The sequence below is a fragment of the Oreochromis niloticus genome, linkage group LG7, assembly GCF_001858045.2.
Source record: "Oreochromis niloticus isolate F11D_XX linkage group LG7, O_niloticus_UMD_NMBU, whole genome shotgun sequence".
NCBI classification, from domain to species: domain Eukaryota; kingdom Metazoa; phylum Chordata; class Actinopteri; order Cichliformes; family Cichlidae; genus Oreochromis; species Oreochromis niloticus.
Window position 1 is genome coordinate 4098067 of NC_031972.2, and position 127926 is coordinate 4225992.

A 127926-nucleotide genomic window follows, 5' to 3' on the forward strand; every position below is an offset into this window, starting at 1 on the left:
CACTCACAGCGATTACTTTCATATGAATGTTTGTGGATAGAAAGTGAAAAATTCTGAAACATTTGTAAAGGCTTCAGAAAACTTGCAAACTTTTTGCTCCTAAAAAAATGTATTTGCTTCTTGCAGGCGAGCCCTGGCCATGGATGGTACGTGTACAGGAGAGCACGGAGTGGGTTTAGGAAAAAGGGCGCTGCTGTGCGAGGAGATGGGACCTGTGGGCATCCAGGTCATGCGGAGTCTCAAGGACACCCTCGACCCAAACAACCTGATGAATCCTGGGAAAATCCTGCAGCGAGAAGAGCCATGAGCAGCATGTCCATCCGAGTGATTACATCATCAGAGTGAAGTTTATGGAAGCACTTCCTGTTGAAGGAGCACAAGCGGTTTAGATTTAACAATCATATGAAATCATTGAAGCAGTGATTTACAAATTCAGTTAAATCAAGAAAGCTACTCATGTTTTGTTTGATTTCTCACGAATGTTCCTACATGCACCACAAAACCTGACTCCTTGAAAATGATGAGTGTTAACAAAATCCTTTTTGCTAACTACAAATGTGAGTTTTTAAGGAAGACCTGGTCTGTTGTTGCAGATTAGCATGCATTATGTAAAGATTATCTTCCACAGATTCTTTCTTTTTGTGTCATTAAAATTAATTTATCAGAATGCGGAATCACTCCAAGTGTTGTTGAACCTGTTTATTGTTTGCTGAATACATTTCATTGAAACTAGACACTACAGTTTATTATGCTTTTGCTTTTGTAAACACTTTAGCTAACTGCCAATGAGCATTTTGACACGGGACTCCATTATTCTGTTGATTTGCATAGGTGTTTAAAGAGTTTCTAGAGTTCAGCGACTATATGTTGTATACTTTAAATAAATCACAGTATCCAATGGTTTCAGTGAAATCCTTGACCATGATGACCTACATAAAGAAAAGCTGCTAGTAAATGAAAGAGATCTGTCAGCACGACAGTTTGGGGATCAACTAAGACACAAGTTACAGAAAATTACAGAAAAAGTTCTGTAGCTAATTGGCCAGACTGTCCTGTGATTATAAAACTGAAAGTTTTTGTTAATTCACAGAAAATGTAATGTAGGATGAATGTCACATTTTCCAAAGCTATACAGTGGCACAGACCCATCTTTGACGACCTGATTCTAGGCCCCAGGCCTTATCTTTGACCCCCCTGATATAGGTTGTCGGGAGGTCGTTAATGACAAAAGTACAGTAACTTCTAATAATTTGGAGAGCTGATTTGAACACTCGAGCGATTTTCATCTCACTGTCCACTAACCAGAATGGAGGCAGTTTTCAAGGAAGCGAGCAAACTTCAAATAATTTCCATTGCCATCATTTGGATTCACTGCCTTTTATGTCACAAACTCGCAGCCATTAAACAAGAAAATTATCAGAGCCAAATGAACCTTCAGGCTTCTTTGTACCTGGATTTCTTCCTTCTGTGTCTGTGATGAAGCAACGCTCTGCACCACCACACGGTGTCAGTGGTGCATCCTTGAGAGACAAACCTGCAGCGTGTCAGCCAGAAGATCAAAATATAATGCTCATTTCTGCCTCAGCAGCTTTGTAACTATTGTTTTCCCAGCTTGCAGCCACTAACTGACACTCGCACAGCCACCGAGCTACAATCAAATCTCCTTTTAAATAAAAACACTGTGTGACTTTGTTATAGCTCACCCTGAGTTCTGTTTATTTTATTCTTGTTGATTGCATAGCTGTTTAAGCAGTCTACAGTTCAGTGACTATCTCCTGCAGCCTTTCTATAAGTCATATTTGTTTTCAGTGAAATCCTTGATGATGGTTCACGAGGCCTTTAAAACAGATGCATCGAAACTTATAATTAATAACAACCACAAAATGATCACAAAGAGACCATGCAGTCATTTAAAAAGACAAAAAAAGAAGAAAATAAATGCCTAAAATATCAAAAACAGCCACAAAACAATGATAAAGTGTCAATAAAATAATAGAAAATAACCACATCAACCAAAATTTAAAAAAACAGTCCACAAAACAACCACAGAATGAACCAAACTGAAAGAAAGTTACACAAAAATCCACAAAACTAAAATCCAAAACAGACATAAAACAACCAATCAAAGAAATTCACAATAATCACAAAGAGACAGAAGAAGCACAAAGTGATCCAAAACTACTGAAAACAACCACGGAAATAATCAAATGATGGAAAATACCTTTAAAGAAACACAAACACACACAAAGATATGCATGCCTGCAGGACTTTTTTTCCTGCTTATGTCTGCAGTACGACTGTGGCATGTATTAAATTGGTGCAATATACATTCTAAAGTTATATTTCATGTGGGTTTGAAAAAAATCCACACATGCAAAAGAAAAACAATATTGTCTCCCCATTTTCCCTAAAAGATTTATATTATACAAATATACCATAAATGGGCTGGTAATCCAAATTTCACCGCCACCTCTGTTAAGTGGCCTTTTATGACTAAACTAACTAATGATGATATGTTGAGAATGTTATTAAGGGTGTTAATGAATCCTTTACTTCATTAGGGTATTTTTGGTAATCCACTCATTGAGAGTTATGGTCTACTTACAGTTTAATAACCAGATTTTTGACTCAGATTCTTCACAGCTGTGGATCAAATGTGTCAAATTTGTTAACATTAAATAAAGTTAGAAGTCACATTTCCTTTATAAATGTATATGGGCCAGTTGTTAAAAGGTGGCACTAAAATGTCCTTGGTTGTGGCTTTGCTGGAACTATTAAAAAGGAAAACTGGCTGAGAACCTGCTTACACTGTGTTTTTGTGAGCTTGATTTTTTTTAATTATACTGGTGCAGTGTGTGTGTGTGTGTATGTGTGTGTGTGTGTGTGTGTGTGTGTGTGTGTGTGTGTGAATCAGAAGTGAGGGAAGCATTTTAGTTTTACTAACAAGTTGATTTCTTATCCTCTGTGTCAAAAAGCAGTTTTTCCTCTTCTAATTTGTACTTCCTGTGTGGAGACTGTGTAACAAACCTTGCTTCTTTTATTCATTTTACATTCTTATCAATGTTACTAAGATCTCATGTTAAACCTCTACACCAGTGATTTCTACTCAGTTTGGGCCTTTTATCCAGACCTGTCAGATCAGTAAAATCACCAACACACTGCTCATGTTTCAGTGTGTTATATTTATCTAACATCGCTCGTTATCCAAAAATCCATGCTGTTATTTTTTGTTTTGTTGAATGTTTAATTGAATGATCACTTTTTTTCTTTATATACTTTACATTTAGTTAACTATTTTTACATTTTTAATGCTAACATCATAACTTTTAATGGCTTACCTTTATGAGCATTAATACTGAAAATCAAAACTACAACTGAATTAAATATTTCATGTCTAACTGACTAAATTAAACCATATTTGCTTATTTATTACTTATTAGTACTGCATTAGTGCCTATCACAGCAGCTGTAATGGGATGAGACGTGGGGCTATTCTGAAATTAATAAAATTAATTTTTCTTTATTTTTTGCAAGAAAAGTACATTTAAATTTATATTTTCATTTATTATTTCTGTATGTTGTTCTGGTTCCCATATTCCTTGAATTTGCAGGGTCTGGACAGCAACCTTTGTAATGTTAGAGAATATTCAGGTTTCTAACCTTCCTCTAAGATTTCTCAGTGTTTTATTATAAATGTATGACTTTAAGCCCTAAAAGATTTTATTTTTCTCAAAATATTACCCCCCAACTCCTTCTACCCAGTTTTTTAAAGTTATTGTGAGTTGATGTGGAGCCCCCACAGTTTGTATTGTACATGTACAATGACAATAAAGGGCTATTCTAGTGTATATTATTCTTTTATCTAGAATAGTCCCAATATGCCATCATAACTTGGTGCCTTTAGATAATTATTTGTTAATAGTAGCTAACCATTGTGCTGTACATTACCACTGTTTCTTTAAAAATGTATTGATTAGCCTAATTTAATAACGTGGCCTGCATTTTGACCTTTGGCCCTCATTTCAGAGATTTTTTGCTGTGAGCTGTATTTTTGTTTTCATCCATTATTCCACTGTTTTGCAACGCGTCTTTAAATCAGCTGGGGCTGATTGTGTGTGTCTGGTTTTGTGTGTGTTTACATGCCTGTGGAGCAAAGAGGGATCCATTTATAGGCTTGCTGTCATTATAGCGGGATAGATTAACACCTACTGTACTGTAAGTACTCAACAATAGTTTACCTTATTGGGTAGTAAAGCCAAGAAGGCTGCACGAGTCTGACTTTGTTTTACTGTGGAGGAATAAGGAGCCAAGGAGAATATAACCAGCCTAATTACACACACAGACACACACATGCAGGATTAAACAGAGCAGGCCTAATCCCAAACCAAACATGGTCACCAGTGATCCCAATAACTTAGCATACAGGATGGTGGCAAAACCTGTGAATAGCCTGGTAATGACATCAGTCTGCAGGACTAAAGACTTAAGGCCTGACCTTGTGGGGCAGCAGCAGAGGAGCATGGATGATGCAGAAAGGGGTTAATTAATGTTTTAATTAAGAATTTAATCTGAGAGGAGATTCACCAACCCTTCAGATATAGTCCCAGAATGTTTTAATCCAGAGTTTTTAAGACCCGTGATTGTTTATACAGTGCTGTCCACCCCAGTGCATCACTGTAAACGATAATTTTATAATGGTGAAGAAAAAAAATATGATATACAGCTCTGTAGTTGTAAAAACAATAGAGTTCAAAGTTTTAACAAACAAGGACTCCCCTTCATAAACCTCAAAGTGGTTCGGTCCACATCCTGCTGCATCTTTTACCTTGCAAAGGTGAACTGAAAGGATGTCAGTGGAATTAAACATATTAATGCTGCTGTAAGGTCAGCCCACCATGAAAATCATCAGAACTTAAAGACTTAACTGGATTTTTAAATCATTTTCAGACTGTTTGGTGACACTTTTTAATTTCTCATATAGATAGTTATTCCTTAATTCGTCCAAAATCCAACACGATACCACGATAACCATAAAGTGGGTTAGGTATCTGATAGTGTGGAAACTTCATAGCTGGAGCCGATATATCTGTGACAGGCCAGATACTGCACGATAACTAACGAGCGATCTGTCAGAGCAGTTTAAAACGATTCTGTCTTTATGTATATTTATGTCAGTTCTTTTGTTTCCTTTGTTTGTTTGTTTTTTCTTTCGGCTACCTGGCGTGTTCCCCCTCCACCACCGTCACACCTGTCCTGTCCTAAAATGCCCCATAATCCAACATGTGAAAAAAAGAAAGAAAAACAGGCCAATCCCATGTCGGGGAATTAGAAACGGCGTGCATGTGTCTCCCATACTGTCTGTATTTATGATCCGAGCCTGCGCACTGAGCGCGTCCATTGTCTGGCCGGCAGCAGCAGCAGCGGCTGAGGCGGAGCGGAGAGGAGCGCCGAACTGAGCGCAGGGGAGCGGCTTCACTGTGACCCCGATCTCCGGGGGGTGGGAAAAAAAGCGAGCCCACCAGACCGGACGGACGACGTCATTTATTTGTGTGTGTGTGCGCGCGTGTGTGTGTCAGAGACAGACCGTCGTTTTGCTGGCGGTCAGACAGACAGCAACAGTTGTCACGATGTCTGAGATCAGATGAGGGCAGAGCAGCGGAGGGAACACTGCGGCGCTGCTGTGATCCGGGCCGGCCGCCTGCGATGAGACAGCCGCGTTAACCAGCCGGGACAGCAGGGCAGCAGCGCGGCGCGCGCATCTGTTCGCGGAGCGCGGATTTCGGCGTCAGTCAAACGCTCTCCGCTCGTCCCTCCCGGTGGTGTGTGCGGGTGAGGTGAATCCAGACGTCAGGGCTGGCTCATGTTCCGCTCAGCAGGGAAACGGGCTGTTGCGTCTGCGGAGAGTCAGAGCTGACGAGCCTGCCGACACACACGGACGGATAGGCAGGCAGGCAGGCAGGCCGACAGACAGACAGGAGCGAGGGGAGGGGGGCACAGCCTGCCCTTTGCGGATCGAGCCGAGCCCCCTCCTGTACCCACCCAGAACCCCCACCCACTCCTCTCCCCGCTTTGGATGGGGGGAAAGCAGAGCACGGCGGGGCGGCCCCGGGGTGCTTTTCCCGGTGTCTCTACGGATGACAGCGCGGTGCCACCCTCGGCCCACTTTGGTCACTACCGGCCGAGCGGCACCATGGGCCTGCGGAGCCGCTCGGTGAGCTCCGTGGCTGGGATGGGCATCGAGCACAGTCCCGCCGTGCCCTTCGGCTTCTACACCCCAAGAGGAACGGACTCGGATCGAGCCGGAGGGGGGTCAGGGGGCACTACCGCGGCCCCTCACGGGACCGGCTACCAGGACACTGGGGGCGGAGGGCACCACACGGACGGGGTGCTGTATCTGGGGTCCCGGGGGTCGCTGGCTGACACCTTGCCCCTGCACATCGCACCCCGCTGGTTCAGCGCGCACAGCGGTAAGGTCTGCAGGCTACACACACACACACACACACACACACTGTGAACCAGCAGATATTTGGGGGACGGCTGACGGATTAATCATCACACAAAAACGCACGAACACATTCCCACGGACACCTGCTCCTACTGCCAGACACCTACCTTGTTTACCTGCAGGTAGGCTGCTGAACGACACCAATGCGGTGCCCATAAATTTCACCGCAATCACGGGGAAGTTAAGCCCGAGGACGCACTCAGAAACAAGCAGAAAGGAGGCTTTTGTCTGTGAAAAATAAGACTGCCCTGTTTGGAAAACATGTTGTGCTTCACGTTCTCTCCGCTGGCTGCAGGAAAAAAAAATCTGGGGCACTGGATAATTTTTTTCTGCAAGAAACTGGAGATGTCGATGTTTCATCATTGGTGATGAAATGTGTTTAAAGCTCATTTCTGTGTGCGGATGTTTAGGGGAGAACATAGTCACCGCTGCGCCGTCTGCGTAGGTCATTGCTTGTTGTGTGAAATGACTCTAATAAGCCTGTTGCCAAATCTGGCTGGGTCAATTAGCCCAGCGATTATAGGGGAGAGAGGGAGGGAGGATGGGGGGGAGGAAGGGCTGAGAGGGCTGTACATGCTCATCATCGGCTTACCACCCTGCACAATATGTCTGTGTGCGCCTGAACACAGCTGCACACTCACAGGTATATGTAGGTCTGATGTCAGGCGCCTCCTCACACCCACAGTGAATATCAGTTTGGTTGTTTCCTGTGGCGCTTAGAAGGAACAGCAGCACTTCAGAGACGAAAAGAGAATCAGCTAGCACAAAATCTGATGCTTCTGAAATCTTAGAGGGTCATTTCCACTTAGAAATGCCAATTTCACGGCTTTCAGTGGTGTTAAACCACAATTTATTGTAATTATCATTATTATCATTATTATCTTATAATGTTACAGCTGGTCATGTAACATTATAAGCTGTGTAGACCTGCCATGTCAAAATCATTGGAGTTTATGACCAAATCACATTGGCTATACATGGTTTATGACCATATATAACAAATGTGATTTCAGTTGATTAGTAGTATGAAATGCACAAACTAATCCATCTTTTTTAAATACAAGTGCAAACTTCTGGGGGTTTAGTGATCCAACCTTACCCACTCGAAACAACGCTTAGCCACATATCCATCTTTGGATTTAGTATAACTTTATGTATTCAAATATTTAATAAGTAATTGAGGAACCTTATAAACACTCCTCCTTCTCTCCATTACACAAAGCAGCCTCAGCCTGGTCCCCAGGCTCTCGTTATCAGCGCTCTGACCGGCTCATGGAAAGAGAATAACAGGTTGGATGTCAGTATATATGTTGTTTGCACCTGGCCTACATTGCCCGGTGACTCTGATGTGCTCTCATATCAGTGTGAAAAGATAACCAGGTCGGAGGAGCGGAGTGTAAAACTGGAGAAATGAGCAAAAATATGGAAATATTTAACAGACAGGAAGCAGAAGCATGGTCATGGCTGAACAACCTTTGATTTACAGGAGATCTATTGGGTTTCTGTAGAGTTCACCAAGTTAAGCTTATGACTCACAACAATACCTTCACCATTACAATAAAGAATGGAAGGATTACTGAAGGGCCTGCTGTGCACAAGGCTAAGGGGAACATAGGTCCGTTAGACCACCACAAAAAAAAACCCACAAAGAGATCCAAAGTGTCCATAAAGAGATGTAAAATCACTGGAGAAAGGAGAAACAAAACAACCATAAACATAAAAGTTATGCAAAAATACAAAACGTCCATAAAGAGACTGTGCATAATAGCTACAGAGAGAAATAAGATGTCGATAATGAGATGCAAAATAACCATAAAGATATGCAAAGAGATCATAGACGCAAAACGAATGCACAGAAAAATAAAACGCCCACAGCTACAAATAAGCTCAAAATAGAGATGCAAAGCATCAATACAGAAAGTAGAAACAGTTACAAAGATATGGACAATAAATATAAAGAGATGCAAAAATGCCATAAAGAGATGTAAAATAGCTTCGGATATACAAAATGCACATAGAGGAGGCAGAAATTGTGACAGAGAGATGGAGAGTATTTAAAAAGAGATCCATAACAGCTACAGACAGATCCCAAACTTCCATAACACAATGTAACGTGACCCTGAAGAGATGCAGGGTAGATGCAAAGAGCTGCAGAAACATGCAAAATGATCTGAGTCATAAAACAGCTCCAACTACAAAACGGCACAAAAAAGTGACATGAAGGTTGTAAACTAGCTACAAAGAGATGGACATCTGTTACAAAGACACACAAAATAATATTAAAGAGATGCAAAACAACCATAAAAAGAAGCATATAGCATCAAAAAGATTTGAAAAGATTGTGGATGTACAATTACAAAGAGGTGTAAAATGGCCAAAGGCAGAGGCTAAAAACTCTACAGAGAAAAATGACCAGATGGAATCAAATTTAATATGTGCTCCACATCAGTCCTAAAGCCCCAGGAGCTTTTGGGCAATCAGGCTTCTGTGAAACATCGACAAAGAGACAAAGTGATCATGAAACAGCTATCAAGAGGAAAAATGACTGCAAAGAGGTGCATTTTTTGCACACAACTTACTATTTGCACATCCTCGAAAAGAAAATAGCAAAGTCCAGTATAAGAGGGGCACGTCATATATTTCATTTGAGTCATATACTATATATTTATAATTAGAGCTATTTGTATCTATTAGAGCTCTTTTGCTATATTTGGTAACTTTGTAAATTGGTGTTATTATTAAATGTAGTTTAGTTAGTTACTGTTCTTACTGTCTTGGAACTACCACATAATTTCCTCTGGGATTCTGATTTGCAGGGGTGGATTTATAAACAGTATAATCATGCCACATTTCAGCTATATGTAACAAAAACTCTCAGAAACATCAATGAAATAAAAGAAAATTCCTACTATAACTGCAAAGATAACATCAGATTTGTTGTATAGGTGATAAAGTACATTTTTGTTCTGGTGATTGGAGAAACGTGGGAACCCCTTCTACTGCTGTGGTGGTTTCATATGGGTGTGGTCTGAACTGGTTCTTTATAGCTAAAATGGTGAAGCTAATGGAATATCACAGGATTAAAAAAAATTAAGGCAAGCAGGAATTTGAAAAAAAAAGTGACAGTTTTTCAAGGAGGACACGACTGTGCTCATCGTGTCTGTGGAAGAAGTTCGCGTCAGTCTGTTGTCAGCTTTGGGATTTGTGTGCAGTCAAGCATGGAGGAAGACAAGCTTACAATGTATGGTCTGTAGCATGTGAGGAAGGCAGCTCTGACCAAAATGTCACCGTTTTAATGCTGTAATAAAAAACCGGTTGCTTTTGTAGCGAGTTTTGCCATTTTTCATCCGTCTACGCTTTAGCACGGCTTTTGCTTTATAACTTTTCTCGGCTGGGTTTTATTCTGGGGAGCGGTGCTTTTCCTGGCTGCTTTTAGAACCACAATAGAGCTGTGTCAGAAAATCCAGGACCCTCATTTATTTCTACGCAACCACTGCGAGCGCACAGTGGGGTGCCGCCGCAAAGGGCCCCGGCAAGAAAACACCCATAATCTGTCAGAAAAAGTCCAAAATGATCCGCGTCACAGTGCTTTTCACTGTCAGCCAAATCCTTACGTGAAACTGTCTGTATTTAATAGAAAAGATCAAAAGATCACTGTCGCTTGCTTTTTTAGCTCTGTTTTATTCTCATTTATTTGTAGACCTGAAAATCTTTGGTCACAACTTGTTTTCAAAGCTTAACAGGAACTTTTTTGTCAGGTGGGAATTTGTGTTCATTCCCGTCGTGCACGGATGCTTTATGTAATCACGCAGCTCGGAAACGTTTACGTTGTTGTTCTGATCAGGACTCTCATCAGACCTAAAGTTCAACTAAAGCTGTTAGCACGTAGCATCATGCTACATCATGCTATAGACCTGGTAGTGTAATACTACATAACATTATTTAGCACAGTATGATTTGTTTTCTTCCTTTCTTTGCACATTTATTACCTTGAACCGTTCCAGCAATCAAAAGAACTGCCCTTGAAATCAGACAGCGTAAAGGATTTATTACTCTAATTACCTGAGGTCGACCCCATCTAGCAGATTCTCTTTCTTTGGAAACAGCAGGGTGACAAAAAACATCACAATTAAATCTTAATGTTCAAAGCAGCACGTCTCACCTTGCTGTCCGTAATCAAAGGCCTCACACGCAGCCGCTGGTCTTTAGGGAAAAATGACTGTGACTGGTTGGCGAGTGGCTGGAGGCTGCTGCCATTAATTTGGTACTAAAGAGGTGTACGAGGCTGCCTGCAGATTGCTGCAGTCGGCAGCAGTCAGTATGGAAAATGACAGCATGTCTGATGATACTCTGCAAGCAGTTTGAAACCTCTTAAAAGTGTCAAAGCAGAAACTGAGAAGTTTGCTTTTGAAAATAAAAGTTCCGCCTTTTGAAATGCGTTGGTTGCAGTGGTGCAGCTCATTTCCTCTGCTGGCAGCCAGCAACGTCCAGCAACCACTTGGCAAGCGGTTGGGGAGTGGAATATGTGTTTGCTTGTGTCTGTAGTCTTTGTGTTTCTGCAGCTTCCTTTGGGCTCATCTGGCTCCATCTCAGTCAATCCCAGCATCCTCTCTGTCACGATAAACGCTCTGCCCGTCCTTCTTCTGTTGTATTCTAGGCAAAGGACGATACAACTGAATTTTGACAAGCCTCTGTGTGTATTTAAAAACTACTGTCAGGGAGTCGCAGTTACAACATAGTGATGGGAAAACATGTTTTATCAGCTCACCATATTGCTCATGTATCTGTATCTGTTTTACAGCTCAAAATTAGGAAGGAAAGTATTTAAATATAAAGTTTATGGTATGCAATATTTGTTTATTGACATGACTGCGATGATTGCTGCTGGGAATGCTAATTTAAAGTGTTATCAGAACAAGTCTGCAGCTCCCCCAGGGGGCAGCTCCCAGCTGTGAGCGCAGTGTAGAACTTTGGGTTTTTCCTGCAGGCTGTCACTCTGAATGTTTAGAGCTGAGGATCATCTATTTTTGCTCCTACAGTATTACATACAGTCTGGGAAGCACATGGATCCAAGCTCGGATTACCCCGTACTAGAAGTAAAAAGCCGTGTCCATCATGTCCTTGTGTTTGGACACGGCTTTTTACTTATTTGTGGCGCTATCGCTAAATTGAGTTAGTCGTTATTAAAATGAACTAGTTGAGTCAGTTTCCTCAAATTCCAATTTCACGTCATTGTTAGCGTTGCTAACTGTCCTCTCACACTGACGGAACATCAACCTCACAAACTCTGTTGGTGTGATTTTTTGCTATATAAATAAAGCTGAAATAAAAAGATTACGATGCAGGTGAAAAGTAGCAATTTTAACAGAACATGAGTTACTTTGTTTTGATTTTGTGGACAAATATTGACATTTTTAAAGTGAACATAATGCAGTGCAGGAGCAGCAGAAATATATATATATATATTTTTCGTGCTGTTCATGGTGTTAACAGGTTTGGGTTAAAGACAAAGAGCAGCTGATCTCGTTAGACTGATTTGCTCCATTACGAAATCATCAAGTTATGTCAAACTCTGTGCAGCATCAGCTGGTGTACATGTTCTGCTGGATTTCTTCAAACACTTTGATCCTTTAGCGATGATTTAGAAAAAAAAATCTTTCCAAGAAAACAGGGAAACTCTTAAATACCAGAGCAGATAAAAATACTCACACTTCAAACGAATATCTGATGCGTCATGCTCATTTGTGGCTTTTGTGGACCATGAAAATGCCACATTTCTTGGTAAAATGGGTTACTTAAATTTTTTTTATTATGAAGCTTAACTGTAGCATTACACAGATGCAGTAATAAAATGGGCTTTGCTTGCTTTGCTTTAAGTATTACAGGAATATCTCCTGCAAATCAGGTCTATTTAGGAGTCTGAGACAAAAACATAAGAGCCACAGGTGCGACTTGGAAAAGCTCGATCGAGTTCGCCAGAACGGACTGAACATCTTTTTAAAACAGACCGTTTATCATTTGTTTGTTGCTCTCTATGAATCTGCTGTCAGATTTGCTGTATAGACATTATTGAAGTACACAAGAACGTTTGAAGACACTGTGGTGCGTCTGCGCCAGTGCAACAGGATTAATAGTTAATACAGATGTAAATATAAGAATCCTTCCATAGATTCCTTGAATTGCTTGCCTCTCTTCATATGAGGGCTCTGCTTTTACCACATTTGGAAGCTCACTTGGAGTTTGGGTTCCTTGTACAAATGTCCAGAGATGCAGATGTCATAGTTATTTGACAAAATAGCCAAAGACTGCACTGGGATGTCCGTTCGGTCCTTTTAGCTACTTAGATAAGTCGCCTTTTTTATTCACAAGGACAAACATGTCTGTGCGTCATCTGTGGTGCCTCCACTACCTTTGGTATCAAACTGGGACTGAAGTAGCAATCTTCACTTTGTCCTTCTAAGGATCCAACAGTATCTATATGTCTACATACACAAATCCTTGTTTTATCCTTTGATGAAAACACATCTGCTGTGGAAAATGTCTGTTAATCAGACAGGCCACAGGTGCTTCCATCCCTTTGCCCTTGGGAGGTTGGTGTGTGTTTGTGAACACGGTAGAGAGCGAGTGCAGGGGGAGAGCAACGCCAGCCTCAAAATCATCATCACAAGGGAGAACAGATTGTGTCTTTGAAATTCAAGCAAAGGCCAGTGATAATGCAAAAGTGTGTGTGTGTGTGTGCTGAGCTATTCAGATGCTAAGAGATGCAGGCTAATGTTTATCACGACACAGTCCAGTACGAGCTTTGCAATTGCATTTTAATGTAACCTTGCCTCACGTCTTGCCTCGAGATCGCGTTAGGTTGCCTCGTCCTCGCATCCATGTTCGGTCCCCAGCAGGTGGAGGTCAAACAGGCCACACGCTGAGCCGCATCACGTGGCTTCTGCTTGAGTCTGGATTTGGGGATTTTTACAACGTTCATTCATGGTTTTGCAGCAGCTTCATCTCACTAGCCCTCTGCTGACAGAACACATGGCAACGGGCATCTGTGCGAGTCGGACCCCACAGCGAGGAACTGCTGTGTTGTGTCTGCAGCGGGTATTGGATAGTCAGTAACAAGCGGCGTGATGAAGTGTTTCATGTTTAAAGAAGAAGTGATCCTGCAAATTTCAAAGCAGATTTTAAAAGCTGATTAATGGCTTCATACACTTAAAAATAGCTCAAAAATGCTTATAATATCTGCTTTTCTCAATCAATATTTGTGGATTTTTGGTCATTCAAGCATGTCACAGATCACATTTGTGATGTTTTATAGTCTGATTAAGGTTGGATTTTAGCAAGATGCTAAGCCATGTATACATCAATGTACAATACAGTTACAATAATTAAAAGTTCAACAATGGATGGTAATTTGTTTTTGTTTTCATGTGAAAAGCGCAAAGTGTTGCATAAGTTAGCACGGATACAATTTGAATATTAATAATTAAGTAAGTAAGTTGGGGAAAAATGTTGTGTTCACTCCGACGTTCCAAGGCAGGAAATGGTTTTGTATGGACATAAAAATGTGGCCTGCAAAAGTTAAGTAACAGAAACCAGTCTTGTTTCATAACACTTGTGTTTTTTTCTGCTTTGCTTTGGTCTTGTATGTAAAAGGCTTTCTTCAGTTCTTAATTGCTTTCATTACTTCCAACGTTCCACATCTGCTGCCAGTGAGAAGCATGAAAGGCCGGACAGTTTGAAAAGGGTTTGAACTTGGAGACCTTCCTTTAATGCTGGAGTGCCTGTAATTAATGTCAAAAAAACAGACAGATGTGACAGAATGACGAGGCCGGAAGAGAGACACACCAGAGTGAATGAATCATTAAAGGAAACGGACAGAAAAGAATAAATCTGTTCATTGTTGTGAGATGTCAGCATGATGTAACTGAAGGACAAGGCAGAGAGACAGAGCAGGGAATGCTGTGATGAATAAAGACAGTTTAACAACTCAGTCCCCATTTTTACACTCATGCTGCTCTCATCTGTGTACTACAGCGGTTGCACAACTAAAACCCAAGTTATGACATCCATAAATGCCGATATTGAATCTGAAATTGGTGGAGAACTTTGAACTTGAATTAGGTGTAGTGCAAAAAAGTTTTGAATGCAGTTAGCAAAATATAGCCCACTAATATTTAGCTAAGAGCACAAATGGTAGGCTACTGTTAAAAAGCTTCTGGTTGTTGTACTTGTTGCTAGCAGGAACATGTAGAGTGCCCTCTGGTGGACAAGCTGTGCCACGTCAACACTCAGAACACGGATGAAGTCCTTACTTTTTAAATTAGAATTTGTCAGCTATTATAAATGCTGATACTGATGGATGTTTGTGGAGGAGCGTGGGGATTGTTATAACATTCCTTAACATCTTTTAATAATAACAGTAATTAATTAGTCATACAATGAATTAACTAGACCCCCAACCCTGAACTGGATAAGCAGAAGAAAATGGATAATGAGGCTCTGGCTCAGTGGCCCTGTTAGGCTGCTGGTGGTCTTTATCAACTCGACTGACATAGATAGGTTAGAACCATCTCCGCTCAAAACAAATTGAAATTCAAAGACTTTATTTGAATTTTGGTCAGGCACAGGTGTACGAGAAAACTTTCAAATCTCTCAGTCAAGTAACACGTCTGACTTCACAGTACAGCCTAGTGCTTTGGCGAGCCTTTTATTATTGTATCTATCAGTCAGAGTCACAGTCATCCTTAGACCAACAGGCTTCCCCTCTACCCTCCTGCCTCTTTATCGGCATAGCCTTTCAATACAGCATCAGTGCTTAATCAATATACCATTTGCACTCTTTTTCTGACCAGCAAGTTTAATCCCTGCCGGCTCTGACTGCAAATTCCCCAGCGGTAAATGGCAAGTGGAAAAGCATTTCTAATGCTTAATTACATCGCCTGCTTGAACAGAATAGGGCAGAAAACAGTGGAACAAACTCGGTACAATTGGGGGCCTTTGCAGATGCTTCACAAATGTCCTAAGACCACAGAGGGGAGGGGCTTATTTGCCCATTTCTAACAGGGAAGAGCAGAAGTGATGAGCTGACTGCTTATTTGAAGAATACTTTTAAGTGATTTGAATTACTGGAGAGCTGAGCTAAATAAGATTTTCAAATTTTTTGGATGTAAATTTGTTGTGTAACATATAAACAAACCAAATGGTTTGCCTTTTTGTAAAAAAATGTGTCGTTTTAAAAAACGGCCCAAAAAATTGAGTCAACGTGAAGAGATGATGAGCTGGTCCCGATTTTTCTACTCAAGAAAAGAATGAAACGGAGATTCTGGGTTCATCCAATTCTCCGGAGAAGGCGGATGTCAGTGGGCTCGTGTTGACAGAGTTGGGACCACATCTGAGGAGGCAGACAAATCATTTCAGACAGCCAGTTATAAACCAGAGCAGCGTCTGTGTGTCTGAGGTAGAACAGTGCTATTTTACTATTTCTATATCATTTGAAAATTCACTACCCGTGTGTTTTTTGAGCTACTTCTGCCCGTGTTGCCAAATGGAGCGATCTGATTGGTCATATCCAAAAAAAATCTGAAAATTTGTCCTTTAAAATTATGTTTTTGGTTTGAACAGCTCCATTAAGAATAGGTGAGTAAAAAATATTTTGCACAAATCTTGTCTGCTGTGTAAAACCTTTACTAATATATTAATTTCCAGGGACGTTCCCCATTTTTATATGGAACACATTACATTATTCATTACTAGCCAGCTAAGCAAATAACATGAAAGTGTAAAAGTAATTTTAATGATTTTAAATTAGATTTATTTGATGTATAGTAGCGCCTAACAAGTGAAAGATGCAGAGTTTGATCCTCAGAGGAGACACAAGTCAGTTTGAGGTTGCATCAGGAAGAGCAGCCAACGTAAAACTGTGACAGTGTGTGAATAAGGAAGCAGCTGGAATCAGGACAGAAGAATAAGACATTGCAATCATATAGTTTATGCTAAAAAGCACACCTGGAGCGTACGGCCCTCTTAGCTCAACTTTAAAGAAATTCTACTCACAAATCTCATACTGGGTTTAGTATCTAAACTGCTTCAGCCTGCATACAGTTTCTAGTGTCTCTGCTGCTTTGCAACCCACCTCCACCTCACCTCCTTTGTTTTGTGCTAGTTAAACTGTTTCTGATTCAACAGATGCCGCGTTTGTTGTCACTGATGCCTGTTTTGTTCTCTGAGAGGGTCCTAGGCGCCTCTGCTCTGATCTTTTAGCTCTTCGAACACACACCACACTTACAGACAGAACTTCAGTAATGTACATTCATACTATATTGGTCCTGACAGGATTATGTTCCCTGTTATTGTTGACCATTAACAATAGCTCCGTGCTGTTTACATGCAGAGTTATTAAGTATAAATAAAGGTTTGTAAACTCGTGCCCAAATCAGTGAGTGCAGAAATCCACGGACAGAGGAAAAACACAATTTCACACTTCCACAAGCACACACTGCAAAAATGCTATTGCACTGTTATACACACTCATAATAGACACAAACACACAGGAAAACAAAGCTTTTCTCTCTCTCTCTCTCTCTCTCTCTCTCTCTCTCTCTCTCTCACACACACACACACACACACACACACACACACACACACACACACTCTCAGTGTCTCTCTCAGCTGGCCTAAACCAGGTTAGAGGATGACTCTTTTCACGACGCTGCATGTAATCTCCTGCCTCAGAGTTCACTCACCCATCTGAAATACAAAGCAATTACTCAGCAACCCCATCATTTCCTCTGACCCCTCTGCCCAGCCCCCCTCCCTGCACTCATCTCATGAGTGGATGTCTGCATGCTATTGTTCTTAGATTACAGGCACATAAGCGAAGCTGTTGCCTTTATGGAGAGGTGCTTTTTCATTTAAATGTGATAAGCAGAAACATGCACACAACCGTTCATTCCAACACCCGCTCTCAGCTTAGACTAATAGGAAGGGTATTGAAAAAATAGGCGTGGCAACAGCAGAGAAGCACTTCTTACAGTCCGATCTGCCAAATCTGATTTTGGCTGATTTGAATTTTCACTCTAAGAAATACAAATGAGAGGAAACATAATGAGTTGTGTAGTTTTTCTTTAATGGAATTTTTATTTCATGTCTATAATAAAACACCGACTAATTGAGTATTTGTAAGTAAAAACTGAATGACAGCATATCTCTTTATCTTACATGTTTCCCACCTCTGTGCGGGGGGGTGTTGGGGGTGTCTTACGGACACGTGTCAGACACAGGTGGCTGTCTGCTTCATCCCTTCATCCTCCATGAGTCACAAACTGCTTTGTTTGTACAGTTGGGGCCTTTTGGAGCATTTTACTGAGATGATCTGAAATAGTCTGGTGTTGCTGTGTGGAACAGTCCACACACGAGCATCAGCTTTGGTGAGTGAAATTATGGTATTTTTTTAGTCTGTATGCAGCAGTCAGTAACAGGTACATGCAGAACTTTATGTTTTCGTGGTATTGTGTTAGCTCCACCCACATGTAAGCAACAGATCCATGACTGGACTTGTTAACTATGCCAGGTAATTCTTTCACTTGTCCTCGCAGTGTGGTCACCTGCCAAACAACAAACCAGCGCTGCGGTTGGTGTGTTGTTTAAAACAGGATGATTCTGATTGGCAGAGCTATGAGCACGAGGAGACGGATGACACACTAGCTGATGATCAGCCACTGTGTGAGAATCACAGCCCTCAAATATGTCACTTTCTTCCACAGAAGAAATATTATTTCTCAGATTAATATGCTGTGCTTGCACAGCTGCGCTATTTATGGACAAAAGTATTGGGCCACATCATCAAATCTTTCCCTCTTAGATATTCCATGATCAACTGTAAGTGCTGTTATTCCAAAGGGAAACCATTTAGGACCCACACAGTGGGGTCGCTGAGTGCTGAGTTTAAAGACCTCCAAACCTCCTCTGAAAATAACATCAACACAGCAGTTGTGATCTTAGAGCATCATGGGATGGATTTGCATGAATGAGGAGCTCCTGTAGGTGTAAAGCGTCGGTGTCCAAGCACTTTTTTCCACATAGTTTACCGAGTGGAACAATCCTGTTGCCATGTGCGGTGCAACAGTTTCAGTTTTCAATTCAATTCAATTCAATTTTATTAATATAGAATAGAATAGAATAGCTTTTTATTGTCACTGTTACAAGAACAGTGAAAGGCAGTTTGGCATCTCTCCATGTGTGTGGAGTACACAATAGCGTAAGTATTTACACAATAGCGCCAAATCACAACAAAAGTCACCTCAAGGCGCTTCATAGGTACAGAGAAAAACCCAACAATCATATGACCCCCTATGAGCAAGCACTTTGGTGACAGTGGGAAGGAAAAACTCCCTTTTAACAGGAAGAAACCTCCAGCAGAACCAGGCTCAGGGAGGGGCGGGGCCATCTGCTGCGACCGGTTGGGGTGAGAGAGGCACCTTGGGGGCGCCTTGAGGCGACTTTTGTTGTGATTTGGCGCTATATAAATAAAATTGAATTGAATTGAATTGAGAAGGAAAACAGGTGCACGTCAGGCTGCGACAGCTCATCAACCACTCACAGCCAGTCAGCCAAAAACCAGCCGATTCTGTTCAGAGGCCACTCTGTCGGTGCATCTCTGACTAATAGCTAAGATTAATATCCAGATTTGTAACATGCAGCATGTCTTATTTCTCCCCTTACAGCTGGTGTAAAGTTAACTTATTATAGTTTTTCTTACATAAGAGAAAGAAAGTCAGTTTCTCTGACTAAAATGATATATTAAAGAAAACAAACAGTTATGTAATAACTCCTATATTGTTTTAAAAGGCAAATGAGCTGAAAAAAAATGAAACAACTGCAAGGAAACAGAAGTATGAAGAAACAGATTTACAAGGATACAGACGACAGTTTGAGGGCTTTGTGTTTTTATTTTTTCTAAATTTACGAATAATTGCGGTTTGGGTTAAATGGCTCTTTTCCTGATGCAAGAAATGACCAAGAAAAGACAAAATAATCACACATGTACTGTAACAACAACAGAGAGTCCCAAGATGACCACAAAGGGACATAAAGAGACACACAAAGACACCCTGGATGGTGAAAGTGGCACAAAAGCACACATAGACACAAAATAAATGAATAAGAAAAATTCAAGAAACAAAAGCAAACTGAAAAAGTTGGAAATATGATTTTCTGTAATGGGTTACGATTCTACGAGGCAAAAGGGAGTATTTCTATAATAATACAAAATACATAAAAATGTCCCAAAACACAAAAAGCATGATGAGAGTGCAGGTTGAGTCTGGTAGACAGATTAGACGCTGCTGCTCAGGCAGGTGCTTGCATCATCACGTTCTGGATTTGGAGGGATGAAAAGATGCAGATTATTGACAAGTGTATAACGGCGTCCATACTCTGACACATGGAGACGAAAATCTGTGAAGTGCTCCTTTAAACACTAAAATAAATCAGTGCAGATCCTCCCACACATGCTTGCAGCAGCGCACACAAACAAATAAAAACACCACCCGCTGATGCACGGCGTACGTGAGACACAATCAGAGCCGCTGCCGTCCATGCGGTCGGTGAGTTGTGGCTGGATTTCACAGCGGAGGGTTTCAGGAACACGGGGATGGGGGGGAACATCTGTGCCGCTGAACTGTCTGGTTGCGGGATTCGAGAATATAGGTCAGCACAGCAATTTATTTCTGTTTCCTCTGCCGCGCTCTCGCACACACTCCCCATCTTTCCTTGTCTCTTTCCTCTCTGTTAACTCAGCACACTGAATTCTCAGAGGAGGTTTGTAAGGACACACACAGACACACACAAACGCACACAGACACTCTGCATACATGCAAGCACAGAATGAGATGACGGGGAATGAAGGAGAATCTGCGAGGTTGGGAGATGGGATTTTTGTTGCTGTGACAACCACAATGCTGCCTATAGCCGTTGGTTGAATAAGCTCACTATGCACACGCACACACACACATGTGTGCATATACACACACATGCATGTACACACAGACACGTGCACACATACACAGTCAACTTTAGGAAACGTTATCTCAATCCGACTATTCCTGAATTACTTTTGAAACACACACATACACACACACACAAACACACACACACACACACACACACTGCTACTTATCATGGCAGAATTACCCAAAGGGTCTAATGGGCAGAGGCCTGTTAGCCATCAAGGTCCCAGACACGTATAAAGGAACTACTAATATTCTTTCGTTGATCATAAAATAATCACAGTGAATAAAAAAAGACCAAAAAAGGACTTAGAATGATTACAAACAGACAAGATGACTCAAATCAGCCTTTGTTGTTACAGCACTTTGTGGGGCACAACACAGCCATAAAAACAGAGAAAGAATCAGATACACAGCTGTAGCACAAAACAAAAATTGCACCATTATTTAGCTTATTGTTCCTGACTAACGCAGCCATCTTATAGCCTGACTTGGCTGCTGGGAGTGTTTAATTATATGGAATGACAGCAAAAGCTGCTGTCAACACGTACAGCGCCAAAGCTTTAGGTCCATCCTCTAGTTTGTAGCTGAGTCCTGATTCTGAATGTTTAGAAGCATATTTTTGGTCCTCAATATTGTTATTGAGGACCAAAATGGAGGGGGAGACTTACAGTCAGTTAAGTAAACATAAGTCAGACGGCGTCGAAAACTCCATTTGCTTGTGTTTAACCAGGAGCTCATCAATATCAAAAATCTCCTTTCATTTTCATTTTGCTTTTTTTTTTTGCTCTTGCTGTCTGCTGCGTAATATATTGAACTATTTGTCAACATTCAGCTAACGTGACACAAACACATGTGAGATGTGGCAGATTAATGTTTTTCAGGTGTCACTGATGCAGCGGCATGCTGAGATGATGACATCGCCAACCGCCTATTTTATTCCAAAAGGACAAACTCGATCAGATTAAAACCGTTTCGGCTGCCTGGCTGTATTCCTCCATGTACTCTGCATGGACATCTTTACTTTTCTGTACTCAACTCTTGGCTGAAGAATTATAAAATACTAATACTCGCATAACTAAATAAAGATTTGATGCATTACCAAAAATAATTTACTGTTAGGTGACATGAAGTGGTGGAGAAATATTTTTAGAAGTATTACTTTAGCAATAGTACAGGATGAAAACACCTTACTACACATAAAGCTGTTGTATTGGCAAGTTCTAGATAATGTATAAAAAATAAAAGTATTTATTCTGGAGAAAAATGTTCCCCAGCGGTGGTAAATAAACTTGAGCTCATTTTAAACACGTCATACTCTGTTTAATCTACAGCAATTCATCTTATTCTATAAAGGATATGAAAAGAAGCTGCTAATGAGCTCAGAAACACAGGCCTGGGTCTTGATTTTTGAAAAATTATTTTAAAATATATTCATTTAAAAAAAAATCACTGCTGGTTAACTGTCAGATAAAAGCATTAATGAAAAATGAAGATGTGTTGGGAAAACTGCTTGTTAAACTTAAACTGGGGATTTATCATAAATGCTAATCTGACAGTGATGACTAAGGCTGCACATGTTCCACTCGCCTGTTTTATTAAACTGGATTTGACCTCTGCTCTCCATCATCAAGGCTAAAATACAGAAAACATCCAGTTGCTAATGCTAGCTCTGCTGGGCACAAAGCATGAAAAGCAGAGCTGGTGACAGCTCGGTTTCCTGTCAGTCACTCGTGAAAGACTGGAGGTTTATCCACAATGCACATGTGCAAGCTACTGGAAAAAAACCTGCTGGCCTCTCAGCTCCATGAAATGGAGACGCGCTACAGTTTCCAACGGGATCCACGGAAAGCGGAGCTTCCAGCGACAATAGCCAATTACAGCCACATGATGGGAGTAATGTAAAGGATTGATGCAAACAGAAGCTTTATGACAGGACGCTATGCGAGATTAAAAGACTAGAGATATTGTTATATTTTAATTGATGTCTATTTTTCGATTTCGCTGGTCAAGCACTGCTTGCCTTGCTTTCCCTGACAGAATGCCACTGACTGAACGTAATTCAGATTTTGCAGAAAAAGGTTTATTGCCTACAGAGTGTCATGTGTGCATTTATTGTTTGTCATGATAATAATGATCCCGTCAGCTGTCAGACACAACTTATTTGCAACAAAGCAGCTCGTTTCCAGCTCAGTTCTGCTCACTTTCTGATGCTCCTGTATCAATAAATATCGATTCTCTGTCCTCTATATGCTCTTTCTGGAGAGAAGCACACGCTGGAAATCTGTGCTGACTCTGTCCCATGTTTGTCACATTACAATTACACAAGCAGCACCTGTCTTGTTAGTAGATTATGTGCTCCCTTAATCAGTCTGCCTGTTTGCAACCTGCTAATTTGCGCTGCTCTTGGTACATTGTGATGGTCATTACTGAAACAAACTGCCTGCCTCTGTGTTCACAAAGTGGCGCTTTGTTAGTGGATCACATGCAAATATTCCACTATCATTGCTACAATTTTTGATTGCAGCATCATTTTAATTTGCTCGCGTAGTCAATCTCACACTGAGTAACCACAAAGAGAGACAAACAAAGCTGCTGCTTTCACTGTGTTTGTTGCCCCTATAGACGAAGAAGTACAAGGCCTGTAACGTGTCTGCTCACAGGCTTGGTGTTCCTATTATACATGCATTTGTTTAAAAAAAACAAAACAAATGAGCATAATGTAAGAAAAAGAGACAGAGCTAGAAAATAAGTCAGGAAGACACTCTGTTCTGTCCGCAAGCATTCATAACACCGTTTAAAAAGGTTATCAAAGGTTGGATCAGCCGTGCGGCTGCATGTCAACACCTTATGCACTGTAATTGCAAAGGCCTGGGCAATTATGAGCAGCGAGGGTTCAGCAGTCGCCGTGGCAGTCAGTGGGCACGGCGACCGTTGCTATGGACAGCGCCTTAATGTCGTCACAGCAGAGCAAAAAGACTTTCTAAAGATAAACCTGTGACTTGGGCAGCGAGTGGAGCAAAGAAAGGCAACTAACTAACAGGCTGCTTACAGGCACCGTCTGATTCGGGATTCTTTCGTGGTGATATTTACAGAGAGTGGGATATGAACACTTAACTCAGTCATATAAAGGCACACTTGGATGTAGTGGCTTGCTTCATCAATAGAAATCTTACAGAACATGAATACCTTTAAATGGATGCAAGTTGGTATGTGCAAACATTTTCCTGTTGTGGTAAGCCACAGTGTGCTTTAGAATGGGCTTGCCTTCTAACTGATAAATCACTCCCCTATTAGCATCAAGTGTCTCCTGAGTCAGAGCCACCTTCTGCCGCCGTAGATGGGGAAAACGCAAATCCTCAGTTTGAGGCTTTGTCCTCTATGTTTTATGTACAGTCTCTGGTCCACTGTTTGTCAAATATGCAAAAATATTTTCTGGTCCCAGCTTTTCAAAATGCAAATGATCAAAGTTGCTGATTTACTGATTAGCTGAGTGACAGAAAATGAACAACTGTCGTGTAACTGAAGATCTTTGAGTTTCAAACTGCAATCAGATAAGAAAACGTTAAAACAGAAGGACACTGAGATCGTCGTTTTCACTGGAATCTGACATTTTATAGACTGAACATTTGTCTAACTCACAGTTTAATCAATAAATTATGATAGACAAAGTCATGGTTCACTTTAAACTGCACTGACGAAACAAACAAGCATGTCATTTGCTGTGTGTCTTGGTTTTCTCATTTTTCTCGCAGGGAGGCTTTTTGATGTTTCAATATTATTACGATGTTACATGTTGTGTTAGTAAGTTTCAACTGTACTCTGAGACCTTAAACTTGTTGCTGTACTACTTTCACAACTGACAGATATTATCAGTATTTTCTTTCTCCGGTTGCTGTGTATGAAATGGGTTATTATTAGAAGAATGTGGGACAAATTCAAGTTAATGCATCCAATGGATTGCAATGGAAAACCTTTTTGAATATACGCACAGATCGTCTGCTCAGTTTCATATTGATGGTCTATCCAGTGCAAAAAGTCCACTACTAGCGTCATTAAATATTTGAATAACTAGTGAAGTTTTTGAACTTCAAGCTAAAAAGCAGAAATGATCATTAATAACAAACACTGGAAAATATTATTCAACCTTAAACTAGTTAAAAAGGATCAGACTGATGTGGTGTAGCACCTTAAATAAACAATCAGGCAGAAAGTGTAACACTCACCAGCCAGAGCGAGTTATTTAGCCCGTGTATTTTAAATGGCACTGGCTCATTTTAAATCTGATCTGACAAACTATATATAGACAAGACAAAGACGAGTGTCAAATGGTGTAAACCATTTTAAGACACCAGCAGAATAGGAGCAATAGTTCTGTAATAGGAGTGCGTATATAGCAAAATTGCAGTTTCTGTATGTTTTTGTACAGGCACATACTCGCACATATCTGATGAATCACGATGTGATGCACATTGTTTTTACACAGAGTCCAACAAAGAAAATGTTTCCAAGCTTTTAGTGGTTTTTACCAGATGGGGGAGATATTAAGGACTGAAAGAAGCTCAAACTTGATTATTGCACAGAGTCATTTCTTTCTAGCTGGAGCTGAAAAGTTGATTGAATTTCTCAGTTAGCCGTCTATGGCATGAATTCTGGGGGGTTTTTGGAGAAGAGAAATATTTCCACTATCATTGCTGCAGGTCTTGATTGCGGCATAATTTGAAATGACCCATAATCGACTTCTGATCTTCTAACCGTTACTCAAACCTGATTCTGGGGTCCGCTCTTACTCACTGTTATTCTTTTCAAGTTCACTGAAGAATGAGTTTAACTATCCAGTCACATCTTTCCTCCAATAAAAGGTTCTTGTGCCCATTTTCTGTAAGTTAGTACAAGTTTATGTTCGTGCATGGTTTGCCTACTTATCCTGCCACTCAGCGCTGTCACAATGTTTAAACAGAGATTCTCCTGTAGATCCCAGTCCCTGCTGCAACACACCTGAACCAACCCAACTGACTATTTTTACCATATGTGAAGTTATTATAAAGAGTTAAAGAATTTAAAAAAAGACCAAAATATATTTTATTCCAGGCTCTAAACAGGATTTTAATGCCATTCATGTGGACATTTTAACCCTGGAGTCTATGAGGTTTGGATCTTTGGGAACTGGCCTCTAGTGGCCTTTAGAGGAACTGCAGGATCTGGCACTTCAGCACTTTGAAATTCATAATCCTTATTTACTGGATGTGTAAGAAATGCAACATAATGAGAGGGAATGTAACGGGCATTTTTAAAATTTCATTTTTGATACACTTCAGAGGAAAACAACATTTAATCCGTTACCTTTAAAGTAATCTACAGATAAACTGACAGATTGAAAAAAGGAGGATGTTGGAGCCCTCACTGATGCGTCGCTCATCTTACAGCTCATCTACATTTAATCGGTGTTGGGGGATGAGCACGGTGTGAAGCTGTGAAAGCTGTTCAGAGCCAGTTATGTTCACTGTGTTGTTTACTGTTCCCCGTCAGGCCCACTGTGGTCCCCGGAGAGGAGGGCTCGGAGGGGTTGATTGAGCATTCAGGGACTCTCGTTGTTGCAAACATCCTAATTTAACCCCCGGTGACGCTGGATCGCACAGACCCAAAGCGCAGTCCGGGCTGTCTTCAAGCTGCGGCCCGTCCTTTGTTTTTCCACTGTATAATTATCCTTTTCTCTGTCTTCACCTCCATCTGAGGTTACATTACCTCCCCGTGTAACAAACAAAACACGTTTCTCGCTTTTCTCGCATTTCTCCTCACACCCCCAACATCCATCCTCTCCTCTGTCTCTCCATCTCTCTTTTCTCTTGTTCTGTCCTGTTCCCATGGAAACTGCTGGTCTTTCCGGTAAGGTAAGGAGAGTTTGTTGGCGAGAGTTGCGTTAGTTGTAAGTTGTGATGTAATCAAGCTAACAGTTTCCAGGGCTGCCGTTTATGGTCATGACAGTGGTAGGCTGCTGACGATCGGGCCTCCTCCTGTCTGACTGTGAGGCACAGTGCGGTACAGATCCTCCTGTCTGATTCCCATTACGTCTCCTTTTGTCTGTGTTTTTTGTGGAACCTTCATAAATTGGAAAAAAACAAAAGCAGAGTTAGTGAGCCTTTCATTTTTTAGTATTAGGTGGAATTCCCTCATTCGACACTTTCTATTAGTTATAAACTTTGAGGGGGGAAACCACAAGCAAGCTTAACCACTCTTCCATTGTCCTGTTCTTCACTCACACTGGGTTTTGTCATTTTCCTACAGCTACATATGGTACATGTGCATATTGGTATATGTAACAAATCTATGAGCTCCTTTGACAAGTTCAAGACTTGGATATATCCTTAGTCAGCCTAAAATGTTTTTTTTGACTTCACCTTAATAATGTTAGTGTTACCTGTCTGTGGGTCTTGATGATTAATGTTAACCTAACTAAGTTAGGTATTTACTTTAGTCCTTTTGTGTGTCTTTTTTCTCATCATTTGCATTTTTAGCTCGCAGCTATGCTTGTGTGGCCTCAAGTTCACATCTTGTCTCTGTATGCTAGCCACAGTTCCAGAAACCACAGAGAGCTTGTAGACTTGCAGAGAGAGGAAAAGAGGTGTTCTCCAGGTTGGGTGTCCGTGTAGGTCCATCCCTGTAGCACGTCTGACCAGCTGATCAGCATCAGTACAAACATTTGAATTTTATTAGATCCCTGTAATGTTTTACTTGCAGTCCTGCACTGAAATTTAAGGCCTGGCAGTCAAGTGAGCACAGTTACAGTAGACTTTGGAGTAAAATTAGAAAGCCATGATACAGAAACAAAAGTCTTTATTAAGGACTGATCATGAAAGGTCTTACTGAAGCTTTTGATATGATACAGCAGTTTTCTTTAATCAGTTTCTGTTTTTCATTCCCGTTTTTTAAGCTCCTACCATCCACAAGAAGACAGGAAGTGAAGCTGGGAGTGACCAGGATGGAAAAGATTAGAAATGAGTACATCTGTGGGGAAGTTTGGAAGTTAGAGAGGCAAGACTTAGATGGTTTGGATATGTGCAGAGGAGGGATAAGTGCATACACTGGACTAAGGATGTTGAAGATGGAGCTGCCAGGCAGGAAGACAAAATGAAGATCTCAGCGAAGATTCATGGATGACGTGAAGGAGGGTATGCAGAGGTTTGGTGTGCAGGTGAAGATGCTGGGATAGAGTGGGATGGAGACAGATGATCTGCTGTGGCCACCCCTAAAAGGAGCAGCTGAAGAAAGAAAATGAACATCCACAACGTCATCTGTCAAGGGTTAGGTTTAGTGTTGGGTTTGGTTTTAAAAAGTTGCGGATGTTAGTCATACCCAAACCCAAACCCTGACCTTAGGTGGGCTCCTAATGACCTGCTCACTGTTAAGATCCTGTGCATTTATTGTTATTATAATTAGTGGAATACAGATTACACTCAATGACTCGCTGTTATCCTGCATTTATATGTTGCGTTTTCATCAAAAAGCACTACTAGAAGCCCTATTTCATCCCAAATCTATCCCTATAGACTCTAACAACGCAAATACAGCTGCAAGCACCAATTAAGGATCAGTTCAAATGATGCAATATTTGTGCAACCAAAGAAACACGTGGCTGTCCAAATGTTCTTTGATGAAATTTCGCTTGATGAAATTTTAAAGAAGTCTGAATACAATTTGTCACCTATGAATGATTTTTAACCTTCTGTTTTTAGAGATACGAACCCTATCTATTTAAACTGAGTGTAGGAATCATATCTTTGAGGAAAAGCTCATTTTAAAAAGCTTAACAGTTTATTCTTGCATCTTAAAACTTTGTAATTAAAACTGAATAATGAAAATATCATTTAAATGTGCAAAAACTTGTAATGGTCACTCATGCTTTCCTGCATCTTGGTTAGATTACTATAAATCACAGTATTCATATTGTAGTTAGTACTCACTGTCCAAACAAGAACTTGTGCAGAATCCACTGAGAAGCAAATCTCACCACTCGGCAACAATATTGAAACACTTCCAGGCACATTTTTGAGCAGTCAGTTTGAAATATTGTCTAAATTAAGCTTAATTTCAGTGGTCACTTGGACCAAAAAGAATCACCTGTCAAATCTGATTTAAAATTGCCTAAAATATATGAACTTTTCTTCAAAATCAGACCATAAAAAGCTTTTCCTTTTGTTTGCTTCTCGGAGTTCAACATCTATCTTGCTGCTGAAGACTTTTTCCCATAAAATTTAATGCAGGACTCTTTGAATGACTTCTGCTAAATCTGATAAAATAATTCCAAAATACAAACTACTATTTCATTAGCTGGACAAGCTTACAACTCCATACAGTTTGGAAAAACACAAAGTATACCTACCCCAACTGGGGGACCAAAATTGAAGATAAAATGGGATACACTTTGGGCCTGAAGGAGACACATTTCACTGTTCTGTTGGTGTTTTGTTTTCTAAGGGAACAGGCTCCACATACTACAGGAAATTGGTTCTCATTCGTTCCACCTGTATAACTGAATCAGTTTCAACTGACGGTATTGGAGGATGTGAATTTTCAGTCGGTTAAAATGACTCTTTTGTCTGCGATCCTCCCAAGCACCAAAGCATTACTGTAGGCAGTGAAATGTAAAAGTTCAGCCGAAGGCTTGTTGTGTTTGCTGGACACTTTGGGATACCAGGAAAAAACTGTCCAGCCAACATTGTGCCAGAGTGTGACGGGAATCAAAATGTGTGATAAAGAGCCTTCAGCGATCTGTCATACTGGGGGGGAACATCTTATATAATCTAGATTTAAAACACTGCAGCTGGTGACCAGCTTTGATCTGAACTGGGTGTCTAGTATTGATGATTTCTGGTGATGCTCTCGGCCCACATTGTTACAGACAGGCCGGTCCCCAAGTCACATTGCTCTGTGCTTTGTTTAATGGAGTTTAGAAACTAGGTCTGAGGTACAAAGATACAAATAAGTGCCTCCTGTCAGCGTCACAAGTCAGAGATATCTTAGATGAAGCCATCACAATGATAAAGACACAAGGCTGAGATTCACCTGAGACTTTGGGTAACGTTTGCCACATAACAAATACTAATCCTGTACAACACATTTACTATTATTTAAACTGACGCACAAACAAAGCCCTTCTAGACTTGCTTACTTAATGGAAACCATTAACAGGTCACGAAAGGGGGCGAAACCAGTCATTTGTGAAGGATGCATTATGATGTCAAAAATGCTGTGATGGCAAAGTTTCTTACATCTGACATAATGTATGATCTGTAGAAAAGGAAGAAATGGGAGTTGAGAAGGTCACATTCATGCCAGAGCAGAGTTAAATGGTAACTGACAGAGGTTTCAAAGGGCTTATTTCTGACACGGTATCTTATTATGAAACGAAATGCTCTGTTCCATCATCTACAAGAAGGCGGGAGGGTCATCAGCTTCCACTCGGGGAGAAGAAGAACAAAATTGCCTCACTTTTATTTAACGAGCAATTCTTACTAAACCGCGATGTTATATATCATGTCTTTTTTTTAAAAACAAGTTAAAGTGCACATTCCTAAGAGTGTATCATCTTTGATATCTATTGATGAATACAGAATAGATAAAGTTGTATTCTCCTGTTGTGCACCTCATGGGTGGAAGAGGCTTCAGAACTCAGTTTATCTTCTCTTAGGTGATGTTTTATATACTGAAAAGGTTTAACAGAAAAACTGTAACGGTAGAAAGAGTGTATGAGACTTTCAAAGGTAACGTTTTGAGTTCAAACATTGAAGTCGGAAAATTTGGCTGTTAAGCTGGAGGATAAAAGAAAAGTGAACCTAAGTCCTCCATCGCGCCTCGATCTTGGAAGAGATTAGAAGTCTGGTGGATATGCAGAGGTTAATATTGCACTGGTAGACCTGTATGTATGCATTTATGTGCATGTGGCTACACAGTTGGGAATTAAAGTTACAACATTAAATGGACTGGTTCTTGTATAGTGCTTTTCTGCTCTGCCTGAGCATTCAAAGCATTTTGTACCTGAGCCACAGGCACCATGCTCAACCTGTGATGTAAAGATTAGAGGAACGGAAAAGTCGCATGAAATATCATAAATGTGGAATTATGTTTTTATGAGCTACACGTGTGTCATTACTGAAGATAAAGAGTCCACGTTCTGCTCATCTCCCCTCCACGTTCTTCCTTGAGCCTGTTCCTCTGCAGCGTGACAAGCAGTATGACTGGAGATGCTCTCAGACTTTCCATCTGTAGTATTAATGGTGTCTTCTCTCTCCTTCTCTCTGATCTGTCTGCCTGACACCGCCTGCCTGGAGTGCCTCTGTGTGTTAAATCTCCACCTTCAGTCTGCCATGCCACAGAGCTAAACCCCTAGAGTGGCTTTGTTGTGCTTCTGCAGTGGAATCTCTGCCTTCAGCCTGTCTGCCGTAGCTAAATCTCAGCATGGCTATGTATATATGTGTGTATGTGTGTATGCGCGTGCATCTGCAGCTGAATCGGTTTCCAACTTCTGCCACGGAGCTGAAAAGCTCCAGTGTCCTCGCTTCCAGAATTAGAACAGAAATTAGCAGAAGCATCTTGAACTTGTGGAGCCGGTCATGTGCGCAGCTTACCTTGACCTTACAGGCTCGCTACTGTGTGTTTGCTCTGTGAGATTTGCTCAGTTTGCACTTTAAAAGAGGCATTTTTAGTAAAAATGTTTGTGTTTTATGTAGCTAATTTAGTGGTCCACCTCTTGAGAATTCAGTTCCTGAAATAATAACAAAGTATATATTTGTTTTTTTTAATCACTTTTGTATTAGATCGGATGAAATCATCAACAAAAATGTTGATGAATGCAGTTTTTCCCTTTTTACCTGCTTCACCCATAGCCACTGTTTCATGTTCCACCACCTCCACTAAAGCTGATTTTTATACCATTACCTGTGAGTTTGATTGTGGATGGTGACCTTTTGTTGTCTGCGGTGTCGCTGAAATTGCTGTGTCACTGTGTCTAAGTCTGCCGCCCGAGCCTAAACATCTCTTATCATCGGTTTTATTATCTTAATGTACCATCTCCAGCAGCGCTAAAACATTTTCTCCTGCATCGAGGGACCTCTATGGGTCCTTGATGTCCATCAGGAAGGTCCTCTGTAAAATCTGTTTCTTTTAAATAATTATATGTAATTAAACTTTAGTGCAAACTTGACTTCTATTGTTTGGCTGCATTGGATTTCAGAGGACAGGAAACTACAAACTAGATTATGTTTTCTAAGTTACAGGAAGGAAAGATGTTGGTTTGCTGTCTTTGACCAAATGACATGGTGCATGTACGACGTCAGTATGAAAAAGACTTTCCCAGTATCCTGATAGCGAATACTTATGTTTTATGGAGTCTGTTAGTCTTTTAAAAGAAATTAAAACAGTTAAAATTTGACTATAAATTGAAGTGGTGCTTTTTGCATTTTCCCATGCAACATAAGTACAACATTCCTGATATATATTTAATTGTGTTGCCTGAGAAAATAACACTTAAATGGCTGTTCATTAAATCTATAAGGTAAATATTTAGTTTTATTTTTAACATTTCTTTGTACACTGGTGGCCACAGTGGCCGGAGGGATGGAAGGGCCTAGAGTCATTTTCAAGCCAACCCTGGTCACAAGTGACAGTGACGCAAACTTCAAAGACACAAAAGCAACAAAATAAGAAATGAATTGAATTAAGTACATGAAAACAGTAACAGAGATAAAAAAAAAAAAGGGCATTAAAAAGACAACAAATGACAACAAAGACACAAAAAAGATGTAAAACAACAGCCCGAAAAAATTAAGATACCAAGACAAGTAGAAGAGCATCAGACAAATGAAGTACAGCAGCAGGAGTGCATTACACATAAGCATAAATGTTATCATGAGAGGTTTTTTCATATTATAAACAGCAAAATATCAAATATAAATGAAATCAGTTTATTTTGTCAAGCTTAAAGATTCCTTTGAGGTTCCTAAGATGTCAAAATGTCGTAAGGGTTCTGGTTAGTTTTGGTTTAAATATTATTTCTTTTCTATCAGAAGCTGAAAATGGCAAATGCACTGCAATACACTGAATAACTGTATTTGAAATAAGAAACATAGATATAGATAATAAACTCAGTTGTTGATTCTGACCAGGTAGAAGCTTCAGGTGTTCCAGAAGAACATAAGAAAAATGGAAAATGAAGAGTTGGGCAGTTTCATATAAATATTAGTTGGCAAAACAGGGTGGAATGAAGTATTATTCAAAGGCACATTTCACTTAACCATCATTTCATTTGTATGGATTTAAACTGGTTTCAATTTTGGAATATATATAATATAATAAATGTGTTAACAGAAAAAAATAGAAACAGAAGAAGCTTTCCAATTAAATGAAGGGAAATATAAACAAAAGTCTCAGCTGTGTTCTTCTTGTGCTCCAAAGAGAAAAGAAAGGCACAGGAAAGCCCCGTTAGTGCAGTGAAGTGGATGGTGAGGCTCATATATGATGTGCGACTTGACCACAAATCCAATGTGTGCAGCTCCTTTCCAGCTGTCGCTCTACACTTGTGTACAGCCGAGGACTGTGCTTGCTGTCTTTTTGTGATATCGCTGCCTCTTGTTTCCTGTTGTCAGTTATGGCGCTTGAGAAAAGTCGTGCTTTGTGCGCGCTTTAAAGGCTGCCACTGCCTTTGATGCTAATAACTGTTAGTGGTATTAGTGCCCTCGTCTTTTCAGCTTTGTGTTTGTTGGATGTCTTCTTTGGTAATTTTGTTGCTCGAGGTTTTGCAAACATTTTCTGTCTTTAATGTTTTTCTCCCCCCAATGTTTCACTGAAGTAGCCCAAACATTAGCACAGTGACTCCTACCTGGTTGGTTTGGCGTGACACTGTTCTCATTGCCATTGGCTTTTAAACATTTAGACATTTGAACTGTAACAATGGTGGATGGTTAAAGATTACACAAATACTTATTTTTTCCAACAATTTTTTTTCTACTCTTGCCTAATATGATCTTATAAAGAGCAGTTAGCCATGTCAGGCTAATGTCAGGTGTTGCTCACCTGCTATTCAAAACCTTTGTATAGGATTGGTATTGCAGCTAACCTGGAAATGTTGGGACCACTGAAGTCCTCAGGTGTTATCGGGAGACTTCAGAAATGTTGTCACGATCAGCCCCCAAAAAACCCTTTATTGGCGAAAAGCATTTACGTCAGCATTATCTTTTAATGACCACTGACTGCACTGATTGTTTACACTTGGAATACTTGCCTGAAATTTGCATCCTAATGGCTCAGAGAGAAATTACACACAAGCTACTGTTGAAAAATGTATGAATGGCCCAGCTGTCGTTATCGTGCGGATCAGGTGGTGCTTTGAGGAAACAGCCTGTTAGACGAGCTTGGACCGATGGTCACTTGGCAGCTCAGCAGCAGCTTTATTAAAAGGAGAATTCTGATGCGTCTGTCTCATTTTCTTTGCTTTCTGCTTCTTTTCACTTTATCCCTCCACTTTGATCCAACGTTTTCGTAATTTCTGACTCAACTGAGCACTCTTCCCCCTCTCACCATCCATCAATCCCATAATTCAGAGTCAATCTCTGTTCAGGCTTAGTTTTTTGCTTTGCTTTTTCCTCCCTATATGTCCCTTGCAACCTCTCTTTTTCATCAATTCCCACTTTCTGTCTCGCCTTCCTCTTTTCTCTGCTTTATAGTCCCCTCTATCTCTCTCTGTCCTCCCATCCTCCTTCTCACTTCTGCACCATAAAGTAGATGGCTGGATGATTCATGTCTGCCCCCGGACTGTTGTGATCCTTATTTTACTGCACAGTTAAACAGGACTCCCCCTTTCCTCCTCCGTTGTGTGTCTGTCCTCTGCAGCTACCGACACTTATCAACCAAAGCGTCATAGCGTTAACACAGATAACAGCCAGGACTGGAAACAATAACCGCGTCTTCATCTGCTGGGTAATTATTGTTCTGCAGATATTTTATGCGAGTACTGAATACAGTCTGGATTTTACAGTGCTATTGATTGGATCTGGGAGAGTTGTTTGTGCGACCATTAAGCTCCCAGGCACCAGTCTGATTTAGACTGGCTCCTCTCCATGACTCTGGGCATCCACAGTCCAGCTGTCTTTTTCCCTGCACTATTCATCATTATGAGAGAGGGACATCCATGTTTTAATCGGTTTGTCTGCTGCGGTATTACTACATATCGCTGTAGTCGTTCATTGCTCACAGGCATCTATAAGTGAGCTTGTTCCATGATTGATGTTATACATAGAATCTGTCAGTGAGAGTCTGAATGATTGAATCAGTGTGTTTGCCAACTGATGTCTTTCCAACTCATTTAAAACACAAGTGTTTGATGTGCGTTGCTGCAGGGTTTAAGTTCAACTTATGCTCTCTTTTAAAACCACATTCTCCACAACATATTTTCTCCAGGTCTGCACTTGATATCTCACAAATACATTTTTAATAAATCTTTCCTCTTTATTGCTCACTTTCACTCCCCCGCCAACAAAACAGAGCACAAACTACTAAGTGAGGTTTCAGTCATTATCTGCAATGACCCTAGCTAACCCTAACCGCTGTAGAACATGTAGATACTGGTTGTTTTTCTTTACAGCTTTTCTGTTAATGCTTTTCCAAGCAGGCAAAACTTCTATAACAAACCCAAACTCTAAACATAACCCTAAAAGGGTCAAAGGTGACCTGGTGAATGATAACAAAACCAAGTAGATACTACAACGGAAATGTCAGGATAGTATTTCTACATCTTTCAGCTTGACTTCTGACCATATTGGTGTGTCATACCCACATAAACAATTGAAGGTCACCCATACACCCAACCTGTTGCGACAGATGGATGTTCCTCCCTGAGCCTGATTCTGCTGGAGGTTTCTTCCTGTTAAAAGGGAGTTTTTCCTTCCCACTGTCGCCAAATTGTTTTCTCATAGGGGATCACCTGATTGTTGGGGTTTTCTCTGTTTTCTTTGTATTACTGTAGTCTTTACCTTACAATATAAAGCGCCTTGAGGCAACTGCTGTTGTGATTTGGCACCATATAAAAAAATAGAATTTAAATGAAATTGAAAAAGCTGTAATATTAATGAAAACATAGCTGATTCATTGTCAGGACAAGAATTGACCTCATTCCTTTTAAATGTACAAAAACTTTATCAAACTGTATGAACAGTGCATAAAGAGGACAAAACTCTGTGCTTGAGCCCACACTGTCTCTTACATGCTGTGTGCTGCTGTGGTTTGGAGACACTCATTCCCTTGGGAGGAAGGTTCACTGCAAATCAATACAAAGCTGCTCTGAGTGATCATCATTATCCTAACATGAAACATTTCCATCCTGAAGGGAGTGTTTGAGCATATTTTACTGAAATGGTGCCCGGTCCTAATTTTAAGAGATAATAATGTTTGTAAAAAGTATGAATCTTACCCTCAGCAAAAACAAGCAAAGGAGGACGAGGACCACGGATCAACCAAACAGTGGGCTCTAGGATTCAAGCTTCTTTCCCCAACTAATATCAGCAAAACTGAAGTAATAGAACCCAAAATGAAAACACAACTGTAAGTGACCCCCAGATATACTCGTAATTAATAAACAAAACTGCAAAATCAACTGAGGATTAACGCTGGTGCTGATGGATGTGACGGAAAGAGAAAGAGGCCACCAAAAACCCCTCTTTGTTGTGTTTCTCAGTGCTAATAGGCACCATAATTTACAACACAAAGATTGTGTTTAAGTCTTGAAACCAGCAAATGAGACCCAAAGGGCATGGATCAGTTAACTATTAGATAATTGCCCGCCCTTATTTTGAAAGTTCAGTCACTGCTAAGACACTGCTGAGTCTGAGAATCTCCGTGGAGAGACAGCTGTTGTTTGCTCTGTTATTTACTATCATGAAGTATATTTAGTATGATTTATTCATCTATTTGAAAAAATGTGATGTTTCTCCTTTTGCAAGCATGCTGCTGAAGCTACTGCTTTTATTGATTTTGTCTGCTTTTATTATTTTAACTTTCCTTTTAGGATGTCAGGGGCCTAATTGGGATGGTCTGCAGTTCTGGCCCCCAGGCCATATGTTGCCTGTGTGTCTGGGGCGTTATTTGTAATTGCTCATGTCTCTAATTGTTTGATTGTTTCTCCTGCAGCATGCAAAGACTTGAAAATTCTTTAAGATGTTTCACCTCTCATCCAAGAGGCTTCTTCACTTCTAAAACCAAATGGCACCAGGTGTGAGTGTAAAGTGTAAACCCTAGTGGAGGTTGTCCCTTAAGAGGGTCGTTGATCCACTATTAATTATGTGCATCATCACATGAGCCAAGATGGTTTCCGGTGAAACCACTATGAGCTCTATCATGTGACCTGTTGAGATTACCTGACACAAGATGTGAGTGGAGGTTAAACAGGAATCAACAACCCTCTAAAGGGAGATCCTCCGCTTGGGTTGAAATACCTTGGACTCTCCACCATTCCGTTTTAGAACTGAAGAAGCCTCTTGGGCGAGAAGTGAAACATCTTCACAAAGCTTAAAGAAGTCTAGTTGCTTTCTTTCCAAGCTCCTTAGACTACCATGAACTTACAGAGACATGAAGCATGCCAACACCTTTGTTTGAACAAAAACCTGTAATGCACATGTCCTGGGGACGTAGAAACATCTCAGAGTGAAGTACAAGTTCTCACTGTGTTTGTCACAAATGCTAACAACACCAGCATAGACCTGACTGCTCTCAGTCAGGTAACCCCCTTGAAATCAAGTGAAACACTTGATTTCAAGTAGTGCCCGCTACTGAAATGTGTAGCCAAGTTTCTGTTGAGCATAATAAATCTGCAAGTACCTTGCATGAGGTCAGATTTCTATCACTTTGTTGTTTATTGATCTCAAATTTGTGAGTATCCTCAGTGGGTGCGGTGACCTTTCTCCTGACACCACCTCTCCCTCCCTCCCTCCCTCCCTATAACCTCTGCCAGCCTGTTGTCCTTTTACTTCTGGTAAATATTATCTAAAAACCCCGATGTCATCCACGTGTTCGTAAGTTCAGCTGTGGGAGAAAACACGTTTTTCAGAGCTAACATACAGTAAGACAAAAAAAGAACAAAAAACCCTGAAGAAAGTCACCTGGACAGGTAAGCCATGCAGGTGTGCAAAGCACTATGTGGAATTAGAAGTGAATAGGCACTATTGTTATTTTGTTATTTAAAAAACAAATTAATCAAAATAGTGAAGAAAGGATAAAACAGTTTTAAAGGTGGCTTTTATTGGAATAATTAAATGGCACATTATTACCTGGAAAGCTCTACTGATGAGACAGTTTGGGTCAACCTGGCCTTATGTGCAAAACTGAGGCCAAAAAGTGCCACAAGGCTTTGGCTTACACGTTCGGTATTGATTGTAGGGTACAGTAATTGAATGCAGCCTTACTGAGAGGTTTTATGAACTCAGAGCATCAATCACTATTACCATTCAGTAAACAGAGAGTCACAGAGACTGTAGCACTAAACAGCAAGAGCATGGTTTCAAAAAGTGAATCCTCACTACCACCACAGTCTTACTTTCCAGCTTGCTACAAAATCAGCACACTGTTTCTGCACTGGCACTGAATGTTGGCTGCAGTGAGACACAGAGTCTTCCAGGATGAGCATAATTCCTAGAGCTGGTGCCATCCTTCAGCTCCTGGCTGTTATTGGAGGAACTCATATGACACTCTTTGTCATGGAACCTTAACCCCGAGTTTTTGAGAGGAGTGAAAGTACTTAAATGGAAAAAAATTAATATAGTTTTTGCTGTCAGTTAAGAATGTTTTTTTGTCTCATTATTGCAAAAACTTGGGAAAAAAATGTTCTGACAGCAGAGCGTTAGGGTCATCACTGATAATGACCGGGACATCAAAGAGATTAACACGTGAGTCAAATTCAAGTTCTGAAGTGACGAAAACACAATAAAATCGATCCATCTATAATTGCCTGTGACACCAACCAAAGGAAGGACACCGAGCCTTAGGTAATTAAATGTTATCAAGGATGAGCTGAAGTACAGTGAGCCCGAGATTAATGCAGCATGTCCAGACAAGGTGATTCAAGACCCTGTTAAGACTCACCCAAATTTATAGGCCTTTGATTCAATTCTAAATCAATTATATATGAGATATGACTCAATTTAGCTAGTGTACCAAAAATATTTTATATTGCAAACTGCATCCGCATCCCATTGAAACATCTGTAATATTATATCTCAATTTCAGAATGAAGTTTCTTCATATTCGGTCAAAAAAGAAGGCAAATGCTGTGAACTGTAATGCACTCACATTTAACTTTTCTTACTGTCTATTTAAAGTGCTTTAGATTACAAGTCACATTATACCCATACATTTATTAAGCACATTATTCTATACAGATCGCACCTGTGGCCAATTTAGAGACTCTAATTAAGCTTACATGCACGTCTGTGGAGCCAGAAACATACTGAGAACATGCAAACTCCACACATTTTTTATTTCCATCTCAATTTTGACGCCTAAATATTTTGTAACCCCAAGTGTCTTGAGAAAAATCATATTCTGAACCTCGATTATTTCAGCTGTTATTTTTATTTATTTATTTTTAATGGTGCCTTTTCTTTGTACATGATTGTTTCAGTTTCTTACACTGGGCTTTCTCCTGCTGTCCTGCCTTAGCGGTGCAGGCTCCTCTCTTGCAGCATTGTCACCACTTTTGCTGCTTCACCTGGAGATAAATGTGTTTCCTTATATAGAAACTTGGGGGTGCGACAGTATTCAGATGGTATATTGCACAAGCCTGCTGTTTCAGAATAGTTTACTAACATACGCACAGTGATGCAAACAATATCGGCTGGAGCACACATTTCATAAATCCAACGGTAAATTTTGCAAATGCACTTATTTTGTTGTCCAGGATAAGAACGTTCCACGCACATGTAAGTAAATCAGAACCAATGTTCAGCTGGTTGTCAGCTGAACAGATGATGCTGGTGAGACTGTCATCAATGAATTGTCCTTTTTCACTTCTGAGTTCTTTAATTCGCTTCTTATACGATGTTGCTCACAAATAAAAGCCAATGTTTGGGCCAATTGCTTGTGTATTTGCTCTTTAACTGACTCAGCCTACTTCACACTTCTCGTGCTGTCAAATTCTCAATACATCAGCTTCACAGGCAGAGGCAACTGGCTCTTAAGTCCCCCCAGCATCCGTCCACATACCAGTGATTATCGGTAAGAATCTCATATGGGAAAAAATGTTCAGGACGTTCTTTAAAACTATTGAAATGACATATTAAAGACATTAGCATGCAACCCAGACATGAGCATCATCACAGCCAATAATGCAATCACCATTCTACACGGGTAGATTGGTGATTGCTGAGAGATGCATGTAAAAAGTGAATTGCAATAATCAAGACGGGAGAAAATTAAAGTGTGTACTAAAAGTTTGAGATGATTGACTGACAGTAAACATTTGATTTTTACAATATTTCTTAGATGAAGGAAACAAAACCAAACAGCAACTTGACAAAAAATAATTTAGGCTAAAAATGAGACCCGACATTTGAGTTAGACTTCTGATTCTGTTTTTTAACAAAGAATGTCAAAACTTAACGCTGAAACTGGAGTGACGTCAGGTCCACAAAATAATTTGAATATCGACTTTTTTTCCATTATCTGGTTTGACAAAACCTAAAATCCAAGTCTGGATTTGCTAACCAAGACTTTCTGCTTTGGGCTCTGTGAGTGTCTCAGTGTCCTTTGACTTTTTCACACATAAAGTAGTGACGCCAGCTTCAGTCACAGATGTTATCAGGACAGGAGGCAAAAAATAAGCATATCAAAACACAACACATTGCATGTATTGTGTGCTTTCAGGTTTCAAGATGTCGTCTTGGCTTTACTCCAGTGATCTGCGGCCAGTCTCAGTGGTAATCAGCCAAAAACAGACTGATTAGCTTTCTAATCTGTACTTTATATATTGTCTTCATCACCATTTCGGTGTCTTTCTGACACATGCAATTTGCACTGTTGTCAGTTTACTGCACCGCTTGTATTGGTGGTATAACTGACTTACAGCTCAGCATGTTGCACATATAAAATGCATTCATTCAGCACAGACTCTGTATTGCATGACTTGGAGAAAAGAATGAGATAAATGTGATACTTTCAGACAATTACACACTAAACTTGGAGACATGACACAGAAAACACAGACTTTCAGCTCCACATACCTTGCAAACCATTTAATATTGCTGTCCATAAGTAACCTTGCTACTGTAACTGCAGTTTCCAAATCCACTTTGAGCCATGTGTTGCTGGTGGAGTGTTTACTGTGAGGTTGCAAGGCCAGCTGACTCTTGGATGTTTCTGTGACCTATAATGGGTTACAGAACAAACAAGTAAGATACTCTGTGTGCACTCTCAGAATTGTCTTTTAGCAGCAGGCGCCTTAGAAAGCCTCATGCAGTGTGGCCAGTAAGAACCAACCAAAACTCATTTGTACCATCGGTTGTCGAATGTATTCATTTGTGCAAGTTTAAGTTATAGACAGTTTCTTTTTGAATGTATTTATTGTATTATTATGGCATCATCATTAATATTATTAGGACTAATTAAAAAGAGTATCTTATTTGTCAATCTAATGTTACTATCTGTTCGCTAACAAGATACCAGCGTCTTTTTCACTAAAATGTTTTCAGCAGTCATATCACACATTAACCCTGACCCTAACTCTAGTCAATCACAAAATGTAAATGTTTCATTTTTTTGTTAATCTCCAATCTGCCAGCTACCAAGGCAGAGTATGTGTGATGTTCGATTTTGAGAACGTGATTATTTCCTGGGTTCACGTGTCAAAACTGCTTTAGAGAACACAAGCATGGGACCCAAACTTTTTAAAACATATTCAGTCGCTCTCATTCAGCTCAGGCTGAAAGTAGCAGTCCACGCGAACATGTCATACATGTCAGTGTGTGGTGTTTCCTGCTGACAGAGTTCAGCGTCAGTGTCTGTCTTGATGTCTTTATCAGTGGCCGGTGGTTATTTGGGAGCTGCAGCAGGGTGTCAGGCAGGGCTTGGCCACCAAGGCTCGATGAAATATGCATTGGCCTGAGATTGAGTTGACTGACCTTGCTCGGTTGTGTGTGTTGTCTGTGCAGGGGTTTGACATGAATAAGTCTCCATGGGACCATTTAATAGCACTCGGGCTCAGAGGGTGTGACTGCTCTATCTGTTCGGCCCCTTTCCTTGTTGTTGCTGCATAGTCATACAAGTTATGTGCCGGTGCTGTTTGTGTGTTTTCAGTCCATAGAGAGGTGGACCTGAAGGTTTGAATGGCAGCTTCAGTGCAGAGCGTCTCCATTTCTTATACCTGGATGGATTGTTTTGACATAAGTCACGACCACGAAAAAACTGAAATGACTACAGTGCATGAAGAACTCAGTTACCGAGCTTGGACCTGTAAGCCTTATTAACATCCCTCTATGCAAATCTAGTTGACTTTTGACCAAGAGGCTGTTGACCTGAGCTGTTAGTATCAATCATTTTCAAAGCACGACACATACGAAGCTGTTTTGCATCACATTTGGTTTCATTTTGGGGAAAAAAGTATCCGTTATTAACATTTCCTTTTTGTACTGACAGCTGACACCGAATTAGAGGTTCATAATTTGATCATAATTAAGCAATCTGATATTTTTAGATAATCTTGTCATGAATATGTGATGATGTAATTGGTCCGAATTGGAAATGCAACCTGTGAGTATTCATACAGTTAAGAATAATAATATTGATAAAGTTGCTGGTGTTATGATGTAATTGACCAATTTCAGAGCATAATCAGCTAATCTGAGATACATTGTGGTGTTTTATGGAATATTTTTTTTAAAACAACCAACCTTCAGTTTTAAAGAAGCACAAAGGCAATAAGATGTTTTAGCAAGTGAACCTGTTTTGTAATTTCACTCGCAGTTGTGAAAATGTTTACCAGCTACATAGAATTCACTTCTGTGGTGCTGGTTTAACTTATAATCCGATTTATAAGTCAAAGTAGAAACTTCTAGCTAATTGTGGTGGTGCCACAGGCTCATATACTGCAGCCTATGGCGCTAACGTCGTACATATAGAAGAGTAAGAGGAGAATGACTCAGAGTTGTTAGAGAAAAGCTTCAAAGTAGCACCGGGAGGCACCGGAGAAAAAGCTAACGGGCGTATGGAATCAAACTTTTCTTTCAAAAAGAATACAGTTAAAAGCAACATTCACACTTTCTAGCTAAGCTGTCACCCAAGATAACGGCCCACGCTCTTTTAAGTATCAATCCTGTGAGCAGCACAAAGTTGATCGTTTAAGCAACTCTGTTACACTTCATTGGAAATCATAGGCACACTTAACATTTAGTTATTGGGCTGTTAGAGGAGCACTATCATTGTTGAGTGTGTGTTTATGTGTTGGAGCTGGCCACTTTCTCTTGTTCTCAGTCATGTCACAAATATACTGCTGTATTACACAGTGTGAACACAGAACAGGCCATCAAAGAAATGAATCCTCAGCGAAATTATTGCTGCTATATTATTATTGATGTATAAAGACAAAGACGAATTATTTATGTATATATATATATATATATATATATATATATATACAGGAACAAGCTCTGAGCTCAAGATCCATAGAGGCTGGGGTCTATCACACCAGGCAAGACCCCAGGTGCAGGCTGTGTAAAGATGCCCCTGAGACAATCCAGCACATAACAGCAGGGTGCAAGATGCTAGCAGGCAGGGCATACATGGAACGCCATAACCAAGTGGCCGGCATAGTGTACAGGAACATCTGTGCCGAGTATGGCCTGGAAGTCCTGAGGTCAAAATGGGAGACGCCCCCAAGGGTGGTGGAGAATGACCAAACTAAGATCCTGTGCCTTCCAGATACAGACGGACAAAATGTTGGTGGCTAACCAACCGAACATAGTGATGGTAGACAAGCAGAGGAAAACGGCCGTAGTGACAGATGTCGCGGTTCCGAATGACAGCAACATCAGGAAGAAGGAACATGAGAAGCTTGAGAAATATCAAGGGCTCAGAGAAGAGCTCGAGAAGATGTGGAGGGTGAAAGTAACAGTGGCCCCAGTGGTAATCACTAGGTGCAGTGACTCCCGAGCTAGGTGAGTGGCTCCAGCGGATCCCAGGAACAACATCGGAGATCTCTGTCCAGAAGAGCGCAGTCCTGGGAACAGCTAAGATACCTCGGAGGACCCTCAAGCTCCCAGGCATCTGGTAGAGGACCCAAGCCTGAAGGATAGCCCTCCCACAAGGGCGAGAGGGGAATTATACATATATGTATATGCACATGTAAAATGTCTGCGTGTGGCATAGAAACAATACAAACTTAAGATGAACCAGGTCACAGCTGTATTTTTGGGCACTGACTGCCTCCAAGTGTTGAAAGCTTTAGATAAATTCTGCAGAGCACAATTACAAAAATACCTTTAATGAAACTATTTGCAATCAGAATTTGCCAAATTTTATTTACACTATTTTATAAAAGTGTTGAGATGGCTGCCCCTTACATAAGAGACAAAAAAGGCTGCATTGGGTTTGAGTGGTGTGGTGGTTAACACTTTTGCTTTACTACAAGAAGGTTCTCGGTTGATACTTCCCGATCAGCTGAAGCCTTATTGTGTTGCTTGTGTTCTCAGACAGTTTTAAAAGATTATCTTGCATCATTAACTCATGTTTGAAAAGAGGTGGTTGGTATGAACACAGAGAGCAAAGAGTTCTCTCTAAACTCCAGCCCAAACCAGTTTAGTTTAATGCTTAGCTATGATGTGCTGCAAATCTGCACGTTCTTGTTCATCTATTCTTTGTCGCAGAGAATATGTGAAGAGTTAGCATCACAATGAGAGGATGGATGAAGGTTAGTTTAGGGTCCAAGAGCCATCAACTTGTTTGCATTAATCCTGTATTATATCATAATTAGTGAAGAGCAAAATATTTATGTTGAAAACAACATTAACGATTATTTTAGTCGACATTTCCTGCTGTGAAGTGTGATAATAATAATAATAATAAAGGTTATTAAAGGTCAGTCATTCAATCAGTCAGTTTATTAGTATTCAGCACCAATCAGCATGATTTTGCCACGAGTGACTGATGTCATTAAGAGGATGAATGACTGTTAATTACAAGTGGATGTGTTTTAATTGCTTTAGCCGTAATCGGATGTTTCTGTTGTGATTACAAACTGATTTTCAGTGGATATACAGGAATTGATTTTGTCATCCCTTTTGTGATTGTTGAAGGGAGCAGATTTCGCCCTTTTGATAGTTTGTTTCTACTTGAGGCAGGAGTGGCAGTACCCATCTGATAGAGAAGATTTTAAGGACCCATCTGCTGTTGGAAAAATCCAAGAGCAAAGATATCTGACAATGTTCTGCCAAATTAATGTGGTTTTTTTCTGCTTCAAGAACTGAGCTCATCTCCTACAGCGGCTGAAGACTCTTGGATACTGTGTTGTGCTAAGAAACAGAGCACAGAGAGAGATGTAATGAAATTAAAATGCAGGCACTGAAATTGATTTTGGCCCAAACTAAATAATCATCTGTTGGTGAGGACATTAACTCAGCTTCCGGGTGGTATTCCAGTGCACCCGTCACACTTCATGCATATTACATTCGCTTTGTCACAGTTTATAAACCGTCATCTGGTGTTTTAATGTGACCAATCAGGCGAGGCTGCCGATCATGTGGTGGTCCTCCTGACACAAATCGTGATTTAGTAAGACGCCAGCAATGAGCCAGCTGCAGGGAAATCCCGACTGGAAGCCTAACAACAGATTTTGCGTTAGGGTCCTTATCCAGCTTTGATTTCCACCGTTCACTGAATGCTAATTATTGTATCACAGTGTCGCGCTGCTCTTCTCTGCAACTTTGACTCACAGATGTTTTTCATCACTAAAACATCAGAGAGGACTGACTGAGAAAACAGGATAACTCAGCATTCAGTTTAATTCAAGTGTTGGCTCTGAATGTAAAAAATGGTAATACATGCAGCACCTGCAGCCAGACAGAAAACACAAGCACCGAGCAACAAGGTGAGATTTTCTGCACTTTAAAAAGAATCATTATTTTAATTTTCCATCTAGAAGTAGCAGCGCCAAAGGGGAGAATGTTCTTTACTAGTTAGTAGTTCTTACCTTATAAAGATTTCAGTTTCGTTTCAACTGGTGGGAAAAACCTACAATCACTGGCCACTTTATTAGTTACACCTTGCTAGTATCACGCTGGATGCCGTTTTGCCTTCAGAACTGTATTAATCCTTCGTGGCACAGTTTCAACAAGCTGCTGGAAACATCCCTCAGAGATTTTGGGCCATATTGGCATGATAGCATCACACAGTTGCTGCAGATTTGTTGGCTACACAACTCACTGTCATGTTCATGAAAGCAGTTTGAGATAATTTGAGATTTGTGACGTGCTGCATTATCGTGCTGGAAGCAGCAGACAGATGATGGGTATTTGGTAAAGTTCTCGTAAAGGGTGGACATCATCAGCCATAATACTCGGGCAGGATGTGGTGTTTAAAAAATTCTTAGGAAAATATCCTCCACACATTTACACCACAACCACCAACCTTAAATGATGATACAAAGATGCATGCTTTCATGCTGTTTATACCAAATTTTGGCCCTGCCATCCAAAAGAAATCGAGACTCCTCAGACCAAGCAACAGTCTTTCAGTTTTTTATTATCAGTGTGTGTATGAACAGAAGCCTCAGTTTCCTGTTTTTACCTGACAGAAGCTGGATAAGGTGCGGTCTTCTGCTGCTGTACCACGTCTACTTCAAGGTTTGGCACATTAAGCATTCATGCTGTTCTGCGTACCTTGTAAGATAAGATATGTCAATAGATAATTTATTGATCCCAAAAGGGAAATTGTTGTAACAAGTGGTTATTTAAGTTACTGCTAGGTTAAAGCAGTCTGGTCTCTTCTGACATCAACAAGGCATTTTCTCCTTGAAAAATACTGCTCACTGGATATGTTCTGTTTTTCAGCCTGTTCTCTGTAAACCCCAGAGATGCTTGTGCAGAAAAATCCCCAAAAGATAAGTAGTGTCTGAAATTTTCAAACCATGCAACGTTCAAAGTCACCTGAATCGTCAGTTTGAACTTCAGCAGTTCAAACTGCACTGAGTTGGTGGTTCTTGCTCTTGGTTCAAAATGAGGGGACGAGACAAGAAAAGAAATCAAAGGGACGAAGGGCTTTGGAGCCATACAGGACGCACCGTCTGACAATACACAGCAGCTTACATCCACTTTGCCTTTAAAGCTGGTGTGAAGGGAGGTTGAAGGAAGCTAAAAGAGCTGAGCGGCTGCACCAAATAAATAAAGATCAATCAGGTCTCTTAGAACCCTAGCGTAAAAATATGGAGCTGGAGATGAGCACAATAGATTCTCTTTAAAGTCTTTTAATACGATTACCTCGTCCTGTATCCTAACTGAGATATACCAACAGAAATCCAGCCCAATTGTTTCTGAATGTAAGTTCATCCCAAATCAAACTGATATAAGAAATCCTTTGCAGTGAAAGACTACAGCTAAGCCAAGGGTGAAATCAGTCTTTGTTGCTTTGTAACAAACATCATCTAATGAACAATGGCTGCCGTATGTAATATGTTAGTAAGAAAATAATTACTCAGTGAAGCTGGATACAAGTAAAGCTGCTGCTGAATGTTTATATGTAGCTTTGTATTACTTTGAGTAATGCAAGGCAAGCGCATTTCGCTTCCATTATTTTCAAGAGAACGCAGACACCACTACAGCAGGTCCCTCTAAAACTGGACGCCTCACCAGAATACTCTAGATCAGGGATGTGAAGCTCATTTTACGTTGTGGGTCACGTACAGCCCACTTTAAGCTTAAGTGAGCTGGACCAGATAAACATGTAAAAATACAGAAAAGGTTCTAGTAGTTCATTTAAATCAGTCATTGTTAAGTCAGCGTATAATTCAACTGTAAAAAAACTAGTGCTGTCAGTGTTAATCTCGTTAAAATGACGTAACCGCATTAACCCGGCAATCCCTGTTAGCAAGTAAACACGGTTTGCCCTGTGCGTGGGGCTGCACGGCGTCAATGCGTTAACGCGGTTAGCTCGTTAACGCGTTAGCACCGTGCAGCCCCACGCACAGGGCAAACCACCACATCACCTGTGGTCCACAGATGACACTGAAGGAAAATATTAGAGAAATGTGCCCGTTTGACACGAACCAACTCCTGTACAGTAGGACTGCAAAACAGGCCTGCGCACACTCACAGCACACATCTGTGTCCACACTCTCACATAGGCACCAGTGTAATTAATTTATGATCCGGCCCTGTGATTTATTTTTGTCCCTATCTGACCTCATGCACTCCTTGAATACGAAGTATCCTCGAGGATTCGCGGTGCTTGGCTGAGTTGAAAGCGAACGCGCACACAAGCTGCACAGTTAGAGTCCTGCTGGACCACGTATCACAATCCTTCATTTCTCCTCGAAATGCTTCAGCTCTCTCACCTTCTTCCTGCACCTCTTTTTCGCTCATTTCTTCCATCTCCCTCTCTCTGCTCATCCCTATGGAGCGTCTGAAAATAGCAGCTAAGGGAAATGTGGGTCAGCTGCCATGTAGTGTGTGTAGTGAACGTTTCTACCTGCACCTCCCTAGCGTTTTTCACATTTCACAGAAATGAATGCCATGTATGTATGCTGCAGTTCTGCAGTGTTATTTTTGTTTTTTACTTTATTTTCCACTTTTAAGCCCGTGAATGTCTCAGAACTGTATGTGTCATCACTCCAGCAAATTCTCACACAGGAGAAGCTGAAACCTTTGCTTTAAGTCCTCTCCACACTGAAGGTCCCTTTACCTCAACCAGGTGCAGGGACCTGTCACTAATTGTCAGCTACCAATTTTCTATCATGGTAGCTGCCATTTGTGGACTGAGGCTGCCTCATATTGCTACAATTTAAATGGAGCATTTATTATGCTTTATTTCTGTTTCATCAAATTTGGTAGAGTTGCATTTGGCCATCTTTAGAATGAGCTCCATATCACAAGTGCTTGTTTAAAGACTGTTATTTAGATGCGATTTGATGGGGAGAAATTCTTCTCTCATCCAGTCATCAGAACCAAACTGAGAGGATATTTTGAGTGCTGCCTGTGTCTAAAAAGTTCAGCATATGTCAAATGAATATTGTACGGTAAAATTTGTTTTTGTGGCAGAGAGTGAAATTATTTTTGTGTTCAACTTATTTGTAGTTTGACAGATGTGTTAATAATATCAACAATCTGACATTCACCTACACAAATCACCTGAGCCAGCATTTGGTGAAAGTTGGGAAGAAGAACAACCTTTTTTAATAGAAAGAGACTTCTGGCAGAAACAGGTTCAGGAAGGGGGAACCCTGGTTTCAGGGCGAGGGGAAAGAGAAACACACACAAAGTACAAGAACTACAGGAAAGAACGGATTAAAATTAATGACATGGAGCAGCGGCATATAAATACATGATGACCGAAAAGAGGGGAGGGAAGGAGAAATGCCCATGTCATCACAGGAAGTCCCCAAAATCATGAGCCTATAGCAACCTAACTAAGGTATGGTCACCTGAGTTTAAAGTAGAGATGGTGTCTGCCTCCTGAAGAGTCTGATAGTTGAAGTCTCTGCCACATTTTTGAGTTTTAAAAACTTTAGGAAGCACACGTTATCCTGTACACTTAAAGCAATTAACTCTTTTGGGATAACATCATAGTGTTAGTCCTGAATATATGATCAAGCCTGATCATACAAGAAATTATCAGGGAACTGCTGTGGGGAAAATATAACCTCTGTTAATACTCTTGCTGCAGAATTTGTACCAACTGAAAGCTCTTCTCCTCACAACTTTAACTTAAAAATTAATTTGGTCACAGTTATGTTATATGCACAGGATGCTGCCATGTTGCGGTTTAGTTGTAGGTGGGCTATTTGTTTAACCAGAGTCGTCACATGTCTAGTTTTATTTGTAGCATGCAGTTCCTCCTGCTAGACTGAGAAGCTCCTGCTTTTAAAATAGAAGCAGGAGCCTCAATTTTAGGAAGAATAGGAAGAATAGAATAGAATAGAACAGAATAGAATAGAACAGAATAGAATAGAATAGAATAGCCCTTTATTGTCATTGTACGTGTATAACGAAACTGTGAGTGCAGGAATAAAATATAAAGTAAGACCGAGAATATTGTAAAGGTTTTAAAACAACACAAGCAAGTAGTTTTACTGCCTAAAGCTAACCAACTGACATAAATTAAAATAAATGGTTACTGAAAGCAACAAAAGGGCCTCAGATCAGAGCTGAACTAAACCCTCGTGGCTGAAAATGAGATTATTAGTTTCTTATTTGGAAGACTTACAAACTTGTTGGCACCACAGGCACATCAGTGACCACCTGTCATAAATATTTGACCTGTTGTCAGAATATAGTGGTTGGGGATTGGAGCGGGGACATCGTCATGACACACCCAGCAGCGAACCGTCTTTGAGAGTTATTTGCTCACGCCTTGTCCCATCTCGTCAAGCAGATCCCAGAGCTTGCCTTCTCCACCTGGTTGGTGTCTGGCCCCCTGTAGCACCAGATCCTGGAGATGTTGCGTCTCCAGCAAAGCCTCCACTCCCACTCAGCGTCCCGACTGCTGCGCTCTGACATGTGACCTCTTTAGTTTCACAGCTCTTACTGGCTCTATGTGATTCTGTTATGCCTGTTGGGGGTTTTTGCTGTCATTCTGCTGGAGTACCAAACTGTACTTGCAAGGTCCAAGACACACTGGTTATCTTGACTGTGCGCTACAGCAGTCTTGCAGAACTGCTGCGGCTCACATACCTGTGGACATTGTGGCGCTTATACTATTCCAAACTTTATTTCAAACTCCTTTCTCCGTGGCATTTAACGAAACAGATTTTTTCACTGGTGTCCACAGCAAGTTTATCTCACTTTACCTCATGCAGCCTGACCTAATTGAGAAAGGTTGGAAGTTGTTGGACTAAAACTAGCAAAAGACAAGAAAGGAAAGAGGAATTAGGAAAAGAAAAAGACAGAACATTACAAATTAAGAGGTCTGTTACTGCCAGGATTAGTTAGCAACAGCAAAAAGCTATGCAGCTAAAACATTTCCACAGAAAGTCTCTGAAAAGAAGAAGGGGGAAAATGCTCAGAAAGAATTCCTGCAGAAAGAAGACCTCCATCAGTGTAACTGTTTATAAATTTGTAAATCTCATTAAACCACCAAACAACTGTAGCGTTACCTCCCATATAATCAATTTTTAATAAATGGAAACCATAAGGCAGTGAAACTGGTGGATTTTTCAAAAGAATTTACACATTGAAATTAGCAGTTTTGCATTTTTTAAATTTTCTTTTAGCAGTTTTTTAGTACCAGTCTTGATTTAAGCAAAGGTACGGTAGAGTGAGCTCAGTAAACTGAAGTAACCTGGATACAAAACCCACTAATGTTTCAGCAGGTATTAGGTTACCTGCTGAAACATACCCCATTCTCAGTGATGCTGAACGTGAAGAGTCACTGCCGTTTTGATTGAAGCTCCCTTTTGTCACAGTCGCAGCTGTTTTCAGCTGTGTGCAAACTTGGCTCATGTGGCCCAGTGTTGACCTAATTATCTGGTATGTGTTATACTAATATAGTTAGCCCTGATGGCTCCAAAGAGTACAAACAGAGAGTACTGACACAGCTACAACTTTACAGAACTTGGGAAAACAAGCACAGATGAGTCTTTTTAAAATATGCATTGGGGTGAAAGGGAAGAACTGGATAGCACAATCAGTCTTCCCAGTCACAATGTTTTATTTTACTCAATGTTTCTTTTCTTAACTGATAATAAAGCAGTGGCTAATGATTCAGCCTGCTTTTTTTTTTTTTAGAAAGTCAGACCTTCAACTACATCTGACACCAATTTTTTCTATTAATAAACTGGATATGCTAATGGACACGCTAGCAGAAGCCAATAAGTGAGTTATTATTTTTTATCCATTCTCTTATTTTGAAAGTTAACTCAAAAACACCTAAACACCTTCCTGTGTTTTGCTTTCTCTACCGGTTGGCTCACTTGTGGCGTCCTTGATATTGTTGATCTCATTCAGCCCAAGATGGCGGCCATCCTGGGCTGCAGCTAGGGTTAGAAAGTCGCTCTAACTCGAACATGCAGCAGGTGGAAAACTGGATCATGTGCTGCTATGTTAAGTTCACCAAAGCTGCAGAGCAGAACAAGGAACCTTGCCAGCTGTATTCAAAGACAGTTTGGGTCCATCCAGCTGCTTTTTCATTCTCTGTGAATAAGCAGCTGAAAGTTAACAGGTGGCTACAGAGTCCCACTACTACAGCCAACTGGTCAGCTAACCTGTTATTTATATCACAACATATTGGGAAATTAAAAAAATATAATTTATATTTGTGGCTGAGAAACGTATAAATGTATAAATTTTATGAAAAAAATAAAACCATACAACAAATAAAATCTAAATGTGTTGCGGACTTTAAATATATTCTAACATGCCAATAAAAACATGTTAACCGACATGATTGTTAAATAGTTTTATATTTAAAATGATCACTGTTTTAGGACTTCTTCAATTGGTCTGTTGTTGGAGTATTTTAACATCAGAACTGCTGGGATTTCCTATTATCACATTCTTATGCATTAAAAAAATGACATTTTACATTCCGTTCCTTTGCTCAGGCTTTGTAGTCACATTACAGGCTCTCAGCTGGGTGAAATGCACTCACAATGAAGCCGATGCTTGTTTAGAGTCATGTGTGTGTATATATGTTTGCACTGATCTTTTACTTTGCTCCTGTTCTTCCTAGGATTCAAGTGCCCTGTCTGCTCCAAGTCTGTGGCGTCCAATGAAATGGAGGTTCACTTTATCATGTGTCTAAGCAAGCCCCGCCTCTCTTACAATGGTAAGAAACACCTCCTTCTGTTCTTTTTATGATCGATCTGGTAGAAATCAGGCTCGCTGTGCCAGGGAACAATGAACTTGAAGGCCTTGAAGCTGCTGTGCTCATAAATATTCATGATAAGGTGGGCGGGTCTAAAGACAGGAGCATGTTATCGAGCTAGTCCTTCGAAGACATGATAAATATGAATGAGGGGCAATGAGGAAAATCATAAAAATTCATAACATGAATTTACACAACCCGACAGTTTCAGCCATAAATACAAACACAGCTGAGGCTGCAAAGCCTCCCGACTGCTGCGCTCTGACATGTGACCTCTTCAGTTTCACAGCTCTTACTGGTTCTGTGTGATTCTGTTATGCCTGTTGGGGGTTTTTACTTTTTGCTGTCATTCTACTGAAGTACCAAACCGTACTTGCAAGGTCCAAGACACACTGCTTATTTTGACTGTGCACTACAGCAGTCTTGTAGAACTGCTGCGGCTCACATAACCTGTGGACATCGTCAGTGCACTATTGCCGGGTGTAGGTTGAATGCTGACTGGTTGAGAAGTTGGCCAGAACAGGAAAGGGAGCAACAGGGACAAGGAAAAGGACTCAGCTTCACTTCAGCTCTTTGGATGTTCTAACACCGCTCTTCTCTGTGGCTGAAGGATCAGTAGCAGCACAAGCAAGACTAGCTCACAGACCAGTTACTTGTGAGATTACCCCCTCAGTACAGTACACAGCTACGACATGTCTTCAAAGCTAGGCTCTGCATACGAGCAACGCAAAAGAATGAAGGGCCACAAATTCTCAGCTTACTCTAAGTGCTGAAAACAGTGTAGAGATGTGGAGCCGCGCATGTCAGGGTCTTTTGTTTTACTTCATTGACCATGTGGGCAGTGCTGCCCTGTGTCACTCTGTTAGCTCATCCCTCCCTGTCTGCTGTCTGGCTGTTTTTCTCCCTGTTATCTAACCAACAGTTATAACTGATCATCTGGGACTTGTTATTGTGTTTCTAAGGGATTACACCTGCTGTTGGTTCAAGTACATCTTGAAATTGTTCAGCCTTTGTTGGATTGATCAACTGATCAATGAGTGATAATGAGCTAATCCCAGTGTGGGACTGCGGCTGGGGATGGTATCATACGATGCGGTTCTCCAACTGCTGCAGGATCAGGTTGGAGTGGCTTTTGAGCCCTCAGCAGATAAATAAACATTATCAGCTGCAGTCCTTGACCAGTCTGGGGCTGTGTGGAGCCCAAGGGGACGTGTTTGCTGGGTGGACTGTAGGTATGTGAGGGTGAATGGTTTGCCTCTTGTTCCGTGTCAGCTGGGATGGGCTCCAACCCCCAAAGTAGGCAAAGAAAATGTATTGAGATGGTAAGAGCTGTGAATAACCTTCGAAAAGCAACTACGCATGCATGGATCCATCAGTTTTCTTCCACTTGTCAAATTCAAAGTCAGGGCGGCGGTGGAGGTCGCCAGTCTGTCACGTAGCTAAGGCATAGAAACATTCACAACTACAGCAAACTTGGAATCATCACCTAATCTAACAAACATGTATTTGTACTGTGGGAGGAAGCCGGGCTGTGAAGAGAGAAACCACACACGTAAACGTCCCACCAAAAGATTCAAACCCTTCTTGCTGTGAAGCAGCAATTCAAACTGCTGCACGCCTGCACACAACTAAGCTTTCAACATAAGACTCACCGGATTGTCCCAGTGAACTGATGGTGAAAGCCTTTGTTCTCTTGAATAAACTCTGGAAAAATGAGTCGCAAAATATATTTGCTCGGCTGTTAAAATATGTGGGTGGCCTTCTAAGTAAAGTCTATGTTTACCTCGAGGTGTGGGCCAGTGTTCTGACATCGCACACATTTAAATACAGCATCGTTCCGAAGTAGACGACCCACAGGATGGTGAATATGCATTGGGAAATGAATTCACTCATGGTTTTAGGTAAAATTAGAAAAATAAAACGCAGGTTTTATAACACTGAGCTCTTTGGTCCATTTTAGACTCAGTTATAAATAAATAAAAACTGAATTTTACCATTTTTAAAAAGCCAGATGATTCCTGACTTGGGGGAATATTGCTACGATTCTGACATCATTCATGTTTACTGTTACTCGGTGTCCACAGTGCTGCTCTGGGCTATTTATGAATGAAATAAAAAAGTACATAAAGCTGCTGCAGACACACGGTCTACCTTCCAGTCTCCTGTTATTTCCTCGAGCAGGCTCCTGTTTTAATTATGGCCTCGACTGCCGCTCCTGGTTGCTTGGAGACACACGGTCATCATGTCTGTTTGTTGCCCCACAGCAGTAAGTTGATTGACACTTACTTGTTTGACTGTGCGTCTAAACAGGTCACCTTGTAAAAGTCTGCTCATACGTGGTGCTCATGTTTCTGAGCATAACGATAACTAATCGAGTGAATTTGTTAGAGGCTGATAGGACGGACACAAGAAGTCTTCAACCTGGCCATCGAGGCCGGTGCAGTAAAAAAAACTACTGTAAGGTGGAAGCCTGCAGCTGAATTTGGATTGAGGACTGAGTGACAGAGACAGAGAGAGGAGAAGTGTAACTGTCTTAAGGAAGATGGGATCCAGAATGATGGAGTACCCTGATGGCTGATAACGGACGAGAGGAGAGGGCAAAAGGAGAAACACTCCCATAATTCCTCCTTTTTTCGGCACCTCCTGTCCTTCCTGTCACTCTTTATTTCCAGCAAATTACTCTCTCGTTCTCCCTCTGTCCTTCTCTCATCTGTGAGTCTGTCTGTCTGTTCCTGCTGTGTAATCTCGCTGTAATTTCTTTTTTCCCTCTATCTTCTTCCGTGTCTGTTCTCTTGGGTTTTTGAGGCCCACAAAATGGGCTGCGCTTATCTTGTTTCCCAGCATGCTCAGGGGTGTATTGTCAATCACCTGGACCGACTGAGTGCCGCACATCGGCACATCACACATACACACACACACACACACACACACACACACACACGCGCACACACACACACACACACACACACACACACACACACACACACACACACACACACACATCTACTGTTCAGGAGATTCATAAATACACTGAGAAACCTCTAAAGTTAAGCAGACTTGCTTATAACCTGCTTTCAAAATGAAGTTTTTAATACCACATCATCTGCATACATTTGTAGTTTTGTAGCATTTTCAGTAGCATTTAATCAGTTTCAGCGTAGAGTGTCTGTCTGCTGTGATGCACTGGATTCAAGGGTAAGGTGTTATAGCCCTTTGGTACAGCGCACAAGGTTATGGCGTATATGGTCAAAGGACCACTTGCTTCACACCCAAACGCATAATTACACACTTTTGTCATGTAGAAACCTCACTAAGCAGGTTTAAATGCTTAGACCTGAACAAAATCACAAAATTCTTCTGGCTCATATCCTTTTGATACCCCTCTAACTTCCTAATAAAGATTTTATTGCTCTGTGAATGAGGGCTCTTATCGTTCTGCATCTAACTGTGGCTAGCACATCAAGGGGCTGGACTCAAAGGACACCTTGTACATATCTCTGAGCTACTTGGAGTCATTGGTCAGCCCTGACTTGTCATTTCGTTCTGGAATTTAGACTTGTGAGTAAATCCTTTCTGCTGAAGCAGGCTTTTTACCGGGCTCAACCTCACAATAAGGTTCCTGGTTCAAAGACGTTTGTGGCCTTTCGGGGTGCTTCGATTTTCTCTGGCTACACCAGCTTCCTCCCTGCAATAAGAGTAGACATATATAAATATATAAAGTATAAAGTAATTACATTACAAATGTCATTATTCAAAGGTGTACATGTGTATATTACCTGTTACAGAGGTAATATACTCGTAGCTTATGAATCTGCTTGGCTATGTTACTACATGGTAACACTATCAAGAGTTAGAATTAGAAACATATGGCTTAGTTAGGTAGTAAATGTGCACATATTTATTTAAAACTGTGTCTGATTATCAAAGACATCATTAAAACCTTCTGGTTCTGATGCATCAACACTGCCATTTTCAACAGCCTCATATTTTAGCATTAGCCTAGCCAAAAATTTAGCTTCATAGTGGCCTCTGTTGATAAACTGAGCCCCTCCCACCCAAAGCCTGTAATTTTATGCTTTCTTCTTGAAACATAACATTATTTCACAAATGACAGAGCATTTTTTTTTCATTTATAACTTCTGCAGTATCATAAAAGACAGGTCACTCTTGCAGGATTGTGGAGGAACTGTAAAATCTCACCCTACTTCATAAATCCATATCTTGGTTATCATATAGATTTAGTATGAGTAAGCTAATACTGGCAGTGAGTAATAACAGCATTCTAACAAAGCTGCTTAAGGGCCAACAAAATGTAAGGGCGGCTTGTGGGATTAATTTGAAGTTTAAATCTCAGTACGTTGAAATAACGTCCTTTTTGTGTCTATGTGCTTACCCACCTGCCTGCACAGTGCAGAAGCAGGTGAGGGTAGTAGGTAGCACAAGTCCACGTGAGCTGACCACCGGATCTTTTCTGGGCTTTGACTTTCGCATGATGTTATTTTTGATGCCTCGCACTAAATATAACTCGTTGCACCGAGGGTGAGAAGGGGCCTCGTACAGACCTGGAATGTCAGGGGGAGGTAGCATGAAGACACAGACAGATAAGAAAAAGGTGAAGAGGGGGGTGCAAGGCATACAGTTTGCTTCACGCGGCTCAGGTCACTGGAGGATACACGAAGAGGTTAAAAAAAGAGAGTTTGGTGCTGTGATTCAGAAAGGCAAAGTGCACCTCATCTAAGTCATTATAGATGCCAAATATCTGTTTGCAGGTGTGCAAGTTAGGAGGGAAGCAGGCAGGTGAGGAGAGACTGAGTGATTGAGAGACTTGCAGCACTGACACATATCTCACATCACATTCTTCCATATTTGCATCACAGTCCAATGCTTTGGTGTAATTTGCACAGTAAAGTTTACTTTCATATGAGAAATATTTTGATTTTCGTTTCGTCGTTACAGCTCTTTTTCAGTTGCATCTTATCTCATTATTATGAGAAGATGTCACGGTTGTTATCAAGCATTGCTATACTCGAGAGGTCAGGGCTGATGCCACTACCAGATTTCATATAATGGATTTGAGCTTTACTTTGTTATAATTATTTTTTTTAACCTGATAACGGCCACCTGGTTCCTGAAAACTTGATTGCCTTTGAATGTGTCGACTGACGTCTTTTAGGTATCAGCCAACAACTGCAGATGTTGCTGTTTGGTTTTTACAGCACAGATGTAAATGTGCAGAAATAAATTGCTCAATGTAAACTGTGACGTCTGCACAACTTAAAATTACCTTGTGTACATTTTTCCTTTTGACAACAGATACAAACCTGACAAAATTAACGAAATCACTAGAATGTAACTTTATTTGAGAAACATCTATATTAAACTAGGGACAGGTTGTACTTTCCTGTAATACAATTTTATACCACAAGTTGGTACAGGGAGTCAATGTCATTGTTTTTGTTTTTGGCTACAATTAATGTCAAACGTTTAAAAAAAACCCCCACTGTTAAAATACTGCCCTCTGGTGGTAAACGTTTACATTTTGTAGAGTGCATAAAACCAATTTCAACCTAAATTCCACTCTCAAGGACAAACAGTGATGTTTTACATTGTTTTTATGCAAGCATACGTTAGCATCGTGTTTTTAGTACATCACATATTAGATTACATCAGCAGGCTGGCTTCTATAAGCTGTAACAATGTTAAGATATAATCATGCATTGTGTGATTTTTGCAAAACTTTATGGTGTCATGGTGACACCGGAGGGCGTTGTATTATAAAATAACAGCTGTGTTGTACAGCTCTCTGCAGGCCCTTTCATTTGATATATTACTCAATATATTTCTTGAAAAAAGGTTTCAAGGTCAACCTTGACCTTGGGCACTAAAAAGAAAGGTGAAGGTCAAATTGTTAGCCAACCTAGGTACTCATGTCCCCAAAGGCCTAGTATATTGTTGTGAAGTTTGGAGACAATAAAAACATATTTGTAATAAAGTTTTAACAAATTTTTACATTTGGTGTGACTTTGATCCGATTTTCAACAACATTAAATCAACTTGGATGGTTATTGGTATCTACCGTCATCGAGTGAAAAATGTACCAAAACAAGTACCAAAATGTTCCCTCCAAAATGTATACTTATTCAGGAACATTGTATTCAAGCTGTTATAGCCTGTTACTTTAAAGTATATCCTCCTGAGAACCAGCCTATCTTTTGAATTATTTGAGCTACCCTACTAAGTCCTGATGTACTAAATAGAGGACATCCTGGTATCTTATGTGTTTGGGTGGCCTCTATTACCTCCAAAGAGGAAGGAAATCCCTAAAAATGTTAAATGGGAAGATTCCTCGGTTCTCAGGAGGGTTTATCAAAGTCATAACACACGATCGTAAAATATATCACTACATCACTACAGGTCGTTTGTACAAACAATGGCAACAAGTAATGTAGTTTTAAATAGCTCTGTATAGCATTATTATCACTTTGACCTTAAGATCAATCAGTTAACTTATATGTCAAATTAGAGGTCAAATGTGACACATTTTAAATCTTTATAATGTACTTTCAATATGTTGACATAAGACAGCACACCTGTAAGAATCATACAAGTTATAAGGCTTGCTGATTTTTGAACAATGTACCTTAAAATTTACCTTGCAGACCTTGGCGGATGTAAGCCAAATTTGAATGGATTGTTAACATGGTCCCACTCTACTCCCCTACAAAGTGTTATCAGAATTCATGCAGACCTTTCTGAGCTAGAAGAATGACCTGCATGCAAACGCTACCAAAAACATTACCTCCTTAGCAGAGGTAATTATGAGCTCTCTATTCCGGAAGTTGTTTTCCTTTTGCCTAAACTCAGCTAAACCCTAACCCTGCTGTTGTTGCATCATAAAACTGAATTCCCTGCTCTAATCAAACAGTGTCATCTCTGGTAAACTGGATTCCTGTACAAGCTTTGGTATTAGAGAAGGTCACAGCACATTAATGTCGTTGCAATATTACGAAAGGAATTAAACGTTAACACTAAAGTCAGCTGTAAGATTTTCTGGGACTGCGGTGGTTTGCTAGAACAGAGGTGACAGGCTGCTGCCTGATATGGTTAAAAGCCTCACAGCTGCAGCTGCGATCAATACTGAGACTTCTGGCTGAGGCAGAGCTGTGATGAGTTAGAGCCCTGGCTTCATCCAGATGACCTCATTTTTTAAAGCATTTTCACAGGTGAAGCAAACACGATTGAACAACCCTCTTAACTTGATTATCAGCTCAGGTCAGGTGTTGACTTTAAATTTAATACACTTTGCACTCATTTTCAAACGGGCAAAACTGTGTGGCTTTAAGGACTGTGCCGGATTTTTGGCAGTTGATTGATTTCTGAGTTTTTCCTGGTTTGATTTGCAGGCTAATAAGAAGTAATGTGCAAGATGCTAAGAGGAGGACTGGATGTATTGTTATCAGACGCGATGTAGATTACTGCCACTTAATCCAGAGTGCTCATTCGGAGAGATCCTGGGTGTTTTTAAGGGGTGGATGGATGTGAACAATAGACAGGAGACACTATTTTTCAAAAGAAAGAAAGAGGGGAGGGAGGGATGAGAGGAGCGAGGTTATGGGAGTTTGTTGAGGAACTAAGCTGATTTGCAGTCTGAGCATATGCTGTCTCTTATTCCATCTCACAGTCTGCCCCCATCAAGTATCCTTCTTTTCGCTTTACTGATAAAAACGGGATCTACTATCATTTTGGCAAATCCTCAACACTGTTTTTTTCCAGCCTCGAGGCAATGATGTGTGACATTTCCACATGAATAATGTTAATGTGGGTTCCTATGGTTGCGTAACAGTGACTGAAACTTTATCTAGGGTTAGGATTAGGTTATGGGGTTATGGCTGGGCTCAAATTCTGCCTCCACTGACAATTTATGAGGCCTTATCTGTGACTTTATTTTACAGTTAAAACACTTTTACAGGTCATTGGATTAGAGGATAATTCCTTATGACTTTACATATAATGTCAGGTCCAAATTCCACATAGATCCCTGCAAATCTAATGATACTGTGCTTTACTAATGAACTCGGATCACATCTCTTGTATGCATCTTGTTGTTATACGTTGGTTATGAGATTTGCCAAAGATGGGTCCTGGACAGGTCACCGCAATAAGTGGGTGGATGTTAAGAGATTAACATGCTGCAGTAAGACAGTGAATATTACTGTGATGGTTCTAGTTCAATGGAAGGGCCAGAGGGCGATACTGGGGGACCGGCAGGTTAACCTGGTTAGAGCTGGGTTTTGTTTTGCCACAGGCAGAGCAGGAACATTTTCCAAATGTTTTGGTGTTATATATATATATATATATATATATATATATACATATATATATGTGTGTGAATATATATATATATATATATATATATATATATATATATATATATATAAACTGTGGTTGTTAATCCTCTGAGGTCTAAGTCATGATCAATATTTAATTTTTCCTTTTATTGAATTGTTCTACTAAGTCTTGCCAATCAGAGAACTGTTCTACTTAATTAAGCTGTTAATTTATGTTGCTACTTGCTGTGCTTCATATTTTTGGGTGTAAAACAGGGTTTCCTAAGTTTTTTGGATAAAAAAACCTCATCTGTCTCACCTTATCTTTTTAAGTACAACGTGACAGTGTTTGTAGACGGAGCACAGAAAATTAGTTTGAGACTCAGATTTAACAATAAAATCATGCTTTGTGTTGCAAAGCATGATTAAGCTGAAGAATGATCATTCTGTAAAATATAAAAATAGATTGTTTAATTTTACTGTTATACAAATGCACAATGTCAGCAGCAATGCTCCTGCAGGCTGTGGCATTCAGACCATGATTGATCGTTTTCCGGGGACCAAAGTATGCCAAGAAAACATTTCCCACCCCATTACACCAGCAGCAGCAGCAGCAGCAGCAGCGGCGGCCTGGACAGTTGACATAAGGGAGGGTGGGGCCATGGATTCATTCTGTTGATGCTAAATTGTGGCCCTAACATCTGTGGCTTCAGCAGAAAAGGAGATCCGTCAGACCGTGGTGTTTTTTTTTCCTTCATTCTTTACTGGTTCAGTCCTGGGGGGCCACTGTCCACCACTGTCACAAATTTCTCTTCTTGACTGACAGGAGCTCAAACCAGTGTGACCTTTCATTCAATTCTGAGTAAACTCAAATTCTCAGGATATCAGCAGTCACAGAAATACTTACTATGCTGCAGTCAGTCACATGTTTAATGTCCACTGATGCTCCTGACATGTATGTATGTAGGCTAGGGAGTTGCAGTTTCATTAGATTGTGTTTGTACTTGTAGCATTGAGCACAGGACACACACAAGCCTGAGTAAAGTAAAGTATTAACTAAAGTAAATTAAAAACACTTTGTTAGGCGTTAGGGTTTGCTTCCTCTCGTTGTCCTGTCATCATCACCATCGACAACAGGTTGTCTTGACCGTGTCTACATGCTTACGTGGACTGAGATGCTGCCATGTTATTGGCTGATTAGATGTTTGTTTGAAGAGCTGCTGAAATAGTTTATGTAAAAAAAAAGGCCAGTCATTGTATTTTTTCAGTTTTGATTGCCATTTATATCTATAAAGGGACTCTTAGGGGGCAAAAAATAAAGTTTTCTGATTGTCTTTCTTTAGCATGGACATAATGTTGGATTACAGTTTGTGCTTTTTGTTGTTTTTGGCATTTAAAGTGTTTTTTGAATCTACATTATTGTTTCCTTTGGGGAATCACTCTGAATGCTGACATACATGTTGGTAATTAATGAACCACAATGAACTGGTTTTGAAGCATCTACAATACTACGTTTAAATTGGCATCATGTTGGGTTTATGGAACTGAAAACAGGGGGTGGAGGGCAGAGTTATTAGCTAGTGCTAGCGACTTTTTAAAACTAAGACAAATTTTAAAAAAAAATGAAATCAGCATCTACAGTTTCTGAAGGGGAAAGTTTTGCTGTATTTTGTTGTACCTGAGCATAAAGTTGGGTGTCTAACAGGATTGACTTGATGTTACAGCCGGCCTCAACTGTCCATAAGAATAATAAAACTTTTTGGCACATGTGGATTGGCTTTATTTTTGAGCTCAGAGGTTGTAGCTTACATAAATTCCCATGATAATAATCCATTTCATTTATATAAAAGTTTATTTTAACATTAAAGTCTATGGGGTTCACTTAATCATTTGGAGTAGGCCTCAAGTGGCCATTTAAGGAACTGCAGTTTTTGGCACTTGGATGTCTTATTGTTGGTTTTTATGGTTATTTATTTATTTTCATCACAGGAAATATGATCTTGACAGTTCTAATATTTGTCCAATAATTCAGTGCACCCCTACTTTTGTTTATGAGAAACCAGCACAGAGTTTCTTCAATGTTAGACAGAAACACTCAGGTTTTCAGGGGATATGAATATGATCGTACACTGTGGAGGAAAGAACCATTCTGCAGTGCTGGGTTACTCTGTATATTAGCACGAAAGTGGAATCTCAGCACTCGTTAAGCAGATTGAAGAAATCAATGCAGTTCCACACGATACAAGGAGAAACAGATTCGAAGCTCCTGATTCATCTCCAAACTCCTTCTCGTGCATGTTCACCGCTGCATGGGGCGAACAGTAACCACTAAACTGTGTCTGCTGTGTGTGATGCACCAATCTGCTCCCCCCACTGCTCTCTGCTGTGTTTGATATGCTCTGAAATGTTTTTGGTGCATACTGATTCGTCTTCTGCTGTGTGTGTGTGTGTGTGTGTGTGTGTGTGTGCGGCTGCCACCTCAGATGATGTGTTGGCGAGGGATGCCGGTGAGTGTGTGATATGTCTAGAGGAACTGCAGCAAGGGGACACCATAGCCAGACTGCCGTGCCTCTGCATCTACCACAAAAGGTGAATGACACACACACACACATACACACACACGTACAGTCACACACACATACACTCACACACACACACACACACACACACACACACACACACACACACACACACACGCACACACATAGATTTGAATCACTGCCCGTTATATAATTTTGCACTTCTTCTAATTAAGTCGACTCACAGCATCTCAATAAAGGCATTCCTTAATGATGGACGGGCCCTGTGCCTTTGATTTAAAGGTTATTCATATTACACCATTGAATGATAGCATATCTAAACACTGATATATCACTGTTACATTATCTGGATGGCTTGAGATGATTACCATATACGAATGGAAAAGCCTCATGCAACTGCCCATTTATCCCCAGAAGTCCCAAAAGTCCCGGGTTCACTGAGTTTGTCGCCGTAATGTAATCAGAATTATGTTTTCAAAATAAAGGTGGCTATACAGTATATTACCCAGGAGAAGTACTCCGTCCATACATTTTCTAACAGCAGTGTAAGCAGAGAGCAACTCCTAAATGAAACTAAAGAACCGTTCTGAAAATCGTGTTTTGTTTCTTTTATTTTCTGTGTTGTTTGTGTTGTTCCTCCCAGGAGAATATCCTCCATCCTCCATCATGACCTTAATAATTTTTACATCATATTGAGCTCATTTGTCATAAAGTTAAGCTAAACGCCTGCAAGTTTTTGTGTGTGTTTAGTAAATAACTGCAAGGCTGTAACTCATCATTAGCCAGCCATTAGACCCTAAAGCCCAAATTTGCATGTCTGAATTGTTTTCTCGTGTCTAAGAGTTAAAAACTTTTATAATGCAGCTCAGCATAACTTCCAGAAAAAAAACATTTGTTATTAATGACATCATTAAGTGAACTGCAGTTACCATCTTCTTACACACATTAGCTTGTGCTCACACAGTTTATATGAGCTAACACTGGGATGAGGTATACATTAGACTCCGGGTCAGTAAGTAAGTTGCTCAAAAAAATAAGGAAACACTTTAACAATTTTTAACCTTTTTTTGCTGTGATTTTGAATCCAGCCCTCAAAGGTTTAATGATACTGGTTTCCACTGATATTCGTTGTGTAATTTTGTCCTCAAAAATGACGCAGCGTATGTCAGGAAAGATTTTTCAGATTTCCTTCATAAAGATCCACTATGTGAGTTTAGTGTTCCTTTAATTTTTTGGACCAGTATCCTTTCCACTTCTTCTTTCTCCCATTGTACAGAAATTGGCTGCAATTCAACTGGGGGCCCACTAGGGGGCACTTGTGACTGAAAATAATTAGGCCGTTTATCAGTGCCCAAGTACGCCAGTACGTACTCGCGTTCTCGGTGAGTACGTACTCGCCGAGAACGCACGGGAGTACGTACCCGCCGAGAACGCGAGCACGGACTCGCGATATGTACAATTGGAACACCTGCGTACGTGATGGTGTCACAGGTCCGGAGTTTTTACTGCCGTCCCCTCCTAATTTAACTGTGAGTAACATGTTATGAAGCTTAACTGTAATCACAGCCAAACCGGTTTACTCAGGAACAAATAAAACACTGAAAGCTTGGAAACAGGAAGCCTGTTTTGCCCATACGATGCATGCTGACTACGCAGTCATGGATTGACGACTGGATGCACTCTGATGATAGCGCCCTTTTCCAACCAATACCTCCAACAGATGTTTGAAGCGTAGCAAATGAAAAAAGGAACTTCATGTATATATAAGAGGCATATCCAGGTCTCAAAACTAAAGCTAAAGGAAAAGAACGGTAAACTAACTTAACTATGTTTTTTTTCTTTACTGGCCAGCAGGGGGCGACTGCTGTGGTTGAAAAAAGACTTCTGGTTGTATAGAAGTAATAAAAAGGAGCTTCATCCAGCGTATGCTCATCAGCCAACAACTAATCACTTAGAAATTGTTAGGCAATGAGCGTGCAGTTTCACAGTTAGCTCCACCCTTCGCTCGTAGTGTCCTGTGTCGAAACACCGAGATGCGGCAGCAAAAACGCTCGCCCTGAGGTTTTGCAAAGAGAGTATTCATCGTTCATACTGTGGATGATGGGCGCTGTTTGCTTTGTGATTGTGATCAAAATGTCACATGGGGCACATTTACTCACAGAATTTTCACTTTTACTCTCAGAATATATATTTCTGGGGCACAGCTCCACAGGGCCACATTGATTCTGAAGTATCCCTTTGAAAACAAAAGTCTAGAGCAGGAGTTCAATTTAAGAAAGAAATGCAATATATCAGTTTATTTTATTTTACTTACTTTTCTCTCAAATCAATTTTTTCCAGCAAATTACTGTTTTTCAGTTCCAGCTTATATGTGACGTGTGTTAAAGTCAGTAAATATTAACATTGTGGTGTAAGTACAATGTTTTTTATCTATATTAAAAACTAGTATTTGTTGAAAAATTCATACCTGTGTTACTGTTATGGCTGTTACCCTTCAGGTGTTGATTTCATATGCTCCTAAATGTTACGTAAATCATCTTTTTCCTTCACTGTTGTAATTTTTAAAAAGGTACCATGCTGATATAAAATCCTGGTAAAATGCTTGGAGCTGCTTTGCAAAACAGCTCCTTTTTTTGGTTATTAAAAAACATTTTGATGGTTGCATCTCATGTGTTTCTTTTTATTTTCATTTTATACTTTATGGTGCTTAAATTGCTGCTTAAAACAAAAGATGTCCTTCCCACCCACACAAAGACTTATAGGGTGTTTTATTGCAAACTTTTCCATAAACACAGCGAGAATATAAAATGTTACAAGGTGAGAAATAATGCACATTAGTGCCGCTCTTGTGTTCCCCCCTGGGTCTCGTCTACAGTATAAGTTGCATGTTGTGTATGTATTGCTAATGTGGGAGGATATGGAGGCCTTCCAACATGCCTACGTGTTACTTTAGCAACAACCCTCTGTAGTATTGAATCCATCTTAGACTGCAGTATAATTCAATTGTGTTCTTATGAGCTCTCAACGCTTAATCAAATTTCTATTTTTATCAGCTGCATAGATCAAGTAATCGCACTAAGTTCACTCTGTGTTTGCAGCTGCATTCAGGACGCAACGTCATGCCTTCTGTTTGTTTCTGCAGCTGTATAGACTCATGGTTTGAGATCAATCGGTCCTGCCCTGAACACCCCTCTGACTGACTGACCACCGGGCCCACTCTGAATACTGTTCAAGGTAAGAAACACACTCAGAAGGCCAAATATTACAGAAGAAATGTGTGTACAGTGTGCAAAAGAGCCAGCGTTGTCTTTTTACTGCTGCTTAAATGGTGGATTTGACCAGGACAGACTGAAAATGAGGCATAAATACTAAAGAGTAAAATCTCTTTCTGTCTCTCCCCCACCTTCTTGTCTGTTACAGGACATCTCGTGGTCCTGCCGGGGATATCTGGACACAGGCGTAACCAAATCTGGTGAAACAATCAAAGTGATCAACACTTACGTATCCTGACAGAATCCATCATCCTACCAAAATAATTACTCCTTGAGAACTGAACCAAAAGAAAAAAAAGCATAACTGTCGAACCATCGTTCACTCCCTCCATCTTACATCTGCTGATGATACTGCTGAGAACCCACCACCCCTCCTTTCATCCTTTGCACCTCTTCAAGCTAACAGAGTCCCTTAAAGGGCTTAGTTGGCCTCAGCTTCCCTTCTGACTCAACCGCGGCCAGCTGCTTCCCTGATACGCTCAGGTCCTCGCAGGCCTTACATCACATCTTTGGATTCAGGCTTGTCAGTCACTTGTGTCCAGCCCTCCCATGGCCTTAACTCGGAAGAGGAGTGGAAGCAGAGCGGAGGGAGGAAGAAGGAAGGGAACCAGTGATATGGAAGGAGGAGAAGGAGAAAACCGGCAAATGGATGATTGTTGAGCTGCAGGAGCTCGCTATGAGAAAAAGACTTGTACATTAGTGGGTGGGCCTCTTATCTCATGCAATAGGACGCCAACTTGGTGACGTCCTATCATAACAGACTGGCTCCCAGTGTGCTCCTTTCTCATAGTTCCTGCCTCAGTTCTGCACTCTTCCTCACCAATATGACTCAAATAATTAATTTAAAGTCTCCGCAGTGCTATTTAGATGTGGTTCACGCATACCTGGCAGGCAGAAAGAGTCAAAAATGTCAAACTGGGATGTCAGCTTGTCTTGTATGTATGGATTGGTAAGAGGGACTGGGGGCTTGGTGGAAAGGAGCAGTCCTGACTGGGAGGCCAGAAGGGGCCAGCGATGTAGTTTATGCTCCTACTGTGCTTCACCTGGTATGTGTATGTACACTATGTGGGTGTGTGTATGCGTGGACTGGTGACAATGTAGCTTTTGCTGAAGCCTTGGGTGTGTGTGTGTGTGTGTGTGTGTGTGTGTGTGTGTGTGTGTGTGTGTGTGTGTGTGTGAGGCAGCATGAAAGGTTATCGTAGAGGGCTGACTGAGACAGTGCCGTGTGTGTTTTGAAATGTTTACAGTGTAGATGTCCATGTTCCCCGTGTGTGCGACTGGCAGTCCTCCCTTTACTTTGCTGATGTTTACAGCTACAGAGAAGCGACATGACATATTGTAAATTTCACTTGTAACCTCTCTCGGTTCTTTCTTTTAAGATCTGCCAGATTTTTCATGTGATCATGATTAGTCATTTTCTTGTGAGAGCCTCGAGCGAGAGCCAGTGTGAATGAGTGTCTCTGTGCATATGACTGTTTGCATGGAAGGATTTCTGAACAGGCCCACTGGGCACAGCACCAAGGCCCAAGGAGTCAGACAACCCTGGTCCAGAGTCTGTCTTTTCTTGTTAATAAATAATAAGAGGACTTGAAAATACTCAAAAAGACCCAAATGAGTTGAAAATGGAACAAATAAATAAAAAGAAACTGAAAATATTCTAAAACCAGCTACAAAGAAATTTGAAAAGATCCAAATCAGAGACCCACAGCTACCTAAAACAGCTACAGACAGACCCGACTGACTCAAAACAGCAACAAAGAGACTTAAAATGATTTAAAACCGCTACAAAGAGACTTAAACTAACTTCAGTGGCTACCAAATGACTGAAAACAACTACAAAGAGACACTAATGATTCAAAAATGATGTAGAAAGATTCAAAAATAACTCAAAACAACAGCCATAACTACCAAAGGGACTCAAAATGACCTGAAACAGCCACAGAGAGATTAATGACGTAAGAAAAAAAACAACAACTACAGACTCATAATAATTTTAAACAGTTACAAAGAAATTTCAAATGACTCAAAAATGACTCACATGAATCAAAACAGTTAGAAAAATGGGCTCAAAATGTCTACTGAGAGACTAGAATGACTTCCAAACAGCCAAAAATTGACTCTGAATAATTTAAAACTGCAACATGGACATTCATAATCAATTAAATCAAAGAAATTCATAATTCCACAAAAACAAACGAAAATCAGAATTTCTAAAACAATTTAAAATGACGTAAAAAACAAGAATTTTAAAGAAATAAAAAAATGACCAAAAAGAGAAATAAATGGACACAATGGAGGAACAAATGCAGAAGCACCCTGAAGACGAGCAGAGGTGGACAACAGCCACAAACGTGTCATTTAAAGTCTTTTGTCGTTTCTTTGTGTCTTCCTTGGTGGAGGCCTTTTACAAGCCTGTGCCCGCGGGCCTGTTGGCTCACGATCCATCCATGACTGTTCGTGCATGTGTGCTTGCGACTGAAAAGGCGCCTCTTGGTCTTTGCGACTGTCGGTTCCCCACATTGTATTTCTGCTAGAGCAGGTCTGGCTGTCTGCGATGGGAGACGTGAGCCACTCAGACCCTTAAAAGGACTCTGTAGTCCCACTGTGGAGCCGCTGAACGGGGCTTATTTATTCATTTGTTCATATTTAACAATATTTGTTTAATATTCCAGTCATGTGGGGTGTTACTCACTCTTCAGAATGCCAAGAGCTGATGTGTGAAGACTACTACGAATCAACATACAAACTGCATTTACAAAGCTACTGTAAACAAATGGTGGAATAAATTGTGCTAGATGACAGACCATTTTCAGCTTTCATTCTGTGACCCAGATTCAACTTCTCCTGCAGGAAAAGTGGGTTTCATGGTCAACCTGCATGTGTTTTACTGGGACATGGTGTTGTTGCTGATCCCTTCAGGAAAACACTCTTACATCGCTCAGAAATGTTCAGCACACAACCCCCCACCTCCACCCCCCCAGGAGTTATTTTAGGACTGAATGCGAGGTATCTGCTTTCAACCTATTTCACTCAGTCATTTACAACATTTCCCAGAACCCAATCTGATAGTTTCCAGAGAGAAAACATTCAAAAGGCAAGGAGTATGGGGTAAGAGTTTAAAATCTTTGTTTGTGCATTAGACTGCCTGAGTCACTTTTGCTATAGAGCTGCAGGCTTCCCCTCAGGGAGCATGGGCTCTGTGAGCCGATGGGAGAACAGTGATAAAACCTGAAAATCAAGAATAATGAGATAGGATTGGTAACTAACAATAAATCAACACTATGAGGTCTAATTTCATGCAAGTCAAACCCTAAACCTAACTATGTTGTAAATACAAACAGCACTTTATGAAACACTTTTTACATACTTCATGTCTGTCACAATTTTTCTTTTAGTTGCCACGATGTGCAGGAACAATTTCCAAAAGCCCCAAATTACATATTCTGATACCACAGGATTAGCATCAAGGGCTTTACTTGAAACCAGAACTGAATTAAAATCCAGAAAATGAAAACCACTGAAAACAGACAAATCTTTCATTTCCAGTCTGAACATAGAGGCGGTTCAAACCAGCAAGCCCAAATGTGTGTATCAATAAAGTTTTTAATCAGTTCTGATTGCCACATGTAGACACTGCAAGAAGCCCAAGATGGAAAAAGAGGCACAAAACAACAAGAAAGCTCAAACAAAATGAAAGCTAATCTATATATCAAGGGAATATCAGAGCCTGCAAGCATGGGACAACAAATAATCCACAATTCCATGCAGATGTGCTGCACACCGATCGAGGCTGTCAAAGTCTAACGTCAGTAATAATTTGAGTGTTTAAATATATGTTTTTTTCTACACCTAATATACTTATCAAATTTGTATAGAATTTCTTGGTTCATCTCAAATGAAGATGGGTTGAAATATTCACAGGTCTCCAGTTGGCAGCATAACCCAAGAAGTGAGTTTACATACTAACGAGTGTGCCCAAAAGGACACTTAACACAGTTTATGTACACAAATGTATGGCGGGAGACATACTGAATATGTTGCATTGTGCGGGATGTCAGCAGATGACTTCACAGAAACACAAAAAGAGCGCTAGCAGCTGCAAAACAGCTGCAAAGACACAAAAGGCCAAAAATCACAATGAAAAATGATCTGAAAGGAGCAGGAGACGGAAAATGAACACAAGTAAACGCAAAGCAATTAAGAAAAGCCCCTCTCAGGCTTCACATAGGCTTCATCAGTTTGTTAAAGTGATGACACTTTGTCATGCGGACTCTTTGATTGGTGAGACATGACAGAACAAAACAGTACTTGTGTGATATTATATAATATACATCAGTACACCAAATTTTCTTTTCTTGTCTTGCAATATTTTGACAGCTTTTTCATTTAAGATGGCAACTTCCAGTATGTAGTCATGGAAACAGATCCATATGCACTTGAGCAGACCTTAAATGGGTCAGGCAGATGTTCCACTGCAGGTTAAAAACTGCGACATACTGAACTTACCACTGCTGTGCTGTTTGCATAACTGCATACTGCTCACTTCCTTTTGGAGACAGTCATGGATCTGCTGCTGGATGATTCCCCAGAAACACTTCTAGATGCAACCTGAAGCAACAAACTGATTGTCAGAGTCTTTCTGTCTTCATCACAGAAAGTCTGTGTCAGAAAGTTATGATTCAGGCTGGTATAGATGTTTCACTGCAGAGGAAATAAATGAGGTAAATTTGAACATACTTGAAAGCTTGGAAACATTAGTGTGGCCCCCTCCCAGCAATAAAAGGTATGTGAACTTTTGCACTACTTTTTTTTACACTGCGTTAAACACGTTGATGCTGAAAAACAATAAATCAATCAAAACATGCATGCATGCATATTCAGACTTTATCCTGTGAACAGAAAAATAAATGGGCATCTTTGAGCCTTACATGAGATTATTTTGGGGGCGAAGTTAAACTAATCTATTTTTGATAGTTGCAGCACATAAAAGACTTTTTCACGGACAGAAAGAGAAGAGCTGGCAGCGCCATGTGGGAGGCTTACATGTCTGTCTATTTACAGCTCCACCTCAGCTCCTAGAGTCCTTCCTCTTTATAGGGTTAAAATCCAAAAACCATAATTAATATTTGATATTTATATTGCAGGCTGAAGTAGTTTTACTGTGTCATTTAAAGTGGAAATAAATGATTACTATATAATACTTTTACAGCCATTTGTGGAATGGTGGCATTATTTTCATTAGGATTTTTTTTTCTCTGACACTGTTGAAAAAAGAAGAATGCATGAAAATCAATGCTGCTGCCAATCATTGACCCATCTTAGGGCTGATCAAATTAATCTGATCATTTACTCCTTAAAATCTATTTTGTTGTTGTTTTTTGATTAAAAAAAAAATAGTGGAGCTATGTAAACATACTGGCCTTTAAAGGGTTAAAATCACAAAACATATGATTAAATACAAATAATATTTGATATTTATGTTTCAGGTAGTTTGTGACTGAGTCATTACAAGTGGAAACAATATTACTGTATAATATTTTTACAGCAGTTTCTGGGAAGATGGCATTTTTTATCCTTAGGGTAAAAAGAGCCGGGATTTTTAAGGTTGGTCTAAGAGTTAACAACAGGATCCTAAACTATGCCGACTCTATAAATAACTAAAGTCCTGCCAAAAACAAACAAACAAAAAAACCTTGCTTATAACCAAATTAGCAGCTGTGTGTAGTTAGTAGAAATGCACAGTTCAAAATGTAAACAAACAAGTCAGCGCCAAGGTGCGAACAACATTAACAACTTCAAATTTGATAAAGACATCACAAAACATGGCAGTTTTATGGTGTTTTTTTGTTGCCAATCTATACATTGTTATCAAAGTTTCCTCTACACCATCTTGTTTTTCAGTTTCATAATGTCCATCAAAGTGTTCCAGGTTCACAGCCAGTGCGCTCTCACTCATATGTAAAATAATGCCGTTTTGTGAAAGTTGCCAGCATGTCTCAGTGTCTCAGGATGTCTGGGCTGTGACTCACTGGATTGGGGTATTAGTGATACTGGGCTGTCATTTTCAGCTGGTCACCGGTGGTTATTTTACGCCAATCTGCAGTCCTTTCCAAACCATTAGACACATATAAATTACTAAAGCAAGAAGATGTAAAAAAAACATCTTGTGCACAGTGCTGAGACGCAGGCGGCATGTGACAAAACACAGTGTGATGTACTGGGTTTAGAATTTATAGTAAATGTTTAACATTTACCAGGTTTGTGTGGCTCACTTATGTCAGGGTTAGGGGCGGGAGTGAACTTAGGTTAACATCCATCTTGTTTTAGGGAATTTTTGCCTATTTGCTTGGAAAGCTTACGACAACAGAACTGCAGGACCAAAATGTCTTCATGGTACTGTCTGGAAATGGCTTGTTTAGCATTCTGCTGAAACTCAAGCAAATCTTAACCCTAACCTTAATGGTGAGTTCAAGCACCTCTCCTGTATAATATGTTTTGGTTAATTCTGTGTAGAATCATGTTACTCTGAGTAGACACAGGACCTCTGAAGGCTTCCTGAAGAGTTTGGCACTGAGACACTGACAGATGATGCTTTGGGTCATGTGGGTTGTGGGCTCCTCCATGGATCAGACTTGTTCATGCGCACCCTTCAGATTCTGGATCAGATTAGGAGTTTGGAGGCCAGCTGAAAGACTTTAGGCTGTTTCCCTGCAGCCGTTCCTGGGCAGGTTTGCGATGTAGTGGGGATACACTGTCATGCTGTCTGCAGCAGCTGCCATCAGGGAGCACCACTGGGGAGGAGTGTGCTTGGTCTGCAGCTATGTTGGGTGGGTGGTACATGTGGGTTAGGGGTCAAAATGCCATCCATATCATGCCAGAAGTTTATCCCAGCCAGGAATTACATAATAATGACACAACAATCATCAAGTTATTTATTTGTGACTTTAACTTTGTTCCTGATTTGAGTAATACTTCACCTGTCAGTGTTTACGTGCTCACCGAATCAACCAGAATTTTTTACTGCAGGAATTCCATTTCATATTTTACTGAAGAGTTTCTTGTGGAGCACCCACATTGTGTCACAATGCCTAATGCAGTGGTAGTGGAAAGTGCTATGAACTTGACTTCAGCACAAAGTGCTATATCCCACTCGTGTGTTTTTCTAATATTAGAGCGCTTGCGGTCATAATGTGGTTATGATGCCACATGAGCGCCACTTCAAATAAAGTGTTGCAGGCCAGTTAGTGCTGAGATCATCCCTTCTCCTTATTATGGCCATGATACATGGAGGGTTTTCAGGAGAAGGCAGTTTTAACTTCAGCATCATGATGCATGGAACACAGGACCATAGAAAACCAACTAATAATGATAACTGCAGCCATTATTGCCTGTTTATGGGACACACAGTGTTCTCAGTCTATCATAGCCTGCGGCTAACAGAGGGGGATGATGTTTTGTGGAAATTACGTGGTCTTCAGTCTGTTTCTCACAGTGAAAAGTCCCCGCCAGCTCAGCTCAAACGAACGAAGATAGTACCTTCATTTACTGCTGCCGCATTTTATTTGACTCCGTTTAAATTCATGACTTATTTTACATTCTGAACATTTGAATAATCACATGTTTATTGTGGATACTAGCATGACTCATGACTTTTGTGTGCAGTCTGCACATCCTAGGCAAACTGAAGGTACCCTGACTGATAGGAGAGAAGAAAGATTACTGAATAGACTTGCTGCTATTTTTCTTTTATAAACTCATCAAGAGATATAGAAAGAAGGTCAGAGGAAAGACAAGTTTGGAGCATGCTAATTTCACTTTTAAGTGTGCTTGACAGAAAACTTAGTGTTAACTTGGCATTTATAGATTAAGATACTTATCTTCTTTTTACAATTGTAGATGTAATTATTACAATTGCAATCATTACAGCTAAACATTCTTACAACCTGATACAAGGTGACTTTACATTTTTAATGGTTATATTCTGACCTCTAATGGCTGATATTGTAATTACAGATGACTTTTTATGGACAAGGAAGGTAATTTTCTTTTATGCTTTTCTTTGAATGAACCACTTGTATTATAATAAGGGCTAAGCCTGTTATTTGTCCTTACATAATTTGAAAAGTAAATAAATATTAAGTCTTTAAAAATAACAGAAAAGTGGGACGAAATTCAGCATGTTTAAAAAAAATCTAAAACACAAAAAACCAAAAGAGAAGAGAAAAATAGTCGATAACTGATTTTCGTTTGATTTTCACTAGCAATCAATTGCTCTGGTCTTGAGCTCTCTGCGGCGCTCTTATTGGTGCGTCATATTTTCTGGCGCCAAAACAGCAAAGGTAAAACAGACTGTAAACATAGCGGAGCTGGGTTACGTCAATAACATTTTACTAAAAGTGTTTTCGTAACTGACCGCTTTACCGATTATTCAAACGTAAATGGACACACAGTCGTATTTTCCCGTACCGCCTGGGGTGGGTATGGAGGAGAATTTCCTGTCTTTGGACGATATTTTGCTCTCTCATGAGAGACTTCCTATCCGGACAGAGTGCACTTTCCCCCGGCTTGGCTTTTTGGAGAAGTCGAGTGACACGCAGGACATCCCGGAGGTCGGTAAACACACAACAGTTAAAGTATTGCGAATGTATTTATGTTAAAACAAGTAAACCAAAAGTACCGGAGTCGCCCCTTTATCTTTTTCACAAAGCTATTTACATATCGCTAAACTCCATTCATATTTTTGATACTTTTGTTTATGTCATTGTATTTATAAAGGGAGAATCTGCGAACAAAGCAGTTTCCAGCGTTCACGGATAAACACGACTCGCGTGTAAATTCGGCGTATTTATAAACGCGAACAACTATACCAGTATCAAAATTTGTAACTTTTGTATGTTTAAGCTTCAGCTAGTTAGCATCGCAAGTGTTCTTCAGTCGGCTACCGGAAGGTGGTACTACTCTACTACTACTAAACAAATAAATTACATTTGAAAAGCAATATTTATATAAGTGTATAAATGAGCAGGTAACGTCAAGCCTTGCTGTAGGTATTACAGTAAAGTGAACAGTGCTGTAGTACATGTGAGGTCTTGGATTTCTTAAAAAAAATCCCTTGTACACCAAAACACACCCCTGTAGCACTATTAGAGCTCCAGAGAGCAGGGGTATTGTTACTCCATCACTGTATTTTGTTTCATCCCAGGGTACAAAGATGGAGCTTCCTCTGTGGCTGACCAAGGGCCTGTACGAGAGGAAGAGGAAAGTAGTCTCTGTGGAGCTTCCTAAGGTGTACAGAGAGGGTTGGAGGACCGTGTTCAGTGCTGATCCCAACGTGGTGGACCTCCATAAGATGGGGCCCTACTACTATGGCCTGGGATCCCAGATGCTGCACTTTGACAGCCCAGAGAATCCTGAGATCGCACAGACTTTGCTGCAGGTAAAAAAAAAACGTTAACATGGAGGTAATCAAGGACGGGAGAGAGACCAGAGTAGATCTGCATCACTGAAAGTGCAAAATAATCCTTATCTTGTACTGTCCCGCAGTGCCTGCTTCAAAGCAGGTTAGGTTCGACTTAAGAAATTAACGGGTGTCCATAGACCAATCAGATATCTGGAAAATAGTGTCACCATCTCTCAGGCCTGGGCACGGTATGAGTGTCTAAAGTCTTAAAAATATCATTGAGAAGAATAGATTCTTAGGAACTTAATTCTGCTGTTGTTTTTGTTTTTTTCATTCATTGTTTTGCTTTTTATTTATTCTTTGGGGAAATTTTAAACACTTTTATTGACCTATTGGCCTGGTTTTATTGATCATAAAACCAGGCACCTAAGCTGTGTCACTGATCTTATATAAAGTTTGTTAGTGAGCCTACTTACTTCTTTGATTTAGACTTCTGTGTTTGTTCTTCACTCACTTGCCTTATTTTTCAGAACTGCAGCTGAAACAATATAGCTAACCTTATCTTAGATACAAGTAAATAACATTTTAATTGAACTAAATACACAGTTTTAATTACAGTCACAGCCGCCTGTGTTTTAATGATAGAGCTGTGATTGTGAGAAGTATAAGCGACACACGTTACATTTTTTTACTCTTATTCCATGATGGATGCCATTACACCTTGTTTATTTTGTGCAAAGCACTTAAAGTCTACACACATTCCAGGAGGGCATTTTAATATTATACTAGAGCACAGAGCCGTTCCTCTCACACACACATTTAGATGTTGCTGCTTTAGCTGCAGTAACTGTTCTTTTCAGCCTCTGTTATGTCTTTAATCTCTTTGTCTTTTTCACACTGCTGCCAGTAGACTTGTCTGTGCATTCGATTGGTCACACACTCCAAATACTGACTCTTTTTGCGAATGCTAAATCGTGGCTTGTTGAGTTGATAAGCACCTTGGGGTGGCTGTTGAGCCTGATCACCGATGTTTGGTTAAGTGATGCCAGCAGCTGTGGCTCAGGTGGTAGTTAGTCCATTGGTAGGATGGTGGATCGATCCCTGACTCCTCTAGTCAGAAGTGTCCTTCATCAAGATATTGAACCCTCAGTTGGCCCATATGTGTTGACGTGATTAGGGATAGACAAAAGGCCTGTGTGAATGTGTGTATGATTGGGTGAATGAAATTTGCAGTAGAAAGTGCTCTCATTACTCAACTGAGTAGAAAGATATTATAGAAGTACCAGCTTTATCCTCTATATTTTAGTATTTGCCTCAGGTTTTGGTCATGTTTAGTATGAGCAGCCACCATTGTAACAGAAAAAAGGAAACAGGCTAGACCCGCTGTAATAATAGCAGGTATGTGCTGCACAGCCATGAAATAATACATATATAAATCAGACAGAGGTTTTTATACCACATGATATGTGCAGTGATTTATTTCCTTCATCAAGGACGCAGCATGTCTGCAGATTCATGAAAACTGTGTGTGTCTGTGTGTGCGTGCGTGTGCGTGCGTGTGTGTGCTATGGGAGGCGAGGCAGACCTACAGAAGTACAAGCCATTAGCTTCTTGTGGTGGCAGATATTAAGTGGACTCTTCATTAAAAGATCAACATTTTAAAATGAGTGCATGAGTGGAATTTTAAGTTGCCACCAGATCTTTGTGTACAGATGGTTTGTACCTGAGCAGCTCCTTTTACTGCCACTCACGATATATAAAAAAAACTGAAAGAAAACAAATGAAAGAGTCCAGCTCTAGCTCTCTATACTGACGGCCCATTCTGACTGACTCTTACTGCTTGTGTTTTGCAAGTGAGGATAATTTCTGCACCTTCTATGAAGTGGAAGACGGAAAAAAGAAATTGGAGCCTGTGTTTGGTCATCGTGACCGTGATCTCCTTTGAAACATATTGTCACTGAAGCCCATCTTTTCCATTCCTGCTACACCTTTTTGTCCTCGTCTTATTATCAAAGTGTCTGAAGGTCTCCAAGTATCTTAAAGCATTCATGTTGTTTTCCTAAAACCTCCTAAATGTGGTGTCTGACTGCTGCTGGCAGTAATGCTGCTTAATGGTTTCCAGGTAAACTTGAGCCTGTGTGATGTAAGTTAAATATGCAGGCTTGAAATAACTCCTTCCATCTTTTACTGTAAAAGTGCTTCCATTATTACTAAAAATGCTTCCTCCAATAGAAATTCAGGGTGTGTATAATTATAGTTATCATGTATATCATGTATATCATGACTATTCAGACTGCTGAAATATTATATAACATGCAGATTTGGTACAGGGCTCGCAAAATTTCAAAATCCCTGGTAGCCCTTCGGGCAGGGCCTCTTCAGTTTTTGGTAGCCCAAAATAAATTTAAGTAGCCCGAATAAAAAAGAGAGCAATTTTTTGATTGATGTTTTGTTTCCTGTTTTGTTTCTGTTACAATATTATACATTAAAGTATAATATTGTAACAGAAACAAAACATTAATCAAAAAATTGTTGAAACACAAATTACAACATCAACTCAAATATTTGGTTCTAATTGAGCAGAAATTTCTATGAACTTGTAAGAACTGTGTAGAACATGAATCAGTCTGTGTCAGATCCTGAATTTGAAATTTCCACTGAAGTCACGGGTAAGCGATAAGTGGAACCAAGATCTAGAACATTTGCTTTTTGAAGTTTGCAAAGACTGCTAAATTTTGCCAATGGTAGTTCACTCTTTGCGACATAGTACGCTGTTCTAAACAGATTTTTCAGGTTTATTTTTAGTATATTCTTTGCAATTGGTGTTTGTTCTGGGAAAGATATTGCAGACTGAGCAATAATGCATTTCTTGCATTTCTCATGGGTTCTAATGGGGGTCTTTCTTAAAATTACTGGTCCCAGTAACAAAGGCGCTTGTCGACTCAGAAATCGAGGGAAAACCAACAACACACCCGGCAGAACATTATGTTATTTACAGGGGTCCACATAAGTGCTCCGCAGGTGCGCATTCGCTGTCAGAATAAAAGACGCGCACCAGATAAGAAGTTGCAACGCGCGTTTGCGTACATATAACAGGCTCTGTTTTTGTCCGCTAGAGTGGGATTTTCACAGCATATTCTGCCCCACATCTCTGTGCGTTCATCATTTGTTTGAAGCCAGCTCACCTCCTGCAACCACTTTTCCGAGAATACGCGCTTCTTTTGCGGTTCGGACTCCTCCTGACATTTCTTTGGAGGTGGAGGAACACCAAAGTAATTGCTTAAAGGAGCTTCTTCGACATCTTTAAGAGTTCTAAACAAATGTCTGTCCTCCTCCAGAAAATCTTACGTACGCAAACGCACGTTGCAACTTCTTATCTGGTGCGCGTCTTTTATTTTGACAGTGAATGCGCACCTGCGGATCACTTATGTGCACCCCTGGTTATTTAGCTAGTCATATTCCAGCCACAGAAATTCTTTTGTCCATGAAACCATAAAGCTGCACTTTCTTTTTCCCTCATAGTCTGATTTGTCATAACTTTTCCGTTTTGTGGTCGGCTTTTCTTTGGCTGTCACTTCTTCACCCTGACCTGTCTTATTTGGCTCAGCAGAACTAAAATATATATCCTGCTGCTTTTACACACGCACTCACATAACGGTCAGCGATTCTCTGCGCGATCAACCTCTCACATGTTTAAGCTTGCTGTGGGAGATTTCACTTGTCAGGTTTGAATAGTAAGCTAATGAGTGATAAGACGATGTCAGAGGAATTGGTGCGCAATTAATCGTCACTCGCCAATCAGTGCTGCCGCTCTCTATACACAGTTCGTGCGATTGCAAAAAACAAGCGCAAATTCAAACGTGATTTCAATATGTCACTTATTGACAGAGGCTCACCGATGCCAATGACATAATTACTCAGCTACATTTCCGAAAGAATGCAAAAGCATTGACATATATTTTTCCTTCCTATGATAGCCCAACGGGCAGGGCTGAGGTAGCTTTTGGTAGCCCGACTGGAAAAATTGCTAGCCCCAGGACGTTGGGCTAGCGATTTTGCGAGCCCTGTGGTAACTGGACTGACTCTTATGGAGTGCTTTTCTGTTATGCCTGAGCGCTCAAAGAAAAGCACCCTTTACTAAAAGCCACATTTACACAGTGCTACTGAGCACATGCTGACTGTCACACACTGGTCGATGAAATCGGCCAGTTAGAGTTCAGTATCTTTGCCAAAGGACATTTCAACATGTGGACTCAAGGAGCCAGGAATGGAACCAACAACCCTCTGTTTGTTAGACAGCTCGCTCTACCTCCTGAACCAATTTTGACACTTTTTCTGTAGCTAACCAAAATGACTGAGGCCATATTTCTTAGCAAGCTGTGCAGATGCTTATAGAGAAAGCTGTGCAGTTTTAACCCATTTCCAATCAGGAAGATATTACAGATTTACTTCAGTTATTAATATTTTAAGCTATTGCATAACAAGAATATAAGACTGCTTGTTTCCTTGGAGGGCCTAAACCTCTTTGAGGGTGCAGGAATTAACGGAAAAGTTTGAAACCGTTGTTTTGGATACTTCTGAATTTTTAAAAAAAGGTATACTTTGGATACAACAGTTTTGTCTTCCCTCTGAGGAACACCTGCGTGATGTTTTTCAGCTATGCATGTGTGGTTTTCTAGATTAATTGCTAATCTGAATGAAGAGGTTAATGTAGGGCTGGGCGATATATCGAGATTTTTAAAAATATCGATATATTTTTATACGAGATATAAGATGTGACAATATCCTTTATATCGATATAGTCTATGTTACATTATAATTATACTTGTGGAGCCGCAAGTTTGCCTCTCTTTCGTCCACTTTTGTCTCTACGCAACGTTACTCGGCCTCGCCTCTCCTTCACTGAACACAACTCCCCCTCCTCCCCCATTGCTTCACCTGCAGGCAGCGACAAGATGGACACGGCAAATCTCCGTTAACGAGTTACCACGCATCACCCCGTGCGTGGGGCTGGACGGCGTCAACGTGTTAACGAGCTAACCACGCTAACTAGCTAACCACGCTAACGCCATGCACGGCTTGAAATCCTTTCATTTTCTCAAAAGTTGACAGCGCGCTTTATGTATGAATTCTGGTTGTGCTTGATGACCGCAAACCGATTTTATGTGATACACGGCGCTCAGCAATATGTCAAAAATGTTTTAGTTCGACTTTGGTAAGCTACGGAGCTGCACCGCTTGATGGATTGTCGGAGCATTACGGCTACCGAGGAGCCTCGCAGAGTAATACGTACTGTGCTTCAACGTAATATTACCGTATTGTGTGTGTATAAGGACCATAAATGGCACCTGTTCAGAGACATGGTTACGAAGCGGATTTCAAACTCCAGGCTGTCAGTCACGCAGTAGAAGTTGGGAACAGAGCAGCTGTGAAATCTGTCTATGTTATTATGCTCAGCGTCTTTTAGTTTACATTTTGACTGCACAATTGTGAGCTCTTTGTTATGCACAAAAACAACAGTTTTCTTTTATTTATGTAGCATTATTATTTAATAAATGCTCATCATTTATTTTTGAGTAATTTTTTCATGTACATCTATACTGTATGTTAATAAAAGTGCCTGTGTGACATCTGGGACACAGCTTTGACTAAGAACTCTCTTTTTGTTCTTACTTTATGGATTTAAAAAAAATATCGAGGTATATATCTTATATCGCCATCCAGCTAAAAAATATCGAGATATGAATTTTGGGTCATATCGCCCGGCTCAAGGTTAATGTACAGCTTTGTTAAAATTGCTCCTAAAACAGATCTTTGTAATTTTTGAGCATAAGCAGAGCCCTTTCATTAAATACACGAGTTATTAAAATGCAGAGGGTGATAAATGGCTTAAAAAGAATGTATTAATCGTGGACATTTGTACAATGTTTGGTGGAGAAAAGGTGCAAAGTGGTGCACCAAAAACTGTCCAGAATGCAGGAAATGTGGTATCTGATTTCCTCCCCACTTCTTAAGGCACCGAACTTTTCTCTGCTTTAAGCCCTGTTTCAGTCTTCTCATCCTCTGAGGTGCTAAGCCCTCCAAATAAAGGATTTCTGCTGGATTAACGCCAAGATCAAACGCGTGCTGATGGTATGTTATGTGTTCCTGGACCAGCAGGGGCAGACCGCTGTTCTCTCTGCAGCCAGACATGAAGTTTTTCCTTGTAGTGAGGACACAGTTTTGATGGGTCTGATGTCACCTTCTGTTTCAAGCAGAAATCAGAACGTGAGATTTATTTGTTGTTTATTTGTTGCATAAATGAACAGATCTGAGATTAGAAAGTGAGTCTTTGACTTTGTGCATGTGTTACTGCTGACTTTAGTCTTGTTGGAGGAAAGAGGTTTTGTCCTGGTGTAGTTGACTGACACAAGCAGCAGCCCAGATGTTTTATTAAAAATGCTGCGCACACAGGACGCACATTCACTGATAAACCAGTGTTACTCTCTTCATCACAGCTAGGGGGTGCAGTCAGCTCAGGAAGTGTTAGTGCTGCTGTTACCAGGCAGACTCACTTTAACCTGCCTCTGACACACAAACAGAAACACATCTTCAGACTTCTTTGCAGCCTCTCATAACTCACACACTGTTAGAAGCTGTAATATTATTTTTTTTTAACGTGAGCACAATGGCTTAATCTGTTGTGTTGAAAGTTATCCCATTGTTTTGAATAATGCACGACTGGATTCTGACTGAAAGAATGGAAAACTAAAGGTGGCAATCAGTCTGGTGGCATAGTGACTGACAGATTAAATATTTTCAGAGTTTTGCTGACATAAAAAGAACAGTTTTTTCTTTTTTAATTGTCTAATTGTCTTGTTGACATAGTAATTCTTTCAATGTTCGAGTCACACATGTTAGTATTGATCTATATTATCACATCTTGATCTATAATATATTTGTGTGGCTATCCTTCTGTGCTAGAGATTCACTAACCCACCTTTGTCCAAGTCCTATCTGATATCGATGCTATTGCTTCAGATATTTGCTGACATCGAATCCTAAATGATTTCCTTAGGGATTAATAAAGTATGCTGATTCAGATTCTGAAATGCTAGTAATGAATTAATGACATAATCATCCCTGTGACAAAAACACGTGCAAACTCCACACAAAGGCCTCGATGCTGACCGCTGTGCCACCTGCCTCCCAACCTGTAACTCAGCCTTTGGAGTAAACTAACTGTTTACTTCCTCTCAACTACCGCAAGAGGAAGATTTAGTAAACTAAATGTTTACCCCAAAGGCCAGGTTCAATTAAAATGTTAATTAAAATGTCCTGGGAACAAACCTTAATGCTCATGTTGATGTACTTGGATGACCCACAATTTCATTTAGTTCTTCCTGTGAAGATTTTTATTTATCTGAAATAGAAAAAGCAAATTAACTGTTATTGAAAATAATAGTTTCTTTTTTTTTAATGTTAAAAGTCAATGTAGCAGCAAGAGGGAGAGCTATGTTTAGACACACTCTGATGTTACCTTCAATATTTTTGAGATCAAGGTTTTTTTTCCTTTTTTCTTCTTTTTTTTTTTTTTTTGAAGCTTTGAAGTTTTGCCTGAAAGTTGAAAACATGAAATTCTACATGTCTGAAGTTTAGCATTAAAATGATTATCAAAGGTGAGCTGTGTTGCACAAACTGGGTCACTCTGATTGAAAACTGCAAGCATGCCTCAAATGTAAAATACATTCACTGCTTGGCGAGTTTCTAAACTTTTCTTGCTGTCCTCCATCCAGACATTTATCGCTCGCTTCAGGCGGACCATGGACTCCTCCCAGAACGCCTACAACGAGGACACGTCAGCGCTCGTGGAGCGTCTGGACTGTCTGGAGAAGGCTCTGTTCAGGTCCGGCCAGAGCGGCCTAAATGGCTTCCAGAGCTGGGAGAAGGGGCAGGCCTCACAGCTCACCGCCTCCAGCCTGGTTCTCAACTACCGCAAGAGGAAGATCACCGATATTCAGCCCTAGCCCTGCTCACCCGCAAGAGACTCTTTTTAGCGCCATCTTTGTCCACAGACCACTTCTTCCCCTCAGCCTGAGCCATACAGGGAGTTTTGAGACATGGACCCTGTAAGGAATATAAAGACATTTCTATTTATTTGTCACATTGTGTGGATTAAGAAGCTTCTTTGTGACATTTACACAAGTAAAGACTGTTTTTACCAGTAAAGATTCAAAACATTTGCTACTTTCTATCATTACGCGGCGAGTTATAATATCTTCTACTTTGGTTTGAATTTTTAAAAATCTAAAATCAAAGCAACGTTATGAAGATATTCATCCTAATATCTAAAGGCCTGTTAATAAACTTGTGATATTGGTACACTCTGTCAGAATGAAGTACTTTATTGTACCGTTAGGGGTAGAACTCGGATGTGACCCTGTAATAACATTTCTTTTAAATTTTTTATGCCCACAGCACTTCAAAGGGTGAGCCAACACTTCAAGTTTCACTCTGAGCGTATTTGAGGAAAATTCAATTCAGTTGCTGTGAGGCGTTTTCTGTTCTAAGCTAAAGACCATACAATAATATAGAGAAAACCTCAACAATCAGATGACCTCATATGAGCAAGGTGACCGTGTGAAGAAAAACTCCCTTTTGACAGGAAGAAACCTCTGGCAGAACCAGGCTCGGAGACGGGAGGCCATCTGTTGCAACCGGTTGTGGGTCAGGGGAGGGAGATGGGACAAAAGAGATGCTGTGGAAGAGAGCCAGAGGTTAATAACTGATGATTAAATGCAGAGAGGTGTGTAAACACAGAGGGAATTAATGTGAGTGAAGAAGAAACGCACGGAAACACAGTGCATCATGGGAAGCTCCCAGCTGCCTAGGCCTGTTGCAGCATAACTAAGGGAATATATCTCACGAGTCACTTCGGACAGCAAATCTGGACCTGTGGTGGCCCCTGCAGTTTTCTTGCAAGATTGTTACTCGTGCCCTGTCTCACACCTTACCTCCCCAGCTTTTCAGACACTTTGACACAGTCTAGTAAGTCTAGTAAGCTGTTATGCTGCCCATGCTTTCTGTCAGAAGGGCTGTTTAGTTTCTTTGCATGGTATCTAACCTCTCCTGACAGATGATGCAGCTGAGGGCTTCCGCAAGATCTAGATGATGTGGTGATTGACTGCACTTGTGGGTAGCCGTGATTTGCTCCATAAAGGAGACTGAACAGTTTTTCCCTCTAATTATCCTCCTTGCTGTCAGTCTTTGATGTCACACTTCCACCATCCGGAAATGAGTCAGTCGAGTCATTTTCTTTTTAGTTAATTATTATTTATTCCTGTTTTTGTACAGGAAATGCATGCATTAAAAGGTATAAGATGAAGTGTCTTTTCATTGAATCCATACTAAGAATCACTAGTTAGCCTAAAATAAATGCAATCAGACCGTCGGAGGAAATCTGTCAGGCTTGGTAGAACAAAAGACCCAGAGCTGGCTGTGAGGACACATACTAATCTCTGCACTGCACTGCGGTTAATACAGAAGGCAGAAATGCTTTGCATTTCATCTAAATATAAGAACAGTTAAACCTTTAAATATCAGGTGACATTGTACCCGTAGGAACAGAAATCTAAACTGTCTTGAGTCCATTTTCTGATGCTTATCTGGAGGCTGAACAAGTCAAAACGTCCCTCTCCCGAGCAGTGTTTTCCTGCTCCACCTTAGGGATCATGTGGAGTTAATTGGCTGGATGCACTTGAACATTGATAAAAAGTACCCAGAATGCATCTTGATCAGATGTCTGTACCACCTCAGCGTGAAGGAACGGGGACTGTTTGTCCTCTTCTCACCTCGTCTCACCACAAAGAGCCAAGACTTCCCACAGTGGAAACTCATTTTGATTTTTCTCCGAGCGCAGTCATGCTCTGCTATCTGTCAACCATAACAGTCTGGGTCAACGCCGCAATTTCTGCTGACTCTGCACCAATCTACTGTCATGCTGACTCTTACAGGGATTAACAGCATTGATTTAATATCCTGACCTCAAATGAATCACTGCTCCCCATGCAGGCCCGTGTTGTGTTTATTATAAATCATTGGCTTTAAAGAGAATTATTTGTATTTGGGCTACGCATATCTGACATTTCTTGGTTAATGATATGATCTATAAAATGTTAAAAAAAATATAAATCACAAGTTGGGACAAAAGTTTTCAGAGATAAACATTTATGGTGTAGAATCATTCTGGATGCAGCTAATGAATATTATCTTTAACAGAGAATCCTGTGGTCTCTCCAATTTGGAAAAACGCATACAAAGACAACAGTGCCAAAATTCCCAAATACTCAGGAAGAAGCTCAGAAACTTGGCATTCTCATTATCTTTCATTCTGTGCTCAGTTTGGATGTAAAACTGCTTTAAAATGTGATATTACAAAGGTCTTTGGTCTTAAACGTGACGTGAGGCCTGCAGGCACTCGAACAGTGAATACTCCACAGTCTCCACAGTGTGCAGATTGAGGTCACATCTATGCACTGTTGTGCACAGTGAGCTGAATCTGTAATAACCACCTGCCGGGCACCAAATGCTCTTAAAATGTGTCTTTGGTAGAATTACCAGCGAGGGTCGTACACCTTGCAAACCACACAGTCATGACAAGACTTTCAGAAAGAGTCTTTAGCAAAGCTGTGGTAACACTCCAAGGGGCTAAAAGTTGCTGTTGGACCCCTACTGATCCTCACAAACCAAACAAACCAGCACTCCATGGAGCTGAAAGAAGGGGTAGATTTATGGGCGATCATTTAAAATTATTTTTAATCGCTTATTGATCATTAAAACATTTTCTTTTATATTAGTTAATTTATAGTTAATATATAAAAAGTTAGAAGATCCAGCATATTATACAAACATGAAACAAGATATTTAAAAGTCAAAAAACAAAACAGTAAAAACAACAGAGAATGGCCCACATGGGAGTGGTCAATATGATGTCAGCCATTAGTTAGTCAGGTCCCAAACTGTATAATTTTCCCATTTTTGTATTTAGTAACTGGACAGACCTCGCTTTATTTTGTCTTCTGTATATTAATATTATGTTTGATTTATAAGTTGTTGTTTGTTGTACTGTGTCTTCTTGGCCAGGTCCCCCTTGAAAAAAGAGATTTTAATCTCAGTTGCTTCCTAGTTAAATAAACGTTAAAGTAAATTAAAATGAGACAAAATTAAAGGATTTGTTGGGAGGCGGTCAGAAGAGACCTCCTTCCTGTGGAACAACACTGACCCCAGCTGGTGGGGAGTATCCTCTGTTTAAAGGACTCAGACGCCAGCAGTTACTGAATCGTCTGTGTATCCAAAGCACGATGTAGCGTTGTCATCCCTCTAGTCAAAAATTACTACAAATATTTCCCTGACCCATAATTCATTGTGAAAAATCCAGTTAGAGGCGATGTGAGCACCAGTTGCCACAGAGTCAGGGTGAGCATTATCACTGGAACTGTTACTACATTCATCTGATTGCCATTGTAGCCCGATTAGTGTTTTAACAGATAAAAAAGTTATTTTATTAAATCTGGGACTTTGCACCTCAGACCATCTGATATTTTATATTAGAAGGTTCACAGGTGGAAGTTATAATATTAACAGTGGGGGTTGTTCAGTACGACAACAACAGTGAGTTTTTATAAACATGTCAGGGGCTGAAACTGGTTCATCTCCAGTAAGCAGAGAGTAGTTATCTTTATTCTTATTCATTGATATCTGTGTCTTAAAAAAGCCTGTGTATTAAAACTAATGATGTCTTTAAAATAATGGCTGCGCTGCCCACCATGATTAAATAAGAGCCACATTATAAAGAGTATTATCTCAAATCAAGTAATTTATTTACCCCTGTTGCAAAAGGTATCAGGCTTTTTTGAAGCAGTTTGAGGTAAACGAAATCTTCATTTTTAATTCCTCTGTTCGAAACTAATTATTCAAAATTTAGTAAAAAGTAGTAAAAATTCACGAGCGACTCAGCTCCCACTTACAGTCTTGTGAAAACCTGGCTAACCAGTCCAAGGTGTTTTTATTTTTACATTTTTGTTTCTTAAACTTGGAAAACTAATAAACTTTTGGTAAACTCCACAAGGTTTACAAGAAACTGCTGATGGGTCATAATCCACGTGATGTTATCACCAGAGGTTAAAGGTGAGAAAGTCACCAGCATCACTAAGAGATCAAATTTGATTGGCTGACTGTCCAGGTTGAAAATGTTGATAACTTACCAAGAATCGTGCTCTTCAGGTGTGAAATTTCTGCATTTAGGGAAAAATCTGAATTTTGCCTCAAAAGCCTGGCAGAGTGAGAATAGTTAAAGCTTCAATATTACACAAAATTCCTTCAGTCACTGAACAATGAGAAAGAAGACCCTGAGAGAAACAATGAGAAACTGGACACTGTCGAAGGAGCTTGGAAAGAAAAGCGTCTGGACTTCTTTTAGTTTCTTGAAGACATTTCGCCTCTCACCTCTTGGACTCTGATGACCTGGATGACTGAGAACCTTCACAGACTAACTGGACACTACGCTTTTCCTGAGTTTTGGCTTTTGAACCTCGAGCTTCAGAAAATGTCCAGGGGCAACTGGGTCCAAATTGTCTGGGAGTGCTTTTTGCGAAAGCCTCGTTAGAGGAACTGGCCCACATATTTTAGCATTTTTCCCCTGACTTCCTTTTTCAGCCTGGAGGTGGATGCTTGGTGTCGATGTGCTCTACTTTGCCCTCTTAAAGTTACTGCATTTCACTGCTAATGCAAACTCAACACTTACAGTCATCTCTCCAAATGAAAAGGATTTAGTTTTAGTAGACAGAAAGTCTTTGTCAAACAGTTGGCTTAAACTAAAGAAATGACATGATCTGTACTGGAGAGGTGTACTAAAAAGCCAGGCTTTCTTTGAGTTAGCTGCCGTAACAAAACTTAAATCTCAGTCGGAGATAACAGCTATCCTTGGTAGTCCAAGCTTTCCGTTTTAGGTCATTTGACTTCTCTTCTTCACAAACTGAACCTACAAAGACATTCTGAGCAAATTAACACCAAGCATAAAAACATATTTATGCATTTTCTACATACCCAGCTGAATGTATGCAAATTGACATGACAATGCAACACAGTTTGCACAACTCTAACTTTAGTGCACAACTTCATTAGGTGGCATTAACGACACACAACAGGTTGCAGGTATAAAATGTAATTTAGACAGAATGAGTCAGTAGTACGGTGCCTCGAGATACCAAAACTATTTTTTATATTCTAGGCTTTTAGCCATTTATATATATAAAAAGTAATAATATATATATATATATATATATAAAAAACCAAATAAAACCGCCCAGTGCATGATTTATATCACAGACTGCGTGATACAGATTGTTTTTACTGGATTACTTTGTGCGCACAGGTAAAAGTTCTGCCAACCTCAGCACTTATAATGCTGAGACACCACACACACCGGAGGCTTAAGGTCTGCCAAAGGCAGTTTGTTCTCCAGCACTCTCACTTCCTCAAGTTGTCTTTCAACACAGGGAACATCAAAGAAAAAAAACTGTAATGTTGGTGTGAATATTCAGCAACACCCAGTCGACTACTGTAAAGCGTCATGCATCAATTTATGTGAAAAAAAAAGATGCATGTGAGCGTGTCCTGGCTGCAGTGCTGCCCTGAAGTGTTCGCCACGGGTCACATAATAGGAGTCAGAAGATAGGTCAGTGCTGATGAAGATATTGACATTGCCTCTGGGCTGTAACTGTTGACCCTGCTGACAGAGAGAGCACTAAACAAAGAGCCTTCACCACATCATTGCTCGATGAACCCGAGTTGATTTGTGTTCAGTGTCTGTTCTATTTTCTCCTGTGACATAACTCGGTTTATGTGGTTGGCCAAACCACTCATTACGACTGCTTTGATGGCATTTTCAGATCTGATGCCCTTAGGCTGCAGAAGGCTGGGACATGAATATAAAATTAGATTCTTAATATGATCTAGTTGTGATGAATGATTCTTTCCCGATGTGGGTCAGTCAGCGATGACAGACACATAATGTGTGACATAAAACCAGAGCATGGAGTCAGATTTAAGCTCTTGTGGATCTGCTGGTGCAGTGGGGGAAATGACTCAGCTTAAAATAACTGCTGAATGATTTTGTGCTGTGACCTCCAGGTTTCTCTTTGCAGGCTGGTTGTGATCGGCTCACCTGTGTCGCTGTGGCTCTGCGCTTTACTGCTCTTTGTAGAACTGCATGTTTTGATATATGAGCAGATGTTACATGAGCCATCATGGCTGCTTTCCAACCTTGTGGAAGGGGTGGAGTTTGGTCAGTGCAAATCAAGAGCATCATAAGCTTGAATTTAAACTGGTAACTGTAACAGTGCCAGGCTGTACCAGTCCAAAATAGTCCATCACTGTAACCTGAGCCACAATAATAACAGCAGCACATCATGTACAGAGCAAATAATGATTAAGACATGATATTTCTTCTCCTTATTCCAGCTGCTCCTATTAGGGGTCACACCCTATCCCAGCATGCTCCTCTGTCACACCAACCCTCTGAATTCCCTTCTTCACCACATCTATGAATCTTCTCTGTGGTCTTCCTATTTTCTTCCTGCCTGGAAGCTCCATCTGCAGCGTGCTTTGTCCAATTTATCCACTTTCCCTACATCATAGCAGCTCTCACTGCCACCTTGTAAACCTTCCCTTTCACTCTTGCTGCCCTTGCTGACCCCAGGTTTTTAAACTCATCTAACTTCGCTACCTCTGGTCTTTGCAGGTTTACTGTCACACCTGTCTCCCTCTCATTCACAAACACCTACTCGGTGTTCCTTCCACTGATTTTCATCCCTCTTCTCCCCAGTGCGTACTTCCACCTCTCCAGGCTCTCGTCACAAACATGTTGTGTGCAAACATCATAGTCCACAGAGTGACCCACCTGACCTCAGAGCTTGTTCATGTAAACCTTCCCCCACCCCGAACCGATTATCCCAACAAACTGTCTTTATTTATTAGTTTGTTTGTTGTATTTCAGAACCCCACCCACCCCATTTTTGTTTTTCCTCACTTGAAACGCTGGCATATCTGAGCCTTTACCAAGTGTTTTTCTGGTTTCCTCTCCTGAGAAGCGGTTCATAGACGTTAGCCACCCTCTGAGACCACCACAGGAAAGCCTTCTATTCTCAGGATTTTCCCTGATTGGAGTCTTGTGTTCTGCATTTAGTTAACTCTGTGCCTGATGAAGTTGCTATTCTATCTTACAGCGAAACAAAACTGGATGTATTGATCCTCTGTTGATATCCTTACTTTTACTCAGCCTGATGGTGCTTTGGGAAAAAGTGACCCAGTTTCCACAGTGCTTTAGAGCGCTATGTACTCCCCCCTTAGCAACCTTCAGTGTAGCCGTGATTTGGCAGTGAGAAAATCCTTTCTCTTTGCTCACTAGGTACGCTGCCCACAGTCATAAAAAAAAGCAGCTTGCTCTGTGGTGATGGATTTGTTATTGGCTCACTTCTGTTAAGCATCTACTTAGTGTTACTAAAACTGCAGTTGTCAGTCCCCTGCTGAAAAAAGTAAATCTGGATGCTTCAAAACAACAAAACTCAGAGCCTAAAATCTTCCCTGCATAACATCAAAGAGAATTTTATTTTAATACATTCAATAATTTCTTGCTTGTTAACCAAATTTCTGCTCCTATTTAAGCACTGAAACTGCACTCAAAGATTTAAAGTGACTGAATAATGACTCATGGATCTAACAGTATTGGTGAGTTACTACTAGATAAACAGGATAATTGGGTCTTATCTTATCTTAATGACCTTGTAGTACCATATCACCCTATTAGAGCACTTCGCTCTCACACTGCAGGCCTACTTGTTGTTCCTAGAGTATTTAAAAGTAGAATGGGAGGCAGAGCCTTCAGTTTTCAGGCCCCTCTTCTGTGGAACCAGCTTCCAGTTTGGATTCGGGAGACAGACACTATCTCTACTTTCAAGATTAGGCTTCAAACTTTCCTTTTTGCTAAAGCATATAGTTAGGGCTGGACCAGGTGACCCTGAATCCTCCCTTAGTTATGCTGATATAGGTGTAGGCTGCTGGGGGACTCCCATGATGCACTGAGTATTTCTTCTTCATTCAGTACGTGTTAACAGACCTCTCTGCATTGAATCATACTTGTTATTAATCTCTGTCTCTCTTCCACAGCATGTTTTTTATCCTGTTTTCCTTCTCTCACCCCAACTGGTCGCAGCAGATGGCCCCGCCCCTCCCTGAGCCTGGTTCTGCCGGAGGTTTCTTCCTGTTAAAAGGGAGTTTTTCCTTCCCACTGTCACCAAAGTGCTTGCTCATAGGGGGTCATATGACTGTTGGGTTTTTCTCTGTATGTATTATTGTAGGGTCTACCTTACCATATAAAGCGCCTTGAAGTGACTGTTTTTGTGATTTGGCGCTGTATAAATAAAATTGAATTGAATTGAATCTAAATGCTGATTGAAAAACCCCAGCATGTCCACCATGATCACTAAAATAAATACATTAAAATGTATATATACCATTTATTTGACTTGAATCTTTGAATCTCTCCCTCCCTAAATATGTCCTGCCATCTAAGCACAGAATTCTTTATTTCGATGCATGTGGCTCTTGTGGTTCTCCATGTCTATACGTTACTTTCATCGTTCTCCACCTTTCATCACTTCATCACCACTAAACTTTTTCTACAAGCTGCGTTAGTACACAGCGAAGGCAGGGGAGGGGCTGGACGCCTTAAGAGATTTTACTGGGTAATCCAGTGTCAGTAAGGAAAATGAAGAAATGGGTTGCTGTCAGTGCTTTTATGGCCAGTATGCCAGATTACCAGTCCAGCCCTGCCACTCAAGTTTTGTTTAGAGAATCAGACCAGGGCTAACTTCTGGATGGTCCCTCTGGTACTCAGTTTGCCAAACTCTAACCTTATGTTTTAATTTATCTGAATGACTCATTATGATACTGACTGCCACTACCTCCAATGATAATGCCATGTTGTTATCAGGCAGCAAATCAAGAGGTTGGCAGGTTAGCCTAAGAGGGAATAACTATCCCATTCTAAATTTTTTGCCAATGCAAAAACCCTTCTCGAAACAAGTGTGACCACTTGGCAGCCACCTGAAACCTCTCTGGTCAGTTCATTTGAAACATTTAAATTCCCATTAATCTCAGTGATCACCAGCACATAAAAACTGCATGTGCAGTCTGCTATCATAAAAATCACAGTTTCAGTAACTTTTTCAGTCTAAAGTTTATGATGAGAAATGCAAGCAGGCTTACTGTCTGATTTTGTGTGAAATTAGATCCATCACAAGCCTTTCAATACATCTGCCTGTGCATCCTGTTGGGCAGTCTCAGCCAAAGATTTGGCTGAAGCAAAGGACAGACTGAATGGGAGCGTCCAGCAAGCTGACATACAAGACACTAATGCTGCCTCTGGCCTCTCTCTACGTTAAGGGCCTCTGACATTTGGTATTTGTTGGAAAGCTATTTCTATAAAATGCTGAGAGGAGCCCAAGGCTTAATCTCTCTCTCTCTGTCATGGCCTCTCTCACTCTGCTTGTCTCTTATTTTCTACACATGAGTACATAAATTGTTGTGGCATTACTGTTCTATTGTCATTTTATGACTGCCACTTTGATCAGGCTTACAAGTAATATAATCACATAATACATATCACAGGTTGTATTACAATTACCCATCCATCCATCCATCCATCCATCCATCTTCTTTGGCTTATCTAATTCACAGCTTATGAACATAACTCCTGTGATTTTACTCTAGCTGTGATTCTCTGTAGCTCACATGAAAACATTGTAAAGCTGCTGATTCCCACTGGTGTCAGTCACTGATTTCTGGTTCCTGCTGTAAAGAGCTTCCAGAGGGACACGTCTCTGGGATCTGTGATTACTTTGCTCGTTAAAAAGAAAAAGTCAGTTTTATTTTGTCTATTAGCCAGATTAGTTTCTGCCATTGTGAAGAGACAAGATCGTGTATAACCATGGAGACATCAACTTACGTAATAGCTCCAGCCCCCAAGGAACAGTGCTGGACAGTGAGGCCAAGAGTCTACAATTACAGCTGCAGGTGGTCAGTTACCCGCCTCCCATCCATCCATCCATCCATCCATCCATCCATCCATCCATTTTCTCAACTGCTTTTCCAGCAGTTGATTTTGGAAATAAGTTGATTTTTATGATTCTTTATGATTACTTTTTAGTGCTCCTTATTACTGCAGCCATCAGTCACCAGCTTACTGGGATCGATCTGATTTTTATCTTTACCTAAAAGAGCCCTGAGATAACTGTCCTTGCGAATCGCTGCTGCATAAATAAAACCAACTGAACTGAAATGTAAGTAAACCAAAGTGAATGTATGAATATAAAAAAGACCTGTTCCACCCCTGAGTTTGCCTGAGCTGACTTTTTTATTTATGCATTCCAACACAACACTGGAATCAATTCTGGTTCTACATTTACATCTGCTGTTGCCATTTCTTTCTGTAAAGTCTGGTCTTCACCTTTTGCAAAACAGACAATGCAGAGTCAGTCCCTCTACACATAGTCAGACACATACGTATATCAGCAGCTACCAAATAGCTTCCTATTTTTTCCTCTCGGCTGCTGGCCACCTGCTACAGATAATGAAATGAGGCCTACAGTGTGCTGGACTCCCTTCCACTCCCAGCCCGGACAACATGGCATTGTATGAGCTGTTGCTCTTGTGCCAGCTTGGGGTGGGGGGTGGGAGGTGGGCGGTTGAGAAGGATATAATACTCATTTGGAGAGCATTGCTAGGGCGTTGCTTCAGATACAGCTAATCCTCACACCTCATCATAGGGATGTGGGGGGCTGCTGCAGCATTTCTTTACCCTTGGCTTTTTTGCCTCCTCTCCCTTCACACATAAGCCCTCTCCCACTGTGTTTTTTCATCTCTAAGCCCTTTTCACATTTCCCTTCCTTTCCTGCATCATTTATCCTCTTTTCTGAGGCACAAGGGGTAAAAAGGCAGTAGACTTTTTAGAAAGAAGGAGGTAATAGAGGATTTAGTACTAGACAAGACTGGCTGAAAAGAGCTGAGGACAGAGCACAGCAGGGATCAAAGCATAATGTAGACTCTGCATGTTGTTCTGAGCTCCATTAAACGTCAAAAGTGTAATCATAAAATTCCAAGAATCTGCCATAGTTTTAGTGCTCATAATAAATCTTATAATAAACACGCTTTTCAAGCTGTTTAAGCATGCCCACAGTTACTACACATATGCAACCCACTTTGCAACCCACCTCCACCACAGCTATTCCTTTCATGCTTTTCAACCACTAATTCAACCACTGTTATGTTGTAGTCATTCACAACTGCTCTGTTCTGTGCTGACATTTTTCTCTATCTAATCACATGCACACGGAAAGGTGTCTGTGAGGAGGCAGAACACAACACTATGCCACTAAGCATAAACCTGGCCAACTTCCCACAGCTTCATAAATACATTCAATATGCACAAAAATGTTGGTCCACACCTCTTAATCTTTAAATTCATGTTTTTTCACTCCCATTGCCATGGGTTTATAAACTAGCCTATCCATGGTGTCTGTCTTTACAAACATTTGTGAGAGAACATGTCAGTGAAGCTCATTGAGTTCATGAGTAGTACTGCGATAGAATGTCACCTCTGCAGCATGTCTGTTTGTGGAATGTCTTCCCTCCGCGATATTCTACATTCAGCTGTAAGTGGTGTTAGGAACCACAGTAACTCAGCCCCAAAGTAGCAGACCATATAAAGTCACAGATGTTGATTGTCAAGTGCTGGAGTGCGTACAGTGGGAAAGTCACCAACACTCTGCCGACTCAAAAACTCCAATAGTTCCAAACCTCCTCTGGCAATAACATCAGCACAGAAACTGTGTGCTGGAAGCTTCATGACATGGGGTCCCACAGTTCAACAGCTCCTGTGGGTGTAATGTGTAGGTGGCCCAGTTCTTTTGTCCATAACAGGGCTGCTATGTTAGAAATCTTTAATAGAAGCAGCTGAGAAGAGGTGCACGAGTAGATGACCCTGAATGGGAGAAAGGCCAAACTGACATCAGGCATGCCAGCACAGATTATAGATAAGCTATAACTTATTACTAATGCAGTGTTTTCAGTTTCATTGTAAATGATCAAAATTATTGAACTTTATTATTCTTACCTTATAAATGTACCTTTTCCAGTCTGTGTTTGTCTAATAAATAGAAGGATAGAAGGATGTAGAACACAGTGTCACTTTTATTTAATTTGGGAAGTTTTCACAATTCTTCTTCTTCTTTGGTGATGTAACTTTTTTCTGAATGATATTCTACACTCACCAGCACATTATCCTGATAATGGACCATGTCATAAAGCTCAGATTCATCTTAGAGTGCTTTCTTGAACGTGACAATGAGTTCACTGTACTCCAATGACCTCCATGGTCACCAGTGGTGATAACTCTCTGATGTCTGAGACATTACTGGTGACCCCAACCCTAACTATAGGAAATCAAAATATGTATTTGTATGCCACCTATTGTGACTTAGACCTCAGAGGATTAACACGCCATGTTAACATCAGTGAAAAATCTAAAGCTTAACACTGAACACCAGTCGGAATGATCGTAACATCCAAGTTTACCTTGTAAAATTATGATTCGTACAAAACAAATAGACAAAACAAACAAAAGAACAAAACAAAACAAAAAGCTGCGGCAGGTGAAAGGAAACATAATTTTAACTGGAGCCCTCCAGGAGCGCTTCATCCACTTTTCAACAGCTGCTTCCAAAAAGTGAGCTCTGGGGTTTCTGGTGTGAGCTCAGGTGCAGCCCTGAGGTTTCAGCAAAGGTTAAACAATTCAATCTCGGCCAAAGTAGTGACATTCACGTCATTAGGATTCAATTCATCGAATGTGGTTCTCAAAATTAAACAGCTTAGACCAGATGGGTTTCTATGTGACATTTGAGGCAATCAGTACTTTGGCACTTTTTGGAGATTTTATAATACAGCTCACAGGCACAAAATCAGAGCAACACATTCAGTTAGATTATTTTGTTATGGTGGTATGACTGGTAAAATTACATGACAACGTGATAAATACTAGGTAAGAAAAGGAGCTGAGCTGGGGGAGATTTGATATATGGCACATGGGAATGAACTCAGGATATTCAACAGGCTGCTCAGGAAGCAGCTGCAGTATTTTTCATTAATCCATCCATTTGTCATCGCTAACAAACTGCAGCTCGTACAGGTGTAAAGACCTGTGGACCGTACCTCAGGAAGTGGTTCCAGTGACACTTTTGTGGAGCCCGTATGCCTAAAGGAAAAAAAATGAAACCCCAGTCTTGGACAGTACACACCATCACTAAACATGGCAGAATACTTTCAGTTTGATGTGTGTGTTTGTGCTTTTCAGCCATTTATGAATTGGTGTTCTTTAATAATTTTTTTCCCGTGTTGTTGCCAAATGTATAGTTGTACCCTCTCAACATGAGGCACATTTGACGTTGTGGTCAAAATGAAGAATATCCACTCATGAATGTTATGGTAACTTTAGCTTTTAACGAATTCCTTGAATTGTTCTTTTTCCAGGGTGGAATGATTATACAGCATAAATTTCTTAATGGCTTAAAGAAAAACAAGAACTGGGTGCACAAGTTTGAATTTACTATGGATTTTCTCTAAATCACACAGATTATTGACTTGTGTCTAGTGTCATGAGGCAGGATGTGAACTCAAAAACCCCAGCTTTGTTGCTGGATGCAAAACAATACAAAACTAAACTGGAAAAACCTAAGAATCTAAATCCATGAGGAAACACAGGGAGAGACGCAGCCATGAGGGAGAATGTGACACAGTGTTCCTCCGTGAGGACACAGGGGAGAACAGCTGAGAAGAATAACCATAACGAGACAGGGGAAGACGAGATGGGCTTGGGGAAACAGATAAACATGATGGAATAAAACACAAGGAGGGAAAACAAGGCACAAGAACTCACACAACTATATAAACACATAAACACAGACGTACAGAGGGGGACACAGAGAGCAAAGACACGAGGGGAGCCTAAATGTACAAAGGTTAACATAGAATAAACTCAGGATTACCACTAAGAATAATAAACCATAACACAAAAGGTCATAAAAGATCATAAAAATAGAAGAAACAAAAAATGCTGGTCAAAAGGACCCAGAACCATCACAATTAGTAAGGTAAAGTAATCCGGATGGCAGCTTGTTCCAGGTGTAAATGTACTCTTGATAGACTTTCCCTCCCACTTCTTGGCTCACTATATGAACATCTTCAATCTGGTTTCCATTCTTTCCATAGTACATACACACACACACACATATATATATATATATATAAAAAATTTCCCCGCTCGCCCCTGTGGGCGGTTAATCCTTCAAGCTCGGGTCCTCTACCAGAGGCCTGGGAGCTTGAGGGTCCTGCGCAGTATCTTAGCTGTTCCTAGGACTGTGCTCTTCTGGACAGAGATCTCCGATGTTGTTCCCGGGATCTGCTGGAGCCACTCGCCTAGCTTGGGAGTCACCGCACCTAGTGCTCCGATTACCACTGGGACCACCGTCACCTTCACCCTCCACATCCTCTCGAGCTCTTCTCTGAGCCCTTGGTATTTCTCGAGCTTCTCGTGTTCCTTCTTCCTGATGTTGCTGTCATTCGGAACCGCTACATCGATCACTACGGCCGTCTTCTTCTGTTTGTCTACCACCACTATGTCTGGTTGGTTAGCCACCAACATTTTGTCCGTCTGTATCTGGAAGTCCCACAGGATCTTAGCTCGGTCATTCTCCATCACCCTTGGGGGCGTCTCCCATTTTGACCTCGGGACTTCCAGGTTATACTCAGCACAGATGTTCCTGTACACTATGCCGGCCACTTGGTTATGGCGTTCCATGTATGCCTTGCCTGCTAGCATCTTGCACCCTGCTGTTATGTGCTGGATTGTCTCTGGGGCATCTTTACACAGCCTGCACCTGGGGTCTTGCCTGGTGTGATAGACCCCAGCCTCTATGGATCTTGTGCTCAGAGCTTGTTCCTGTGCTGCCATGATTAGTGCCTCCGTGCTGTCTTTCAGTCCAGCTTTGTCCAGCCACTGGTAGGATTTGTGGGCATCAGCCACCTCCGCTATCTGCCGGTGGTACATACCGTGCAGGGACCTGTCCTTCCATGATGGTTCCTCGCCTTCTTCCTCTTTCTTGGGTTTCTGCTGCCTGAGGTATTCACTGAGCACGCTGTCAGTTGGGGCCATCTTCGTGATGTATTTGTGGATGTTTCTTGTCTCATCCTGGACTGTGGTGCTGACACTCACCAGTCCCTGGCCTCCTTCCTTACGCTTAGCGTACAGCCTCAGGATGCTGGACTTCGGGTGAAACCCTCCATGCATGGTAAGGAGTTTTCTTGTCTTTATGTCAGTGGCTTCTATCTCCTCCTTTGGCCAGCTTATTACCCCAGCAGGGTACCTGATCACGGGCACGGTGTAGGTGTTGATGGCCCGGATCTTGTTCTTACCGTTCAGCTGACTCCTCAGGACTTGCTTGAACCTCTGCAGGTACTTGGTGGTTGCAGCTTTCCTAGCGGCCTCTTCATGGTTCCCATTCGCCTGCGGGATCCCCAGGTACTTGTAACTGTCCTCTATGTCTGCAATGTTGCCTTCTGGTAGTTCAATCCCCTCAGTTCTGACTACCTTCCCTCTCTTTGTTACCATCCGACTACACTTCTCCAGTCCGAACGACATTCCGATGTCATTGCTGTATATCCTGGTAGTGTGGATCAGTGAATCGATGTCTCGTTCACTCTTGGCATACAGCTTGATGTCATCCATGTACAGGAGGTGGCTGACAACTGTTCCATTCCGTAGTCGGCATCCGTAGCCAGTCTTGTCAATGATCGCACTGAGGGGGTTAAGGCCTATGCAGAACAGCAGTGGGGACAGGGCATCTCCTTGGTAGATCCCACACTTGATGGTGACTTGTGCTATGGGCTTGGAGTTGGCCTCTAGTGTTGTACACCACATACCCATTGAGTTCCCGATGAAGGCTCTCAGGGTCCTGTTGATCTTGTACAATTCTAGGCATTCCAGGATCCAGGTGTGGGGCATTGAGTCATAGGCCTTCTTGTAATCAATCCAGGCAGTGCACAGGTTGGTCAGTCTGGTCTTGCAGTTTCGGCTGACTGCTTGGTCTGCCAGTACCTGGTGTTTTGCGCCTCTGGTATTCTTGCCCATACCTTTCTGTGCCCTGCTCATGTATTGACCCATGTGCCTGTTCATCTTAGCCGCTATGATGCCTGACAGGAGCTTCCACGTGGTGCTGAGGCAGGTTATTGGTCGGTAGTTGGAGGGGACCGGTCCCTTCTGGGGGTCCTTGAGGATTAGGACTGTCCGGCCTTTGGTTAGCCATTCTGGGTGTCTCTCATCAACTAGCAGCTGGTTCATTTGTGCTGCCAAGCGCTCGTGGAGTGCAGTCAGCTTCTTCAGCCAGTAGGCGTGAACCATATCAGGGCCTGGTGCTGTCCAACTCTTCATACTGGAGACCCTTTCTTGGTTATCTGCCACTGTGATGATTACTGGACCCTGTTCAGGGAGGTCGCTGTGGTCTGCCCTCAGATCCACTAGTCACTGAGCATTGCTGTTATGGGTTGCGTCTGTTACCGGCACCAGACCTAGGGGAATCTGGACCGGCAGCAAGCGGCACACAGGCTAGAGAGCACTGCGTAGCCAAGTATGAGCAAACTGTGGATTAATAGAGAGGACACCGAAGTTAGCGTCTTGCTCAGGCCGGAGCTCATTTATTTCTCCACATATACACAATACAAGTCACACTAGACCATGCATTCTTCCCATAAAATAACATAATTGATAAACAAAAATAAAGTTACAAAAAGCATTCTCTCAAAAGCAACATAAATACAAACTAATTCAAAATGACTTTACATACAACTTAAACAAAACACTCGCGGTCAAAGCATAACATACCAAAATAACCCATCTCACATTCACACAACCTTTCCCCACATTCGTGCCATATACGCTATTACTTTTTAACATGGAGTCCCCAGAACGCAACACAACATGGCAGCAGATGACTGCAAACGTTGTTTCACCAACGAAAAGCTTTCCCCTTAATACATGTACTCAGTACTGCTTGGCTAACACTAAAACAAACAGTACAACACATTTTCTGAAGTCGCAGGTTGCCACTGTCATGGCATATACTTATAGTGCTACGTAGCATTATAGCATTATGCCGATGATACACTAATACTCATTACAACAAAATACCACAAAACAACATCATTACACTCATCTCAAAATATGGCCGAACAGTTGTTACTCAATTTACATGACATTAGGAACCAGTTTGGTAACATAAAAGTTTGTTTGTCAGTACCTGTGGATTAATAGAGAGGACACCGAAGTTAGCGTCTTGCTCAGGCCGGAGCTCATTTATTTCTGAGCTGCGCATGCGCAGAGCCTATAGCTAGAGTCTCTCTGGTAGTTCCACAGCAGTGCAAGAGCACCATCTACTGGCATAATGAGATATAACCATGGTCTGGCAACACATAAAAATGTCAAAATAAGTCACAATAATAAACAAAAAATAAGGGGGTAATTGGTTTTCTTACAAAAATAAACATGTAGCTTTTTCAACCTGCTACACTCTCCCCTGCTTCAAGAGATGGCTCCGGACATCTGGAACCAAACTAACACACTTCATGGCGTTTGCCCAAAGTCTTTAAAGTCTAATAGTCAAAACTGTTACAGTTCCAGTAATAATGTAAAAAGGTCTTTTGATCACCAGTCTAACATGTCCATACTGGTGTGGGGTAATAACAGTCAGGAACAGCTGGGTAAAGTGGCATGTGGCAGGGAACACATGCAAGCATCATGTTTGCTCCAGGTCTCCAGAGCTGATATGAAGGCTGTCCCATTTGGCTATATGTAAAAACCTCTCTCGGTTTCACAGCTCTGGTCGACCTCCGTATTGGTGGCACATCCCATTCTGGTGTCTCTGGGGCAGGGTCCCTGTCATCCACACGGCTCTCCGACCCTGTGTCCTCCGTAACATCCTCGGCTGCAGGTTCCTCCTGAGTTTCCCCCGTTGGTAATGAAACAACAGGCATTGGGAAATCTGCTGGTTCTGGAGATACAGATGGTGGGACTGCACTTCCCTGCTGTACTTCCACTGATTCCATTTCGTGTCTCATTGGCTGAAACTCAGGAGCTACAGCTCTCAGTTCACTGTGTGGTCTCAGCTGAGGCCTTTTGGGGTTAACTCTCCTCCACTGATACACAGGTATAGGTCTCAGGCCGTATGTGTACCCTTCCTCTTCATCCGAATGATCAGACTCATGTTCCACTGTTTCATCGGGGTTTGTCTCTCCCAGTCTTTGTGGTTGTCTTTTCTGACGTCCCTGCCGATCTTGCTCTACCAGCAAATCAGTCACAAGCAGCAAAAGGTTTCTATGCAGGACACGGGGGGTTTTGTCTCCTGTTTCTGATTGTACCCTATATACAGGTCCATCTCCAATCTTCTCAACAACTCTGTGAATTTTCTTTTCCCAGTAGGCACGGAGTTTGCCTGGACCACCTCGCTCGGAGAGGTTTCTGACAAGCACTCGATCTCCTGGTTGCAGTGCGATGCCTTTGATGTGCTGATCATAATGCTTCTTCCCTTTTGCAGAGGACTTTGCACTGTTTTCTGAAGCGATTTTATAGGCTTCCTGCATGCGTGCAGCCCACTTTTGTGCATACTCCTGTCTGGACTGTGACTCTTTTTCAGGTTTTAAATCAAAAAGCAGATCAACAGGCAAGCGTGGGGCTCTTCCATAAAGGAGGAAGAAAGGTGAATAGCCCGTTGCCTCATGTCTTGTGCAGTTATATGCATGGACTATATGGGGCAAATGGTCCTTCCATTCTGCCTTTTTCTCCTCATGAAGAGTCCGTAGCATTTGCAGAAGTGTTCTATTTAGACGCTCAACAGGATTTCCCTGAGGGTGGTAGGGGGTTGTTCGAGACTGGCCTATTCCTACAAGCTGTTTGAGTCTTTGGAAGAGGTTGTTCTCAAACTCCCAACCTTGGTCATGATGCAGCTTTTCAGGGTACCCGAAGCGTGGGATAAAGTCAAGAAAGATTTTCTCAGCTGCTGTTTTGCCAGATTTATTCTTAGTTGGGTAAGCTTGGGCAAAACGGGTAAAGTGATCTACCAAAACCAAAATGTACTCGTAGCCACCTTTACTTGGTTCTAGATGTAAATAGTCAACCGAGATGAGTTCAAAGGGGGCACTGGTTGTTATCGAGCCCATTGGCGCTCTCTCTGGGACACTTGGCTGTTTCTGTTTGATACAAGGGCACTGGCGAATGACATAGTCCTCAATTTCACGCTGCATAAAAGGCCAGTGAAACCTCTCCCTTGCTAACTGAATGACTTTGTCAGCACCAACATGTCCCATATCATCATGCAGGTGTTTCAGTACAGTTTGCTTCAGCTTACTGGGTAGAATCAGCTGTTTTCTTTGTCCAGTCTGTCTGTACAGTATTCCTTTCTCGAGTACGAGTCTGTTCCATTCATGTACTAGCCTACGTGTCTCTTGTCCTAACTGTCGCTTATCTTTACTATTAGGACTCCATCTACTCTTTTTCAAGTTTATCACCTCACAGATAGGGGGGTCCTCCCTCTGCGCAGCCCTGATGTTTTCTGGGGTGATGACAGGGGCACCTTCAGGGGGTGTGTCATCAACACAGTGCAGTGCAGCCACCCATGGTACATCACCGTCTCTCATGGCTTTGTCTCCTTGCCAGATTGCAGAAACCACTTCTGGGGACAGTGTCTCAGTATACTCCATGAGGTGTTCCTGGAGTGGCAATGGATAGCGGGAGAGCGTGTCAGCATCTGTGTTGGACTTGCCTGGTCTATACTTTACAGTGAAATGGAAGTCAGCTAATTCGCCCACCCACCGATGTCCCACAGCATTTAACTTTGCTGTGCTCAAGATGTATGTGAGGGGATTATTATCTGTGTACACTGTGAAAGTGGGTGCATAGTAGAGGTAATCCCTAAATTTATCACAAATTGCCCACTTCAGGGCAAGGAATTCAAGCTTGCCGGAGTGGAGATGGTAATTTTTCTCAGCAGGCGTGAGTGTTCTGGAACCGTAAGCAATGACACAGAGCTTTTCCCCCTGTTGCTGATACAGCACGGCTCCCAGGCCTTCATTTGATGCATCTGTGTGTAGCACAAAGGGTAAATTGAAGTCTGGGTAAGCCAGGACAGGTGGACTGGTTAACATATCCACCAGACGTGACACCACAGTACGATGTTCTGCTGTCCATCGCACTGGTGTTTTGGATGGAAGCTGACCACTAATTGTGCGCTTTAACTTGATTTTGGCTCTAGATGAGCTGCATTGCAGGCTAGGATCACTGGGACTCTCAATAAGCTTAAACAGTGGTCTCGCTATTCTAGAAAAGTCCTGAATGAACGTCCTGTAATAACCTAGAAACCCTAGGAGGGCTCTGACCTCTCCCACGTTCTTTGGCTCTCTGTCTCTCAAATGTTCCACTGCTTCGAGATCTTTTGGGTCTATCTGGACACCTTCACTCGTCACCAAGCGCCCAACATACCTGACCTGACGCTTAAACAGTTCACATTTTTTGGGACGTAGCTTCACGCCATGCTCTCGCAGGCGGCAAAGCACACGCCTCAGATCATCAACATGGTCATGAAAAGTCTTGGAAAAGCAAAGCACATCATCTAAATATGGTGAGCAGCACTCATCCCTCAGACCATCAAGGACCCCTCCATGCATCTCTGAAATGCTGCTGGGGCGTTGGTAAGGCCAAATGGGAGGCGGATCCACTCGTACAACCCCCAAGGCGTGCTGAATGCAGTCAGGTGTCTTGAGCTTTCATCAACAAAGCCCTGGTGGTACGCACTACCCTGGTCGAGTATTGAAAACCATGAATAGCCCCCAAATTATCCAGCAGGTCTTGGATGCGTGGTAGTGGGTGGCGGTCAGCAATGGTTTTACGGTTAAGGCTCCGAAAGTCAATACATAAGCGTAAGCTTTTGTCTTTCTTTCGGACACACACCACCGGAGATGAGTAGGGTGATGTGGACTTTTTGATCCAGCCGTTGTCCAGCAAATTCTGAACATATTCTTTTACCTCTTTATACAAAGGTTTGGGGACCGAATTGTAGGATGTCTGGACAGGTGTATCATCTTTCAGATTAATTTTCAACTGCAAGCTTGGGATGCAGCCAATGTCAGAGTCACTTTGGGCAAAAAGATCCGACTGTTCATACAACATATCTCTAACTACCTTTTGTTCATCCTCTGTCAGGTAGGACAAATCAACAGGTGGATGCCACCTCTGACCTTCATTGACGTCTGTCTGGTGCTTTTCTTTACCTAGCTGAACTGAACACACATTTACATTTGTATGGGCTGATGACCCTGAGTCAGCAGAGGGACACTTGACAGGTTTTACTTCAGTCACCTCTTCCAATGTACCTAAGACGGTTCTTTTGGAGAGAAAAATGTCATGTTTGGTAGGATTCTGAATGGGAATCTTAACAATTTTTGTCAACCCACTGGGGACATCTACCAAAGCGGGGAACAATTCCAAACCCTCAGGGCAGTTGTTCTCTAGATTTGGTTGGAAGAGTCGTGGGCCACCTCTTGGCCATTCTCTGACTCTACACTTTACTTCACAAATCTGTCCTGCAGGAATCATTACACCTTTTTTTCCTGTTCTCACACTACACTCATGATCTATTTCATCAGGGGTGGGCATCTGAAGTGCTGACACTAGAGCATCTACTGCACTGCTGCTGACACTTAAAGCTTCTTTGAGGAGCGCAGAAAGGTCAGCCCCACCTCTCTGTTCTTTGTTGGTTTTTAGGATTTCAGCTATTACATTGCTGCCTAAAATAGGACAGTTAAGGTTGTGCTGACTGATAAGCACTGGCACTTGTATGGCGACATGCCCATAGTTCACACTCTGAATTTGAAGTTCCGTGTCTACCCAACCATCAAATGGAACGTCTGTACCATTAGCTGCCGCTATTTCCAGAGGCTGGTCTGAAAGAAGGGACTCGAGTGACTTGATCTTAATGTGGGGGATGTTTTTCTCTATCCACGCTCTTGATACCATAGTCACTTGGGCCCCTGAATCAAGCAGCATCTTAAGTGGTACTCCACTGATGGCACATGAGACCATACATCTGTTCCCAATAAGCTGTGCAGTGGGTTTCATTGGTGGTGCATGACTGGGTGCATTTGGTCTCACCACGCTTGAGGTCTTAGCCAAACTGGCGTGTGCTGGGGACTCCTCGGCTTGTTCGGTCACTGGCAGCCCCTCTCCAGTGACCTCACCCCGTTTCCCGACACATTCCGCCGTAGGCAGCCAATAGCCCGATGTCCTGCCTGGCCACACGCAAAGCAGTGGGGGCAGCTCACTTTGCCTTGCTGTACACAATCACCACATCTGCCCCGGTTCTCAGCTGGAGGTGTTGGAGGGTGGTTCAGGGGCGAGCAGGAGTCTCCAGATGTCACACTATCAGTCTGGCTCACCACTTTAGTTAGCTGTCTGGTCAGTGAAGACACTTGGGCAGTCAGTTCTCTAATAGCTGCACGGTTAGCCTGTAGCTCAGTGTCAACCTTTGCTTGCTCAGTCAAGTCAGTGTTAGCAAGCTGAGCGGCACTTACAGTCACAGGTCTAGTTTTAGATGCTGTACCCAGTCGCCTCAGTCTCTCAGCTTCCTCACTGGTGGACTTTGTAATCTGTTCAAGCAAAAAGTCGTCACTAACCTGCAAGTCATTAAGAAAAGGTTTGAGGTCTTGTCTTACATAGTTGTTTTTTTCATTGAACCCTTGATAAAGTGTGTGAAGGAAGGTGCCCTGCACAAGCTTTTTGTCATAGTTAAAGTCTGCACCAGGCTGTCGTGACTCAAATAGTACACGCTGTTTTAACCCTATAATTCTGTACAGAAACTGCTGTGCACTCTCTTTGTCTTGCTGCTTAGCATTACTTAGCTCTTGAAAGAGTTCAGCACTATTCTTGTCTCGAATATGAGAGCGGAGAAGCTTCTTCAAACCATCAACTGTCAAATCATCTTTGTTGGTTAACATTTCTTTGAGAGTACCAGGCTTCATTATCTTTAGCACGGTTCTGATTATTTCACACTCAGTAAACCCTTCTTGTAACCCCTCATCAATTTGTTTGCACAGACTACTGTAGGATATATCAGAGCCAAGATCTGAAATTTGTCCACCATGCAACTTAAATTCTCTGCGTGGAAACAAAGCTGCCACATCACTGAGACTCAAAACTTGGTCATATCCTCTGGACGGACGACTCACCCTGCCAGGGGAAACCCCAGCAACACTAGGCGGCGGTGATGCTGAAGCTGGGATGTTGAAGTTCTTGGTGGGCGTATTAGGGTCTGTTAGCATGGATGAGGGAAAGGTGGAGATGTCTCTGTCCCGCGGTAGAATGGGCTGTGTGTGAGAGTCTGTGTTAGGGTGTAATGGTGGAGTGGGGATGTGGTCAGCTGGCATAGCCAGATGTCTGTCAGTCAGGATGTGTTGGGTCAGTGTGGGGTGAAGTAGGGCATTCCTGCTGCTGGTTAGGAATGTCTTCCGTCTCAAGCGCCACGGCCAGATGATCGCCAGCCCCTCCGACGTCCGTTGACAGCAGGTCACTCACGATGTCGTCGAGGAGCAGGAGCTGGGCCATACCTTCATCCTCCAACGCTCTCAACTTTTCACCTCTGATGTACTCGACGATCAGGTCATACAGTTCTGCTTCACTTAAACCATCAAGATTGCGAGTCATGCTGCCATCCTCCACTGAAGTAACAACAGTGCGCAGCTGGCTCACACTCAAATCACAAAGTCTTTTCTGGATCTTTACTATCAACAACCGCCGTGGGGTAACAGTGGCCATCTTGACGTTTTGACTGTGACCTGGGCTCCCTGGATGACGCACTCAATGCAGCCTTCCCTGAGACTTTGGACACCAGTTCTGGTCGTTTGACACACACGTCACCACTAGACGATCCCGGACGAGCCTCCAGTTGTTACCGGCACCAGACCTAGGGGAATCTGGACCGGCAGCAAGCGGCACACAGGCTAGAGAGCACTGCGTAGCCAAGTATGAGCAAACTGTGGATTAATAGAGAGGACACCGAAGTTAGCGTCTTGCTCAGGCCGGAGCTCATTTATTTCTCCACATATACACAATACAAGTCACACTAGACCATGCATTCTTCCCATAAAATAACATAATTGATAAACAAAAATAAAGTTACAAAAAGCATTCTCTCAAAAGCAACATAAATACAAACTAATTCAAAATGACTTTACATACAACTTAAACAAAACACTCGCGGTCAAAGCATAACATACCAAAATAACCCATCTCACATTCACACAACCTTTCCCCACATTCGCGCCATATACGCTATTACTTTTTAACATGGAGTCCCCAGAACGCAACACAACATGGCAGCAGATGACTGCAAACGTTGTTTCACCAACGAAAAGCTTTCCCCTTAATACATGTACTCAGTACTGCTTGGCTAACACTAAAACAAACAGTACAACACATTTTCTGAAGTCGCAGGTTGCCACTGTCATGGCATATACTTATAGTGCTACGTAGCATTATAGCATTATGCCGATGATACACTAATACTCATTACAACAAAATACCACAAAACAACATCATTACACTCATCTCAAAATATGGCCGAACAGTTGTTACTCAATTTACATGACATTAGGAACCAGTTTGGTAACATAAAAGTTTGTTTGTCAGTACCTGTGGATTAATAGAGAGGACACCGAAGTTAGCGTCTTGCTCAGGCCGGAGCTCATTTATTTCTGAGCTGCGCATGCGCAGAGCCTATAGCTAGAGTCTCTCTGGTAGTTCCACAGCAGTGCAAGAGCACCATCTACTGGCATAATGAGATATAACCATGGTCTGGCAACACATAAAAATGTCAAAATAAGTCACAATAATAAACAAAAAACTAGAAAGGGAAAATTTCAGAAGAAATTTTATGTGTGCCTATGCCGCTGGTAATCAGTGTAGTTTGCCATTCATACAGCTACAGAGAGCAAAACTCAGCAGAGCAGCCATTCTCCACCATGAATTATGATAAAAACAAACACCGCTCGCGCCTCACAGATGACAGCTTACAGTTTTGGGTAAAGATGAAGTGACTTTGTACAGCCCCGATTTGCAGACGCTGTGCACACAGGTTCATGAGCAGAAGTCCCATTGTACCACGGCAGACCCAACAATGTTTGCATGAACACGCTTTGAAGCATTATGTTATGGACCACTTTTCACACATGGTTGGTGTACCCACACAGGCAGCTGTAGCTTTTCAACTCATAGCCCAACACACACCCAAAAAACAGCCAAGAGAGCACAGACTTTACACCCGTGGGTCCACCTCCCCTGCAGCGGCACTGCAGACCACGCCCCGACACACACATCAAACACATAAAATAAATATATATGCACTTTTGCATTCACTTTTGTTTTTGTTATTTTTACACAGTGTTCTGAATGATGAACAATGGTCTACAGCCAATCTTGTGTATTATTATACAAACTTTGGTTGTAAGATTCGGATAAGCATTTAATAAAAGCTAAATATTTTATATGAGAGTAAGAAAGAAAAGTATATCTTTATGTCCACCTTTCTCTGTTAATGCCCTACCTGGCCCCCTGGCAAAAGCTTTGCTAGATCCGCCCCTGCACAGTTACCAGCTGTCAGCTACACAAAAAAAGGAGCTTGGTGTTTACAGGGAGTGCAGAATTATTAGGCAAATGAGTATTTTGTCCACATCATCCTCTTCATGCATGTTGTCTTACTCCAAGCTGTATAGGCTCGAAAGCCTACTACCAATTAAGCATATTAGGTGATGTGCATCTCTGTAATGAGAAGGGGTGTGGTCTAATGACATCAACACCCTATATCAGGTGTGCATAATTATTAGGCAACTTCCTTTCCTTTGGCAAAATGGGTCAAAAGAAGGACTTGACAGGCTCAGAAAAGTCAAAAATAGTGAGATATCTTGCAGAGGGATGCAGCAGTCTTAAAATTGCAAAGCTTCTGAAGCGTGATCATCGAACAATCAAGCGTTTCATTCAAAATAGTCAACAGGGTCGCAAGAAGCGTGTGGAAAAACCAAGGCGCAAAATAACTGCCCATGAACTGAGAAAAGTCAAGCGTGCAGCTGCCAAGATGCCACTTGCCACCAGTTTGGCCATATTTCAGAGCTGCAACATCACTGGAGTGCCCAAAAGCACAAGGTGCGCAATACTCAGAGACATGGCCAAGGTAAGAAAGGCTGAAAGACGACCACCACTGAACAAGACACACAAGCTGAAACGTCAAGACTGGGCCAAGAAATATCTCAAGACTGATTTTTCTAAGGTTTTATGGACTGATGAAATGAGAGTGAGTCTTGATGGGCCAGATGGATGGGCCCGTGGCTGGATTGGTAAAGGGCAGAGAGCTCCAGTCCGACTCAGACGCCAGCAAGGTGGAGGTGGAGTACTGGTTTGGGCTGGTATCATCAAAGATGAGCTTGTGGGGCCTTTTCGGGTTGAGGATGGAGTCAAGCTCAACTCCCAGTCCTACTGCCAGTTTCTGGAAGACACCTTCTTCAAGCAGTGGTACAGGAAGAAGTCTGCATCCTTCAAGAAAAACATGATTTTCATGCAGGACAATGCTCCATCACACGCGTCCAAGTACTCCACAGCGTGGCTGGCAAGAAAGGGTATAAAAGAAGAAAAACTAATGACATGGCCTCCTTGTTCACCTGATCTGAACCCATTGAGAACCTGTGGTCCATCATCAAATGTGAGATTTACAAGGAGGGAAAACAATACACCTCTCTGAACAGTGTCTGGGAGGCTGTGGTTGCTGCTGCACGCAATGTTGATGGTGAACAGATCAAAACACTGACAGAATCCATGGATGGCAGGCTTTTGAGTGTCCTTGCAAAGAAAGGTGGCTATATTGGTCGCTGATTTGTTTTGGTTTTGTTTTTGAATGTCAGAAATGTATATTTGTGAATGTGGAGATGTTATATTGGTTTCACTGGTAAAAATAAATAATTGAAATGGGTATATATTTGTTTTTTGTTAAGTTGCCTAATAATTATGCACAGTAATAGTCACCTGCACACACAGATATCCCCCTAAAATAGCTAAAACTAAAAACTACTTCCAAAAACATTCAGCTTTGGTATTAATGAGTTTTTTGGGTTCATTGAGAACATGGTTGTTGTTCAATAATAAAATTATTCCTCAAAAATACAACTTGCCTAATAATTCTGCACTCCCTGTATTTGTCTCTCAAAAATAGTTCATAACTTCCCTTCAACTTATTCATGTCACCTAAAGGGTAAACCTGTTTCTCCATCACCAGTTCAGCTCTGATGATTCAGTAAGGACATCTGCCGTTTTTACAGCTGTAGCTCCAGCAAACATCAGCTGATACCAGAAATTAAAAGCAAATGAATTCTAACAACAGCTGATCAAGCTTAAAGGTGCTGCTGTTGTTTTGCGCGATAAACAAACAAGAGAGAAACGCTGATCATTGATCAGTTTCATGACTGAAGTTTCAACAGGCGAGAGAATGACAGGGGAGGCTGTCATAAAGTTCACCATGCGCACACAGCTGTATAGAAACTCTGTCGTGCTAGCTAGAACGCAGTACGAGTTATTGTAATCGATTGAAAAAGTCAGCACAACGAAAATAAACTACACCTAAACTCGGTTTATATCTGACCGAAATAGAGTGCAGTTCATAACTTCTTACCTGAAATTCAGTTCACCTCACGCTCCTGCCTTCGCTTTCCCTGATCCATGATTGACCACCGCGTTAGCAATCGCCTGCCCGGCCTCGTATGTCTCGTTGGCGGCATGTCCTTTCTGTCACACACCGGTGGATAGCTGCCCTCTGTTGTAGCTCCACCACCAAACAACTCAGTTATTTTTTCCACATCGACCAGCATCATCGGCCCATATAAACGAAAAATAAGTCCAGCTAAGACACAGACCCTTGCTGAGCGATCGGGCGATTAAACAAATTTTAGCCACCTCACTATCAGCCAAGCCTGGGTGGTTTTTCACGAAGGGTCGCTAGCCGCGCTAGCTAGCTAAGCTAGCGGCGCTAGCTAGCTAGCCAGCCGGCTATCAGCAACACGTAAGAGAACTGTTGCTAAATAAACTACACCTAAACTCGGTTTATATCTGACCCAAATAGAGTGCAGGTCATAACTTCTTACCTGAAATTCAGTTCACCTCACGCTCCTGCCTTCGCTTTCCCTGATCCATGATTGACCTCCGCGTTAGCAAACACCGGACGATCGGCGGTAGCCTCACCGCCTTGTATGTCTCGTTCGCGGCATGTCCTTTCTGTCACACACCGGTGGATAGCTGCCCTCTGTTGTAGCTCCACCACCAAACAACTCAGTTATTTTTTCCACATCGACCAGCATCATCGGCCCATATAAACGAAAAATAAGTCCAGCTAAGACACAGACCCTTGCCGAGCGATCGGGCGATTAAACAAATTTTAGCCACCTCACTATCAGCCAAGCCTGGGTGGTTTTTCACGAAGGGGCGCTAGCTAGCTAAGCTAGCCGGCTATCAGCAACACTTAAAAGAATTGTCGCTAATATGGGATGTCTTGATAAAACGAGCAGATATTTGAAGTTTACACACCTACATTCTCGCCTGAAAATATCTTAAAAGTGTATTTTGTGACCTAGAAACACGAATAAAAGACATATAAAACGAAGTGGTGTCCGCCATTGTTTGACTCGGTAGAGGCATGCTATGAATTGTGGGATATGTAGTTTTCACCAAGCATGGCGCCCTTTAGGCCGTACTACTCCCGGTATACCACTAGAGAGAGCCAACCCACCACAAATGAAGTCTGTTTCTATGGTGCCAAAAGCAGAATCTTTCTCAGGAGCCTAGAAATTGGCCTAAATTTGCACTAAAATCTAAATATTTCAAAAACTATAAAAGTTATGAACACCAAAGTCACACCATACTAGCCCAGCTCCAGCCGCACAAAATGATGTAACATATGTACCCCTATTGTCAAAACTGTTTGGCAGAGGAGCGCGGGAAATTTTCACTAAAATATTAATATTTTAAAAACTATAATAGTCATAAACACCAAAAGTCATAGCACACCATTCCAGATCCAGCCGCACAAAATGAGGTAACATATATGAAGCTTTTCTCAAAACTGCGGAGCGTGATACGTGCCGAAATTTAGGCGGAAGATGGAGAATAATAATAACTAGAAAGCGAAAATTTCAGAAGAAATTTTATGTGTGCCTATGCCGCTGCTAATCACTGTAGTTTGCCATTCATACGGCTACAGAGAGCAAAACTCAGAAGAGCAGCCATTCTCCACCATGAACTATGGTAAAAACAAACACCGCTCACGCTTCACAGATGACAGCTTACAGTTTTGTGTAAAGATGAAGTTACTTTGTACAGCGCCGATTTGCAGACGCTGTGCACACAGGTTCATGAGCAGAAGTCCCATTGTACCACGGCAGACCCGACAATGTTTGCATGAACACACTTTGAAGCATTACATTATAGACCACTTTTCACACATGCATTCACTTTTGTTTTTGTTATTTTTACACAGTGTTCTGAATTGCACAAAATGAACAATGGTCTACAGCCAATCCTGTGTATTATTATACAAACTTTGGTTGTGAGATTCAGATAACTATTTAATAAAAGCTAAATATTTTATATGAGAGTAAGAAAGAAAAGTATATCTTTGTGTCCACCTTTCTCTGTTAATGCCCTAGCTCCCCCCCCTAAAAGCTTTGCTAGATCCGCCCCTGCACAGTTACCAGCTGTCAGCTACACAAAAAAGGAGCTTGGTCTTTGTCTCTCAGAAACAACTCATAACTTCCCTTCAACTCATTCATGTCACCTAAAGTGTAAACCTGTTTCTCCATCACCAGTTCAGCTCTGATGATTCAGTGAGGACATCTCCTGATTTCATCTTCATGCTCCAGCAAACATCAGCTGATACTAGAAATTAAAATCAAAAGAATTCTAACAACAGCTGATCAAGCTTAAACGTGCTGCTGTTGTTTAGCGCGATAAATAAGAGCGAACAGCCGATCATTGATCAGTTTCATGATTGACGTTTCAACACGCGAGAGAATGACAGGGGAGGCTTCGTAACGACAGAATAAATCATAATGTTTTCTCTGAATGTGGGATGATTCCGTTTGTACGGCACGGCAACTCTATGAACTAACCCTAATGAATAAAATAAAGTCCAACGTCAGTAACTTAGTGCGCACACAGCTGTATATAAACTCCCGTGGCATTACGATTGTAAAAGGTCAACGAAAATAAATTACACCTAAACTCGGTTTATATCTGACCCAAATAGAGAGCGACCGGGTGCTGACACGAGTTTCACCCGCCTCAATATAAGCCAAGCCTGGGTGCTTTTTCACGAAGGATTGCTAGCGGCGCGAGCTAACTATGCTAGCGGCGCTAGCTAGCTAGCCGGCTATCAGCAACACATAAGAGAACTGCTGCTAAATAAACTACACCAAAACTCGGTTTATATCTGACCCAAATAGAGAGCGACCGGGTGCTGACACGAGTTTCACCCGCCTCAATATAAGCCAAGCCTGGGTGCTTTTTCACGAAGGGTTGCTAGCGGCGCGAGCTAACTATGCTAGCGGCGCTAGCTAGCTAGCCGGCTATCAGCAACACATAAGAGAACTGCTGCTAAATAAACTACACCTAAACTCGGTTTATATCTGACCCAAATAGAGTGCAGTTCATAACTTCTTACCTGAAATTCAGTTCACCTCACGCTCCTGCCTTCGCTTTCCCTGATCCATGATTGACCACCGCGTTAGCAATCGCCTGCCCGGCCTCATATGTCTCGTTGGCGGCATGTCCTTTCTGTCACACACCGGTGGGTAGCTGCCCTCTGTTGTAGCTCCACCACCAAACAACTCAGTTATTTTTTCCACATCCAGCTGTAACTCCGATTCTATGCGAGCATTTGCGAGAGACCGGGGAGGTGAAACGACAGAGAGTCCCCTCGCTATCCATTTGCAGCCAAGTGCGGCAGCTAGCTAGGTAGCCGGCTAGCTGTCAGGCAGGACCGACGTAGTCAGAGCACTGTCGCTAAATATGGGATGTCTTGATAAAACAAGCAGATATTTGAAGTTTACACACCTACATTCTCGCCTGAAAATATCTTAAAAGCTTATTTTGTGACCTAGAAACACGAATAAAAGACATATAAAACGAAGTGGTGGCCGCCATTGTTCACTCTGTAGAGGCGTGCTATGAATTGTGGGATATTGAGTTTTCCACCAAGCATTACCGTAACTTTTGAATGATTTGCGCAACCTTAAAAATTCCAATGGCTCCTGAAAGCAGCGACGCTGTGCGCACCGTTGAAATTGTCATCATTACGGTAATCCAAATAAGGGTAGACAGGCTGTACCACTCCCGGCATACCACTAGAGAGAGCCAACACACCACAAATGAAGTCTGTTTATTTGGCGCCAAAAGATGAATTGGCCTAAATTTGCACTAAAATATTAATATTTAAAAAACTATAAAAGTTATGAACACCAAAAGTCATGACATAATAGTCCAGCTCCAGCCGCACAAAATGATCTAACATATGTAACCCTAATGTCAAAACTGTTCGGCAGAGGAGCGCGGGAAAATTTTCACTAAAATATTAATATTTAAAAAACTATAAAATTCATAAAGACCAAAAGTCATAGCACACCATTCCAGATCCGGCCGCACAAAATGAGGTAACATATATGAAGCTTGTCTCAAAACTGCGGGGCGAGATTCGCTGCAAAATTTCAGGCGGAAACTGGAGAATAATAATAATAACTAGAAAGCGAAAATTTCAGAAGAAATTTTATGTGTGCCTATGCCGCTGCTAATCACTGTAGTTTGCCATTCATACGGCTACAGAGAGCAAAACTCAGAAGAGCAGCCATTCTCCACCATGAACTATGGTAAAAACAAACACCGCTCACGCTTCACAGATGACAGCTTACAGTTTTGTGTAAAGATGAAGTTACTTTGTACAGCGCCGATTTGCAGACGCTGTGCACACAGGTTCATGAGCAGAAGTCCCATTGTACCACGGCAGACCCGACAATGTTTGCATGAACACACTTTGAAGCATTACATTATAGACCACTTTTCACACATGCATTCACTTTTTGTTTTTTGTTATTTTTACACAGTGTTCTGAATTATGAACAATGGTCTACAGCCAATCCTGTGTATTATTATACAAACTTTGGTTGTGAGATTCAGATAACTATTTAATAAAAGCTAAATATTTTATATGAGAGTAAGAAAGAAAAGTATATCTTTGTGTCCACCTTTCTCTGTTAATGCCCTAGCTCCCCCCCCCCTAAAAGCTTTGCTAGATCCGCCCCTGCACAGTTACCAGCTGTCAGCTACACAAAAAAGGAGCTTGGTCTTTGTCTCTCAGAAACAACTCATAACTTCCCTTCAACTCATTCATGTCACCTAAAGTGTAAACCTGTTTCTCCATCACCAGTTCAGCTCTGATGATTCAGTAAGGACATCTCCTGATTTCATCTTCATGCTCCAGCAAACATCAGCTGATACTAGAAATTAAAATCAAAAGAATTCTAACAACAGCTGATCAAGCTTAAACGTGCTGCTGTTGTTTAGCGCGATAAATAAGAGCGAACAGCCGATCATTGATCAGTTTCATGATTGACGTTTCAACACGCGAGAGAATGACAGGGGAGGCTTCGTAACGACAGAATAAATCATAATGTTTTCTCTGAATGTGGGACGATTCCGTTTGTACGGCACGGCAACTCTATGAACTAACCCTAATGAATAAAATAAAGTCCAACGTCAGTAACTTAGTACGCACACAGCTGTATATAAACTCCCGTGACATTACGATTGTAAAAGGTCAACGAAAATAAATTACACCTAAACTCGGTTTATATCTGACCCAAATAGAGAGCGACCGGGTGCTGACACGAGTTTCACCCGCCTCAATATAAGCCAAGCCTGGGTGCTTTTTCACGAAGGGTTGCTACCGTCGCGAGCTAACTATGCTAGCGGCGCTAGCTAGCTAGCCGGCTATCAGCAACACATAAGAGAACTGCTGCTAAATAAACTACACCTAAACTCGGTTTATATCTGACCCAAATAGAGAGCGACCGGGTGCTGACACGAGTTTCACCCGCCTCAATATAAGCCAAGCCTGGGTGCTTTTTCACGAAGGGTTGCTACCGTCGCGAGCTAACTATGCTAGCGGCGCTAGCTAGCTAGCCGGCTATCAGCAACACATAAGAGAACTGCTGCTAAATAAACTACACCTAAACTCGGTTTATATCTGACCCAAATAGAGTGCAGTTCATAACTTCTTACCTGAAATTCAGTTCACCTCACGCTCCTGCCTTCGCTTTCCCTGATCCATGATTGACCACCGCGTTAGCAATCGCCTGCCCGGCCTCATATGTCTCGTTGGCGGCATGTCCTTTCTGTCACACACCGGTGGGTAGCTGCCCTCTGTTGTAGCTCCACCACCAAACAACTCAGTTATTTTTTCCACATCCAGCTATAACTGCGATTCTATGCGAGCATTTGCGAGAGACCAGGGAGGTGAAACGACAGAGAGAGTCCCCTCGCTATCCATTTGCAGCCAAGCGCGGCAGCTAGCTAGGTAGCCAGCTAGGTAGCCGGCTAGCTGTCAGGCAGGACCGACGTAGTCAGAGCACTGTCGCTAAATATGGGATGTCTTGATAAAACAAGCAGATATTTGAAGTTTACACACCTACATTCTCGCCTGAAAATATCTTAAAAGCTTATTTTGTGACCTAGAAACACGAATAAAAGACATATAAAACGAAGTGGTGGCCGCCATTGTTCACTCTGTAGAGGCGTGCTATGAATTGTGGGATATTGAGTTTTCCACCAAGCATTACCGTAACTTTTGAATGATTTGCGCAACCTTAAAACTTCCAAGGGCTCCTGAAAGCAGCGACGCTGTGCGCACCGTTGAAATTGTCATCATTACGGTAATCCAAATAAGGGTACACAGGCTGTACCACTCCCGGCATACCACTAGAGAGAGCCAAGACACCACAAATGAAGTCTGTTTATTTGGCGCCAAAAGATGAATTGGCCTAAATTTGCACTAAAATATTAATATTTAAAAAACTATAAAAGTTATAAACACCAAAAGTCATAACATAATAGTCCAGCTCCAGCCGCACAAAATGATCTAACATATGTAACCCTAATGTCAAAACTGTTTGGCAGAGGAGCGCGGGAAAATTTTCACTAAAATATTAATATTTAAAAAACTATAAAATTCATAAACACCAAAAGTCATAGCACACCATTCCAGATCCGGCCGCACAAAATGAGGTAACATATATGAAGCTTGTCTCAAAACTGCGAGGCGAGATTCGCTGCAAAATTTCAGGCGGAAACTGGAGAATAATAATAATAATAATAATAATAAATCCGACGAATAGTAATATGTGTGCCTCTTGTCATAGGCACACATAATAATAATAATAAATCCGACGAATAGTAATATGTGTGCCTCTTGGCATAGGCACACATAATAATAATAATAAGAATAATAAATCCGACGAATAGTAATATGTGTGCCTCTTGGCATAGGCACACATAATAAGGGGGTAATTGGTTTTCTTACAAAAATAAACATGTAGCTTTTTCAACCTGCTACACGTCCTTCTCCCATATGCTTTTCCAGTATTGTTCTGTCTCCAGCCTTGGTGGTGCTGTTCTCATATTGTTCCCCTGCCACTGAGAGTACACCTTGGCTGGTTCCGTGGAGAACAGCTGGTTTATTCTCCTGCCTTCTATCTCTCTGGTGTACCTCTTCAAGCGGCTGACCAAGGCTGTGAGTCGTTGCTTGGCAGTTTCCAAGGCCTCAGATATGGACAGCTTCCTGTACTTCTTAGGCACCTTCTTCATTGTGCCTTTCTGCAACTCCGATAGTTGGCTGACCTCCCTCCGTGCTACCTTGATTTTAGCCTCTAGCCTCCTTCTCCAAGGAGGGTACTGCCCCTTGTGGCTGTTCAACTTCATTCCTCATTTACCCCCACCAGTACCACCGTAGTTGTCAGTGCTCTCATCACATCTTAATTACTGTATTTCTCTTCTGTACATTCTGTCTAATAAATATTTCTATAAATTTTAGCTGGTTCAGATTTCAGCTGACAACATTATATCCAGAACCAGAACATATAACACCTGTTCTAAAGTGGCTCCATTGGGTTCCAGTTCACCTAAGCATTAACTTCAAGATCCTCCTTCTCATTTTGAAACCTCATCATAACCTTGATTCTCCACACTTGTCTGTTCTCCTTGATACATGCTCGCCCTCTCTGACACTTCAGTCCTCTTCAGCTTCTCTTTTCTTTATTGCAGCTGCTCACACGACTACTGCGTCAGAGCTTTTAGTCCATCTTTTGACCTCTCTCTCTCTCTCTCTCTTTTTTTTTTTAGCAAAATTGGTAGAATTTATTTAAACTGTTTGGCACAAACCAGGCTTTATAAGCAATGTCCACTAACTTTTAATATTGCTGAGGTCGGGGCTTTAGGAAGGCCATTTTATACCTTTTATTTTAAAGGTATAAACGATGGGCTTCACACAGCTGAGATATTCAAATCACAGTGGTAAGGTCAATCTACAAACAGCGAGTTCTTTGTATTCATACATTGTTTTGGTTAATCAAGATAATCAGCTGAGTGATAAAACTTTCTGCCCTTCACTGTTTCTGTGTGTTAAAAAAAAGTATATTATCTTATCAGGTTGCCTTGTTTAATTAAAAATGGAACTACATAAACATACTAAAATGGAACAGGAAGCAAGTGAAAAAGACAGAGAAAAGCAGAAAATCAAAGAAAAGCACAAAAGGCACAAAACAAATAACGTATACATATAACTACAAAAGAGACGGCTTTACAAAGTACCACAACCTTGCTGGGTGCTTGTTACAGTAGGTGGTTCTCCCTCAAGTTTAAAAAATAAAAAACATGGGCCAGGTGTTTCATATTTCATTTATGTTCTATGCCATAGGCATTCAAAGCCATTTCCTGCATCTGTGGCTGACTACAGAGCGCTTGGCTCCGTCTCTTTTGTAAACTATAAAACTTCACAACAGTTACTAGAAGCAGTTGATGCCTGTAATGACCCCATACTGCACAGAAACACTTTGGCATACATATCTTTAGAGGCCAGATTGCAGCATAACAGGCAGATGAGTCACAATAATTAAAACAGCAGCTCACTTCTCTCAGAGGTCACTCTGTCTGTTGGCAGCAGACGCTGTTTGGGCTTCTGTGACGTTCGTGTACAGAAAAAATGCTTTTTAGACTGGATCAATAGGACCGGACAACTGGGACAGGCATGCCAGTGGATTAGCTTTGGGACTGTCTCATGCTGAGTTTTAATTTCCTGTCTGTGTTTGAACAGTTGTGCTTCCTAACTGTATGTCTTAAAGAGCATTTTAAAGGCAGTTTAAAGGCACTGGGGAGGTGGGTGAAACAAAGATTTTGGTGTTTCCTTTCATATATTTGGCAAGAGAAGAAAAAGCTAATTTAACAGACCCGGTACAAACAATCTGTAACAAACTGACAGCCACGCCCACCACAGCTCTGTGAAGCTGTGATGCACTTCAGTGCTAATATCAGCTTTCATGTTTTCGGCATGTGTTAAATGATGATGAAGGCACTAGATAAGCAGTTTTTTGATTAGAAATGTCATAATTTATATTGTTTCAGTTTAAAGGAATCCATCCAACAGTTGGGGAGAAATTCAAAACCACAAGCCAAACCTCATCAAAGCAATAAAGGAAAATTTAAATCAAATGAGGACTGACTGCATGGGAAAAATTGTGTCCCTGTTTTGTTGGTCTTACTAGTATTAAGGTAACTAATAGCAGATCAAGGTACTAGCTTAAGGTCACCAAAACCATGTAAATGACTCTTCTGGAGAGCTTGCATAGAACAATTTGAATGAAAACCTCCCCAAAACACATATTTTATAAACCTAATGGTGTGAGTGAAAGAACAAATTAAGTCATGAGGATTAATTGATTAGTAACATTAATTATCGACACCCAATCCTGACCCAGTTGACATTGTCAGATATTGTCAAATTAGACAATTCTCTCTGGGTCCTATATAATATAGATTGAGGCTTCACAGGGAACATGCTGTTTATCCAGTTTCTTGGCTTCCAGGTTCCAGCTACTGATGTCCGACTATGTTCATGTAGAAGTATAGTTTAGTTATAACTATAGTTGTAACTAACACTTTTCATTATTGCTGGAAATTCCACTGTTGTGCACCAACCTCATTGTCAGGTTGAGATCACAAAGACTTGATGTTTGTGTATGTGTTGATTATAGACAATTAGTTTTCCCAGTGGACTCACTGATGCAGCTTATATTCTTTTGCTTCCTATAAGAGGGAAAAACCAGCTATGCAAGCACCTTCTATAAAAGATCCTCCAAAAGTGCCACCAGGTGCATTTTTGCTCATCTGTTTTTTTTTTCTTTTTCAGCACATTTGAATAGATGAAAAATTAAAACTGGAATCCTAAAGATATAAATGTGGGCAATAAACCACAGGCAGAGTCATTAAACATGATATGTATGCTGTTACTTTCAAACAAAGATGAATGTAAGGGTCAGAGGAAATGATTAATTCCAGCTCTACAGTGTGGGAACAGTCCCCTAATACATGAAAGCATCAACCTGTATTGCTCTATTATTATGAGATTATTAAAGTCAGTATAAAAAAAATTCAAATACACAGATGTTACTATTTTATTGCTAGCATACTGTTACCAACCTACTGGTTTACAAACTGGTTTTGCTTTGGCACGTTTGTTGGCACATTTCTACCCCCAGTTTCTGGCCCTTATTCCCCAGTTACATACATTTCAGTGTAACATTACTCAGATATTGTTGATACAAGATATAACTTGACCATTACTTGGATATTACTTTGGTTATTTAGAGGTTATAGCGTGCCATATTATTACATTCTTGTTTTCATATTATTACCTCAGTATTACAGCATTATTACCAAGCTGGAATAGACACTTACACCGATGAGCTCTTTGAAAAGTTATTCCTCCATCCTCACTGTTTATGTGCTTCTAAATAAGAGTTTGTAAACTAATGCATCTATTTTCTATTTGATTAAGATGCAAAACCTCTTAATAAAATGGAAAATAGAGTTAAATTGAAAAATCTAAAGTTAAAAGAACAGCAATTAACATCCCCCCCCAAAAAACACTAAAGCACTTAATTAATTAGCCATATGAACATAAAATTAGTGAATATTGTGACCTCTTCTAAAAATGTGTTATTCATATTATGCTTTTAATGACTCTTTTAATGTCATTTTGCTTTTTTTCTTCTTCATACTTTAATGAAGCCCCTATAAATAACAAAAATTGTCACCAGCTGTTTATCTTCATGATTCTGAAACTGTAACATAGTAGTGAACACAAACATAAAATAAAGATACAAAAAAAATGCTGCACAGATGACAGACCAACTGAACAGATCTTTGGTGCTCTCTCCACACAGTTTTAACCCAGCTTTTGTCAGTTTTTGACACCTCTGTATCTTTGGAGAAAGGACCCACCCCCACCCCCTGAAAATGTATCGCACAATACAAAAAATCCCAGATGTAAACAAAAAGAGTACAAATAAAAACTCGGATATGCAAATTTCTATTTAATTTCCTTTAAAAAAAATTGATAGAGGGCACACACTGAAAAAAAATTGAATTTACAACAGTTACAATCACACTTAGACTGAACATGTCTCAGTAAATTGGAGTGTTATATATTCGGTGGTGCGTTAATGATCTTTAAATTGATGTTATGCAACTGTCACATTTAATCCATGGGACTGACTCTGACTGCAAAGCCGGCTGCAGTTCGACGTGTGGTTAAAACAACCTTTGAAAGAAACTCTGAGTTTGCTCGGCGTAAAGGAAACAATTTTCAGGTTGCAATCTAAAAGCTTCTGACACGTGTCAACAGATATAAAGTAACTCCACATGACACAAATGTGTCAGAAAAAGCTGCTGCTGGCTGTCACAGGGTTGATGAAGAAATCTCATCTGTTCTTTAGATTTCCTTTTTCCTCCTGAGGAAAGTTGTCACATAGCGGTGCTCAACTTTTCTTTTTACTGAAAAAAAAACCTTGAATGTTTAATCGGTGCACTCGGCTGGCATCTCAGTGCAGAGGAATTTGGAGTAAACTGATGGGGTCTCAGTTTTTTTGCTCTAGGATGTTTTTGCTGGATACATGACTGTTGATGGACACATTGGGAGATTGCAGAGATTGAGCCTGTGGCAGTCTAGTTAGAGAACAGTGAAGGTCTCCAGCCTCGCTGTAGGGTGCTGACTGGTGTTGTGGTTGCTAGAGTCCTAATGAGATTAGCCTTTTGGCTTATATCACAACCTCGTTAGGCAGCATTCAGTGAGTGAGTACAAATTATGTAAATATATATAGAAAAATTGCTAAGGTATTCCAATACTTATCGCCATTCTCCATTACATCACTGACTAAAATGTTTCTTTGTTCTTCAGCAGTAAGTAACACTGCAAATACACTTATTTGTCAGCTGCTGATAAGCTATGGTTTCTATAATAAACAATTTCTTAATGTGAATACTTCAAGTGCTGCACTGAAAATAGCACTGTTCTCGTCTCAGACCTGGTGACTGGGGGAAAAAAGGACAGTTACTGGTTAATAAGCCTACGTTAGTGTATTTATACACCACAAGTGACAACCTCCAAAGCTGAAAGATGAAACCAGAGCGGAAATCCTCAAAAACTTGTGAACCACAATGAAATCATGTTCACAGCTGGTACAAAACTGGCCTATATGAAGAGTTTCTCCCTTAATAACAACTTTATGCTGGGTGATTTTTTTTAGTGGTTTACTCAAAAACAATGATGTCATGTGAACTGGGTACGGGGTACACCTGTCGTCTATAACCCAAAGTGTTTTCACTGTACAGCTGGTGCCAGAAAAACAACCAAAGAAATTATAATTACTAAAGACTTGTGTTAATAAAGGAACAAAGTTTGTGCTTAAAGTACATTTAAAACTTAAAGTCATCTGATGATAATCGTGATTACTGCCACAGAGTCTAATGTCTAAACACATTTGCAGAAACATCAACTATCTAATAACAAAATATGTCCCACTACCCAGAATCAAAGCGATCTGTAATACAGTCTAAAGTCAGATAAAGTGATCACATAACAAACTGTTCTGCATTTTGTTATTACTGTGAACTCTGTATGAGAGGGCAGACCGAATATTAATACAGTAATTACTCCCATTTACAAAACCTTCTTTATACTGTCCTGCCAAATAGATATTTTTTGAAAAACAGGCCTGAGTTGCCCACCAGCACTCCACACCCTCACCCTCACCCCCCTCCTCGCTCCCTCCTCCTCCTCAAATATGACTCATCTGTGTGAAATCTTAATTCGTCCTCAGGTGGCACTAAAACGAATGAAGGTAACTTGGTGGGGGTAATTTGTTGAAGTGTATTGTTGATGAATTGTGCAATGTATCAAATACTGCAGAAAGGCTGTATTTACCTTACAACTTTGCTCAATAATAACCACTTATATGATGCTGAATTGTTCCATCTCTTGTGGCATCTCTGATTTGTGATTCTGGGCTATTAAAATAAAACTGAGCTGACTTTTGTGGCAAATAAAATCATTGCAATTAAAACGCCTCAGCTTATTAGTGGCATTGCTGTAAATGCTCTCTACTGCAACAAAACAGAAAAGTGGCTTCTATCTGAGGTCTGAAAGAAAGGAGAATCTCATCACAAGCATGATATGGATGCCAAATCTGCTAAATGCTCTAAATTTGCATGTGATGACGTAAATTGGACTCACATATGTTTTTAAAAGCTCTATCTGTATCACATTTAGTGCTTTATAGAATGACACAGCATAGCTTTACATAATGACGGTCTGAGTCATGCATCCCTTTAAACTGAATACATTAAATTTAGATTGGATTCAGAGGGATTCTTAAATGCTGCTCAATCAAGATGAGTTACATAGCAGAGAGTGCGTTGGCGAGCTCGCCATCGGTTTGGACCTGCTGTGTAACAGGTCAGCTCAGGGTTTGCTACATAGGTTATACTGTCTGTGATACTAAGAAGATTCTCATCCTGCCCTGACAGATCAGATGATCCTCATCCTTTAGTTGCTTCCTATTTTATTTTCTAACCAGTTATTTACAATCCAACAATGACGACCACAGTCCTACAGCCTAGCAACAGCAAACATTTGATGAAAGCGCTCTGACAGCGAGGTTTTGGGAGCTGCCTGTAGACACAGATGCTTGTGATTAGATCATAAATGTCAATTGTTTCAACTAAAATGTGATATGTATTTTCTGTTGTTATCTAATATTTTCTATTGAGAATGATATCATGTTAAACAGCCACACGGTTTTGGTAGCAAGTAATAATATATGTGTACATGGAGTATGATTACAGGCAGTGTTTAATGTTAAGTTTTTGGTACTGTCATTATGTGTCTCATTATGTCTTTCAACAAACTGATGCATTCTCATAAATACTAAAAATTAACAAATATAATAAATGCATAATTGTATTAATTAAAAACTACACAGGATAAGGCTGGTTTGTTGAATACAGTGGTCGAATACAGTCTTATGCATGTGGCCAGACACCGGCCACAAACGCAGAACACTGAAGCCGGAGGAGAAGAGAACTCGTAGGCATGTTCGTGCCGTGGAGGCATATTTTATTTCGTCTCTGCACCTTCAGATTCAAGTTATGCAGGACCATACCCATATTTTATCATCTGACATAAAACGTCAGCAAAAAGGTGAAAACGCGAGGAAAGAGACGCCGACACCAGCACCTGAATACCTGAATACCACGTGATCCTCTTCCTCCCACCTCATCTTCTGAACTGAAGTCAGGGCTTTATCACAAACATTATTTATTAATTATTCCTGATACTGTCACAATTACTTATTGTCAGCAAATTAGACATACAACCGTCCCGACTTCGAACAGCTGCACGAGGTAAATGTGATGTATTTGATCTCTCTTGACCAAAACATGTTTGTCCTACAGCGGCCACCGTAGCTACGATTATGTGCTTGAATGTGGAGGTAAGATAACAGGATTCACTTGACTGCGATCTGTAATGCACTGACATCTAGCGGTGAGATTTTACGCACTGTAACTTTAACAGATTACTACTGATAAACTATGTGTTACATTACAGCTTCACCTTATGAGAAGAGTAACTTACTCTACCTTTAAGTGAAATGATTTAGTCATATCAAGTTGATATTTGCAGCCTTTCCTTTATCACGTAAACAGCAGCAGGGATGTTAATTCTCCCACAGAGGGACAGCTTCTGCCAAACTAAAAGTTTAGCCATTGCTGGAATGCTGGCATCATTCTCCTCCTTAGTTTGCTTCAAGTGTTGTGGGTGCTGTGATCCTCGTGCAGGTGCTTCTTCATAATCTCATTAGGGCTCTTAATGCACACGACAGACGTACGAGCACTGTGCCTTAAATCTACTTTCTTGCTAATGGCCAACAGATGGTGTCTGGGTGTAAAGGGAAATTCCTCGTTGGCTCTTACCTGCTCCGTGACCCTGCGTTTGCCATCTTATTGAATGAAACGTACTTTAGATTTAGCCTATTACGGTCGGGTACCTCAGGCTACGCTTGGATTCCAAAACACAGAGATGACAATGCCAAAAACATGGAACCAAAAGGAACAGCAAATGGTTTCTAAAAGTAAAGAAACAGAAAAAATGAAGCTGGAAACTAATGCTTAATGTTACTAGTTTTAACAAAAAGTAATTAGAGAGCTATGATGAGTTTCTTTTCAATGCCTCATCACTCACACTGGTGTTTGCTTCATCTGTGATTGTCTCTAATGGTTAGGCACATCAATTTCTGGTAACATCACAAATGTGAGTCGTGATTCAGATGTCAGGAAACAGGTCGGAGCTACCCAAATCTTCGAATGTTTAAACAATATCAGGCTCTGTTTATTCTTGGGCCGGCAGCGATGTAAGGTGCCCAAAAAAGGGGATTATGTGACCGTCCCATATGCTCTCCAATCCTGTAAACAACACACTCCCAACACACTCCCAACTCTGGAACACGGGGTTAGAGATGGAAGGTGGACAAGTTTAAATTGCAGGCCTAAACACAATCTTTTCTTATAAACAAGCCTTACTGTATTCATAGCAAAGCTGAAGTCAGTACTCTACCAGAGACACATGGATGATGCAGCTATCAGTGCCCCTATCACTTCATGCCCCAGTTGCCCAAACATGGTAAGCTCCTTTGACGCTTGCTTTACCCAGACAAAATAGCTCTTCTGTTTGCCTGTGGGCTGTTGGGTTGAGTGTGTGTGCGTTTGTGTGTGTCTGTGGGCGTGAAGACGTCTGAGAGCCGTGTCAGAATTGGACATTCAGAAAAGGATATGTTCTTCCAGATTTGGATGAATGTATTTTTGTTGCCTGGTTTCAAAATCCCGAGTAAATTCAAAGCTTGCGAGCTCTGGGCTGCAGAACGGCACCGGTGCAGAGCCTGGCTGGTTTTATAGGTACAATTTA

General features: G+C 41.1%; 3 protein-coding genes across 3 annotated transcripts in view; all 3 read left to right on the forward strand.

The window, feature by feature from the left end:
- ldhd (lactate dehydrogenase D) overlaps positions 1-902 on the forward strand; it is a 34828-nt gene extending 33926 nt beyond the window's left edge. Inside the window, exon 11 of the mRNA XM_013265573.3 lies at positions 127-902. Within this exon, the coding sequence (XP_013121027.1) occupies positions 127-307 (181 nt within the window). The 3' untranslated portion in view covers positions 308-902. The remainder of the gene's footprint in view (positions 1-126) is intronic.
- Positions 903-5378: 4476 nt separating this feature from the next.
- On the forward strand, positions 5379-69488 carry znrf1 (zinc and ring finger 1). Its single transcript, XM_003439400.5, has 5 exons — positions 5379-6467; positions 52414-52509; positions 63359-63464; positions 66558-66649; positions 66836-69488. Exons 1-4 carry the CDS (start codon positions 6074-6076, stop codon positions 66613-66615), a joined length of 654 nt encoding a protein of 217 aa, XP_003439448.1. The 5' UTR covers positions 5379-6073; the 3' UTR covers positions 66616-66649; positions 66836-69488.
- Positions 69489-74990: 5502 nt separating this feature from the next.
- Positions 74991-84458, forward strand: gins3 (GINS complex subunit 3). Its single transcript, XM_003439550.5, has 3 exons — positions 74991-75296; positions 75890-76123; positions 83863-84458. Exons 1-3 carry the CDS (start codon positions 75126-75128, stop codon positions 84091-84093), a joined length of 636 nt encoding a protein of 211 aa, XP_003439598.1. The 5' UTR covers positions 74991-75125; the 3' UTR covers positions 84094-84458.
- The last annotated feature ends 43468 nt before the right edge of the window (positions 84459-127926 follow it).

Excerpts from the sequence above, each read along its gene's own strand:
- znrf1 (XM_003439400.5), top strand. The coding sequence starts at position 6,074 with ATGGGGGGAAAGCAGAGCACGGCGGGGCGGCCCCGGGGTGCTTTTCCC. Across the intron at positions 6,468-52,413 it reads CTGGTTCAGCGCGCACAGCG|GATTCAAGTGCCCTGTCTGC; the intron begins GTAAGGTCTGCA and ends TGTTCTTCCTAG. Across the intron at positions 63,465-66,557 it reads CTCTGCATCTACCACAAAAG|CTGTATAGACTCATGGTTTG; the intron begins GTGAATGACACA and ends TTGTTTCTGCAG.
- gins3 (XM_003439550.5), top strand. The coding sequence starts at position 75,126 with ATGGACACACAGTCGTATTTTCCCGTACCGCCTGGGGTGGGTATGGAG. Across the intron at positions 75,297-75,889 it reads ACACGCAGGACATCCCGGAG|GGTACAAAGATGGAGCTTCC; the intron begins GTCGGTAAACAC and ends GTTTCATCCCAG. Across the intron at positions 76,124-83,862 it reads TCGCACAGACTTTGCTGCAG|ACATTTATCGCTCGCTTCAG; the intron begins GTAAAAAAAAAA and ends TCCTCCATCCAG.